At 40.5% G+C, this 105989-nt stretch overlaps 1 protein-coding gene across 1 annotated transcript; it reads right to left on the bottom strand.

Moving 5' to 3' along the window:
* Window positions 1–19706: 19706 nt before the first annotated feature.
* On the bottom strand, window positions 19707–105717 carry LOC306867315 (BAH and coiled-coil domain-containing protein 1-like). Its single transcript, XM_079412916.1, has 29 exons — window positions 105482–105717; window positions 102929–103233; window positions 65299–65481; window positions 57547–57672; window positions 55185–57335; window positions 54763–54877; window positions 54468–54673; window positions 54151–54306; window positions 51747–51991; window positions 50844–51189; window positions 49256–50122; window positions 47208–47377; window positions 46768–46904; window positions 46243–46356; window positions 37057–37165; window positions 36597–36813; window positions 36011–36205; window positions 32764–32937; window positions 32418–32680; window positions 31276–31356; window positions 30927–31056; window positions 30694–30811; window positions 29468–29543; window positions 26957–27065; window positions 26511–26621; window positions 25876–26013; window positions 24492–25705; window positions 23788–24024; window positions 19707–23208 (listed from the first exon to the last, which is right to left on the bottom strand). The coding sequence occupies exons 2-29, from the start codon at window positions 102942–102944 to the stop codon at window positions 22999–23001; spliced, it is 8214 nt and encodes a 2737-aa protein (XP_079269042.1). The 5' UTR covers window positions 102945–103233; window positions 105482–105717; the 3' UTR covers window positions 19707–22998.
* Window positions 105718–105989: the final 272 nt, after the last annotated feature.

The raw sequence follows: 105989 nt of genomic DNA, 5'->3' as shown, positions 1-105989 counted from the left end.
GTGTTTGGCAGGCTTTCCTTCTGGCAGCTGGGCACAATGGTTTAGCATGTGCCTGAACCAGAATATGCTTCATTCTCCCAGAGCCAGTGTAATTCTAATTTATGTGCTCTAAGGATCCATTATCTTTCCAATAAAAACCATTTAACAGATGATTCCAGCTGTCTTTGATTGAGTTCAAGTAGGGGCCCAGTCAGGGGACAAAATCCACCGACTCCTAGTTTTGAGTAAAAGGAACGTTTCGGGTTCAATAGAAGTGTTATTTGTCAAAAAAGCATATGTGAGGGGATTCAGCTTGCCATAGAAAATGTTGACTTGTCCTTCAGTTTGAGACAATAAATAAAAATCATGTTTAAAGTAATACGCTTAGATTGGAAGCCAATGGAACAAGCTACCAGCTGAAATATGAAGCTTAATATTTCTGTACAAAAAATGCATTGTTGAATCACATGCAATGAGAATAATCAGGGGTTTTGTCACAATGTGCTTTGTGCTGTAAATGTTGAGTTTAATATTTAATATGTATTACTTTTATAAACAGTGTGTTTTCACTCTTAAAAATAAATGCCACGATGCCATAGAAGGAACTTTTTTTTGTCTACATGGTGCCATAAAGAACCCTTAATATCTGAAGAACCTTTCACAAAAGGATCTTTATAGCAAAAAAGGTTCTTCAGGTTATAAAAAGGTAAGAAAGAGATGGTTCTTTAAAGAACCTTTGACTAAATGGTTCATCGTGGAACCAAAAAATGGTGTGTGAAGAATCTTTAAAACACCTTTGTTTTTAAGATTGTTGGGTTGCCTCCTACAATTTAGAAAACCAGTTGAGAGCCACTGTGTTAAAAAACTATTTGGTTGCATTTTCCATTTCACGTAAACATTGTGTAACTGAACATCTGCAAGCTTAGATTAAAAATAGCCGCATGAAAGGTCATAAGGTTAATAAGGGCACTTTGAATCCCTGAGCTGATTGTTTGACTCAGTCCCTTCCTGTTTGTGCAGCTGTGCACGGAAAGAGAAGATCGAGAGAATGAGAGACAGCGACAGCGAGAGGATATGAGCATCGTGAAGGTGCAAACAGAAAGTGTGACCCGTGACGCGTGAGAAAGAATAACATGCTCAGCTCAGGGTGAGGAGCAGATAACCTTCTCTGATTGGTCACTACTGAGGCGTTAAGTCCTTTGAGATGCAGTCAGCTCTGAAATACATCAGCCACATTTCATCCCGTTTCCCTTTACATTGAGGTTCTGGAGTGGCAACAAGCGGTTTGCCATTCAACCATGTATATTGAATTCTGTATACATTCAAATAGAATTTATTAGAAAACTAAACTCATTTTTATTAGCCTTGAATTGTCACTTTGTTTTTTCAGTAGTCAACTTTATACATTCGACTAACTACAAGTAACTTTGAAACTACATGTCAACTCAGTCATTAGGGTATCAGTCTGCTTAATATCTACTAGCACTTTATTCTGATGGTCCCCTAACAGACATGGTTCTACTGACTATAAGTACAGTAACTTATTCAACTAAATCTACAATCCCAAACCCTAAACCAAACAGAGTTAATTGACATGTAGTTGCAAAGTTACTTATAGTTAGTTGAATGTCAAACGTGGATTATCAAAAAAGTGTCACCAAAATAATCCAAGAGTAAATATCTTTGTTGAAAAAAAATATGTGAGGACTGGATTTTAAATTTATTTGAGATGACAACTGGATTCAGAGACTCCCAAAAAGTCTTACTGACCCCAAATGTTTAAGTGTATAAAGACCTAGATTACTTACAAATTGTAATCTTTACTGGTTACAGATTACATGATGAAAACTGTTAAACGTAATCTGGGTTACTCGTTTAATGTAATGTATTCTGACTACTTTTTAGATTACGTTTAGATTACTTTTGATCTATGTTTTAAGTTTACCATTAAACATACAATATTGATATAAAAAAAGCAAAGAGAAAGAAAATATATTACATTCCTTTGTTGATATCAACATCATACATTTAAAAAACTCATAAATCATAAAACTGTGAAATATGATGTGTTGATAAATTACTGAAATATTAACTTCCTCAGAGATATTTCAAGTAAACATTTTATTTTAAGGGTTTTGGTTGACAAAAACCTTTGGCAATCCCTTATTTTTTTATGCACAAGCATATATATATATATATAAATATATTTGTACAGACTTCCAGATTCAACAGTTACTGGGTCACTGGATATGATAAAGACTGTTTCACAGCTATCACCAGTATTCAGAAACTTGCATAATTATTTGTTTCATACATGATCTAATAGCTTGAGAGATGCCTAATTGTCCTCAAATTCAGAAGTATGGTTTGTGATGGTGTGCAGTTGTAGCAGTGGTCAGTTGGTGGCAGTGTGCGTGTGAGAAATGTGAGAGGGCATTAAAGTTGCCCTCATCTCTCCCTCCACTGCCCTGAGACAGCGTACAGGTGGTGCAAGTCAGGGCTCAATTTAACAAATGTGCATGTGTGTGAGAGCTGCCCAAAAGGGGACGGCGGATCACATTACATTATCCTCAGAGTCTCAAAGGGTTAAGATCTGTCAGCCACTGTAGTCATTAAGTCCTTCAGAAGTGCACAGTAAATCAGAGAGGAGACCTCCACAGCTGCTCCAATCCTACTCTCAACCCTTACTAATGCGTGTGCTAAAAACAAAAACATTCAAAATGACACTCACAAAGTGTTTGTGAATCAAGGAGCTCTCAGTCTGGGAAGAAAAACAAAAGCATTTAAAAATGTTCAAACCATGAACAGGATAATGGAGTTCTCATTATTTAGATAGAATAAATGTCTCTTGTTCGCTTGACAAGTGCTGATATTTAGTAAAACACTGTTTATTTTTATTCAGATATTTCATACTATATTTACTGGTCAAAATAATATACTTAACTTATATAATTAACAGAACTTCACAACACAACAACTAGAAAATAACAAGTGAGTTGTCAAGCAAACAAGATAAAAAAATATAAAACTTTTAACATAGCATTATTTAAATTTATGAAAAGTATGGGAATTTCATACTGTAATATGTAATGATGTAGGTGCATTAATTTACAGTAATTCAGAGCATTGCTACTCCTTGCCAGATGCAATAATTTAAAGCATATTTTTGATCTAGTAACAGCAGGAGGTCTCTTTCTTACAAATTGATATGCCAAAGCCTCTAAATTTCATGATCAAAACTTTGCTGGTAAAGAAAATCTTCTACATCTGCCCTTTTTAGCAAGTAAAAGGCTTTTTAATATAATTGTAAAAACATCCACCTTCAGGTATTCATGTTTCTTTCTGCTGTGAAATCTTGGTTTTATAAAGTAAACATAAGAATAGGAATATGTTAGTAATATTTGAACACTTGAAGCAACTAAAGCAAACTGAAGCTAAGTTTACTGGATTAGCCGTAATAGCCATACTGTCCATGACAAATCATGTTAAAATGTGAGTATCAAATATGATACATCACACCTTCTCTCATGCATTTTATGTTTTGCCCCCACAATAAAAACTACATAGCTTTGATTATAAACTATTCATTTAAATACCATCTTACTAAGTCATTACTGGGAGATATAGAGTGAAAACTGATATGCAAATGCATTTTATGTAAATAGTATGCAACACTGTTACTGTACAGACTGATTAACATTAAAGTTCTGAGGATTTAATTTTACTTTTTGTCCATTTACTATATATAAATCTGAATAAAACTGAGGTGTTATTTGTCATTAACCTTAATTCACTCTATCATATACTGTATGAGCCATAAAGTACACTCAACACAAGCAAAACATATTTTTCTGACAAATTTTTCATGCCAGGAGTCAAAACTACCAGGTGGTTCTCCAAAACATTTGAATTTGTAACCACTTCTAAAAAATATTACTAAAAAGTAATGTAATCAAAAACAAACAAATAGAAAATATCCTGCACTGTAAAAAAAAAACAAATCCGTAAAATTTACGGTAAAAATCTGGCAGCTGTGGTTGCCAGAATTCTACCGTAAAAAATACTTTAACAACATTTTAGGTTTTAACATAAATTTACAGTTAAATATCGTAATTTCATTAACTGATATAATGTTAATATACCAACCTATTGAAGTACTGAAATCTGTTTTGTACCTTTGAAATACACTGATAACCACCAAATGCAGGTGGTTAAGAGAAAGTCACATGATGAACCAAAGCCCATCACAAGCAGCTTATAAATATTAACATACAGTATATAGAAGGTGCACAGTGTCATTCACACAAGCACTAAACACCATCACGTTGAGACTCATTAAACTGAAATATGCAATAAACATTCATTTAACAACATTAGATGTAACATAAAATCCTAATAAACATAATTGATTAGAAAAAACTAAGAAGAAACATAGTTATTTCAAAGAAAAAACATAAAATTCAAACAAATTTTGAAATACAACACAGGGAAATCTGGAAACGTCAGTTTACGTTTTTTCCCTGTACATTTTACAGGAACTTACCGTTAACCATTTAACAGGTTTTTACGGTAGCATTTTCACAGTTTTTTACAGTTAAAATCATGATAATTTTCTACAGTGTGTGTGATTTATTGATCCAAGATAGTCCACAATATGGATTTATCAGTAGCTCTTTCAGAGACTGAGGTTGTGATTGTTGCTCGGGATCTGCAGAAGACAAGTGGTTTGGACGTGTTTAGTGATTTTGGCAGGCGGCGCTCTGGGTTTGGCAACAGCTGACCCTGTTTTACACTTCACACTGAGCAGCAGTTTTATGGAAACACAGCGCTCTCCTCTTCACCCCTCCAAACCCAACACACACCGCAGGGACATCGCTCATTCTGTGGTTTGTGTATGAGGCTGCTGTTGCACGGAACTTCCTGTGTGGCGCGTGCGCGCTCGTGTGTGTGTCCTCACCCAACTCTCTCACTCATTAGAGCTCTGAATGAGCCACCTGTGTGTCTCAGTTGGGCAGTAACCCCATCTGCCGCCCCACTAATCTACTCAGAGAAAGACGGATAAGAGAGAGATAGACAGACACCGAGAAAGAGAATATGACAGATCATTTATCATAGACGGAGGAGAGTGATGGCTGTCCCAAAACGTTTCCATTAATGGCCAATATTTCCACCCTGGACTGTCCAGTTGATATACTGTTTGTAATCATATAAAAGGCTGTTTTTAGAACTACAGACACTTTTGTGTGCCAGGGGTTGATTTTTTGTTGTTTTATTTGTTTTGGAAACTTCTGGCAACAACTTAGTCATTTACTTGTAAAACGTAAATGTAACATGCAAAAATAAAATATTTATCATATTAAAAAAAAAAAATATATATATAAAATATATATATAAAACCTAGCATATAACATAATGACATTTTACAGTTTGCGCACAAAACAGTTTACTTTTATTCATATGTTTTAGAAACTTTTGACAACAACTTAGTCATTTAATTAAATAATAAAAATCACATATACTGTATACAAAAATGTAAAAAACAAAGACAAATAGAAACAACAAAACAAATAAAACCATATATGTATATATGTATTGTATATAGGCTATATATATATGGTAACACTTTAGTATAGGGTCAAATTTTCATTATTAACTAGTTGCTTATTTGCTATTTAGCTATATTGGCTGTTTATTATTATTAGTACTTATAACACACATATTCTGCATAACCGTCCCTAATCTTACCCAATACCTAAACTTAACAACTACCTTACTAACTATTAATAAGCAGCAAATTAGGATTTTTCATAGTTAATGACTTGTTAATAGCGAGAACTGAACCCTAAAATAAAGTGTGACTGTATGTATATAATATGTAGCCTATATTTTATTTGTTGCTTTTTTTCTTTTACTGTTTTGAGATAATAAAGACTACTTTAATAGCGCAACAGGACAACATCTATTACAGCCAGTCACAAATTGCACGGTCTGCATTTGGCCCAATTACTACAACCCAAAACCACACAGAATGTCATCCATTTATATGAAATACTTTGTCAAATACAGTTGTTGACACATGAAACATGTTCAAATTAAAATAATTACAGTCCTTTTGTTTGTGTAGATTATACAGCCCACAGAAAATGTTGCTGTAATTGTTGTTTCAAGTGTTGGAGTTGTTGGGAAGGTTTGCCTCTGTTTTTCCCCATCAAAATGCACTTCATTCTATCCACATTCAACAAGACTCTGCAGTTATTTGACAGCTGCAGGTCACTGCACTAAATAAATAAAGGTGAACAGGTCAAAGCTGCTACTGTATCGTGGAATATAACAATGTGGAGTTGACCAGTCATCATCCCTTGCCTCAATTTTTTAAATGTTCAGGATATTTGTGTCACTTTCTTTGACAATTTTGACCTGGGACCCTGGTTAATTTCTGACCCTGGACAGAACAAGAGGGCAAATTGGACTAAAACCAATATAAAACAAATTCAAGAGAGAGAGAGCTAAGGAAAGGGGGAGGAGAAACAAGCGGAAGGATTGGTGAAGCATCTCACAATGAGCTATTGAGCAGATCTAAGTGCTCTCACTGAGCCGATGTGGTGGGTGTATCTGAGTTGCGTGGCACAATCGCTCGCAGTGATTCGCCTGAAGATATGGAATTCATAAGGATAGAAGGAATAATAGCTTGGATGAATTCCAGAACTCCTCCAATGTGATTAGGCCTCTGTGCGCATGTTAAAAGGCCCTTGTGTGGTGACATTTAGCTGCTGTAACCATGACAACGATGGCATCATCAGTCATTATACATAGGCGGGTATGCCGTGGAATGATCGACCAGTTATGTGCTTTTTTTCTTTTAATTCAGAAAAAATATGTTATCTTAAGTTTTATATATGTATAACTAAAATTTCATTATAGTATAGTAGCTTACCAGACCTCTAATTTCTTGATTTGTCTTCAGCATTATGGGTTTTCCTGTTAAAGATACAGTTCACCCAAACATGAATTTCTTGTCACCATGTTTTATTTCTTGAAAAATCTTCATGCAAATAAACAAAAACATCCATAGCCATAAAATCATATTTATACCATTGTTTGCTTGTAGAATACTTGAATACTGAACAGAGCATGCAGAGTACAATCCCTTTTCCAGAGACTTTTCAGATACTTTAGTTCTAGAAGTATGTTTTCTATTAATTTATTTAAGAAATGTATTTTAGCATTTAAAGGGGTCATGAACTGAGAAATCAAAAATCCCTTAATCTTTTGATATATAAGGGTATGTTGTGCTATAAAAACATTCAGTAATTTTCAGAACACAAAACTGTCTTGTTAGTTTAAAAACAGCTTATATTGAAGCCAGTCTGCCAAAACGACAGTGGAATATACGACTCTATGATGTAATAGTGTGGATTAGCACCGCCTCCACAGAAGAAGATTAACGCCTGCTTCTACATCACTGCCTGTTTTGCCCCGCCCACTGATTCATGAACGAAGTGTAAATAACGAGAGCAGCTAATGCAGGTCTATGCAGAAATCAAACGATAAACTTTATTTTACAAACTTTATTTTTAATGAAGTGCCAGATCACAGCAGTAAGAACTCCTTTGTTTACTTAATTTTACCGCTTTTTGAAACTAAAAGACGATGCTGTGCCGACTATATTGGATCATTATTGCTTTATTGCATTATTGATCACTATTTCTTTGTCTCTTCTTAAAGATTGTTTGATATGTATTGAGTATTTATGTGTTTTTAACCTAAATTCATCAGCATCCATTTTTGTTAGCCAATCACAGCAGTGGGCGTTTACTTCCGAGTCGACAATCCATTACACCTATTCAAACAGAGCGTTCTGATGAGGGGGGGGGGGGGGGGGGGGGGGGGTCATAAACCGGACAGAAAATAACTTATTACTTCTAAATTAAGTGTTTGTTGTTGTTGTTGTTTTTGCAGTTTTGATTTGAAATAAAAGGTATAAACATTTTAAAAACAAGACAAAAAGTGCGTAACACTTTATTTTAGGGTCTCTTAACTAGCTGCTTATTAGCATGCATACTACTAGAATATTAGCCATTAGTACAAATTAAGCACATATTAATGCCTTATTCTACATGACCTTATTCCATATCCCTAATCCTACCCAATACCTAAACTAACCTTACTAACTGTTAATAAGCAGCAAATTAGGAATTTATTGAGGGAAAAGTCATAGTTAATAGTGAATAAGTGTTCCCTATTCTAAAGTGTTACCAAAAAGTGTACATAAATGACCTCATTGCGTGACTCATTGCAAACAAGATGTGTCACGAATCTGGTTCGAGGCCTTCTGTCCGACTGCCACAAGAGGTCGCCTCTCCATCATATTGACTCTCACACCACATATCACACTGGACTGCATTTCCCATCATCCACTGCACTGATCACACAGCTGTCATCAATCACACGCTCACCTGAGAGCTATTACACACACTGCATAACAGTCACTCAGATCCTGTTCAGATCGCAGAGTATTGTCTATCGTTTAGCACTCTCCTAGTGTTAGCTGCCTTACGGAGCCATTTCTGTCTTTGTTTCTAGTTCCTAGTTCTAGCCTTAGTCTAGTCTCGTTGTGTTTCCTGATTTCCTAGTGCCTGATTCTTGCCATCGTATCTTGGATTAACCCTTTGCTTGCTGTTTCAGACTGTGTTTGCTGCTCGCCTGGACTTTTGCTCACGTTTACGGATTACCCCTCTGGTTTACGTTTGCTGTCATCTGACTCAAGCCTGTTTAAGATTGTTCTTTTGTCTTGCCTCTCCCATACCTGTTTGCTGTTTTTCGACCCTGCCTGTGTTTTTGACCATGTTTAATTATAAAAGTTTGCACATGGATCTGCATACCTCCCGTCTTGTCGGCTCCGTTACAATATTTATAGGTAGAATTTCATTGTAGCATAGTGGGTGTTTTACCAGTGCTATGGATATTGCAATGGGTAGTGTAGTTCTTCAATGGGAATTTGGCAACTTATCATGATTTTTCAAAAAATTATTGCTTGAAATCTCACTTACAAGTGGCTGGTATAACAGGAGGTAGATCACATGAGCTGTATACCCATCTGTAGTCACTGCTTTGCTTTGCTGTTCATTTGCATTGTTTATTTTTAAACCTTGAACTCTATGATGTGACAAATTCACTCGACTCCAGTGCAGGTGCACACAGATACAGTGTATTGGAGGATGTTGTGTGGAGATTAATGTCAGGTGCTCTGTCTCAGAAGCCTGCTGACCTTCTCTCAGCTTCCTTCGCTGTACTGACTCAGCAAGAGTTGCTCACACACATCCAAACCCACACACATACACTCCCTGCTGCTAATAGCGAGAGCAGTCCAGCTCAACAATACAAGCTGACCATTAGATAACATTTACATCTCTTTTGGATGTGATGTTTGTTTGGTGGTTTCTATATGGAGTTTGAGCAAATAAGTGGCCAAAAAACAACAACTAAATCTTTTCAGTTAAAATCTGTATTTTTTTTATTGAAAACATAGACCTAATTAGTAATTTCAGTATATTTAAATAATAATTGCTGTCCAAATTCATTTCTATTTCACAGCAATTTCTAACCACATTGTTTACTTGTCTTTAAACAAATAATTGAATGATCATGAACAATCTATGCTGTCAAGCCATATAATGAAAATATAATTTAAATTAAATCAGCTGTCCAAATGTAAATGTGAATAGATATCACAGCAGAAGAGGAGCTAAAGGAGAGCGTGTGCAGCTATCATTCGCTCTCTCTCGTTGAGCTGTTTACAGCCCTGCAGTCCTGAGTAAACACTGCCAGAGTGCTGTGCAAATACCGCAGGTCTTCAGGAGGATGCTGCTCAGTGTGGAATAAACACGACACACACCTCCAAGAGCATCAGGATCATCTCATCATCTCCAGTCAACCTCAGCATGACTGGAGGGGTCAAGTTTCTGCTCAACCAACAGACATGATGGATGATTGTGGATGGTCATGTGATGTATTTATCAGTTTGACTTTAGAAGCTCTCAAAAAGTTTTTTTTAGCTTCCAAATAAATAAATAAGCAGGCGAACCTTAATTAAAAAAACATGCACACTGAACAACTGTGCTTAAATTAAATAAACTACTTTTACTATTGTTGGTACTATTATATCTAGAGTATGTACTGTACACTGTGCACACTATGGAAATTTTGTAAATACATACTATATAATGTATTACATTTGTCAAAATATCTGGTATACAATGAATTAAATACTATTTCCTACAACGCCTTGTGCTGAGGTTTTTATGGTCCAAGGTCCAGTCAGATTTGAGTACTGGAACTAACTGTATAATATAGTGGGGAAGTCGTGGCCTAATGGTTAGAGAGTCGGACTCGTAATCGAAAGGTTGCGGGTTCGAGTCTCAGGCCGGCAGGGATTGTAGGTGGGGGGAGTGAATGTCCAGCGCTCTCTCCACCCTCAACACCACGACTGAGGTGCCCTTGAGCAAGGCACCAAACCCCCAACTGCTCCCCGGGCGCCGCAGCATAAATGGCTGCCCACTGCTCCGGGTGTGTGTTCACGGTGTGTGTTCACGGTGTGTGTGTGTGTGTGTGTGTGTGTGTGTGTGTGTGTGTGTGTGTGTGTGTGTGCATTTGTTCACTACTCACTGCAGTTGGATGGGTTAAACGCAGAGCACCAATTTCGAGTATGGGTCACCATACTTGACAATACGTCACGACTTTATTTATAAAATAAATAAATACCTTAAGGAAAATAAATACCTCTAAATACCTTAAGGAAAAAAATACTTTAAGCTCTCCTTGTAATTGCATAATATTGATTAACAACATGTACTTATTATAGGGTTAAGGTTTGGTTTCGGCTTTGATGCTTTTGGTTTCGCAAAAGAATGTAACCATAGATGGCAATAAATAACTTTGTATGAATTCAACATTCTACTCTTTCATGTACTGTTTTTCACCTACTATAATAGGGATGTATGCCTGTTCCCATGAAGTCTGTATCTGTGTGCATTTAGTACACCCTATAGAAAGCCATCAGTGTATTTCAAATCTGACAAAGCAAAGCAGATACAATGAGGCAAATAAAGCAATTGTCTTTTAAGTACACTTATCTAATGGCCTTGTAGATGAACAGTTCATGAAGGGATTCTTCGTCTGGAACAACCCTATGAGTAGCATCCCCTAAAAGTTACCAAAATGGCATTTGGAATTAGCCCACAGACAACCTTGGCTTTTTAATTTCCCATGATAACCTTCACCGCTGATGTGCAGTCATCCTTTCTGCTCCAGAGCCTCATGGCACCCCCATGGGGCCACTCCAAGCACTGCCTCTGGGTCAGAGTTAATGCTCGGAAAACAGGAACTCCCTAATCAACAAGCAGCCATGTGCAGCACAAAACAAAGGGCTCATTCAAGACCACTTTTAGATTGACTTGATGTGTAGTTTAACGTATAATGCACATCAAAACAATTTCTTTAATATGAGCTCATGAAAGCATCGCATGTATGAAACTGATCAAAGAAATTGAAATTTGGAGTACGTCACACAAGTATTGCCACAAAGCTTTTTAGGATGGCCAGGCACCCTGTAAGTGCTCTTGTTTTTGTGTTCTGAACATTTAATTTCTCTGTGACTTTCAACAAAAGTTTATTTTAAGTGCAACACTAACAAGATCCAGAGTGCACTGGCTTTAAATGCAGAGACACAATTTATTGGCCTGTTTTTAAACTGTCTCAATCCAGACATAACAAATTTAAGTGGCAATAACAGGTGGAAATAACAGAGACTTGCGGGGGTTGACACTGTATAAGTGACTGCTTTACACAGAGAAGAAACATATGCGGCCGGGAGAGTCTGTAATCTTGTGTAAAGCTGTGAGTATTGCTGAAACCTAAGTCTAACGCAATCAGCAGAAGAGATGTGGATTAGACTAACCAAACTGGATAGGAGTCCTGCCTGATGCTCTCTCTCTCTCTCTCACACACACACACACACACACACACATAGCGTGCGCACACACACACACACACACACACACTGCTTATGACAATAATTATAAGTTGTTCTCTTTAAGTTGTATTCACAATTATTTATTGAATTATTAACACTTTACATAGTTTTAGCAGAATAAAATATATTTCCGTTATACAGCCTTGTTAAGATTTCTGAAGTGAGCACCAGGCTGAGAGCCGTCACAAACAGCACTCTTGTCTCATCTAGAGCGTTTGCTCCAGCAGTACCAGTTCCAGTTTTCCAACCAACTCTGTAATATGCACAAGTCCTCCAGCAAGAGAGATCATTAAATTCCCATTAAAGTTGAGTTAGTGTGTAAGTCGAGCACTGGTCCTGTTCATGTCTTGTAGCACCTCATTGAGCTCTCAGAAGCCCACTGCACACCCGGAGCCAACAGGGTCACACAGAGGGTGAGACATTTATGAGGTGCCGATATTTGTCCTGGATGGCATTTCTCTGGTAGACAACAAGCAATGCACCTGAAATGAAGAGGGGTGAGGTGTATTGCTGGATGTTTTTTTGAAGAATTAAAAAGGTCTCTCAGAAACACTAAATAAATAAAAAAGCTGTGTTTTTGTAAAAGCCTTTAATAGTTTTTATGTTGTCAGTATTTAAAGTTAAAGTAGACAGGGCTTCTATGAAACATACCCAAACTGATCCCATGAGAAAATGTATTACATATGAATTTTTGCATGTATTCATATAAAGTGATTAATACATTTTGAAATTTCCACAAAAAAAGTACAAAAGTTTACACCCCTAACTCCATACTAAAACCAAACCTTAAACCTAATGGGACATAAGCAGATATTAATAGCTGTTTCCATCACCCTGTTTTTATGCACATTTTGAAGAATCTTTGAAGTAATTTTATATTCATTGCATAGAAAACAGTAGCAGGAACTTTTTCAGAATCTCTCCTTGCATGTTACGAATGAGGATGAGTAAATGAAGAATTTTTATATATTTATTATTATTTTTTGGAGTGAACTATTCCTGTAACAATAAATCAAGGTAAGATTTTATTTTAATATGTGTCCTTGTTACACACGTTACATGCACTTACCATAATAATAACAATACATTATGCATGATTATATGCAAGTAACCCGAACCCAAACCCTAATCCTAACCCTAAACATACAGTAAGTACATGTAGGTAACTAATATTACTCAGTACTTAAATATATATAATTACACTGTAACAAGTACACCTTAAAATAAAGTGTTACCTTAACTCAGTGTTACAGGAATAATTCACTAATTCACAACAGGCCTTGACAGAGCTAAACAACAGTCTGTGCAGGACTTTTGGGTTTCCATTAAATATGTGGAAGGATACAATCTACATACACTATACAACCCTGCAAACATACCCCTCACAACTCAGAAAAGGTTACTGACCTGAATTGTGTTCTCTGATTGAGTACCACAATGAAACAGCTAATGGGCGACAGCTGCTGTCAAATAATGAACTAAAACACAAACAGTATGGCCAGAGGGTGGAGAGCATGAACTGATAAACCTGGTGTAACCTAGTGGAAATATAGGAAACATTTATGTTTTTAAAAATGTAATTGATGATGTGTTCCTATTGCCAGAAACAAGTCATATAGTGGAAGAATGGTTGAATAAAAACAAATCTTGTTTACTATTGTTATACCATAAATTTCTGTCGATGCTGAAGAGAAATTTACACTTCAAATACAGCAAAGAACATCCACAACTGAATATATTTATAATTATTTAATTATTTGAAATTCGTCTAAAAAAAAGATTGCTGTGAATACCAGAAATTCAGCGAAAAGATGCTAAACTTTCTAAACTTTATTTTGCAGATTTTATTACAGTAAAAACAAAAATTAAGTGAATGCAGTCTAATAAGACTGTTTTCTTCCACAGCAGTATGTTACTGACTGCATGTATCTGTAACGGAGAGTCAGGCTGGGTTAGATCCAAATGCAGCTTTATTGGAGAAGTCAGACGGGAGAGGTCAGATACCAGCAAACAGAACAATGGAGGTAATGCAGAGACATAGGTCAAACAGGCAATAGGTCGGGGCAGGTGGCGAGATGCAGAGTCCAATAAACAATCCAAGTCGGGGCAGGCAGAAAACGATCAATAACAATAAGCAGTCCAAGGTCAGCAGGAGAAAAGTAAACACGGGTAAATAAAGACGCTCAGAAATGATGGCCGGGGCAAATCAAGACTTCGCAACGTGCTGTAGAGTGTGAGTGGTTTATATGCATGTGTGCTAATGAGGTGCAGGTGTGAGTGCAATCAGTCCCAGGAATGAGGCATGATGGGAATTGGAGTTTGAGGTGGTGTGTAACAGTTAGTGTGGTGCAAGAGTTCATGTGGTGAGTGAGTGACCTCTGGTGGTGAGTAAATGCGAGTTCATGGCCAGGATTTGTGACATAGCCCCCCCCCCAAGGAGTGGCTTCCAGACGCTCCTATACAATCAAGGAGGGCGGTGGAGCGGAGGCGGAACAGGGGGAGGGAACGGAGGGCCAGGTCTTTGAGGAAGTGGGAAGACCGGGAACAGAGGCAGAACCGGCAGAGCAGGAAACCAAGGCGGAGCCAGAGGCCAGGTCAGGACCGACAGAGCAGAGGCCCACCAGGGCGGAGCAGGCGAGACCAGAGCCCACCAGGGCAGAGCAGGCGAGACCAGAGCCCACCAGGGCAGAGCAGGCGAGACCAGAGCCCACCAGGGCAGAGCAGGCGAGACCAGAGCCCACCAGGGCAGAGCAGGCGAGACCAGAGCCCACCAGGGCAGAGCAGTGGACCACCATGGCGGAGCAGATGACCACCAGACCCGAGCAGAGGACCACCAGAGGGAGGCAGACAGGGCAGGAACCCATGACAGAGACTGGGATCTGGGGAGGACAAGGACAGAAAACACAGAGAGAGCAGAGACAGACAACACAGAGAGAGCCTTCATGGTTTCAGGAGACGTGGCAGGGCAGGACGGGACCAGAGCGCACCTGGGTGGAGCAGGAGACCCCCAGAGCCAGACAGCTGACCACCACCGCGGAGCAGACAGAGCCAGAGCCCACCAGTGTGGAGTAGACAGGGCAGAGGATCTCCATGGTAGAGCGGACTGGTCAGGAAGCCATGGCAGGATCAGGGATCTGGGGAGAACAGAGACAGACACCACAGGGAGAACAGAGATAGACAACACAGAGAGAGTCCCCATGGTCACAGGAGCCGTGACCGGGCAGGTCGAAGGTTCACGGACAGTCTCTATGGCTGTGGCAGGCCAGGACAAAGCTTCACAGACGGCCTCCATGGCCGTGATTGGCCAGGACGAGGGTTCACAGACGGCCTCCTTGGCCGTGACAGGACAGGGCGTGAGTTCACAGACGGCCTCCTTGGCCGTGACAGGGCAGGGCGTGAGTTCACAGGCGGCCTCCTTGGCCGTGACAGGACAGGGCGTGAGTTCACAGACGGCCTCCTTGGCCGTGACAGGACAGGGCGTGAGTTCACAGGCGGCCTCTTTGGGGCGCTCCGGAGGAGCGGACACTTGAGGGCGCTCTTGCAGCGCAGACACTTGAGGGCGCTCTTGCAGCGCGGACACTTGAGGGCGCTCTTGCAGCGCGGACACTTGAGGGCGCTCTTGCAGCGCGGACACTTGAGGGCGCTCTTGCAGCGCGGACACTTGAGGCTCGGGAACGGCACTCCTGGCCGTGACTTGAGAACTGGATTCTCGGGACTCGGGATCGGCACTCCTGGCCGTGACATGAGAACTGGATTCTCGGGATTCGGGAGTAGGTGCCACCACTTCGGGAGGTTCTGCAGCAGAAGCCGCCACCTCTGGAAGCACTGGAGCAGACTCGTGAACAGGAGAGGCCTCAGGAGCACAGTGTGCAGCCCACACACTCAAAATGGTGACCGCCTTAACGGGAAGCACTGAGGTCAGGGGAACGGTCTCTGTAACAGCCAGGGTTGAGGCCCTGGGAATGCCAGCTACTCGCACCGACATCAGTGGTGGGTCCATCATACTGGATATCAGAACTCGAAGGACTGACCTTGAATCTGTGGGAACAGCCTCTGGCAGTTCAGTGGAGGCGTGCTGTGACTCTGGCGGGGGCACTGAGACGTGCTGTGACTCTGGCGGGGGCACTGAGACGTGCTGTGACTCTGGCGGGGGCACTGAGACGTGCTGTGACTCTGGCGGGGGCACTGAGACGTGCTGTGACTCTGGCGGGGGCACTGAGACGTGCTGTGACTCTGGCGGGGGCACTGAGACGTGCTGTGACTCTGGCTGGGGCACTGAGACGTGCTGTGACTCTGGCTGGGGCACTGAGACGTGCTGTGACTCTGGCTGGGCAGGCATGACGGGAGCAGACTCTGGCTTGGCAGGCATGACGGGAGCAGACTCTGGCTTGGCAGGCATGACGGGAGCAGACTCTGGCTTGGCAGGCATGACGGGAGCAGACTCTGGCTTGGCAGGCATGACGGGAGCAGACTCTGGCTTGGCAGGCATGACGGGAGCAGACTCTGGCTTGGCAGGCATGACGGGAGCAGACTCTGGCTTGTCAGCTGAGACGAGAAGAGATACTGGAAGATCAGCGAAGATGTGACTTGACTTGTGATCAAAGGTGACTTGGCTTGACTCATGAAGATTAGCTGTGACTTGGTTTGGCTCGTGATGATCGACTGTAGCTTGGCTTGACTCATGATGGACTATGGCTTGGCTTGATTTGTGACAATTAACTTTGACTTGACCTGGCTTTTTAACGTAGGCTGTGGCTCCACTTGGCTCTTGGACATAGGCTGGGACTCGACTTGGCTCTTGGACATAGGCTGGGACTCGACTTGGCTCTTGGACATAGGCTGGGACTCGACTAGGCTCTTGGACATAGGCTGGGACTCGACTAGGCTCTTGGACATAGGCTGGGACTCGACTAGGCTCTTGGACATAGGCTGGGACTCGACTTGGCTCTTGGACATAGGCTGGGACTCGACTTGGCTCTTGGACATAGGCTGGGACTCGACTTGGCTCTCTACCAGCAGCAATGACGCTATGAGGTGGTGTTATGGTTGCCATTTTGTGAGCGTGCTCTAGCGCAGCTGTAATCAAACAATTGGGTGCAATGTCTCTTTCCTCCGCGACCCCCACAGTGAACGTTGAACCAACAGTACACAGAACATACTCCAGAAAATGACTCAGCGAAGAACGAGGGCCCTTTCGAATCACTTTAGATTTCAGCGGCTGGTTAAGACCATCACAAAAAAAATCTATTAACACACAGTCCGGTAAGTCTGAGCCATTAGCTAGAGCCAAATATTCTGCCATGTAACGCTCGATTGATCTTTCACCCTGCTTGAGGGCTAGTAACAGGATAGCTGTATCCATACCTGACCTGTGTCCGTTGGAAAGAGCCGCTGGATCCTTGTTTGGCGAAGTCTTCTGTAACGGAGAGTCAGGCTGGGTTAGATCCAAATGCAGCATTATTGGAGAAGTCAGACGGGAGAGGTCAGATACCAGCAAACAGAACAATGGAGGTAATGCAGAGACATAGGTCAAACAGGCAATAGGTCGGGGCAGGTGGCGAGATGCAGAGTCCAATAAACAATCCAAGTCGGGGCAGGCAGAAAACGATCAATAACAATAAGCAGTCCAAGGTCAGCAGGAGAAAAGTAAACACGAGTAAATAAAGACGCTCAGAAATGATGGCCGGGGCAAATCAAGACTTCGCAACGTGCTGTAGAGTGTGAGTGGTTTATATGCATGTGTGCTAATGAGGTGCAGGTGTGAGTGCAATCAGTCCCAGGAATGAGGCATGATGGGAATTGGAGTTTGAGGTGGTGTGTAACAGTTAGTGTGGTGCAAGAGTTCATGTGGTGAGTGAGTGACCTCTGGTGGTGAGTAAATGCGAGTTCATGGCCAGGATTTGTGACAGTATCAAGCTAATTGAGGAATATATTTAGAATTATTCATATAAAATATGACAAATATTTAACACCAGTGGACATCACACATTCACTATCAAAATTCAAAATAGCTTAAAGCAGAACATCATTTTTTTACCAAGCATCTAGTTTACTTTTTACTCAAAAAAATCTATTCACAAATAAATATGGTCGCACCCACCTCCTATCAATCAATCATCCTGCAGTCTACACGAGGCAACCATGTGAAAATGACAATGAGAATTTGCTATTAAAACTATAGTTTTAAAAATTTGTTTTGTTTTGCTATATGTCGTGATAGAGAAGTCAAATGAAGTTGGAGTTGTAATTTGTGTTAGGCCTGTGGAGAAGGATTTGAATGAAGAAAGGGATCCTGTCGCGGTGAGTGCCACACCTACTGATGGTTTTAGCTTCATTAATAACGCAAAACTTGCATTATGACAAAAGAAGGTTTTATATTTCATACCATTTGCCTAAAGAAATTGAGTTATGCTTTGTTGGGAAATGTGCTTGCTATGACAGATTTCACTTGTTGTTGTTGTTTGTAATACAGTTAATGTACTGCTCTGGATTATTAACAGCTAATAACTACATTTTCTGTAACCATAAAATGACTATATCATTGAGAAATGATGTCGAGAAGCTGACATTACACAGATCTGCAAATGTTAACATCTGGTATGACTTTTTTTTTTAAGAGACTCTGGAGAAGGCCTACCTGCAGTCATCATTCTGGATGTGGTTGTGGTAGGAGAGCTTGTCAGCTTTGCCAAGCACACACACGTCGGGATTTTATAGATATAAACCTAACCTTTACAGAAAACATTATGCATTTTTACATTAAAGGGTTCATCGGGTGCCCACAAGTTGATATGATCCTTTAGGGTCTTAATGAGAAGTCCATAACATAGTTTGGTTAAAATTTCTCAATGGTAGTGTAAAACAACACTCTTTTTACCCTGTCAAAATCAGCTCTTTTCAGAGCAAGCTGTTTTTTTACATGCCGCTTTAAATGATAATGAGCTCAGCTCACCCCGCCCCTCGCTTCCGAGCTGCACTCTAAGAGACTGTTTACTTTAGCCACATTCATTGTGAAATTTGCTAACTAGCACATTACTAGGAAAGGTGACTTGCAAAGATTCATAAAAAAATACCATATACTCAGTTCTTCTTTAGGTGAGGCTGGACGACAAATTATTTGTGCGAACATAAACGCATTTAGGCACATCAGGGGTGCATTCTCTTCAGAGACAAAAGTAATCCTCTGTGTCTTCAGTGGCTCAGATGTCGGGAGTAAATGATGACTGTTATGTTCATTATTAGATCCAACAACAAAACACCTCAATCGCTTAGGAGTCATTCTTGTCTACATCTGCTCCAGCGGTGAAACAATGGAAGACAGCTCACTCAGGTCGGGTCTCAGGGAAAACACCTAGTGTTAATCAACAATCGTGGGAGGGGCCTAAGTCTGTGTGACATCACACAGCCAAGAATCTGAGAACGCCTTGATTTGAGAAAGGGGAAATGATTTAATGAGATTGGAAAAAAAACACTGGGTGGATCTTTGTCATTATAAGGTGGTTGTGTACACACACTGCCAACACGCATTTCAGTTCAAACAACTTGTAAAAGTGCATGTCACATTAGATGACACCTTTACAAAAAAATAAAAAATAAAATTTGGTATGATTTATACGCTGTTTTCCTCATGGGGACAAAGTGTTGTAGAAGTACTCCACCAATTAATCAAATTAAATCAAAGTCCAAAGATTTTTTTAATGTGATATTTATTCATAAGCCCTCTATAAAAAATTGTAATACTAAACCACGTTTACAGTTGATACTCATAAAGTACTTTTTTTTTTTTTTTTTTTGTAAAATGTTTACCCCAAAATCAAACCTTACTTTACACATGTACAATCTTTACAATGTTTCAAAGCAAAGAGAGAGAAAAAAATATAATGGAACAAAATAAACATATAAAGATATACATCATTTTTCATTTAACAAAGTTATAACATCTCATTTATCAGAGATTCTTGGACAAGCGGAATATTAAGTACATGCCTTGCGGCATTTAAAGAAAGCTGCTTAATAGGACAGACGTTCCTGCGTCCTCCTTATCACTTCCTGTTACCCACCAGCCTTTGCAAAAAGCTTAAAAATGCTGAGTGCCGTTCAAATATTTAGCCAAAGTAGTATTGCACCTTTGCCATGAACAAGTGACCTGCTCTTGTAACATATCAGACGTGCTGACCTGAATACCCTTGTTCCTCCACAACAAAACACCTTTGACCTTCATTTGGTAACACTAATTAAGTTTCTCCCCTGATTTAAAAGGAGATTTTGACCAACAGCAACTCTCAATCTGTGTGTAACCACTAGAGCTGTGCGACATACAGACAGGTCCTTAGATAATATGCATGCTTAACGTATGCTAAGTACATTCACAACTCTATCCAGTGCCCTCTTGTGTCAAAACAGTCAAACGTAAAGGCAGAGTACAAAAAGGCACACATACACACACAAACACACTTTTATATAAACCTAGCTCTGATTACATGAGGAGATTTTTAAATAAACAAATCCTAACAGCCTACATATCAATCATACTGGAAATACGATGTCAAACTATTAATGAGGAACAAGTCATAAGTACAGGCTATGTTCAAAATGGAATAGTGGTGTATTACTTAGTAAATACTGTGCTGTTTATACGGTTTACTGCCTAGTTTGCAAAAATCATCAAAAATAAAAGTCCAATTTTATTTGTAATTCACATTTGGCATTTTCATCAAATAATTAGTCAGGAAAGAGAGAGCTGATGCTTGTTCGGTCGTCACACTGAAAATATAAGGTCAGGCTTAGCGCATTGCATTGTGGGATACAGAATTCCTTGCTTTATGTATACTGCACATTTTGGCAATGTAGTAGCTCATCCAGGTATTCTATACAGAAAATATGGATACTGTGCACAGTATACATACTATATTTACTCCAGCAGTAAGAAAAGTGTGCTACTCCAAACATATAGCGATACATATGCTTTTCTTTCAGGCTCTCTGCAAATTACAAGGTCAAATGTGCCATTGGGGAGACTCTAGAAGTTCATTTGTATTTCTGAAAGGATGTGGGTGAACGGTCAGGAAACGGAGAGGGTCAGTGAACAACGTCACTTCCCCTGCAGGGCTGAAGCTGTTGTTAATGGGGTGGCAAGAGGTGAAGGTCTGACTGTAGCTCAAGCCGTATGCACTTTAGTACGACACTTTTGGGTCAAATAGATCCCAGCAAATAAGACATCTTCATCATGATCTGTTGGTTTTGTAATGAAACAGTAACACTGGCAATAAATAATCACTAATGATAAAACAACAACATTCAAAAAAATAATACTTGTACAATACAGTGAAGATTGCATAATTAGAAATGACTATTTTTGGCACAAAAGAAGAATGCTATGATTGTGTGAGCCTTTCAAACAGTGGATGCGCCTTCATGCATGAATGCGATTGTCCCTCACAGTGAAAAATTAGTGCATGGAGTAAGTCTGACTGTACGCCAACTTCTCTATGAACTCCAGCTGTGCCTAGTGCTCTAGCAATCCCTTGCTTTTAGTGTCCTGACCCTGGGATACTAAGATAAAGAATCAGGTGTATTTCACCATTAATAGAAATACACCTTTTGATGGGTGCTAAATTTAAAAATGCAGTAAAAACTTTGTTGAAAATCAAAGAAATATGTAAATACAGTGCAGGATGCATTTGAAAACAAAAAAAATGCATCAGATACAGTAATAACACATGTCAGATTTTTTTTTTTTTGTTCCTTCTAGCAATATATACCAGTATTTAAGGTGAATCTCTCAATTAGGCCAAGAACAAAAAACAATCATTGTGTCCAGGCAGACCTTCTGATTTTCATTACTGTATTATGGTAATAAGACTGACATTGTGCTTAATGTCACTATGCATCAATTTAAATAAATTTAAAAACCAGGCTTTGTGATTCTTTCAAGATTTTATGAAATATGACCTGGACATTTCTTTGAGTTTCACCATTTTACTTAAAAAAAAAAAAAAATGATTCAGTTGAGTAGCCACTGAATGTCAAATTTGTAGAACTATTTTAAGGTGTCGAGACTTTCTTCCCTTTGTTTTAACATTAAAGTGTTTTGAGTCTGCTAACATAAGCAACCAAAAAAAATTAAAAAAAAGAAGACATTAGAGGAACAAATGCCCAAAGTGCAGCCAATAAAAGGACGGTGCCCTGTGTAACCCTCTCCCTGAAAGAGAAAGCAGGGCAGGGACGACTCCTCTCTCACTGTATCAGCAGGCCGTGTGCAGTGCAATGCATACAACATCAGTCCACCCTCTCACAGAAATCAACAACTACTATATCACCCACTTATACAAAAATAAATCAATTAGAACATGGTAAGATAAGCCTCTGTACATTACACTTATATAAAATAGCTTCGAATATTTACATATAGACAACAACAAAGAAAACACCCCCAAAAAAACACCAACAACCTGTCCTGTACAATATACACCTGAATAAAAAGACATGTTAAGAGGTACTGAAGTGTATGGCTTGATAGGAAATACTTCCCTATATATACATAAATGAACTTAATATATTTTTAGATCTATATGTACTTAAATATCCCTGGAATCGTAAAAGTGACATGCGGAGAGCACCCCACACCGCCACTGCCTACAACATGGCTCAAGTCTTCATAATCATCCGCCATGTTCTCCAAACCAAGAGTTTTGCTTTGGTGATCTAAGATCAGGTAACGGTTCATACAAAATTAGATCCACAATATCTCCATTAGAAAACCTCAGAAGAGAATTAGGACCACGGACAAACTGCATCTACTGTACTGTAAGGTATCATTAGGAGGAGCATGCACATATCTCCCCAGAATAGACAGAGTTTGTGGGTATGAGGGTGGTAATCTACTTCCTGGTCCTCTGTCTGAAAGTCAAGCCTCTTATTTGCAGTGCAACATCTCTGACTTGGACCAAAGACAACTCAGTAGTATACGTAGGCATGCAAGTCCAGTGCTAACAGAGTATGGACATCCCGTCTGCAGTGAGCAGCTGGCCACTGGTGGGGTCGTAAGTGCCGGCCAGGTAGTACAGGTCATGATAGCTCCCATCAGACTTCCTGTTGCGGGTCAATTGCTCGTATTCCTCACGTGTGACCACCTGACACTTATGAGAGATTGTCTGGACGTCGTTTTCATCCTCATGGCATGACTGGTACAGAGCATGCTGAAAACAATAAAAAGTTATCATTTAAATTTCCTTTAATGTCTCTTGTGTTAGCAATGTCACTAATATTAACTTTTCAGTAGTGACTATCAAAACCAACACCACTTGACAAAAGAACAAACACAGAATAGCGCTCCTAACTTTAAATAGATATCACCTGGGTGCTCATTTATGATTTCTACTATGCTAATGAATATTAATTACATTTCATGACTGTATTGAAGGTTATGAAACAGTGACAGATTTAAACTGGTCCTTATCTGGTCGTGTGCTGGTTTAAGCTGGTCCTTAGCTGGTCATGTGCTGGTCTTACGCTGGTCCTAAGTAACTAGCTCTTGCTCAGGACCAGCTTAGGACCAGCACTTGAAAAGCCTAAACCAGTTTATGACCAGCTAAGGGCCTGCTTAAGCCAGCTCAAACCAGCAGCCATGATTCAAAACATACCTAACCAGCATATGCTGTTTTTTTCAACAGGGTTAGTCAGTAATTCAGCTTATTTTAACATAAATCAAATATTTATAGCATTATCATCTAAAATTCCCCTGTGATTGACAGGCCTCCATATATTTGGATACTTACCTTGCCATCACGATGTCTCTTGCCTAGCTCGGTCTCTTCAGGGTGGTAGAACCACTGGACCTTCACAACCATGCTGCTCTGCCATGATTCCCAGAAACTCTCAATGCACCCGATCAACGGCAGATGAGGCTGCCCAGTCGAAAGGAACACAGCACAGTCTCCCACCCGCACCATGTCCTTGCCACGTACTATGGCCTTGTAGAAAAGCTTCCGGGCCTTTCCCTTAAGTCCACAGCGCTAATGTGATAAAGACAGCTTCAGATTTTTTTGCAGATGTTTGTATACAATTATTTCATTTGTTTAAAGTGAAGTTTAGGTGAAAAGATAATGGTGTTTCCAATCAGACCCATCTGCTATTGTTTGCACTATAATTAACTACCCACTAAACAACTTATTAAATGTAGTCATTGGTTAGAAACTCACACCATTGGTTGGGATGCACTATATCGACATAGGTAACTATAAAGGTTAATACTAAACCACAAGCCTCTATTCTTGAACTCAGAATCTAAAAAATGGTAATGCTACATCCCTAGTTGAACCACAATGGGATGCTTTAAAATGCTTTAAATGCCCCTCAGAGTTAAAGTGTTTAAACTCTTTGGGAAGACTTGTAGTTGATGCTGCACATTAAACTGGGATCAATCAGGTTACCAGTTATGAAATTAATGTACAAAGCAGTTATCTTTTCAAAAATGACTCACTTGTGTGGGGTTTCCTGACCACCTCCACAGCTGTCTATGTGGCAGGGTGGGTGACACTCTGGGTTTAGTCTGGTCTGCTAGAAGCCGTTGCCTCTTAACCAGATCTTTAGGGGTTTTGGAGAGTGAACTGGCATACTCTTTCCTCTTCTGTGGCTTGCTGTTAGTACTGTGGTTACTATGCCCACCTTTGGCACTGGACACTGCCACAGCTTTGGCCACAAAGGAGTGCCGTGGGCGTCCCACGGGGGGTTCAGGGGTCTGGAGCAAAGAATGGTGGGGGGTCAAGCAGCTTTGGAGCAACAGCGTGGAGCTTTCCTCGTCCTCCGAGCTGTAAGATGAGTCATTTTCAGAAGAGCACAGACTGGAACTCGAGACAGAGCCTGAGCTGGAAGAGCTGGAAGAACCTGAGGAAGACGAGGAGACTGAGATGTGTGAGAGAAAACGGCCGGCTATTCTCAAATCTCCAGAGGCAGGAGCAAGTGCAGCACGGCCCGTCCTCCTTTCCACTTCTTCCTCTTCCTCATCCATGTCTGAATAAGAGCTGTGGCAGTCCCTGTGGCAGCCAAGGTTCAAATCTCCATACTCACTCTTGCGCAATGATGGAGAGGGCTTCCTCTGGACTGCTGTCCCTTTCAGTAGGAGCTCTGCTCGGGAGCCGTCTCCTTTCCTGTTGTCCTTGACCAGCAGAACTGGGTGTGAATAAGCCTCTGCCCTGGGCAAACCACCCACACCATTGGAGCCAAATCCTGAGGCTCCCAGCAACAGGAGAGCCTTACTGTTTTTAGTCTTTGGAGATGTTACTCCTTCATGGTCCAATTTGACTAGAAATTCTGCTTTCTTGCCCCGAGGTGGTGCTGGCTCCTCAGTCCTCTTCTTTTGACCATACGAACTGCTCTTGCCCTCCAGTGAAATCCCAGAGGTCTGACTGCCAAAGGATGAATAACCGTTAGCTATGCTGCTGAAGGAGTCGACCTCAAAGGAGCTACTGCTAAAGAGGCCTTTGGTTGGTGTCGTCATGGAGACTGAAGGTCGAGAAGATGTTTCCACCACCCTGCCTTTCAATGCCTTCTTCGAGGCTGAACCATTGAGCTGGAAAAAGTTAACAGGCATTCTCTTCCTGGGTGCAGCCACTGATGGCCATGTCACTGCATGTGCTGAGCTTTTGGTTACACTGTCGGAGAGAGACTTCTTTAGCCCTGAACCTTTAGGCCTCCCTTTAAAGAAAAGTTAAACATTTACAATAAACTTTAGCATGAGCAACATTATACAGCATTTTTGGAATTTTTGTGGATCATAGGCACATTTGGAAAGCTGTCTAGATAGTCAGGGTTTTGAGACAAAGAGTAAAATATGTTCTCTGGTGGTTTATTGTAGAAAGTCTTACCTGGTCTTCTGACAGGCTTCTCCTGAGCTTTGAATCTGTCTGTTCTTGCTGTCCTTTCACTCAGAGTCTTGTTTTCTTGCATGGAGCTATTTTTGTCAAGCTGCCCCTCAGAGATGAGTCCAGGACTCAAATCAGCACCTGAAAAGCCAGAGGTGGTGTAATTTTTTTATTTTTTTTATTGACCTTTATTATACATGTCAAATATATGTGAAGTAAGAATTAACGATAGAAGCTCAGTTCCAAGTTTTAGTGAGCTACCAACCTAGACAGCATTTTAAGGCACAATATGTGTCAAAAGTCAACTTCTCAGATACCTAGTTACACTAAAATCATGTTTATCAATTCCATATAAGGCAATCCCATTGCAACAAGCAAAAACTCACTCAAGAATATTGCTTTGTAAACTAATCTCAAATGATATGAGGAGCTGACTGGTTGACTCTGCTGGTTGAATCTTTATTCAAGATGCCTTTCGAGGACCATCACCCAAATCAACATATGCTATGTTTGTCTTCGTTGCAGGGTAAGATGCTGCTTGTGTAGACAGCAGGCATAGGTAGCTCACTAGATTTTAGAACAGAGCTTATCAGAATGTCAAGTGAGGTGGAACTATAAAAAAACTAAGTGGGACCTACATTGGATTTGGTAACAGGGAGGAAGAAAGCGAATATTGGAGAGAGAGATCCACCCTCTATCTCCATCATCAAACTCCACCATAACCCCACCAGGTTTAGAGTCATCGCCTCCTAGAAGATCACCAGAACTAGTTAATTTAATTGAAATGCTTTACAATAGTTCTTTAACACTATTGAAAAAAACAGCATATGCAGGTAAGGTATGTTTTGAAGCATGGCTGCTGGTTTGAGCTGGTTTAAGCTGGTTGTTAGTTGGTCATGAGCTGGTTTAAGCTGGTCAAGTGCTGGTCCTGAGCAGGAGCTAGTTGATTTGAACCAGCACACGACCAGCAGCCATGCTTCAAAACATACCTAACCAGCATATCCTGTTTTTTCTAACAGGGAACCCTTAGAAGAAAAATGATTATTTGATTCTAAGGAAAGAGAAAATTATGTCTATGCCTCACCCCTTCGCACATATCCCGGGTAAAGACAACGTGAGCGCTCACTCCAGTAAGCACACACTCTAGTCCCTTCTTTTAGCACAGCCTCAGTGTCAGGGCGTACATCCAGTACCTAACACACACAGGAACAAACTTCTGTCAGGCAATGCCAGTGAAAGTGGTTTTGGACTCCCAGGATGATAAATGACACACACACACACACAGAAGTCAATCAGTAAGGCTCTTATGAAAGCAGCACTTATCTCATGCCAGCATGTTAGGGCTGAAAGCCACGGAAGCGGAGGTGCGGTAAACACTAACTTGCTGAGTAATAATGAGGAGTGTGTGAATGGAGAGACTGTGATTGCAGGTTTGCAGCGTTTCTCTGTCTAACAGAGCGCCCAGATCCCCCCATTCAGCTCAAACCCCTTTCAGGTTTCTTTAATTTACTGTTGCTATGGTAACAGGCGCTCTCTGACTGGTGGGACGTGAAGCTGGAAGGTTGTGCGTGTAGATTGGTGTCAAAGGTACATGGTGGAATGGAACGCTCTGGAAAGTGGAAGTTCAGTGTAATTAGAGACAGCTGCTGTAGACCGTTTACACAATGAAACAGCTGAATAACAAGTGTGTGTGTTTGTGTGTGTGTGTGTGTGTGTGTGTGTGTTTGTGAGAGACAGAGAGAGAGAGAGAGAGACCCAACCACAAAAATTAGATTTTTCTTTTAGAAAGTTGAGGTACAAAAATTTTGAATGACCACCTTTGCACTGACCACCTTTTTCAATGGATAGAGCAAATTTGATGCTTTCAGATCATTTAAAGACAAATTAGTATTACTATTTAAATGCTCAATTTGGGCTATTTATTGTTTGGGTCAAATTTTCTAATATTAAATTGTATTGCATTCGCATATACAGTACAGTATGTATAGCAAAATTATATTTTTGGTATACATGAATATACAATATAGACTGATTTCTAAAAGACATTAAGAGTAAGACGAATTCAATAAGTACACTTTAAGAACACTGTACTGACCAGTCAGCATTCAGGAAGGCAACTATACATTGTTTGACACTGGTCACTTAAAAAAAATACCCTATAATACATACTGTAGAGTATATGGAGACATGTACTAAGTCGATGTTTTGTGTCAGTGATCCTTCTACAGAATGTTAAATCTGGAAAACAAGTGAGTCAACACCACTGATCTCTCCCAACACGCAGGTTACAAGCTAAACTGAACAGGTGTCAATAATGCACTGTGGTGTACACTGTGTAATTACAGTGCATTGGCTTAGATTAACTGTAATGTTATTATAACTATCGTTGAGGCAGGATATATCTTCTAGTGGGTGCGCACAGAAGATTCATCCTTTGTGTTCAGAAACACCTAGATGGAGCGAAGCTAACAGGACAGCTTTTGGGACACTTAGACAATTTTATGCATAACTGGCAAAAAGACTATGACTGTTTTCAAACAGGATTGTCTGGTTAGAAAAAAGTCATATGGGTTTGGAACGATGGTGAGTTAATGAAGAAAATTTTTAATCCAATGCTTATGGTCCAAAATGCTGAAGATACTGTAACATTTACTATCAGTTGTTAGCATGTATACATGGACCAAAAGTTATAAAATAGGCCATTTAAATTGCACAAACAAGTACTGAATGTACAGTCACTTACATTGGCTGTAGAGGAAAATATCGATTTGCCCTGCTGGCACATTATAGAGGTTTGGTGTAGGATTTTAAAAAATATGAACGTGCTGGAAGGGCCCAGTGCTCACAGAATAAAGACGTGCTGTGTGCAGGGCTCTAGAGGAAGGTAGATGTGATTGAGTTTTGGCTGCTAAATAGTGACAGATGCTCCTCACCAATTTTAACAGGATGCACTTTCTATGAACAGGGTAAACAAATACAAAAATGAATAAAATTCAACAAATGGACAGTAAAAAGAGATGCTTAATTTTCTGAAAACATTGATCTCACGCTCTCAAATTTATTTTCTGTTAATGTTATATGAATGTTATATATAAACAGATAATGCTTTATGATAATAATGAAAAGCTCTGCAAAATTAACTCAACAAGATCTAGCTAAACCAATGCTGTTTTTTTCCAATTGATTCAATATCAGTTAAACATTATATGGGGCATTATTTTTAATTCAATGTTATACAAAGTTCCTTCCCTATAAAGCTTTAAAAGTACTGGAACACCAAAGTGGTCCACGGATATACGGATGTATTAATGGAAAGTGTCAAGAAGAGCATATGTGTTAATGTTTGTAGATATATGTGCAGTCTCGTAGGTGAGAAGGTGTGAACAGGGGTAGAGCTTGAAGTGGTGTGAAGAAAAGGGAGGCAAAAGGTGTGCTGGAAATAGGACTTCAGCAAATGGCATTGCGTATGGGGATCTCAGGAAAGCTGCTCTTTAATGGAAGAGGGGATTTTGGAGGATGTGGTGATGTGTGTGGGTCCTGAGAGGCCAAAGCTCAGAGCGTAGGCAGGTTTGTTTGCTGTAAGTGGGAAACTCACGGCTTCCTGCAAGAGTTGCTCCAGGGAGTAGATTCTGGGTCGGTTTCCTCTCTCCCCATCGATAACAATACTGTAGCTGGAGAGAGAGCAGAAAGTACAAAAGAGTTATTTTCAGTGGTGTGTGTAATGCTTGGCCGTCCGTGTCAAACTCCTACGGAGGGCTCACTTTCATTGGTTGTGACTGATTCTCTTCAGCAACACTTTTACTGCTGAACAGAGAGCTTAGAGGAAGTGATGCAGGCTGACTTTGGCATCCAACTAAGGACTGTGGGAAACTAGTGGGTGATATCACTGCTTATTTAGCTGTGGTAGTGAGCATAATCCCATTTGGGGTAACGTCAATCAACGTGGCTTGGTGCAAAACACAGCAACAGGAGTTTACGATAGGTGCAATACATCCCAAAAGCAGGCACACACAGAATGTGCACCTGTCATTCACAAACAGTGTTGATGTCGTTAATTTTTAGTGCTGTCAAACGATTAATTGCAACTAATCGCATCCAAAATAAGAGTTTTTGTTTACATAATTTGTGTGTGTGTGTGTATTTATTTTGTATATATAAATACACATACATACAGCATATATTTTGAAAATATTTACATGTATTTACATGTATATATTAATATTCATATAATTTATATCATATATAAATATATTTAATATATAAACGTAACATATTTTTCTTAAATATATACATGCATGTTCCTCATGTATATATTCATAATAAATATACACAGTACACACACATATATTATGTAAACAAAAACTTTGATTTTGGATGTGATTAATCGCGATTAATCGTTTGACAGCAATATTGATTTTTTTTTTTCATTTTTGAGATAAAAGAAATTAAACTTTAATATATTACTACTTAAATGTAAATAATAGTAAAAAAAACTTCAAACTAAATAGAAACAGTAAAATGAAATAAGTTGAAATATTAAAATTTGTATTATATCAAATTTGTAAGTATTAAAATTACTAAAGGAAATCAAAAGAAAACTAAAAGAAAACAAAAAAAATCAATGAAAACTATTTAGAAATATTTCTAATAATGACAAAAACCAATAAAAATGAATAAACATTACAGTGAAAATAAAAATAATAAATAATAACAATTGTCTGAATGTTTTTTTTTTTCACCTGGGCCTTCCCATAAACTTAGTACAAAAATAATCAGTATTTGGAAAGGGGCAATTGTGTGTATATTATACAGTGCACTTACACATCAGGTGACTCCAGGGGTTGCACACGAGCAGCATACAGTAGTTCATCTTCTTTGGAGATGAGAACTTTGAGTCCATCTGTCAGGAGCTCCTTGGTCAGAACACAGTTCGAAGGAGCTGCAAGATGAAAAGCAATAACTCAAAATACAGTTTTACATAACCACCAATGACTTCACATCATGCCTGACAACACCTGTCAGTAGTGGTAAAATCACTACAAGCATCCATTTACCTGGAGCACTTCTGCTATTCGAAGACACCTTCCTCTCATCCTCCTCTGAGAAGCTACTGTCCTCACCCAGGTGGAAGCCCTCATCTGCTGCAAAGCTCTCCATCAGGCGGCTGACCGCTCGACCTTTAGACTAAACCACAGAAGCAGCACAGACACTGAATCGCTTGAAGGAAATGGAGGAAAACTCTTTTCTACATTCTCCACGTTCAGCAAAAAATGTCCTCACTTTTTCAGACTAAACGTCAGAGCATGTGAACTTCACCTTTACATGAAGTTGTTTCAAACTCAGCAAAAGAAGACAAGTGTTAAATGTACCAAACATTCTGAATGCTTGTGTTTGTGTGTGTACCTCTCGAAGTCTGGTTCTCCGAGTGCTGCCGTTATCATAACTGTCTTGGGACTGGGCCTCGGTCGACCAGTAAGTTCTCCTCTAAAGTAAGGTAAAAAAAAAAACAACTTCGAAGATTAGTTGCAGACAATCATGAACATCCGAGTTAAATGTATGCAACCAGTCCGCAATGTGGAGACACCTTCTAATGGCGCTTTTCCACTGCATAATACGGCACGGTACAGTTCAGTACGGCACACTTTTGAGGGGTTTTCCACTGGGTACAGTACCTGGTACCTGTTACTTTTTTAGCACCACCTCGGCCGAGGTTCCAAGCGAGCCGTACTGTTACCAAAACGTGACGTGTAAACTCTGCTGATCACTGATTGGCCGGAGAGAATCATCTCTGCCTGCGTCATTGAACTTGCGGCACGAGACACAACAGACCCGCTAGATTTAAATCAGCACAGCCAGCGAAAGATCGAACGCAACTGTTTTGAATGGGTGCACCTTTTTTAACAACCATAAATGGCTGTTTCGTTGTCTGTTGAGGAAGTACAGATTGTCCTCTGGTTGATAGCCAAGGAGCGAATCCAGCGAGAGTTTGATGGAGCGACGCGGAATTAAAATGTTTTTCAGGAGTCATGGCAGTAGAGGCGGAGCAACTAACAACACGTGAATAATCCCGCCCACTCTAAAGCGGTACTAAACTGCAGTAGAAACGAAAACCGAGCCGAACTGAGCCGTGCCGTGCTGTTCTGAACCGAGCCGAGCCGAGTCGTACAACGCAGTGGAAAAGTGCCATAAATCTTAATTACTCATTTTCACTTTTTGGAATGGTAGTAAATTATTTAAAACTATGAAATAACACCAACAGAACTATTAGAATTGTAGTAAACAAGATGTTACAACTAGGGTTGTCCCAATTAAGTTTTTAAGTCCCTCATTCAATCATTTAGTTTAGCCTATCTGCCAATACCGAGTCCTGATTCGATATTTGGTTTTTCTAGTGCTAGGTGCACACTATAAGTACCTTCAAGTTATTAAAACCAATCCGATGCACATGCTAGACAACTGATTAGCTCTGCAATGCTTTAAGGAATAAAATACCTGAATCTTCCTAAACCATGAATAATATTGAGCCACTGTACAGAATTGCTTACCGTGGCTCTCAGCATGGAGTTCTTCCGAGTGGCTCTCTTTAGCCTCTCACTGCTGCTGCTGCTGGGAAATGAGAGAAGACTGCTACTCTTTCTGTAATGACCTGGCCTGCCTGCAATCCCCGGCCAGCGTTTGTCCTGCAGTCTGGGCCTGCCTGATCGTTTTCTGACTCCTGGTGGTTTGGAGACATTGATTGGGACGGATCTACAGGGGGGTCGTCGTTTTACCTTCACGTCCCCATCTGTTACGGCCCGAAACTGAGATCCTAAATGGGTTTCACAAAAATACAAAAGGTTAGAATCAAAAGCATGAGGTGTGCCAATCACTGGGCTTTTTGATGGCCTTTACCATAAAGTTCTTGTCGTTCCCGCTTAATTTTCGCCTTCTGATTGGCTTCCAGTTTGACAACAGAGAAAGTGGAGGGGCCTGTAATGGCCGGACTGAACGGCAGATCTCTGAACGTCGGTGTTTTGATATCTTGGCCTTCCTCACTGCCATAACTGCCTTCCTCTTCATCTTCCTCTGTATCATGAAAATGACATTTCAGTATGGCTGTTCACATCTGACAATAATATAAACATAATATGTTGGAATCACTATAAAGAAATGGTTGCTGTACAACTACATCTTGATCTAATTTGGAAATCTTTCACTGTGCAAACATTTGTACGCCATATGAAACAATGAGTTATAGTGTTGTTTTCAGGAGGTTTCTGAAGTAGCAAGTAAACTAGACAGCCATGGGAACAACTTCATATTCTTTTTTGTTTTCCATCAATGAAGTAAATGATATTTAAAACTTTTGGACTGACAAAAACTTTGATCACGTGCAAGTCCCAAACTTTTCCCGTGTTTCTCTCAGACTTTTTGCCAATCTAGATTCGCATGTTTTTTTCCATGCCAGTCTGTTACTGTGGTATCCATTTTTCAGATAAAGTCACACCTAAATGACATGTAAAGAGTAATTTAGCAAAAACAGATTTATACGGTTGCAATATAGGTTGGTCAGATGATCTCTCCCTGTCTAAGTGAACCAAATAAATCTACCAAAAGTCTGGTTACACTAGACTAATGCTGCCTTCAGGTGCTATCGGAAACTTTGTACTTCCCACTTCTGAAGTTGTAATTACAAGTTTGTCGTGTTCAAGTGCTTTGTTGTCAGAAAGAACAGAAATCATGGTGGACAGCCTAGTTATTATTGCCTGTTTCTTGGGGGAAATTTATTAAGGCCAAAAGGTATAGCTTAGAAGATATTTAGTCAATATCCAACAGGTTTTGAATAAAATGTAGCATCCCGTTCATTGGTAACAATATAAACATTCACAGTGCTATCTAGATATTCGGCTGGCTGACGATTCTTAAATTTCAGTCAAATAAATGCTATTTTCGCTGTACATACAATATGCATTAAATGGTTATTTATATACGTAAATATACATGACTGTAATGGCAAAATAAAGCAATGTATATGTGAGAAAAACAAATAAAACTATAGTACTACCACTATGTTTCTCTCCTCTGCCATATTTTAAGTTTATGGCTCGCCCAACTCAGAAACTAGGATATCAAAATTATCTCCAAGTTTCCCAGTTGTAAATACGACTACAGAGGCCATTTATATCCAATTTCTGACTAGGAAACTCGTATTTACGATCATTTCGATAGCACGTGAAGGCAGCAATAAGGGGCTGTTCACACAGAACGTGGTTTTCCATTCCAATGCGGTGCTTTTCACAAGTGCAGTATGGAGCACCTCAAGGCTCAGTACTTCGCCCCTTACTTTTCACGCTTTGGGCGATATCATTAGGAAACATGGTGTTAGCTTTCACTGTTATGCTGATGATACCCAGCTCTATATTTCTTCGCGACCTAATGAAACTTACCAATTTGCAACACTAACGGAATGTATAGTTGCTATCAAAAACTGGATGACTAGCAATTTCTTACTGCTAAATTCCGAAAAAACAGAGGTGTTAATTATTGAACCAAAAACGTTTGCATGTAACAACCTAGCTCACTGTCTAATGCTTGATGGCTGCTTTGTAAATTCTTCATCATCAGTTAGGAACCTAGGCATCCTTTTTATAGCAATCTTTCCGTCGAAAAACATGTTTCTAACATTTGTAAAACTGCATTTTTCCTTAAAAATCTTAAAAATATATCTAAACTACAACCTATGCTCTCAATGTCAAATGCAGAAACATTAATTCATGCATTCATGACCTCGAGGCTAGATTATTGTAATGCTTTATTGGGTGGTTGCTCTGCACGTTTAATAAACAAATTAGGAGATCGTTTTCTTATTTAGCACCCAAACTCTGAAACAATCCACCTAACACTGTTCGGGAAGCAGACACACTAATTCAGTTTAAATCTACATTAAAGACCCATCTCTTTAACCTGGCTTATACATAATACACTATAGCATTTCTATAATTCAAATCCGTTAAAGGATTGTTAGGCTGCATTAATTAGGTCAACCGGAACCGGGAACACTTCCCAAAACACCTGATGTACTTGTTACATTGTTAGAAGAATGGCATCTACGCTAATGTTAGTCTGTTTCTTTTTTATTCCGAGGTCACCGTAGCCACCCAGATCCAGACTGAATCCAGATCAGATGGTGGAACAGCACCTAGAGATGACCTCTACAGCCAGGACACCTAGATGAGACCCAGTGACTGATCCCCAGTGAAGATCCTGTCTCCAAGACGGCCATCGGGACAAGACCACAGGAAACAGATGAGTCCTTTGCACAATCTGATTCTGCTTTAGCCTAGATTTAAACTGCTGATTTTGTCTAGACGGGGAAATAGTTTGTCGAAATAGTGTCATTCTCCTCTGGCCAAATACTGTAAAGCTGATATAAAGCCACCCAGCTTTATATCAAGCCGATGTAAAGCTGCTTTGACACAATTTGCATTGTTAAAAGCGCTATACAAATAATATTGACTTGACTTTTCAATTTTGTACAAATGTACAAATGCTAGACAGACGGATTTGACCGTTGCGCTCGTTTCTTGTGTATTTTGCAGTGCCTCACACATGGTTGCCAGGTTTTTAAGACCCTGTGTCAAGTTAAAAGAATTTCAAGTTTTACATTCAGCACCGCTCATCTTCAGTTACAAAACAGTGAACCAATCAGAAGACCCCAGTGGCAGGGCAAGCTTTGAAAGCTTTTGTTTACAGTAGGAAGTAGTCGTGGCAACTTTTATTTGACGGCAACATGGTGGAGGAGGCATTCTGTGCTGTGCTTTTTTTTTAAAACATTCCTGAGCACTGTCTCATGTTTTTAGATGCAAAGATGCATTCTGTGTGAATGGCACCTAACAGAGATAAATGTTATCTCACTTGCATGCACACTGCTCTCTCGCTTAATAACAACTTTTCTCAGTACTGCTCGGGGCACGTGCGTTCATTTAAGAAATATTAAAGAGATCGACTGCAATTGTGTGACAGAGAAGAGCGACAGGGACCAAGATAGGTGGTGACACACAGACTCAAGAGTGTTGAATAATTGTGACACATTTGAAAGCTTCACTAAGACTAAGCTTTTCTTACTTTCCCAAGAAGACACAAACTGGCTGACTCTCACCTTGCTCAGAGGACTCGCTCTCAGGGGGGGACGTCTCCCCGTCGTCATCCACTCCCTGTCCCCTGCCCTGCGGGATCCTGGCCCCTGGCTGCTGCAAACAAGCTGCTGATCCAGGACTTTTCTTCCTTTCCTTTTTAACTGCCACTGGATCGTGCCTCTTCCAGCACTCCTGTCCCCCGCTGTCCCCACTCGTGGCTGGAAATAATTCCATGCATACACAAGTACATCAGAGAAAACGGCCATTGACTGCATTGCAAGGACATGACGGAGTTTGTGAAAGTTATGCTCCATCATTTAGTCAGAAAGTTTAGAATTTCAGTACTAGAAGTGTGCATTTTGATTATTCTGACTGCACAAGTACTCAAAACAGTACACCTGCAATTGTTACCTTAAAGAGCTATTTCTTACTGATTTTACCAACAAAAATTGTTTTGTTGGCAAAAATGAAAGTATTTAGGTTGACTATTAGGTTATCTTATTATTCTGAGTAAGTCATATTTTGTTCTGTATTGTTACAGTACATCATCTTAGTTTTGTCTTTTAAAGCCACATGGCATGATATGCCATTATAGAAGATAGGTTTTACCTGTATCGCTCAGGCTCTCAGACTCATTGGCTGTGCTGAGCTGTGTGGAATCTCTTTTGGAGTTACTATGGCCAGAGTACAGGCTCTTAGATGTTGAGGAAAACTCTGGGTCTCTTGACGCAGTTCCAGATGAATATCGTCCACCTGGGACCTTCTGCTTGAGCTGAGTTATTTGTTGATCAAGAGTGCTGTTCTTCCGATAACACTGTGACTTCATCTAAGAGAGAACAATATGAGGGAATCAACATTAAGACTTATTCTTGGCCACTTTTTAAATCCTTCACTAAGCCCCCGAAATCTTGCTGTTTGCATTTCCAAATCGATCCTGTGGGAGCAACAGTAACCAAAGGTGGTGAAGCTAAGCAAGGGGTTAATAAAAAAGCATGAGCTGATTAATAAATACAGAAGTGATGATTGGCTAAGAGGAGCAAGAGAAGAAAGGACTTGTGTGGACACTGACCTGTGTAGAGCTAAGGCGGCCAAATCCTCGACTGGACAATTTTTTCTTTTTCTTCTGCGATTCTCTGCGGTGCTCCTCTGCTAGTGGAATTAGCCCCGCCCCCACCAATCTGTCAATCAAAGAACAACAGAGGCTGTTACAGTCAGTGCAGCTCAGAAGTGGTGGATGTTTTGATTCATCCCAGAATTCTTTACTTCAGTATCGCTGTGTCTTTTTGTGTTTTGTGCGTCATTTAATCACTCACTTAACAGATTTGTTCAAAAGTCGTTAAGTAAAATTTTGTGAAATCATAACAGATTTCTCCACAAACTGCAACAAATTGATCACAAAAATGTCCCAATTTGTTCAGCACTGCTCCATTGTTCAGTCTCGTTTATTGATGAGTGTATTCACCTAGTATGTCCAACCAATGAAATCCTTCAGAAACTGCACTGTAATGCTGCTCGAAATCAGGCGCTTCAAAGGAGAAACTTCAGTGAACAAAAATGAAGTGAAGGAGAATGATTTGTTCACTTAAAATACTCGTTCACAATCACTGAGTCATTCAAACACCCCTATAGCTCAGGCAGTGTCGGTGTGAAAAGAGAAAGCAAGAAAGACAGATCAGAGAGAGAACGAGGCTGAGCTGCCTCTCAGTGGGCTCAAAACGCTGCCTGCTCGTCCTCTGATGAGTATCGAAAGAGTGAAGAAAAAAAGAATGTTCTTCACACCTCACGCTTGAGGAACTGCGATCAGATGGCCATCCCGCCACTGTTCGAGGGCAGTTGCCAGATAAAAAGCCCAGCATGAATCATCAGGGGAGATTCCTGCTACAAAAAAAGGGGCCGGTTGCTTTGAAAAGACAGAGCGAACCGTTTGAGGGCACTGCATGCTTGACGCTATTGTTCTTGGTGAATATCAGAGCCCTCGCAGTTGTATTTCCATATCAGCGAGGTAGCATGTCCCCCTTGGCTCTGAATGCAGGCTGGGAGAGAATGCCCTTGAATTTCCCTGGAAACCTGCCCGATAGACCGAATGAATGCTGGACCGACGGCACACAGACAAAAGATTACCTTCCATCCTCCAGCAAAGAGCTGAGCGCTAGTGTGCCGTCAGTCACATAAGCTGTTTAATCGCTGGTAGACATCTCTAGAGAGGCTGTATTTGTAGAAACCTAATTGCGATTTTGTTTGCTGTAATGTGCTTCTGCTTACGTAGTCCCAGGGGAGAATGCTGTTTTGCTCTTTCAAAGCTCAGAAGACATAAAGGAGATCTTGGTTGCGTTTCATTTAAGTATAAACTACACCACACACTAAGAACGATAACAGTTAAGATTATAACTATATTAGCATTCACAACAATGGACAATAATGTTCTGGGGTGTGTTTCACAAAAGCATTGTTAGCTATATATGGTCATAAGTTCCACTGAACTCTATTGGTGACTACAGAACTTACAAACATAACTGCTTTTGGGAAATGCACCCCGATTTTTTCAAGTGCCTGCTTCAGTTATGCGGTCAGTGACTTTAAATGTTCGAGCTCTTTAAATTCTGATGTATTCTGAATGGCTGTCAATGTTTTTATCATTTATCAGCTGGAAAAAAAAAACTGTTCTGAAAGTATTTCCAAAATATTCTGATTCTGGCATGCATATTCTCATAGAATTAGAACCAATATTAAAGTAATCATTATGGTTGTTGTCCTCAGTGTGAACAGGCTTTAAAACCGTGTCCTAAGATAAAGTACATTGCAGCTGATCCACATTGCCCACATTGGTTCAAAATCTTGCATGATTGGACAAAAAACTGCTTGTCAGTGGAAACTTTGAACACATTAGGACACAGAATAAGATTGTAGATCTCTAAAATGTGGTAAGCATAGCTGAGATCATATCTCTATAGGATTTGATAAGAAATTATTGAGTTCCTCTTCAGAAACTCGAGCTGCGTCTGGAGACGCTTTGGGGAACGCCTTCAGCGTGACCGGCTCTGAATACAAATGAAATCTGTCCAATGGATGGCGGGACGTCACGGGCGAGGTGACGTAATGACCAGCTGGCATAAAAGCACGTGCGGTGAAACCGGCGTCAGCTTTTTTCTATCAGCTAGCGCTCTGGATCTCTGTGAGCATGTAGTGTTATCTGGATCTCCATGAGTATGTAGTGTTATCTGTCTGTTACTAACATGGTGTGTTCCTCCCTACAAACGTTTTTGTGTGCGGGGGCTTGTGTGTGCTTTGCTTAGGAGCAAGACATGCGGAGGCGGCTCTCGAGGGGGCTGTTTGCCCGCGCGGGAGCCTTCCTCTGCGCGTGCTTTGCTCCCGAAAGAGACTTGCTCCCGAAAAGTCCCTCCTCTCCGGAGGGGGGTTCTTTCTTTGGCGTTCCCCCGCGGCGCTGGTCCCACTTCCGCTGAGGCGGAGCGGAGGCGGCGCTCGTGGGGTTCGCGGCGGGATCTGATGGAGGGATCGGAGACGAGCGAGTCTCTATCTCCATTCTCACTTGTTGGATCCCATGACCGCTCCCCGAGATCGGAAGCCTGCCTCGCGGATACTTCCCCTCGGGCAGCGGCCTCAGCGTTTCTCTTGTCTTCCTCCGAGGAGGTAGACACAGGAGGCGCAGAGTATGTTGCACCCCCTCTTTCACCCCAATATGAGGAGCTTGTGGAGTGTAATGTCAAACCGCAGAGAGGGTTATACGAGCGTTTTCTGCGGTTTCAGACTCACCTCCACATCGGAGCCTGCCTTTTTCCCCGACCTCCACACTGAGGCGTCGAGGTCGTAGGGAAAACATTTCCTCTTCGTCCCCTCATTTGATTACTATGGTAATGTGATGGTGCCGAGTGAGCGCGGTTACAAAGCGATGCCGCGTGTGGAACAGACGCTTGCGAGCTATCTGGCCCCTTGACACTCTGCGTCGTCTCTGAAGGCAAGGGGTACGCGGCAGCAGGTCAGGTCGGCTTATGTCTGCACACCATGGTGGTGTTGCCGGCATGCCAGGCTGACCTGCTCAAGGAGTTGGATGAGGGCGAGGGATTTAGTGCGGAGGACATCCGTGAACTCCGCAAAACTGCTGATTTGTCTCTCCGCGCCGCCAGGGAGACCGTCGGGCGATCTGTGGCAGCCCTGGTGGCGGCGGAGAGGCATCTTTGGTTGACCCTGTCGGATTTAAAGACCGCGGCAGGGTCTTCCTTCTGGACGCCCCACTTTGCCTCCTGGCCTTTTCGGTTTGGGAGGCAGGCGGCGGCATTCCAGCAGTTTCTCCCTCGCCGCTCTCTAGCTCACGGGGCTGCTGGGCGAGAGCAGCCCCTGCCGCATGCTGGCTCCTCGTATAGGCAAGCTCGCCCCCGCGGGAGTGGGGTCGGGGCGGTAAGAAGGGTGCGTGGTCAAAGACCTCCCAGCCAAGCAGGCGAAGAGGTCTTCGGCCAAGAAGCCTTGATGTGAGTGGGATCAGGGCTTATGAGGGTAGCCCCGCTGGGGTAGAGCAACGATTCACAGCAGCGTACGGTGCTCGTCTTCCCCCTGAGATCGATCTGCTAACCCTGCCACATATGGTGTTCCAGGGCGCAGTGGTCTCCAGTGAGCACACATCTCAGTCTCTTCCGCCCGGAACCGTAGCAGAGCTGAGATGCTCGCCCCCCCTTTGGGGGTCTCTGGAGCAGCTAGTTCTTCAGAGGCCAGTCTCGAGAGACTGGTTCCCTTAGTAGACTATTTCGCAGCGTGGAACTTCTGCCAAATGTGTCTCAGTGGGTCCTGTGCACTGTAGAGAGAGGCTACAGAATCCAGTTCGGTTCTCGACTGCCTCAATTCAACGGGGTGAATTCCACGTTAGCAATATCGGGTACTTCCCTTCGGCCTAGCACTCTCATCCCGCACTTTTACGAGTGTGTGGGCGCCACGTTAGCTCCGCTGCGGCTATGGGGTGTCCGCATACTCAATTACATCTACTATTGGTTGATTCTCGCTCAATCAGAGCAGAGGGCGGCATCAACATTGAGATGTTCGTTCTCGCTCACTTAAAAGTGTTGGGGTTAAGACTGAACCCCAAGAGAAGTGTGCTTTCTCCATTACAGAGAACCACTTATTTGTGGGTGGTGTGGGATTCGACCACGGTGCAGGCACGTATGTCTCCTGCTCGGATCGAGTCAATCCTCACGAAAGTCAGGAGGGTGAAAGAAGGCCAGTCACTCACTGTCAAGCAGTTTCAGATACTGCTGGGTCTGGTGGCAGCTGCGTCCAACGTGATACCTATTGGCCTGCTGTACATGAGACCCCTACAGTGGTGGCTCAAGACCAAGGGGTTCTCTCCGAGGGGAAACCCGCTTCGCATGATCAAGGTCACGCGGCGATGCCTACGTGCCTTAGACATGTGGAGACAACCTTGGCTCCTGTCCCAGGGCCCGGTGCTGGGAGCTCCGTGTCGCTGCGTACACTAGCGATGGACGCATCCCTCACCGGTTGGGGAGCAGTCATGAGTGGCCACCCTGCCCACGGTCTGTGGAGGGGTCATCATCTCGCTTGGCACGTGCTCAGGCTCGAGATGCTGGCCGTGCTTCAGGCTCTGAAATGCTTTCTCTCAGACCTAAGAGGTTGCCATGTGTTAGTTCGCTCCGACAACACATCGGTGGTCTCTTATATCAACCACCAAGGAGGACTGCGGTCGCGCCCCCTGTACAGGCTGGCGCACCAGATCCTTGTGTGGGCTATAGGCTGAGCTCTCCTTGTTGGTCGAGCTGGCATTGCTCCCCTCAACTTAGAGGGTCACCTTAGTTGAGGGGAGCTTAGTCCTCCTCCCTTTCGGGAGCCTGACCAGCTAAAGCTTAACTTAACGCATACGTCCACAGAGCTGCCATGTGGAGAAGGGCGGACCAATTGCTGATTTGCTATGGTCCCCCTAAGAGAGGTCTTCCTGCTTCAGGCAGACCATCAGCGGTGGATTGTCGATGCCATTCATTGGCCTATGAGTCCACTGACCTCCCCTCGTCGATGGGGGTCAAGGCTCATTCCACGAGAAGTGTGGCGGCCTCCAAGGCCTTTCTCTCAGGTGTCCCAATCAGGACATCTGCAACGCTGCGGGATGGTCTACGCCCCTGACTTTTGTCAGGTTCTATGGCCTGGAGCCACTCCAGGCTCTTCTGTTCTCTCGCCCTAGATGTGCTCCGTACGGATACACACGGGGCAGGGATTGGGAAGTCTGGTGCCGTGGGTATCTCGTTCCCCAAAGCGTCTCCAGACGCAGCTCAAGTTCCTGAAGGGGAACGTCTTAGGTTACGTACCTGTATGTAACCCCAGTTCCTCAAAGGAACGAGACGCTGCATCACGAGGCCACACTTCCAGCATCCCTGCCAGCGCTTGCTTCAATTTAGAAGCTGACGCTGGTTTCACCACACATGCTTTTATGCCAGCTGGTCATTACGTCACCTCGCCCGTGACGTCCCGCCATCCATTGGACAGATTTAATTTGTATTCAGAGCCGGTCATGCTGAAGGCGTTCCCCAAAGCGTCTCCAGACGCAGCTTGAGTTCCTTCGAAGAACTGGGGTTACATACGTAACCTAAGACGTTCATGCTGAGGTCTCTGATGCTGGACTTGGAATCTTGGTAAATCAAAACTCAGTTTGGGACGTCATTGTGATCTCTGAAACTCGAGAGATTACCCTGTTGAAAAAAACAGCATATGCTGGTTAGGTGTGTTTGAAGCATGGCTGCTGGTTTGAGCTGGTTTAAGATGGTCCTTTGCTGGTTTAAGCTGGTCATGTGCTGGTCCTGAGCAGGAGCTAGTTGCTTAGGAGCAGCTTAGGACCAGCACACAACCAGCTAAGGACCAACTTAAACCAGGTCAAACCAGCAGCCATGGTTCAAAACATACCTAACCAGCATATACTGTTTTTTTCAACAGGGTACTGGGGTCTTTTTCACAGGAAAAGTCAATGTCTCCATTTGATCTCCATTCAAACTCATTGCTGTCCTGGAATTTTAAAGTGATCTCTTGTGATTTTTCTTTCCTGCCGGATAGAATCAGACTGGCTATGTTTTGTGCTGGGATGCATATTGCTGGGATGTCTATTGACACTCAAATAGCCTACTAGTGTGTGTATGTGCACACAAATACATAATGTGTTTGTGATTGATAGGCAAGGGGACAGAGGGTGCAACGGAGTGTGTGTTCTTTCCCCGTGAGGTAGGCCCCACCGCGCAACGAACTGACAAACACAATATGACATGGCCCCTCCCCTCGGTGCATGCTCACAGCAGCTAATTAAACAGAGCTCTTTCAAACACACACGCACACACATTGAACATCACTGTAAGGAATTGTAAGCACAGACACATAGTATCAGACACAAACACACAAATACACATAGGATGTGAGCTAGAGTTATTACCTACTGACCCACTGCCCTCAATCTCAAAAGGCTAAATGGAAAGCAGCAAGTGACAATGCCTCAATGCAGTCACCTGCACTAGAGAAAACACTGAACGTGTGAACCTGTCTGTTAATAGCTTCTCATTATGCAATGCAGTGTCGCGCTGTGTTACCCACGAGTGCAACAGCAGCAGTATTATACTAACAAACAACAAACCAAAACAGCACAATTAGTGAAGGGGATTGTAAAATATTTCAGGATTCTGGTTCCAAACCTGATTCAACTTAACGTACCAGCTGAATTTGATTTATAAATAAATTCACTTTTATTTATCAGAAAGATTATGCATGATAAACAAACAAGCATAGGTGGCTTGAGGGGAAGTTACTTGCTAAATCTGTTCTTTACCCTCAGTTTCGACTTTATTCACTTTTGCCAGTGGCGACATTTCTGCTAAATGATATAACTTTGGCCACAGCCATATCACCCTGCACCCCAAGACTGGTTGCCCACTGAAGCTAAGCAGGATTGAGCCTGGTCAGTACCTGGATGGGAGACCTCCTGGGAAAATTAGGTTCCTGTTGGAAGAGGTGTTGGAAGAGTGAGACCAGCAGTGAGACTCACCCTGTGGTCTGTGTGGGTCCTAACGCCCCAGTATAGTGACGGGGACAAAAAGCAGTGTCCTTTGGATGAGACGTTAAACCGAGGTCCACTGGCCCTTGTCAATCATGTCCTCCAAATAATCCCCATCCACTTGATTGGCTCGATCTCTCTCTACTCTCCACCTGTAGCTGGTGTGTGGTGAGAGCACTGGAGCCGTTGTACTGTGGCTGCCGTCGCACCATCTAGGTGGATGCTGCACACTGGTGGTGGTTGAGGAGAGACCCCCCCACATGATTGCTTTGCGCTTAGCACTCAACATCATCAACATAAATCAACATAAATGCTATATGGAGCTGGTTAATTTATGCAAATGTCAAATTGTTTTAGTTTACAAATCACGCACTTGGTAAAAATGTTTTAAGGCCATAACACAGTATTGTGCGAGTCTTTATTAAACAATAATCAGCCCAAATTTCTGTGAAAAGGAATAAAAGTTGGTGTACTACGCCTCTAGTCTTCATTTTAGCTAGAAACGTAAGTAAACTGTATGTATAAATACATATTTGGAGTTTTGCAAAAATGTAGGTAGGCGCACATATTTCCAATACGTAAATAAATAAATTAATAAAAATTCTGCATCACAGTGGCAAAAGCCATGTGAGGAAAAGCCATTTAATTCTTCGGGATTCATCCCATCATCTTTATGGTGAATCTGAGTTGTTAAAATCTGGTCGAAGGTATAGGGTACTGTTGTTACGGACTGCCTGTGCACAAAGATCTTTTATATCTTCCAGTATACATCTGTTAAACAAATTATTGTGATATCACAGTTGTCATTTTACATCTATGGCAGTGATTCTGTTGTTGTGAGAGGAATGTTGTTGTTTTGCCGTTGGTTGTATTTTGTAATGTGTTTGTAATTTGTCAACTGATATTGTTGATGATTGAAGGGTTACAGATACAAAAAGGATTTACAAAAGGACAATAAACTAAACTAAACCACATCAGCCACCAGCATAAAACAAACAAACAAATAAATAAATAATTGCTATTTAAAATACAGAAATATAATTTAATAACATTAAATTGTCACTGCACATAAATTACATTTGGGATTAAACTGTGATTTTTGCCAAAGGGTGAGTATGCATCACTGCCCTGAGCACGATAGCAGAAAATCTAGTGTGATTTTGTACACAATGAAGATCTGGCTGCTAGCCTGTTAAATGCTACAAGACACACTGCCCTCCTTTATATACAGTAGACAAACACACACACACAAAAACACTGCCCTCGACGAGGAGCCCTGGCTGCCTGCCCGTGCGTCTGGGTGTCACTGTCATATGGAATCACATTGTGGCGGCTGGTTGGCACGAGGGCAGTGGCAGGAGGGCGGAAACAGAGAGGAGGTGACATGACAGTGGGACAGCCGGGAACACAATGAGAAAAAGAGATAGAAAGAGGTTTTAGGGGGTGTTTGGAGTGTCAATAACACTCTTCAAAGCTCTGGAGAGATTCAAACATTGACAGATCCTCTCTATACCAGCAGGCATCGAGGAACACAGTACAATCACTCATCCTAACTGTAGTCATTATATGTGCTATGTTCCAAAATCTAGCGAAGTGCCTTTTTTCTACTGTCTACACAGGCAGCTGTCCTCCACAACAGCACACTCACACACTAATTAATTGCGGTGTAAGAATGCGCGTGTCAACGTGACCTCCTCTTCTCCTGGCCTGCACTGACCCAAGTGCTAAACGACAGGAATCTGTCACATTCCTGGCAATAAAATAGATTAGAGGAGAATTCACAGCGCTCTAATTACATCCACAGCCTGTTGAATCCCCCCCGGGTGCTGTAGGATAGTCATGCCATTCACATCAACGATTGGTAGACACAGAACAAGTTTATTGACAGGCACACACACACAGTGTATGTACAAAGATTTAGGATACTGTCTTTAAGCCTGTACCAAGCAAACACACAGTGGAACCTTTGCAAGGAGATATGAAGACATGGCCAACCGCTTTGTGCTGCCAAATGCATGTAATGCAATTCAAGCCTAGTACTGATTAGGAGAGATAAAGCATAACTGGACTTCCTCACTGAGGTCAGATGAGTTCTCCTGTTTCCTGTTTATGGTTTGTGGAGTCGTCTGCTGGGTTGTGCTGATATGGGAGGCTTATCTGCTGTGTGTGTGAGATGCCGGCAAAGAGGACAAGGGAACAGGAGATACTTACTTCACTTTTTTCTGTGGTTCATTAAGGGCCCCGGAGCCAAGACCAGGGACCGATTTGCGCTTGCGTGGCCTTCCAGGTCCGCGACGTGCTGGACTGCGAGGAGTCTCCTCTTTCCTAAAGAAAAACATGGTTATCTTTTGCTAAAAATCTTTTCATTATGAAGTGTGTAATTTCTGCTCACAATACGTAGTTGCAAAAATAGGCTAGTTATAATTTTTCAGACAAGTGATTATTTTTAGCATAGAATGACATTTGGGGTACTGATGCTCATAAACGTTACTAGGGCAACCATAACTAGGGACGCCTACTAGCAACCATTGCAGTACAGCTCTAGTGGGATGAATAGGGCTTTATTGAATAGAGTTTAATCTGCATGTAACCTAGCAAAGCAGAAAGTAAGTTAACAAAATTACACACTTCACTTTTCAAGAAGGACAAATTTGGACTGTGAAGGCTTGTATGTTCAGACATGTTATGTATAAAGAATGAAAAGATTTAATAGTTGTGATGGTGGGTAGTGCTTACTGGTGATCATGCTTCCTCTGGAGTTTGGCCAGTTCTTTCTGCTTCTCTTTGTAACGCTGTTGCAGCTCTGCTAGCCTCACTCGCATCGCCAACTCCTGCCCATCCATACTGTCCATGGTACCTTTCACTGGGCAAACCTGGAGCAAACAAATCAAATAACCTTTCCCTTAGTTGCTGGTCAGTTGCTCCAGTCTTCGATGACCTCTTGGATGACATTCTGGTTCTATCCCTGAGTTACTACAGTTCTGTTATCCTATTAATTTATAGTTCATTACAGTCCTTAATTAGATTGATGATCCCAATAAAGTAGGATGCAAATTACATATTTCTTATGTTCTCTTGTTGGATAAGCTACATATATAAAACTGAACAAATGTTCATGTTTTCTAGCGTTTGCTTATCTTTAAAATGAATATGAGAAAAAAACATGAATGTTTTACCGGCTCATGGCGAGGCGTCCAGCTGCATTTTCTGCGCAAGTTGAGAGTTCTTCGAGCAGGAAACTGCTTCTCAGCATCTGTGGTGCTGCTTTCCTGTGAGCCCAATTCAAGGGCACGAGCAGCTGCCAAAGTAGCAAGACTCTGCAGGTCAAAAATCCATTGATCTTCTTCTTTGATGAAAAAAAGAAACACAACAATAATATATTAAAGCTTTCATACTGCAACATCTACCATATATTAGCTATTTATCTGGTAGCTACGCTAGCAGGAAACAGGCGTTGTAGGAAAGCCTGAAATGAAGGGCTAATTTATGTTTTGATTTACAAATATCAGATTGTTCTTCATGAAACCGATGCAGATTAGATATCACAGGAGGAAGGGTCTCCACATTCAGACAATACTGAACATTACCAAGACAACTATGTGATGTGTGTTTTTTTTTTTTAAAAAAGGGGTCATCGGATACCCATTTTCCACAAGTTGATTTAATTCTTTAGGGTCTTAAAGAAAAGTCTATAACATACTTTGTTTAAAATTTCTCAATGGTAGTGTAAAACTTTTTACCCTGTCAAAATCAGCTCTGTTTTAAGCAAGCCATTTTAGTGCATGTTCCTTTAAATACTAATGAGCTCTGTTCACCCCCTCTCTTCCGTGGGGTGATGAGACGTTTTCATGAGACTGTTTACTTCAGCCGCAGAACCTGCTAACTAGGACGTTATTAGGAAAGGTGATTTGTAAAGATTCATAAAAGAACATTTAATTCAATTCATCTGTAGGTGAAGCTGGATCACAAATGATTCACACAAATATAAATGCATTTAGGCAGATTGGGGGCGCATTCCCTTCACAAACAAAGCTAATCCACTGTGTCTTCAGCAGCTCAGATGTCTGCAGTAAATGACGACTGTTATGTTTATTATTACATCCAACAACAAAACATCTCAATCGCTTAGGAACCATTCTTGTCTACATCTGCTCCAGCATCGAAACAATGGAGGACTGATGACAGCTGACTCAGGCGGGTCTAAGGTAAAACGCTAGTGTCAATCAACAATTGTTGGAGTGGCCATGGTCTGTGTGACATCACACAGACAAGCATCTGAGAATGGCTTGATATGAGAAAGGGGAAAGGATTTAACAAGATAAAAAAAAAAAAACACTGGGTGGATCTTTATCATTATATGATAATTGTGTACACACACTGCTAACACACATTTCAGTTCAAGCAACTTGTAAAAGTGCATGTCGCATTCCGATGACCCCTTTATCAAAATCTACAGAAGCAACAGAGAACATACAGAAACAAATCAATAAAAAGTGAATATTGTATTCACAATTTTAGTAGATCCTCTGGGACTAGTTAAATAGTTAAAAAATAGCTCTAACAAACACTATACATACTCTTGCCTGAATAAAAAATATGATGATATGGGGGAAGCTTTAAGCAGAGGTGAAATAGCTAATTAGCCTAGACAATGCTCTAGAGTGAAAGGAAAGGGGGAAAGGGAAGTGGTGTGTGGCCCATACTCAGAATTTGTGCTCTGCATTTAACCCATCCAAGTGTACACACAGTAGTGTAACACACACCCGGAGCAGTGGGCAGCCAATGCTGCGGTGCCCGGGGAGCAGTTGGGGGTTCGGTGTTTCACCTCAGTCGTGGTATTGAGGGTGGAGAGAGCGTTGGTTATTCACTCCCCCACCTACAATCCTTGCCGGACCTGAGACTCGAACCCACGACCTTCAGGTTACAAGTCCAACTTTCTATCCATTAGGCCACGACTGCCCCCAACTACTTGTTGAACACTTTTGTGATTACAAACCAGCTTTTCACCGTTTAGTGACAAACAGGACCACTGTTTGCAGAAAGCATAACAGCAGGAGAAAAGAGCAGATGAAACACACATATATGGTCCTTAAAAGGGAATCAGTAGAGATTTTTTAATGAAAATCTGGGTCCTGAAGCAAAACCAGTGCCCTGAAGGAGTAAAATTTGATTTTTTTTTTTTAAATGGAGCCTTTTTCTCCCTGCAAACTTTCCAATGACATACCTTGAGTTTGACCACAACTTTGGTGATACCGTTGCAGTTCCAGGTCAGCCAGCTCACTCAGCAATTCCATGCCATGATAGGTGGAGTTGAGTGGGCCACAGTATCTCTGGGATTGGTAGGTGTAAGGTGGAGAGGGAGGAGGACAATCCCCACAGAAGGCTGCTGCAATCAGGAGCTCCAAACTCCAGTAACTTGATGTGAGACTCTGAGCGCAGCTATTCATTGTTGGAGATGGAACCTTCACACAGTTTTTCTCTTCATCGTCCTCAGCAACCACTGCAACATCTGCTTGGGCAGTGGTGTTTGGCAGCTGGTTGAGTGAACAATCAGAGACACATGGTTGTGGTATTGGTATTGGATCCTTCAGTGTGTCAATGTCTTCACTCTCTTGAGGAGGTATATCTTCACCCACTTCTTCCTCAAAGGTAACAATTGGTTCTTCTTGATGGATTACTTCCTCAGACGATAGGGTAGTTACCTGTCCTACTTCACAGCCTGAAACTTCAGCAGGTGTGCAAATTATCTCAGCATGCTCTTTTCCCTGATTGTCCTCCATGGGTTCACAGCAGCCCATGGCCATAACTGTCTCGACATCCTCCCCTTGCACAAACACTCCCTCAGGCTGTTCTTCAACTAGACTAGTGGCATCAACGTCCATTGTTGGCTCTTGTGGTTCTTGGAGTGGCCTCATCATTGCATGACATTCTAGGCCCTCTCCCAAGCTAGAGAGAGCTGGAGGAGGGTGCTCAACAGGTTCAGTCTGAACAGCCTCCATATCAGCAGGCTCTGCCAGCTGTACGTCTTGAGTGGTGGGGATATTCCTATATCCCATGTTGATTTCTGGATAGGTATATCCAGGTGGAAGATCTGTAACAGGGAACATAAACAAAGCTCAGTTATGCAGCATTTAAAAAATATCAGCATATGAAACGGTCTTATTTTTGACAACCTTAAAAGGGTGACATTTTTAATAAGTTTTGCCCCAGAGTTCTGAACAAAAACTAATTTCATTCCGCATGACAGCAACACTATGCCTTGATCTTGATTCATCTTTAAGAAGTGCAGCTGTTAAGGGGTAATTCTGGGGTAAAACAGGGCTCTCTTTCTGACACTGCTGTACCCTCTGGCACGCTGTAACAGTTAGTGAGGTGTTAATGATGATAAAGAGGGTGTGGGCTGGGGGGTGGGGGTGAGTCTGGACAAGGTGTTTCTCCATCATTACTGATGTGATGGAGCTGGGGAGCTGAGCTGGCAGCCATTTTCTACATCTATCAGCAGCTTAGTCAATCGTGTTCCTGCCTATATAGCCACCCACACAGAGCCACAGAGTCTAAAAAAAGCCATGATTGTTTCTGCATGAGGGGCTCAGCATGAATAACAACCAACATGTGGCTCATGTGTTTTTGAGACACGATGACTTGAAGAAGGCACCTAAGCTTCAAGACAAAGACACAAATCTAGAGTGAACGACCACACAAATTCCAAATCGCCTCTTGATGCTAAGACAGACAAAATATTTCCAAGTCAACAAGTAAAAACATTGCATTGTATTTCTAATATTTATATGTAAAGGAGAATAACTCCTTACCAGGCTCCATGGATTGAGGATAGTCTTGTGGTGGCTGCCCTTCCACTCTCTTTTCCTGGGACTCAACAGTTTTGGGCATCTGTGATGGAGAAGGGCTGATGGCTGGTGAGCGGGGTGTCGCAGCTACCGGACTTGGGGCGGGGCAGGGAGTAGAGGGTGTGCTTTTAGGGTGAGGCCGCATACAAGGGGACTGGCAGCAGGGTGACAAGTGGGCAGTGGAGCCCCGGGGAGGTGAAGAGGCCCGGTTGGATGGGCCGTAGGCATAGCACTTAGCAGGTTTGGGAGTCCTGGGGTCAGACAAAATGTCTTCTAGCTCCATGCTCTGTTCTTCTGGCTTCTTTTGCACCTAGGCATTGAAAGAATTAGATGGGAGAATCCATAAAGAGAATCAAGCCCCATAATGAGATCTGGGCAGTTTGGTTAATTAAAGGGAACTGACGAATATTCTGAAGTCTGCCAGGTCATGCAATTTCCACATCAACTAATTGCAATTTGGCACCCCTCTTTTGCAGAATCAGGTTTTCATTTAGGCCCTACTTGCTCAGATCTATTGATTTAGACTTGCAATCAAAAAGAGTAGTGCTAGGCCCAATCTTACCACAGTCCATTGTTGGCTGCATTTGGTTGTGTTTGTCTAAAATGTAACTGGACCTTGGAGGAAGTTATGGATCCTAGGGAACAGTTGTGGTTTTATAGGGGGATTTTTTTTAAATGAAACTCATGATTTACTGGCTCCAAATGTTGTTTACTCCCCTGCACACAAAAATGACTGTCTAGTTCCAGAGAGAGGAGTGCATCCTCTCTCAGTATCAGGTGTCAAGCATTAGCTCATTTGAAAGTCCAGCTGTTTCTAAACCACTGCTGTACAATGGTTATATGAGGGGTTGCGTGTGTTGTGTATACCTGGCTGTGGTCGGCTATGGCTCTCTGCTGCAGCTCTATGTTGTTTGCTACTCTGTTTGATGGAAGTGGTGGCGTGTGATGGTTGGGGTGTTGCTGATGCTGCAGCTGCTGGTGTTGCTGGAGAGCATAAAGCTCTTGTTGCCGTAGAAACTGTGAGCGAGGATACACAGCAGGATGCTGCATGTGGGAGTGGGCCCCTCGGGCCCTGTAGACTGGGGGCCACAGGCCAGGCTGCTCCATCACATCTAATGAGAAAAATAGAAGTGTTAGTGTTGTGTGGAATCGTGTGGAAGGCCATGTTAGGCAACAGAATGTTAATATAGCTCACATAGCATCTCACATAGAGATCATCACCTTTACCTGTCCTGAACCACTTAAACATGATCACAATTTCCTACACATAGACGTACTTATACAGATGAGACACCTATCCATATCTTATGCAAACACAGCCTATACTGAGGATATTATACAACTAGTAGTAGTAGAAGGTATAGATTCAAAGGTTTGGATACTTTGATATTGGTTGGTTTCATTTATTCAATTTAGTCAACTTCTGACTGTTTATGTGTTCTATCAAAAATAACTTCCCAATTAGACAACAAAGGCCCTTTGTGATATGTTGAAGGCATGGTTTACTCAAAAAATGCAAAGTCTGTCGTCATTTACTCACATTACTTTACATTGTTCTAAGCCCACGTTACTTTCTATCTTCTGCTGAACACAAAAATTGAAAAATGCTGGTCACTAAACCATTTTGGTCACCACTGACTTCCACTGTATGTTCATAAACACAAACAAACAAAATGTATCTTTCATGTTCGACAAACAAAAGAAAGTCATACAGTCATATATGAGGGTGAGTAAATGATGACAGAATTAGCATTTTTGAAATTTACATCTTTTCATCACAAGATTTACTTTTAAAATTCAATGTCATTCAAAGTATTAAAACTAAAACTAAACTGAAAATGAGAGCAAAAAGCAAAATAAAAAAATGAAATTAAAATAATTTGAGACCTTGTGAGATTTTTATATCTATAATAACTCTGGCCTACACTGAGTGCACGGGAGAGAGAGACCCATCAACCCGCACTCCCACGCTCTTTTTGGTGTCTTGCTCCCTGTTCACCACTTTCATTTTCTCACACTTACTACATTCCTCCCTCAATTTTTCTCACATTAAAAGTCTCCAACCCAAATGTGCAGCCGTGTGAGCACAGAATGATACATGCTTTCAGTAATAATTATTTGATTAAGATGAAAGTGAACAAATGGAAGCAGCTCCCATTAGAATAAATATTAGCATGAGAAGCTTGGCATTTGACAAACTATATTCACTCCCTTGAAAAATCCCCTTCTCTGGAAACCACAGTGGACCCATACTACAGCATGTAGTCTATGCGACTTCTTAGTTCCCATGTCAGGGATAAACTCCTGGCGTTCCTCTGGCAGGAACAGAAATCCAGCCGTGCACATCTACAGTGACACATCTTCAGCCCCTGCCTCCGCAAGTCAAATGTGTTTTTCTACTCTTCCCATTTCACATAGCATCATTAATGTGCATGTTCAGCCTGACCCCTCTTCTCCCTCCCCTGTGCTTGCCTTGACGCATCACGGACCTTTGCTCTGGAACATTAACCCAGCTTAACTAATGTTTCCCGGGGGAAGGCTTTTGTGGATGCACTTCCCCTTTTAGCTGGAATTCCTGTGGAGCACAGAAGGAAGTGTGCCTTCGAAGACATGAAGATAATTAGATTTCACAGCCTGTTTGCAGAGCAGAGGCCTGTGTAGACTTATAAGGCTGGGAGGTATTGTTACGTCAGCGTGTTTTAGAGCACATATGGCAATAGCTTTGAGGGGGGTGGTGAAAGCATCCTGACCCAGACCATGTGGGGGTGGAGCAGGTGGTTGACAGGAAAACGTTTGTGTGATTGTATGCATGTTGTGTGTTCTCCTCTTGCTTGTTTCTGCTATTTCATCTTAGCAATTTTATTGGCTAATATTCATAGCTGTTCTCTCATTCCTTGGGACATTGTATACACCTGAAGAATAGTCGACTAGACTTCAAATATGTCTGAAATTATAAAATCCACTGTAATGCCTGAAACTAGATAAAGCAAACTTTTCGAAGTGTGCACACTATAAGAGCATCAGTTACATGTTTGAGTCGTGTAGTGTGGACTTAATTTAAAGTGAACTTATATCCTTGAAACTTGAGTTGAATCACTGTTATAGAACATAATTTTTCAGGCTTGGCAACCTGACAGTAAAATCTTCAGGTAGAAGCCCATGAGAGCTGCTGTGTGCCTCACAAAAAGAATGAATGCTAAATCTGACAAATGGGTCAGGCTCAGCAGGGCAAATAAATTGAGGATATGGGAGAGAAAACACCATGGTATACCAAGGTGAGTAGCCGGGTGTGTGGCAGGTTCACTGGGCAGCACCACCAGTTGGGTGGAGGGGTCCTGGGGCAGGGGTAGAACTGGCTGAAGAGGGGCAGGCATAGCTGCAGAAAACCCAGGAGGGAGATTCTGATGCAGAGCTGTGTGGCCAATACCTACAAAACATAAGACAACTTTAAGGATTTAACTATTTTAAGTTTATTATTTTTAAAATAAATTCATTAATAGAAACAGAAATGTACATATGGACCTCACAATGACCAAAAAGGGAACAAGAAAAAGACTGAAGACTCATTCTATCCTCAACATTACTGACCGTAGGAGTGACCTGTCATCCAGAGGGAGGGACTTCCTGTACGTGGCATCCAGTGGTGGTGAGCAGAGTGTGTATGTGCAGCTGGGTCTCCTAATTGGCTTGACTGCATGGAAGTGCCACCTGGCACCATGATGTGAGAGGTGAGGTCACCATGGCAACTGTTTGAGGGATGGATGTGTGCAAATTCCACCCTTTCCTTGTTATCCCTGCAAAGCCAGATTGGAGACAGGTGAAAGTTCAGGGCTTGAGCATGTGTGACAAGTGAAAATAAGTGTGTGAGAGGTGGATTACTCACCTGATAAAGACATCTCGTTCTCTCTCTAGGCAACGGTGGCCCATGTGTTCAATGCTCATCCTTTTCCTCTCCTCTTCTCCAGTTGAATCTGAAGGATACATGGAGCGTGGAGTGCCTACAAAATGGTTAACAAATTCACATCAGTGATTTTCTCTCATCTGCAAGTCTCACTGTCTTAGGCACTCAGCATGCAAACAGCTGTTGAGCAGCCATTCTCTACAGTGGCATGTGCTCTTTCTCCCCCTGCACCGGCATTTTCAGCTGTAAGAGGGAAAAGCTGTTTCCACTTTGGGTCTTGGCAAGTTCTGCTATATATTTTTCATCAGTGAAGTCTTTCAGAGGTCATGAATAAACAAACTGATCTGTGTCTCTGCCATTGTTTGTTTAGGAAGGCCAAAGGACAGATCAAAGGTCAAGCTTACCTTTCATGGTGGAGTGGACCCGTCCCTGTCGGCTGCTGGGATGGCTGCCTGATGCTTGGCATGGAGGTTCCCTCTGTCTTGCCACAGCAACTGCAATCCCTACCGGAGGCTGTCGCACCTCCCCCTCTACATGTGGGACATCTCCTAACTCTCGGCCACGTCCACCGCAATCAGCTCGCTCGCTTTCATGGCTTTGGCCTTTCCTGGAGGGTAGGGTCTGCTTGCCTCCCTGTATAGAGCAGCTGGTGCCATTAGCTGCTGTTTTGAGGTTCCCAAGCCCTCCAAATGGGCTCTTCTGGGACAGAAGTAGAGGCTGCTGGTTGCTGTACTTCAGAAGGTTCTTCATGGCACTGTTCTCTCCCTGTGAGGTTGTGACCTCCTGCTGATTTTGAGGAGGAACTGGATGAAGGGGAGGAGGAGGAGGAGGGGGAGGAGGACCCATTCCTGCCGTCTGGTGCTGTTGTTGTGTGGGCGGTCTGTTGTTGGCAGCTCCACTGTTAGGTTCCATGTAAGCTTTGTGCTGGTTCTCTTCAGAGTGGATGTGATGAGGTTGCATGGCCCAAGGTGGCACTGATGTCTGCTGATGTGGGTGATGCTGCACATTGTTGTTGTAGGCGTAAGGAGACATTTCCATCTTCCGCTTCATCTCCTGGTTCCCATTAGCCTGGGCCATGTCTGTGCTAGGGGTATCGGGGCCAGCCCTACTGTGCTGTTGGTGGCGAATGCGGGCAACCTTCTGTCCATCTCGTTGCATAGAGCAACTTCCATGTCCTCCTCCACCCGTGTGCTGACTCATGGTCTTCCCAGCAAGAGGTGAGGGAATGGTTGGAGGCCCGGAGTGTGAGCAGTCTCTGTAAGGCTGGGAATTGGTGTTGGCTTGGTTGGGTAGAGGATGAACAGTCTTTGTCTCTTGAGTCAGTGTAGATCTGAAGATCTCTGTTTCCATACTGTTAATGCAGTCAGCACTGCGGGAGCGCACAGTCTGGTGTTGCTGGGAATGGCTTTGCTGCTGCTGCTGTTGCTGTAGGTGATGGTGGTGGTTGTGGTTGTGCATCCAGTCAGGAGCTTTTTCAGCTTTTCTGTAGGGATGCTGCTGCTGGGTCGGAGGTTGATGCTGTTGTTTCCTGGGCCAGTTACCATGATGCCCCCCATTGCCAGTCTTTTCCATGGCCTTGTCCTTGACACTGTTCCCTCCACCCCCAACCCCCTGGCACTCAGCGCTGCCCATCTGGAAGGGGCCTCCAGTTTTCTCCACAAGGTGGCTAACAGATGGAATAAATGTGGCTCCAGTCACTTTAGGGTCTCTGCAGCCACCACTATTGATTCCTTTATCGTGCAAGGAAGGATTTCCCATAGGGGCTGGCGGTGGAGGGCAGAAAAAGTCAGGGTGATGGTGTGAGTGGCGATTTTGGTGTGGGTGATGGGGGTGACCAGGATGGAGCTGCAGACAGTGGAAGCCACTTGGATGCCCCCCTCCAGCAGCCATGGGTAGTGGAGGAGGCACTGAGTAGGGCAAAGAATGCTGCAGTGCCTGACCTCGCTCCAGACAGTCTGTAGGAGGCTGTTCACTGATCCGCATCTCCCCACTTATCGCCTCTTTACCACAGCGCCCATTAGTGCCACTAGCCACATGTCTGTTTTGGACATTATTGGACCCTACATTACCTCTACCCACCCCATCCCCACCGCAAGTAGTCATAGAGCCTTTTGCCCCTGTTCCATGGTCCCCATTTAGCATCTTTCCATTGAGCAGACAGGCACTAAGTGGCTTTCCCATGCTCTGTGGATGTTCCTTATACTCCATAGGCAGAGTGGCTTTGTGTCCCCTGCCGTTCATCTCTTCCATAGAGGCTGGATGTTGTGGGTGGAGCTGGGGTTGATGGGAGTGATGATGGGCTAGTTGGTGGTGATGGCGGCCTTTAGAATCATGCTTATTACTAGGTCTGTCTTTATCTTTTGCAGCTGAAACCACACCTCTCTCTAAGCTAGGCTCTTTAAGACCCTTTTGTAGGGTCATCCCACTTCCTGCATCTCTGTCCCTGCTGCATGAGCCCTGGGGTTGTCCCGATCCTGTCCTTGACATCGGCTGGATGTTGTGATTGGCTGAGATGAGTGGGGGCTGGGACGGGAGGCTTCTTAAATAGAAGTTCTCTGTAAAGTAGATCAGATAGGGCTGTTAATCACTTAAACTAGCGCCAACTTAAGCTTTCCTTGAGGGTCAATTTATGGAACTATGCCAGAACTATCATATTTGGAGACTACAACAGAGATGTAGAGCTGCATATAAAACATGCAACATAATCATTATAACGGTTTATGAAATAAGCGGAAATGTCAATTCCAGAATTATCTTTTTGCCCACCTTTTTGTGTATCATAGAAACGATGCTGTCCATAGAGGACCCCACTGTTGGCATGGTGATCCAAATGGCTTATGGGAAGAAAGGTGTGGGCTAGACTCCCTGAGAAGCGAGGATACCCTGGGACTGCTGTGAAAAAAAGAAAAGAAAAAATGAGGTAATCATATTAGTGGAAATGTCTAGAAAGATAAAATTACATTACATAAAATACAGTAGCAAAAGAATAAGTGAAAGTAAGAGTGTGAGAGGAGGATAAAGAGCAATAAGGCAAGGAAAGCTCCGATAACAAGACAATAATCACTGAGATACATTTTTTGGGGGGCCGTAAGCATTTTGGTCCGGATCTAATCCCCCTGTTCCAATGCAGCTGGTGTTCCATATTCACCAATAACCACAGGCTTTGGATGTCATATTTGCCATTCCTATTTGGGTTTGCAATGCAAACAAGAAGACACGTTCAGTCCTGGGGATTCAAGGAATGGATGAATTCGGTCTCCTGAACATATGGTTCTCACCGTGCTAATCTCACAAAGTTCCAAGTGCTGAGGTAAGAGATAACAGTAAAACAATAAGCAAAGAATCTTCACAGCAGAACATGCGGTGATTTGAGAAAAAGGCCAAGGATCAACTTTATTTCAGCTGTCTCGACTCTGTGACTAACACAAGTCACAAAAATCTGTGACTAACACAACAAAGCCATGGGGAAAGAATTTACAAGAAACCAAACACCTTTCAAGCACAAGCCTTTGAAGCGAAGTAAAGGAGAAGACCTTAACCTTTAAATATGTGATAAATGTTAGCCTCATAACATTCTGGGACAATTATAGTGTGCTGATAGACTGTGACATTTAAAATACTTACACAAGAGTGATATTTATGAAATGTTTTCAGAGTACATTACTGAGGAAAAGAAAATATTTCCTGATCAACCAAAAACAGTTAACCTGCGGCAACCTGGATAGTACTATGTTTATAAGTGGAGATAGGGTGAAGTAATAATTACCATAGCCAGTTATTTTTCTGTCAGTTTGTTTGTTTATTGACTGATTGATTGATTGATTGATTGATTGATTGAATGATTTTTTTGCTTATTATTATTATTATTACTATTAACAATTAGTTTTACTTTTTACACTCAGGCCGGGAAGGATTACCACATCTTTTACCTTCTATAAATTACCCTAAAAAAAGTAACAATAGTAAATATTAATAGTAATCTGCAAACTGCCCTGCTTGAAAAATCCAGTGAATCTGCCTAGAGTGTCCAGTCTTTAAAGGGATATTTCACCCAAAAATTTTAATTCTGTCATCTTTTACTCAGCTAAAGTTGTTCCAAACCTGTATGAATTTTCTTCTTCTGCTGACCACAAATATATTTGGAAAATTGCTAGTACCGGGTTGGACCCCCTTTTGCCTTCAAAACTACCTTAATTCTTCATGGCATAGATTCAACAAGGTGTTAGAAACATTCCTCAGAGATTTTGGTCCACATTGACATGATAGAATCACGCAGCTGTCGGCTGCACATCCATGATGCGAATCTCCCGTTCCACCACATCCCAAAGGTGCTCTATTGGATTGAGATCTGGTGACGGTGGAGGCCATTTGAATAAAGTGAACTCATTGTCATGTTCAAGAAACCAGTCTGAGATGATTTGAGCTTTGTGACATGGTGCATTATCCTGCTGGAAGTAGCCATCAGAAGATGGGAACACTGTAGTCATAAAGGGATGGACATGGTCAGCAAGGTCAGCAACAATACTTAGGTAGGCTGTGGCGTTTAAACGATGCTCAACTGGTACTAAGGGGCCCAATGTGTGCCAAGAAAATATCCCCCACACCATTACACCACTATCACCAGCCTGAACCGTTGAGACAAGGCAGGATGGATCCATGCGTTCATGTTCTTTACGCCAAATTCTGACCCTACCATCTGAATGTCGCAGCAGAAATCGAGACTCATCAGAACAGGCAACGTTTTTCCAATCTTCTATTGTCCAATTTTGGTGAGCATGTGCGAATTGTAGCCTCCGATTCCAGTTCTTAGCTGACAGGAGCGGTACCCGGTGTGGTCTTCTGCTACTGTAGCCCATCTGCTTCAGGGTTCGACGTGCTTGGTTGTAACGAGTGGTTATTTGAGTTACTGATGCCTTTCTATCATCTATAATCAGTCTGCCCATTCTCCTCTGACCTCTGACATCAACAAGGCATATTCGTCCACACAACTGCTGCTCACTAGATATTTTCTCTTTTTCGGACCATTCTCTGTATAAACCCTAGAGATGGTTGTGCGTGAAAATCCCAGCAGATCAGCAGTTTTTGAAATACTTAGACCAGCCCGTCTGGCACCAACAACCATTCCACGTTCAAAGTCACTTAAATCCCCTTTCTTCCTCATCCTGATTCTCGGTTTGAACTACAGCAAGTCGTATTCACCACATCTAGATGCCTAAATGCATTGAGTTGCTGCCATTTGATTGGCTGATTAGCTATTTGTGTTACCAAGCAATTGAGCAGGTGTACCTAATAAAGTGGCCGGTGAGTGTATGTATGTATGTATGTATGTATGTATGTATATATATATATATATATATATATATATATATATATATATATATATATATATATATTCCCATTTTATGGAAGTCAGTGGGGACAGGCAACTGTTTGGTTACCAATATCTTCTTTTGCATTCAGAAGAAGAAAGAAACTTGGAACAGCTTGTGAGTAAATTATGAGAATTTTAATTTTTGCCTTTTTTTTTTTTTTGACGTACAATAGAAGACTGTTTTGGACACACCGAATATCACTGTATGGGCAAAAACAGGATATCAAATGATCCAAAATATCTCATATATTTTTAGTTTTACACAGAAGGAATAAACTAGACAGGTTTGGGATGACATGACTAATTTATTTATTTATTTATTTCCCCGCATGAACTATCCCTATAATGCAGTTCAGACTGCAGAATATAAAACCCCGTCCAGTTATATAGCGGCTCTGTTTTTTTAAACGCACAGAGGAAGGTTATAATTGCATACTTCATTTTTATTCTTACTGCCTGTCAGCATTAATAAGCTCATTAATTTATGCCAATTCATTTAAGAATGTAAAAAATAAGGCTCCCTATGAACAATACATTACTTCTGTGGGTTATGCAAAAGTATGATACAAGCTTGCGTTATGCAAATCAGTCTTCAGATGTTTCTCTGGTGTCTTTGTATTTCTATGCGTGACACTTGGCAGCGTAATCCCGTTTCACAGTGACGTCTGGTTACGCCTGATAGTGGCTGGTTGCTCGGTGCTAGGCAGAGCCCTCTCAGGGCAGGTGAGCAGGCACCGCTGGGCATTGCACTGCACATTCAGCCTTTAATCTGGCCAGGACAAGGGAAGATGCTGTGCCAGCAGGCTATATGAGGCAGGTTTTACTGCTTAGTGCTGACATTAATGCTGCTAACACTGTTGCACTCACAGATACAGCAGCTGTCCGTAAGTGATTGACACCAGCTCACTCAGCACATGTAGAACTGTTATTATCTGAGCAGGATTCTACTGCATCTTATTGCAGAATATTTACAGGAAAAACTTTGGAGGCTTTTCTCCGAATCAGCAAAAAAAAAAAAAAAAGAAGAAGAAGAGCTAGAGGCTCACTGTACCTACCAGTACATACCAGGGCCATAAAACATTTGGAAACATGCCGATTATGTTTTTTTCCAAATATTTCATATGGTTTTGCCACAGAATGGTACCATAATATTTTTTATTTATTTAATTTTTACCAGTTCAGTCCCCCTGGAGCAACTTGAGATTCAATGCCTTGCTCACAGATACAGTGCTGATAGCTCATGGCTGCTGGCTTGAATTCAGGATGCAGAATTCAAATTGGAATCTGAAGTAGCATAAATAATTTGGAACTGCTGTTACTCATTAATTACTTATTATTATTAAAAATAATTTATTTAAATAATAAAACAATTATTTTGTATTAGTTTCAGATATATTTAAATATATTTCATATATTAACTTACTTTTTTAAATCATGGTAAAATAATGTATTATATCATAAAAAAATAAAATCCAATTTTGATGTCAGAATGTATTATAAGTTATCTGAAAACAATGTGGTGTACATTTATAGTGCTGAATGGTCTTGTGGTGTACATTTATAGTGCTGAACTGTCTTTCCTAGTTATTTTGACTGTGCAGAACCTTGTGATTTTGTTGAATTTCTTTTAGTTACAATTCCGTAAATCCCTCTTTCTGTCATTCCGATTCAAATTTAATTTTACCAGCTTGTGGGTTGTGGCAAATTTCAAATTTCATGAACTCATGAATTAAATAAGAGCTATTTTTTGCTCAAACCAGTTGAAAAGCACTTTATCGAACAGGCTAATTTCCAGACAAAAAAGCTGTTATTACGCGGGCAGATTCTTTGAAGAGCGCTGGAACTTCTACAAATGCTAATGGTACACAATTTGCACATTCCTGCTAATCCTATCTCTCAATCTTCCTGTTCACATGGACAGCCAATCGTTCTCCCGGTGTCTGCTCATGACAGTGCATACAAGCACACATCTGTAAATAGCCCAGAGTAAATTGTTTAAGGAGAGACAGAGAGGGGCAGATAAAGCTGCCTGTCGAGATTGCAAATTGAGAAGAAGCGACAGAGCAGTACAAAAATGGCACAGGGTGGAGAGGAAAGACAGAGGAGGATGGGAGGAGGTAAATGGTACTCATCAGGACTGCTAATTGAAAGGAAGTGATGGAGCCTGGCGATGGAGGAGGGGGAGAAGAGGACAGTCTGCATTCTACCGACAGAGAAAAGACATTATTGGATTGAGAGAGATGAAACAAGTGATGCATGAGGGCTATAAGGAGACAGAAACCCTTCCTCCACTAACAGGGACCTGGTAAAAAACTGAAAAAAGTGATTATTTGGCAAAAAATAAATAAAAAGGCCCCAAAAGGGTTTTGAACAAAGAACGGCCAAACATTAGGCAACATCAGCAACAACAATTTTATAATTATAATCAGCACAGCTACACTGGAAATGTAATTTGGCAATACAACTCATGTTCACATGACAGATCTTCCAGTTTGTGATCTATGGTTAAAATCATTTTATTTGCAGCAGCTTGTGACAGCATAATTACTTTAGATATTAAAATATGTCACAATTCATAAGACTGCAGGTTGGGATTGTTATGTTTGGTTCTCAAGTCAGTGGAGAAACTACCATTGCCAATCTTTGAACATCCAAGCACCAGCTCTGGCCCAAGAACCAGCATCGTTTTGTTTAAAAAAAAATGGGGTAGAAGAAAGCAGAGGATGGCAGCCTATGTTTGGCACAGTTAAAGCTGTGATTTGGACACAGACCAGCTGGCAATGTGCCTGCTGGGCTACCCTTGTGTTTTCTGTATTTCAGTTTCCCCCTTCTCTAAGAAATTGAATATACAGGTAGTTGTTGTTTATGGGCTGGAGTGACCAGAACGTACGCTACTTCATACGCACTGTTATGACATTATGTGGTCATGCATCAGTCGATTAATACAGTTGCAGTCAACTCCTTTGAGAGTCAAGTCCCATAGGAACCCAGGGCCGTTTTGCAGAAGTTAAATGTTTATTCATACCGATCTAATACCAGCTTAATCTTAAATTATTTGTATTTATAACAGCTAATGTAATGCATGTCAATGCAAAATGTTTTTGTCAACTACAGTATGGTGATTTGTCTTTGAGACAATTGTAGTTTTCGTATTAGAATCTGATGTGTCCTTGGGCATTACAGTAGTCAGGAAATTCATAAAACTGTGATTAAAGAGCAGCTGCAAATTGACATTATTCATATTTACATTTTATTAGATTTATGTTTATGCTTGTTTGCAAGATGGGTAAAATCCTTCATTCAGGATATATGCTTGAATAGACTTAAAGATATATCCTATGAAAAAAAAATTATACTCAATTTGCTTTTCAAGTAAATTTATACAAAAAAAAATAATAATAAAAAAAATACAAATATATATGAATTTTTTTAAGACAATAACACAGTGCTACACAATATATTCAGAAATAAGTTTCATTGATATGTTGAATGCCATATTAATCTGTTCACAGACATTGAGGCATAAGGAATTTTAGGATATCTTCAAAGTACTCTTGCAGATACACTTACGCTGCTGCTGGCGGGAGACTCCGTCCCACAGGGTGCAGAGAATAGGCTGGGTAATTGTGCTTCTCATTTTGATCACTTGCTTTTTTATGCAAACTGAAGAAAAGACAATTTGCAATTATCTTAAAGAGGAGAGAGCTGAATGATGCTGATGGCAAGCCGGGATTCAATCACTTTCACACCACGTTCTGCACAATTAAACTGCAATACAGATAATAGCTTGCTATCATAATCCCACTCATAATCAGCCTTATTACTTAGTAACGTAACCATTATCATCATCATTCTTATTAAAACTGTCCAGCTTCTTTGGGAACATGATCAATGTGCCATTGGCCAAATGAACAAACCAACATCTCTGGGTTTTCGTCTCTCTGTGCAGATAGTGCACGTTTTGTCACATTGCGTGGTGCACATATGGGCAATTTCTGGGTAGTCATGTCTTGAATATCGGTGAGCTAGTCCTCTACTAGTCCTAGCCTTAGAAGTAACACCCACGGACCATCTGATGTATATTGCACATAAAAATGGGAAAAGGTTTCACAAAATTGCATTCTGACTGGCTGGCTTTGTGTAATTTCCTGGAGTCAGGGTTCACAGGCTTTTATCGGGCTGCCAACAGTTTACCAGGCTTCTATATTAAGACGAACAAGAAAAAACAAGTTTCTGTATTTGCCTTGGTTTGTGAGGTTTATGGCACCATTTAACCGGTCTTTAAGTTTCAAAACTGAACTCGACTTGTTTTAATTGGTGGTCTTTGACCAGAAAAATCTTCCAAATGGATGATTGATAGGCTCAATAAGGTAAGTCATCTCCACACACCTCCTCCAAGTGTGAACTTAAAATGGAACAGGGTTGTCTTCCACCATACCAGAAGGGAGCGTATGTGGAGAAAAGAGCGAAAATAGACTGGGGTATAGTGATAACATGGGGATAGTGCTGCGCTCAGACAGCCTGAGTTTGAGGATTACACAAACAACACACGGATGAACTCCTAATGGTTTATGACTGTTTGGCACATTTGGACGTGGCCCGGAGGGGATTTATGTGTGAATAAGTGCCGAGTGGCATTGGGCATGCCTGGGCATTTTCTACTCTTGCCGTCTCTTTTTATATTGCTCTCTCTGCGGAGCTGTTTTAGTCTGTCATCTGTAGGGATCTGGAGCCAGTGCTGGAGAAGGCCGGCTCTTGATTTGGCAGGCTGGGAGCTGGCGGCAGGGGGCCGGGTGTGGCTCAGACCAAGCTAGTATAAGGCATGGTGAGAAAAGCCACATTGGCTTTTACACGACAGCTGCGATGCTGTTGACCATTTAGCTTGTTCTTCCTCCAATGTTTTGTGTGTGTCTGAGTTTGCACATTGTGCACATAAATTCTTGTTGATGCACATCACAAACCACAAGATTCTTTGGCTGAACATTTGTCCCCTTTCTGCACTGCCGAAAACCACTGGGGCGGCACATTTCACAGTGCATAAAAAAAGAGAGAGCTGCTTCCTCTTGATGAGAAAGTCCAGAGTCAAAAACACACAGATGGACACATATCCAGACAGACAGATGAGCAGGTGGGTGGAACCATCTTACCTTCATGTGAGTGGGGGAACCAGATCTGAGAGGCGCTGGAGTGAGGACCCCCACGATAAGGAGGAGAGGAGGGAGAGGTCGGTGGTCTGGAGGGGTGTGGTGGGTGTGAAGGAGGGGAGCCTAGACTGCTGGCCAGGAACGTCCCCATGAAGGAGGCTGAAGAGTTGCCCATCAGTCCACTGCCTGTGTAAAGAGGAGAAGGAAAGTGGAGTGGGTTAGGTGTGCTGACTGGCACATGAACAATGTGTTGTAGCATGACAGTGGACATATCTGAGCATAAGGATTCAAAGACTTAACGCAATTCCTATTGTCTATTCACTCTTGGCTTTCTATTGGAGCTTGTTCGGAATTTGATTATCAGCATAAAGTCTAATGCAGTGTTTCCCAACCCTATTCCTGGAGGCACACCAATACTGCATGTTTATGAACTCTTCCTAATCAAACACACCTGATTCAATCCATCAGCTCAGTAGAAACTACCAAGACCTGAAATGGATGGGTCAGATAAGTGATACATCTGAAATGTACTGTTGGCGTACCTCCAGAAACATGGTTGGGAAACGCTGGTCTAGTCCACATTATTGAATATTCAGGGCAAGAGCCACCAACTTATACAGGAAAGGGCATTAGAACAACATATTCATTAACCAACATTTTGCTTTTTTTCTTAATGTTTAATGGCACATAAATCTGAAATAAATAGGAATGTAGAATATACTGTTGTACTCAAGGATATCTTCTTTTCTTATTACAAAGTGCCTCAAACAATCGTTTTTAGTATATTTTTTGCCACTTTCTATGTAGTAAAAGGTCTATAAGATGGTGTGTGTTTTAAGCTGAGACTATTGGGTTACTTTTTAAGCAACAAATATCAAATTGACTTGCTTGTGCCCTCGAAGCATGTTTGATCAGTTCAGAGGTTAGCTGGTAATGTCTGCCAAATCCATTCATTCTCCACAACCAAGAATGGACACCACCCATTCAGCACACACACACATATATAATAGCCCTGGGACATCAGAGATACTGATGTCATCACTGGACAGATATCTCATCTCACAGATGAATGCACACCCTATCTTTCTCTCCTTTCTTTCACTCTCTCCTGTGAATTCCCTTCCCAATTTTTCCTCCCCCTTTCTCCATTACCCGCTTCTCTTTTTTTGTCGTTCACTCTCACGGCCTCACTCTCACCCTGAACCCAACTCTCTTTTTCTCTGTATTTCAGTCAGCAGCCTTCTCCACTGTGGTACCTTCTTCTGTCCTGCTGGAATTTTCCACCACCCTCCAGTCTCATTCTCACACGCTCTGCATATGAAGAATCCAAAAAAACAATCAGCTGTATTTTGACCTCAGAGTTACAGCATCAGTTTGACACCCTCCAGAACATCTCCATGTTTTTCTCTGCGGGTCCAAAGAAAGTGCAACAACACATTCTCAGCCACTGATTTGGAGAGAATATTAGCATGATGAGATCCTCACAAGCCTGACCTAAACAAGCTAACACTTTATACAGAATTTACAGCCTTAGTAAATCAACATTTTAACCTTTGACTCTACATCTTAAGTCTGGCATCGTAAATCCTGTAGTCTTCGCCTTAGACTGAATCATAATTACGAAAGGACATTTTATGGTGACTACAAAATGTAGTGAGTCCTTTCTGAGCTCTCACTAGACCCTGTTTGCCTCTATTCATAATAGCTGCTAGAATTACATCAACCCTTGCATTTACAAGCTAGAAAAAGATGAGTAATTGACCAGTCAGAGCAACACCCCTGTAACTGCTTGATGGACTATTATTCACTACAGACAGAGAGAGAGAAAGACACATTGATTAAGCATGGTTTTAATTGTACTCCCAGTTTTCCACTTGTAGATCTCATGACTTTTATCTTCTGAAGTTGTGGTATTGGATACATATGCCACATGGGGATGCTTGTGCCAATCCCAACATCTCAGGCCAAAGGCAGGAAAACACGGTGAATGGATGTGAATGGCAATCTAATCTTTGTGGACCAGACTTTAGCAAATTGTGAAAAGTATTGCAATCGTTTCATTTTTACCTTCATTCCATGATAGTGTACAATACACAACAGAAACAGTGGCCACCACAGTGAACTGTACAAATATCTGCAGCCTTACTAAAAATGGTCAATACACCAAGCTTATGAGCTAATATTTCAATCATATACAGCCAAACACACAAAACCGAACAGGCGAGGCTCCAAACAAAACACATGAACAGTGCAAGTCTGATGTTAACAGAACACAGACGTCTCACTCCACGCAACAGAGCAAAACAAGGCCACTCCAATGTCAAAGGCAATCAAGTGTGATCACAGAAGAACAAAGGACAAAAACACTAAATGTACACTTTGCAGTTTATCCCATGACAGATAAGCATCCAGGAAACTGGAGGTGGAGAGAAATGGAAGTGGACTTCTTAGGAACTAACAGGAGGAGTATTATAATTACAAACTTTAGACAGCCACCCACTCTCTGTCCTGCCCTTCACAGTATCCAACTAGACAAATGTTGGCCGTACCAAGACACTGGGCAGATGAAAGGCAGGACAGAGACTTTTCCACACCCCATGCCCCACCCATTCATATAAACTACATAATCCTAAATCAGCATAACCCCACCTGTTGTTTGATTAATTGGTCTGGACAAACTGTAGCCAGAACAAACACCAAGTCAGGGTCACTGCCTCAGCCACACATTCAAAATGCTAATTTGGAATGAAATGCTGATTTCCTATTCAAGAAAAAGCTACTGAGCTGATGGGTAGAGGTGTAAACACACAACCAGGGGTGGATGCCAGTGAAAGCGAGCTCTGGTGTGGAACACAGACCAGGGGTTTATTTAGAAGTTTATTAAAAGCAAGATGAGGCTCTGCTCAGCTAAGCCAACACTCGTAATGTACCTTTTTTTCTGACCCGACGCTGTTTACATCTTAGGTCATGCCAGTCTGGTGCTACTTTGAAAGCTTAAGAAACATCCAGGTCATGTGTATCATAATCGGTGCCGATCCATGACAGCAAAGATTAATCCTATTATATCATTTTATATAAAAAATCCCATTATATCTGACAAGCATGGATGGACTGCCGACACAGGAATAAGCGAATCCTTGAAGCCCCAGGAACCACACATACACCCACAGGCTTGTAATAACCAGCGGGGTCCTGGCACATCCTATGTGTACACACTGGATCTCATGTGCTGCCACAGTGGATGCCGTGGCTCTGCCACCCGTCAACGGAGGCAGGAAGATTCATTCAGCTCCTAGTCAGCTCAGAGGGAGGCGTCTGATGGTGTTGTTGTCATGGGGATGGCAAGAACAGGAAAGATGAGTGAGAACAGCATGGCCTCATCCAAACCAGACGCTCTGTGGGCTGAGCCGGTCTGGGGTGTTGGTAACTTGCTCTTTTACACTGATCTGATAAAAGTTGAGCAGTTTGTCTTCTATTGGTGGAGTGAAGCCTTAGAGGGCAATAACTGATCGTAGGCCTGTGTCAAAGGCGGTAAGTAACACTTAGACATGACATCGTCAGTTTGGACTCACTGTTTGGATTGCTCATATTAACCATGGACTCATACCACATCACTGTTGAAAGCAGAGACACACACACTTTTCAAACTTGAATTACTGCTTATCCCTATGTAGAATCTAGAAGTGGTTAACTCATGAACATGCAGGTTGCAGATCCTGCCGGAAAAGTTTAGAGCAATTCAGACTGACTGACATCAAACAAATCAGCTGTGTTCCCCACAGTGCAACAACATTAGAATTCCAAATAATGGAATATCTAACAAGTGAAGACTAAATTATGCATAAATAGTCTAATCAGCCCTCCTATAGTAAATGAAAGTGCCTAATGAAGAAGTAAGGGTCCTAAAGAAACAACTGCCCTGGTTCAGTAACCACTGCGTTCCATGCAAACCGCACACGACAGGCTACAGTGGTCGGAATAGAAGCAAAAAAGTATTTTAGCAGAGGGGAAACAGTCTGACTTTGACTTACCCAGTAAAAACATCCCGTAAGGGTCACTTGAGTCCTCTGTTCTTTATCGTTTATAGAAAACAGATGTTAGATGTGGAGTTCAAGAAAGCAGAGCCTCAGACTCTCATAAGAGCCTCGGCACCTCGTACAATCCTTGTGTACCGACAACTAACACCACGAGCGCTCCTCCAAACTGCCTAGCCTCGGACAGACTGGGGCGCACGACTGGTGACTCAGAAAACACTTCCTTGCTGTAAAAAAGGAGCAGGAATTTCAAATGGCTACTAAACTTGGGGGATTTCCTTATAAGAGTCAAAGCCATCTTGAAAACATTAAAAGAATTGGTAGCCAAACATTCCTATTGGTTTGTAGACAACTGGGATGGCGCTCTTGTTTCACAACGTGTAGAGCGGGAAGTGGAGGGACCCTCAGGGGCCAATCTGTGTGTGAGTTGGTGAGTGGGAGAGCATGTAAATTGGAGGGGGCCGGTCAGACAGCGGTCCCTGTCTGACCAGTACCAAAGTGAGTCAAGCTGGAGTGATTCCAGGACTCATGTGGGAAGAAGAGGAAAGCACGTGAAAAAAAAGAAAGAGGAGGGATTGGTTGCACATGCTTCCGAAACTCCACACTCAGTGCGTTCTTGTCAGCTGAGTATGGATGCGGTCCGTCCGTGGCTGTTGAAGAATGGAGAGAAGGGTGTTTACTTAGAGAAGAGTAGGATAAAGTGAAAAAAGTGACAAAACGATAAGGGCAGAGGAAGTGGTGAATTCAAAGCTGTGTGTGTGTGAGGTGGCAGCCAGTGTTTGCACAGTGGCTTGGTGGTTAGCCACAAAACTCAAAATCAAAGAGGGTGGTGTGACAAGTATTTCTTGACCAAGATTACTTGTCTAATGTAAACTGAACTGACACATAGCTTCAACCAAAACTAATGAGACATTTGAACCCTGATTGTTTATACTTTCATTGAGCCAACAAGATGGGGATAAATCAAACTAAACCTCAGTGAGTCAACACAAGTCTCAATGTGGGTTGAAAACTCTTCAATTAGCAAGTACATCTACTTAATAACATAATATACAAGCAGATTGAAACATGGTGCATATAAGGACACGTCCTGGCAAGTTTGACTTCAGTCATGCTCAACACAATTGGTTATCATGCATTAAGTTTTAATATGCAGAAGTAGAAATAAGACTCCAGAGCTATAGTGGTCGGGAAGATTTCCAATAAGTATGGATTTCGGATAGTCTGCAAATATGAAACAAATATAGTGCACAATCATTAAAATTTTTATCATGCTTTCATGGTATGGAAAACAGCTGTGTAAATCAAAATGTTCCTGTTGCTTTTAATGGAAAAAGTCATGTTTGTCAAAGGGAGTGAGTAAATCATGAACTTTCATTTTTAAGAGAACTAAGCTTTAATGATCAGGGATGGTTTGAGCTTGTAGAAGGGAGAGTAAATAGCCACCAGCTAACCTCATATGAACCGAGTGTGAAAGAAATGAAATATAAAATAAAACAGTATTGATAAAGACATTGCTGGAACATGTGTGTTAATACCTGCTGTGTCAACCTCACCCTAGGGTGCACTGGGGTTCAGCTTAAAAAAAAAAATCTTCATTTCTAAAGGTCTATTTGCACATGGATCGCTCATTGATAGGGGCTTGAACCTCAGGCAAACAGGCAAATGGATGGCTGTCTGGATGTCAAGCTCTGCAGAGGACACGTTTTATGGGAACGGTAAATAACAGGGCTGGAATGAGCAGTGCCATGGCAGGAAGTCTAACCTCTCTCAAACAATGATAGCTTTCAAGAAGAGCATAGGTTTTCTGTGCTGGGATTGTGTGTGTAACGTCAGTCTATTTGGATCAATCTACAGTGGCATTTCAATCTGAATCATTCTCAAAAATGAAATGTTTTATATCAGCCATAGCACAAGGCTTAGAAGATTTTCAGTACAACAGCACAATAATAATATATTGTTATTGCAATAATAATATAAAGTGTGAACATCTAAATTGAAATGGTTTTCAATTTAGATTGGTGTTGCAGGATGCTGATTCATGTTTTGTTACCATAGTGACTAAGCTGTTCCAAATTTGCAAATTCATCAGCAGAATAGAGGAGAAAGTTAATCCTGGTCGATTTTTTCTCTCTCTCACTTGCACACCCAAGTGCACTCAGGTACGGTTCACCCAAATTGCGAGCATGGAAGGTTTCAATGACTGTAAGCTTGAAAGAGATTTCAAAACTTCATTTTGCAATTAAACAAATGAACATTATAAACAAAATGATACTACTGTGTCCTCGTTTTTGGCATTTATTATAAGCAACTATTTTGTTAATTAACTACACAGTGACCGCATTTACATTTGCACCAGAAAACCACTTACTGCTAGATTTAGCTACATGCTGTGTTACAGTGTTGTATTCTTAACCCCAGTATTCATGCGGTGCCATCAGTAAGCCGCTCTCTCCACAATTTTCAGTTACTTTAATTATCCCACAAACATGCATACTTTTCAAAAACCTGTCAGAGCGCTTGTTTATGCATTTACACTGTTACATAGCCACGCTATCCATCAGAAACCCAGATGTGTTTTCCTGCTTTCTCTGAAACCCTTAAACAGCGTAAGAAAAGGGTTTACATGATGTCTCCTAATGAATTAAGTGCAGGCAAACAAAATTATTGTCAGTAAGGTGACATTAACTCTGTAACCACTTTGCTAGATTCAGAATGTAATGTGTTAGAATGATTCAGTCTGGTTACTTGTGAGTTTGTGTGCATTTGTTTCATCAGACTTTTTCTTTTTTTTTTTTACACACAGCCAGCAAAAATTTTAAAGAACGATGCCTGGTCTGTTTATTCTCAACACCCTGTTGAAAAATAGTCACTTCAAACACTGTATTGTATGACTTTGGAAATGCTGTTGTATGGACTACTTTTATTTTACTTTTAATCCTTTTTGGGGCTTTATAACATGTTCACTAGCAATCTATGTTGAATGGAAAAGAGCAAGGGTGTAAATAACTCCTCTAATGTTTAGTATGGAAGGAAGAACAGGACATACATGCTTTGAAGATATGAAGAAAATTTTCAGATTAACTATGTTTTAAATTCTACTTAATTGCTAAGACACAGCAGCCATTGGCCATAATATGTATAGAATCAGCCAACTAAACCCATGTCAGTTCACTCAGCCTCCCGAAAGCTTTACTACATACATCACCTCACAGGAGCCGTGATTCACGCCAGATTCCTGCCATTTGGCGCAGAGAGGAGTGGACTCCCGCTACACACTGTTTTCTCTCCAAACACCTCATGTTGTTGTTTCATCCCACTCTCACTTTATTAAATTCTTCTCCACCAGCTATAGCATGCTGTCTACACTGAGAGCGAGAAACATAGCGCAACAAATCTAGAATGATCCTATTATCATCAATGGAGCTGTCTAGGATTCTAATAACTGATTCTTCAAACAGTTCAAATTACAATTATTAACATCCATTAGAGTTTAACTTGAAAATTCCAGCATCAAATTTTTCTGTCCTCACTGAAAATGCTGTGTGATGTGACAAAATCACAGCCAGTCAGATGATATCTGATGTTTAATGTGCTGCTATGAACAGCAGATGGACCAGCAAGGTTTTACTGTGAGCTAAAAAGATAGAAATCAAGCTATTGCCAAAATTATGCTTGTCATGTCACGACTGGGTAGGACAAAAACTTGATTTGGACTTGATGTTACTTTGTCTTTTTTCTCTTATTCACACCGTTGTACTAAACATATGAAATATACTGGCTCGGAAAATATTCTAATAGGGAGATATAAAAATAGTTTTTCTTTGAGCCTCTCAGCTCTCAACATTTTTCACCTAGACCTGATTTCAGAATTCCGAGTCTTTTTCAGTGCCACAAAATGTTGATTGTGTTCTGCCTCATCCACCACGTTCTCAAACGCTCACACACATATAAAGAGCCGCCCACAGCTTCGTCAGCCCATCTCCCTACAATCCAATCTGCTCCCCTTTCCCAAGATGCTTCCCATTGGCACAACGGAGCGAAAATCCGATTTCTTCCCCCACAGGGCCTGTGCAGTGGTGCTGATATGGAAAATAATTTCAGAGAGCTGCTCAGACCCAGAAAGCTTATTTCAGGCTCTTTGACTAATGAGACACACTCTTTCTCACTACTGGACTCAGATGACAACATATTAGACACTGATACGCATTAAAAATGTTAGAAGTACAGGTACTCCAGTATGAATTTAATAAATAAATACATATACAACACTACAGTCCTTCTATCTGCAGTATATTGAGACACAGTTTGTCATAAGAGAATGTAAATAGGTGGGAGAAAATATTTGGCACATCTCAAAATCTTGAATTTGTGCATTGTATATACAGTGTAATACTGTATAATTCATTAATATAAAACAAAAATACTGATAAAAAGATCGAAAAAAAAAAAACAATTACTGCTTATAATTTATTTCTTTATTGTTAAACAAATTAAAATTGATACTTGCATAGTTGGTTTTGCTGCACTATTTAAAGAGTCATGTATGTTGGCCCAGTAGTGCACAACACAACAAAATCTCCACAACACAACGGAAACAAGCCGTAACACAACGCAATAAGCACAACACAACAGAAACAAGCTGCAACACAGAAAAATTATCACAACACAATGAAATTAGTCCTATGCGTTGTGTTGTGGCGATTTCATTGAGTTTTCGTTATTTTGTGCACTACTGGGCCACTGTAGTCTTGAGATTTTGGTACATTTTGGAAGTATTACTGGATAAAGAACTGCATACTATTTAGTTAGTAATTGTTTTTTTTTTTAGTTGATCAGTTATATTTTCTGAACCTCAGATGTTCTTCACATGAGTCATATGGCGCTTTTCCACTGCGTGGTACGACTCGGCTCGGCACGGTTCAGAAAGGCTCAGTTCGGCTCGGTTTGTGTTTCCACTGCAGTTTAGTACCGCTTTTAGATTATTCATGTGTCATTATAGTTGCACCGCAACTACTGCCGTGACTCCTGAAAAACTTTTTAATTCCGCGTCACTCCATTAAGCTCTCGCTGGATCCGCTCCTCGGCTATTAACGATAGGATCGTCTGTACTTCCTCAACAGACAACGAAACAGCCATTTTTTGGTTGTTTAAAAAAGGTGCGCTCATTCAAAACAGTTGCGTTCAATCCTTCGCTAGCTGTGCTAATTTAAATCTAGCGAGTCTGTTGGGTCTCGTGCCACGAGTTCAATGACACAGGCAGTGACAATTTTCTCCGCCAATCAGTGATCAGCAGAGTTTACACGTCATGTTTTGGTAACGGTACGGCTTGCTTGGAACCTCGGCCAAGGTGGTGCTAAAAAAAGTACTAGGTACCAGGTACTGTACCCAGTGGAAAACCCCCCAAAAGTGAGCTGTACTGAAACATACCGTGCTGTACCATGCAGTGGAAAAACGCCAATTGTGTGCTGTGTGAAGTCTTGTACAGCATTTTCAGTTAGATGGTTATGTTGTTGTTAAACCACACACAATGTTTAACGTGCAGTATGAAATATTTACAGCATGTGGTTGAAATGGGTACTGCAGTCCAAATTCGAAATATCGAGAGTGTTGTTTCTCCCGTCCCCTCCTCCTCAGACTCGACATTCATGCAGGTTACCAGATTGAGGAGACGCACTAGGAACGAACACTATTGACAACGGATAGCGATGAGCCTTACACACTTTACTTTCTTATTCCGAGGTCACCGTAGCCACCCAGATCCAGACTGTATCCAGATCAGATGGTCATTGCAGCCACCCGGATCCAGTCCGTATCCAGATCAGATGGTGGATCAGCACTTAGAGATGACCTACGCAGCCCTGAACGTCAGCAGAGACCAGGGCAACTAGATGAGCCCCAGAGACTGATCCTCAGTGAAGACCCTGTCTCCTAGACGGCCATCAGGACAAGACCACAGGAACCAGATGAGTCCTTTGCACAATCTGATTCTGCTTTAGCCTAGATTTAAACTGCTGATTTTGTCTGGCCAGAGGAGAATGACACTATTTTGACAAACTATTACCTCGTCTAAATACTGTAAAGCTGATATAAAGTTTATTGACAGGTATATACACAGTCCTTTACTGTGGTATCGGGTGATTTGGTTGATTGTATTGCAAAAACAGATATTTTAATCCAGGTGTAAATTGATCTTATAGACTCTACTTCATGGAAATTCAATGGAATACCCTTGCTTTAATACATACAACCAAATCAAATGACAAGTCACAGTTAGGAGAGATATTAGAGACTTCATGGAATTGTTCAAAACAAGATTAAAACTCTCCCAGAGCAAGGTTTTGATGGTGTGAGGATAAGAATGTTAAGTAAAAGAAATGCCAAGTACCATAATCCTTTGTTAAAGACCTTAATGCTCACCCTGAGCAACCACAGCTCTGGTGGACAGGGATGAACAGTGTAAACTGCTGTCAGGTGTGTTTCTCACAGGCATGATTGAAGCTGGAAGCACGGCAGTAGAGCAGTGTAGGTGGTGTGGGTTCTCAGTTGGGGCTCCAAGAACACAGAGATCTATGTGTCTCTGATCCATTGTTAAGAGCTGCCATCTGTTTGAACTGAGATGAGTCATTGCATTGAGTACTGAAAGAGCTCCCATATCCAGACACTTATTCCACCCAAACGGGACTTCACATGACAAGTATGGGAAAAAGTACGGGGAATTTGAACGGATCTGGTTTGTTTCGGCTGCTGTTGCTCAATCCATTGGTTCCTCATTGCATGCGGGGGTGAGAATGAATGTCATGTTTGGAGGGCCAGAGTCTCTAGAGTCGAGGTACAGCAATTGTGTGGGAGCACCATGGAAATACCGTTGCTGTTTTTAACTAAACTGAGTTTAATTGAATGAAATAGACTATTAGTGTAATGTCCCAATTGCATACTTATTTCTCTTCCAATTAATTGACCACATGATCTGAATGTGTGCAAGAAAAGTGAGTTGTGTGTGTAACTCAAGCCTTTGACTACATACACTGACGCCACTCTGGAGGCTGTTAAAAGTGTGCGAGTGTGTTTTAAGAGGGCTTCAAACCCATGGCCCACACATTTACCCTCGCCACATCAAAGGTCCCCCTGCAGTCAGAAACTGGGTGGTCTTTTTCAGCTGTGCAACCAATAAGCTCAAGAAAACATGTAACCATAGACAACCAGACGATTTTCAATGCTGTGCATATGTAACTCAGTATCTCACAAATCATGTCTGGGTCATGTTTTTCCCCAAAACAAAGAAAGAAATTAAAATCAATGCTAAAATCAAATGAAGATCATTAAAATTTTTAAGACGTGTTTACATTATGAGATTATTTTCATGCCAATTAAACACATTTTCTCATCAAATACTCATTAGTGTATCGCCAAAAAATTCTAATTATTGTTACCGCAACTCTGTGTTCTAACCACTCAATAAATCTCTTCCATTACAATTAATGTCTGGATTAAATCTTCTAACTAGTCTCAATAAGTAGCATGGTTTTGGTCATTACCTGGTTTCTACTTCTGCTGAGACCAATGGATCTCATTGGTCCAAAATCACACTCCATTAATATAGACCTGAATAGATCCAAATTGTTCAGTGGTGGGGCACTGAACTAACCCAATTTTAAAATTGTTGAAGCACAAATGTCACTAAATTTTGACAACATGGTTCAATATATCTCTGAAACAAGTCTTAAAGGGACAGTTCACCCAAAAAGGAAAATTCTGTCATCATTGACTCACCCGGTAAGCCATTAATTTCCACAGTATGGAAAAAACGTCAGTGGATACCAGCAGCTATTGTGGTTACCAACATTCTTCAAAATACCTTCCTTTTTGTTCAGCAGAATATAGAAATTCATACAAGTTTGGGCCGAGTGTAAATGATGACAGAAATTTAATTTTTGGGTGAACTATCCTAAGACTGCACAAAAATTCACATCTCAAAACTTTCTGGCTTCATTTTTTTAAGCAAAATAAGCTTTCCTATATATTTTATTTTCCTTTTGATATTGGGGGCGACATGAGACCAAGGCAAGTTCTTGACTGGCTTTCATGAGATTAACCTGAGCGTACAAACAGTCACATAAACACAGCTCCAGTCACTTTAGTTTTTAGTAAGGATCTCCAGAGAGGCTGTTGTATGGATAATGTATGATACATGGAGCAGCGCTATATAAATCTACTCTACACTACTCTTGTGAGCTCTTCCATCTTCAAGGTTGATTTACTCTTCAATGTCTTTATGTTTCCTCTTTTCACTTCTTCCATGTGTCCTTTTCTTCCACAACCCCATTGCTCAGTTTTCCTTTCCTCTACACCGTTCCTTTGTTATGTCTATATCTCCCATTCCTGTCCTCCCCTTTCACCTCCCTTCTCCTCCTCTTTCTTATCACCCTTCAACTTTTAAAGTCTTGTTCCTTTACAAATGCCTCTCTCTCGTTGTCTTTGGCTCTGCTGGCTCGTTCATCAGTTTGAGAGAGGCTTGGTACGCTGTGTTGTTGTATCCACATAAATCAGAGTCCCAGTATGACAAAGAACTGTAACGTCCTGCTTTAGTTTGTCCTCCTACACTTCACTTAAAGTCAAGGTTTCTTGGAAGGTCTATAGTACCTAGAGAGCAATCCGTTAGCATTCCCATTCATCTCAATGGATGGTGCAGGACCCATGAAAGTATGTCACTTGCATGTTGCCATCTTTGCTAATGGGTTTGCTAATGTCACAGGTGAAGCATCTACTTCAATGTAATGAAATAAGGAATTATTTCATAAGAATACATTTCTGAGATGACTGTCAATGAATAAATGGCTTTTTGGGTGCATGATTGTGTATTTATGACATCTACAAGCAGGGGCTAACTGTGATTGCTAACAAGGCAAACACTGAGCCCTTGACTTCTTGCACCAGAAACAATCATATTTAGTTTTTTTTATTATAAATTTCCACATCTGAACCATTTTGGAAAATTTTAGATGTTAGAATTCCATGTTAGAATTCCATTTTAGATTTCACTAGGTTGTATTCCGTCATGAACATATATGACTTAGCGCACCCGCCTTTATCTTTTCTCTACTATCTACTGTCTCGTAACTAAGCTCACTAAATATGAGCTGCATATGCCAGAACCTGCATTAAACTTTAGTTATGCTGCTTATGGACAGATGCTGGTCATTCGTGGAATGCCATTCTAGAGTCTGTTAAACATCTGCACAAATGGGGCCTTCAGTGGATGATGAGCAAATTTAGGAGTGTTTCCTGCAATTTTTAGAAGAGATAGAAGGTCATGGCAGCTGGAAGAGGAGTGGATGAAGAGAAACAGTGCTGCTTGTAAAAACTGCTCTAGTGCTTTTGGTCAGGCCTGTGTGAAATAAAAAGGACAGAATCTGGTACAAAACAGGCCCATTGTTGAGATGTTTTGCTCTGGAGGGGTACACTAGAAGTGTGCGGTACAGCTAAAATTGCGTAATTTGAAGTAATTTAAAACTCAATTCTGAATTGAATAATTGGTTTTTGACTTACTTAAGTACTTTCTTGTCTTCACAAGTTGCCAGATTTCTCTACAGTCCTAGCATGATCTCACCCTGTGTGCTTTTTGTGATCTTTTCAGCTATTTTTAATGTATGTTTGTACAAAGTTTCTTTTTGAGAATGAACAGATTTCAAGCCAATGTCCTTTGAGACAGCGAGAAAGCAAAACACAGATGCTGTACATCTGGACTGTTTGCTTGAGGACAGAGGTTGCTACTGCAATCAAAGCATCAAGATTTAAAAGACAACTCACAAACACACTTTCCCCCAACAAGCAGTGATGTAGCATCACATTGTGTTGGGTAAACTTACAACTAAGCTAAGTCAACAATCAAATGCAGTATTCTTGAAAGTTTGTTCCCTCGTGAGTCTTATTCATTTCAGCAGAATGGTTCATCCATTTATCCATTTTCCAAACAACTTATTCTACACAGGGTCACAGGAAACCCAATGTCACAGTCCGTAGGCAGAAATCAATTCATTTAGTTACCAAGTCATTGTGTCAGGGCTTCAACACACCTTTAAACATATGGGTTAGAGTGCCGCTTTTACCGTCACATGAACAACATTGCATGCACACTCACGGCCAGTGTTGGGGTAACTCAGGCCCAGATTGGCAAATCGGGAGCACCGGGAGGATTCTGCGTAGCCTATTCTTAAACTTGGACCTCATTATTATAGTCCAAATCCAAGCACCAGAAGCAGTGCACACTCTCTAAGTTTTCTTTACTTGAAAAATATGCACTTTCATTCATTCAAAGGCTAGGGTTGCAATATTATTTTAGTTCAAAACTTTGTGCCATTGTTTAATGCTTTATTAACTGACGTTATGCTTTCAAATTTCATGCCATTTGTAATTTCAGAGCTGGCACCATTTATCTTAAATGAAGCTCAGTTTCCCTTCACAGGAATTACAGTGAATGCAGAGCTTTGAAGGTGTGGCTTAGCATGTATTTGCTGAGCCTCTTTTACATGGAAGTTTTATTCCCATAAAACATGTCAGCTGGCCTGGCTGAGTGTTGACAGAGGGGTTGGAAGGAAGGCAAGAGTACTGGTGGGGATCTTGGGAATATCAAATGGAGAGCAGAATGACTGGTGAGGGGGATGTAGCATTTCTACAAGCTTTCTCACGCAGCAAAGCAGAACAACATGTTTCAGCAGCCTTTCATGTTAAGTCAGAAGTGTCTGCGAAGCAGCAGGATGAGTGTTCAGGGTAATATAATGGTGCTTTTCCACTGCGTGGTATGGCTCACTTTTGGGGGGGTTTCCACTGGGTACAGTACCTGGTACATTTTTTAGTACCACCTTGCTTGGTGCCATTACCAAAACATGACGTGTAAACTCTGCTGATCACTGATTGGCCAGAGGAAATCATCTCTGCCTGCGTCACTGAACTTGCGGCACGAGACACAGAACAGACCCGCTAGATTTAAATCAGCACAGTCAGCGAAGGATCGACCGCAACTGTTTTGAATGAGTGCACCTTTCTTTTAACAACCAAAAAATGGCTGTTTCGTTGTCTGTTGAGGAAGTACAGACTGTCCTTTTCGTTGATAGCCGAGGAGCGGATCCAGCGAGAGTTTGATGGAGCGACGCGGAATGAAAACGTTTTTCAGGAGTCACGGCAGTAGAGGCGGCGCGACTATAACGGCACGTGAATAATCCCGCCTACTCTAAAGCAGTACTAAACTGCAGTAGAAACGCAAACCGAGCCGATCTGAGCCGTGCCGTGCCGTGCCGTTCTGAACCGTGCCGAGCCGAGTCATACCACGCAGTGGAAAAGCGCCATTAGGCTACTGAGCAGCACTAGACCTTCTAAGATGTGCTGATGTGAAAAAAAGCAGCAAATGTGACTAAAGAACTCCAAATGAACACCTCCACTAAATCACACAGGCCAAAACTTAACCAAGAGCTACTGGTTATGTATAATTTATATAACACATAGTTCTGGCTCTGGGTGTTGATGACTGATCAAAACAGAGATACAGTCCCGCTGAAATACATTTGTGTTTAAGTGTGTGTGTGTGTGGTTCAGATATTCCCTACATTGTGGTGACCAAATGTCGAGTAAATGTTGTCCTTGTAGGGACATTATTTTTTTTTGGTTCCCATGAGAAGAACAGCTTATAAATCATACAGAATTAAGTTTTTTTTTTAATATATCTAAAATAACAGAAAGTTTTGTATGAGAGGTAGGGGCAGGGTTAGGGTAAGGGGGTAAAAAATACAGTTTATACAGTATTAAAACTATTCGGCCTAATGAATGTCTACATAGAACATGGAAACCCAGTGCGTGTGTATGTGTGTGTGTGTGTGTGTGTGTGAGAGAGAGAGAGAGAGAGAGAGAGAGAATAAGAACTTACAGATTGTTATATAATGGGGAATTTTAGGTTTAATATTCATAATCACATACTAGCATCCCAAGAACTAAAATTGTTAGCACAGAACCTTGACGGGGATTATATCTACTGGTGTAAGGATTTAACTTAAATTTTCTTAATAAAATACAGTTTTAATGAAATTTTGTATAGTTTGGAAGTCTTCTATCTAAAATCTTACCAAAAGAGCAGTGAACAAATAAAAAGGAGAGAATGAAGCTGTACATGAACATGTACTTTCTAGGACAATACCGATTCAGTTTATTTCAGTTGTTAATTTTAGCTTAATACAGCAGTTCTTTTTCTGCAGTCTGTGACAATATATGGGAGAGAAATGCCAGAGGCAGGTGTTTAGTCTGTCACCCCCATTTTTCATTCTTAATCAGTGAGTGTGTCAGATCTCATGACAGAAGAGCGCGAGATTTCAGCAAAAGCAGTTGGTAGATTTGGTAATACACTCCAAAATCAAGTTATTCTGAGTCACCAAGTGAGACGCCACCTTTAAACTGTACAGCGTCTTTATAAAGCTGGTGTATATCATTTACAGATGAGAAAGCACAGCCACATACACACAGAGGATTTCCACAAAGCCCTTAACCACTTTCATAAAATCGCCACAATACTGTGAATGATGACAGTGCTGCATTATAAGCCAAAAAAAAAAAAAAAGATTATTCTTTTAAATCCATCAGTCAGCAGGGTTTTAGTCTAAAAATGAATAGGCAGCCACTGGATCCTAAAATTAAACATGTAGAAGGCAACTGATTGTTTTAGGGCCATCAATTATTAAGTGTGAGCTAATAATGCTAACACTATTTCTAATACAAATGTGTACTTAGACGAGCAATTTAATACAGCAATTATAAAAAATGTAAGGACTTGTTTTGTGAGTCAGCTGCAAAGCAGGCTGTATGGAATACTGTGGACTGAAGATAAATGATAGACTGAGGGTGCGGTCACATTTATATGCTGACAAATTATATATGCATTATATGCTTGCCAAAATTTGTCCAGTAATTTCAATAGGAATCTGCACGATCAGGATTGAAAAATCTTCTCATAAGTTTAGATACACCATTGACAATTTTACGAAAATTCCACAAATGTGAGCACACATTTATGATCAATTATTTTTAAAAAACATGATATTGCTAGCTGCTAGAAGAAAGTCTTTGAATAATCTTTAAATGGGAGCTTTCACTGCAAATATTAATTTGATTAATTAATGGGCATATTATGTTAATAACATTATTTGAAGTCAAATCAAGTCAATATCATTTGTATAGCGCTTTTGCAGCCCTGACTGGGGATTGTGGATTGCAAGATCACAAAATGCTGTTTGACTATCACATACACACACACAAACGTGCCACATACTGTAAAGGCACACTGATTTACACAGAACATGACGCACACTCTCCCCAGATGGAGCGTGCTGGAACGGCCGCCCGGCCCGCCGGGAAACCGTGAGTTGGCGGGGTGTTCTGGCACGCTCATAAAATCACTCACAGTTATAGCAGTGTTTCAGAGCAGCACGTCTTGAAACACACACACGCTGTCACATAAAACAACCGTTACATGTTCAGGTGAGAGGCACAGATGTCACATACTGCAAACACATGCAACTCACCTTCATGCATTACATTTGCATTTATTAACGTGCCAGATATTTTTATCCAAAGCACGATACAGTGTTTTCGAGTGGATACATCAGTATGTGTGATTCCCTGGGAAATCAAACCCGTGACCTTGGCATTGCAAGCTAACAGGAGCTAGTTTTTGGGGTGGCATGATGACAGCATATATCGTGCAATGGTGTTGGTATACTGTTTATATTGAGGGTGATAAAATTCCCAGGGCTCAACGATCAGGATGGCTCACAGTCCCAGAGAGGGAGTTTTAGTTAGTTGCTCCTTCGCTTACCATTTGGTGATCTCGTTCATCAATTTTTATGCATTGAAAATGTAAATTTGCGGGGTTTAACTGGCATCGAAGGTTCCATGAAGAACCTTTAACATCCATGGAATCTTTCCGTTTGCACAAAAGGTTCTTTATAGTGGATAATAGTTGTTTAGATTATTAAAATGATTTTTACTTTAAAAAAGGGCTCTTTTTTAGAACTGTTCAACTGAAAAGTTCTCTGGAGAACCCAAAATGGTGATTCAATGTCATCAATGTGAAAATGCCCTTATATGGAAACTTTGTAATAAAGAGCGTAGTATTTTAATACATTATTCCACTGTTGCACAGGTTTGAGATTATAATAGTTATTTGCATTCAGTTTAAACTATCCATTTAATAATGTTATTAATGTTTTACATTTTTGTGTTATATAATGTGAATCTGTTTTTGCAGTGATGCTAGATTTATTAGTCATTTTTATCTTATCGTTTGGTTTGCATCAATCAAGCTCTTAATAAAAGAAAAATAATGAGATGAAGGGCTTTTAATGGATTTTCCAAAATGGTCATTAGTGCATGGTTATTCCAGCAATAAGACAATAATAAACATCTAAACATTTACATCTACATCTCTAAACACAAGTACAGCTCAGGGTGCAATCCATCCCAGGTCAGATTTTTTATGAAATTGAATGCAGTATCCAGTTCCAACTATAGAGACACGATTAAACTAAAATGCGGAATATAAATGAAAGTAACTGCGGCCATGTGGTAAACTGATGATAAAGAATTGAAGGACTTCATAAGAGTGTTCATTAGGAGGCCATCTGTTCAGTGGCAGTATAAGTGTGTCTCGCTGAAGAACACTGCCTGAGATCTATGTGTGTGTGTGTGTGTGTGTATATATGGACACACTTGCATGCCAGTAAGCTCTCTCTTTCCAAACACATCCCACCTGTCAATGTGACTGTCAGTATCTGCTGAAACATATATGCATATACGCATTTACACCAAACCTGTCGGGGGACCACAGCCTAAGTCTGTAAGACAAAAGGCCTAAGCAGCTAGTAGCTCAGACAATGGGACTGTATGTAGCAGAACACCAGCAGTATTTACTACTTAGGTCACACTTTAGTTTGGAGACAAATTTATCACTATTAGTTATGACTTTTGCCTCAATTAACTCAATTAACAATTAACTAATTTGCTCTGCTTATTAATAGTTAGTAAGGTAGCTGTTAAGTTTAGGTGTGGGGTTGAATTAAGGGATCTAGAATATATGGCTGATGATACATGGGGCAACTTTTAGAGCAATTTTGCTGGGCAACTTTTTTTGAGGAATGTTTTTTTGGGCCCTTTCCCACAGAGAATGGGTAACAAATTTCTATCTGGATATTTTAGATCCGTCCCTGTGTCTTGCCTGGTTGCCTGTTGATGACAACATTAACCAAAGTTGCCCGGCAACATTGTCAAAAAGTTGTCCCGTGTATCATCAAACTATGGTCGTGCAGAATATGTGCTTTATAAGTACTAATAAACAGCCAATATGCTAGAAATATACATGTTAATAAGCAACTAGTTAATAATGAGAATTGGTCCCTAAACTAAAATTTTACCTTCATTTTGTTATGTTGTCTTTAATAAATTTTTTAATATATTTCTGTTCCATATGAATTTGTATGCTTTGGCAGCATTGTATGTTAGGAGTCAGGCCAACATTGCTTTGTTGACTTTGACCCATGTTAAGCTGTGATGCTCTTGGGGAGATGTAGCTTCAGATCTGGCATGTGTCATATTTTGAAACATTTTGTCTCTATGTTTAACCACTTGACCAAGACTGATGGAATTTTTTCCATAATAATCACACCATGTTGCCATAGAGCAGTACTGTGAACTCACTGCAGCAACAGAGGCCCTGGCGTAACCTGGGGTTAAGTGTATCATTCAAGGACACAGTGGTGGTCGCTCATGGCTTGCTTCTCACAGAAAATTTGTTTATTTATCAAATAAGGCAGGCAATTCCAGAATGCATTGTGACAGGCTCAGTAAAAATGTCCATGCTGTTGAGAGCAATGTCGGCTAAATAAATGCATTTAATAACAATTTTTTTTATATAATATCTGGGTGCTTGTTAAACGCAACACATTAACATCTCAGCTGCAATCCAACAAAAGTTGCATACTGTTTGTGTGGTGCAGGGAGCTGCTGCATATCTAAAGTGATACAAATCAAGCCGCATTTACATTACATGGTTCAAGTTACCCAATTTTTCCTCCCATGTGGCACAGATCGGATATGACCCACCGACATGTTAGCAGGGGGAAAAAAAGCTCATGGATTCTGATATTCTCAGATCGGATTCAGGCCTCTTTCAAATGTGAAAATAAATCAGATATGTGCATTTGTGTCTGCCATGTAAGAGGACAGATGGGATATTCCCCTGTCAATGCGAGTCGTACGCCATTTAAAAAATGACGTCAGCTCAGGTGAACGCTTTTCTGTAGTGTTGCCAAGTCCACATTTTTCTTATGGAATTGGGCTACTTTTGCCGCAGATTATTTTTTAGTCCACAGGTAAAAAATAATACCCCACCCCTTTACAATGTGACCGTCCGCCGGCAAGTTTTAGCATTTGATCGCAAAGACCCACCCTCCTTCGTTACTGCAGCGAAGTCCCACAAACCATGGCGCTCTCACACTTCATGTTTTCACATAGTGAAAAATACATTGCAGCGCAAAGAGTAAACTGACAACGCACCGACGGACAAGACAGAGCAGGTTATTTCTGGTATAAAACAAAGTCTTAGCTTTCAAATTGTGTTCAAATTTTCAAAAAATAATTACCAATACAATAAAAATAATTTTGTGTCTCTTTAATATGTCATGAAAGATCACTGTACTGCCTCAGTGGCACGTGAACCAATCATCTTTTCATATTTACTTAAAGCATAAAATAAACATGAATGAATATCAGAACATATTTTATTTCAACTGCGAAAAGATTTTTGAAGTTCCAGTCCATCTACTCGCCTGTCTGATTTGTTTGTCAGATAAAATGGCAGATTTGGTATTATGATTGGTCAGATCGCCTGTCGTCTAGCTCCCTGCGAAGGGTCAATTGGGATGGTTTTATTTCGCAGACCTGGCAACCCTGCTTATGGGTCAGTACATCTACCTAGGGTTGTTTCACCAAGTGTACAATGTGAATGCAGATATCGCATGTGTGTCACTTTTAAAAGATGATGTTAGCTGGTCATAAAAAAAAGGGTTTGGTCAACAAATCAAGTCCTGCAGTGTAAAAGCGGCCTCAGTCACTTATGATGTTCCATGGTTCCATCAGTCAGGGTGCTGCCTTTTGATTAAATTCAGCAAAAAAAATTTTACGTTTTTGAAGTGCAAACGCTCTTGTTAAGATTTACTAGGATTTGGAACGGAGCCATGTAATGACCTCTGTAAAAGGCCCAGGACAAGATCCTGTGATCTCTCTGTAAAGCCAATGATTGCAGGTAATACACTGATTTTACTATGCTTTTCTTGGTTAGGTCCTAATTCACATTAAAGTTACAGCCTTCCTATAAATGTATGAGACAAGCATTTTCTGCAAGGAACAAGTACACTGTATAACTACTGATCACTTAAATTTGATGGAATATCATAAAGTTTCACAAGGTGAATCAGCAGCATGTCTCAACTGATAAACTCACCCAGACAGGATATGAAGATCTGTACTTATTTTGTATTTTGGGGGAGAAAATGTGTTATGGATTTGGAAAAACTACGCTAAATGGACATAAAAGTACTACACATTTACTGAAAGCTGAAAGAATAAGGTACTTTCTGTGAAAAAGTATAAGTAATAATGTTTACAAAACAGGTGGAACCTAATAGTAAAAGCTATATATATATATATATATATATATATATATATATATATATATATATACATAAAATAAAAATAAATAATAGAAGTTAAAATATATATATATATATATATATATATATATTTTTTTTTTTACTTCTATTATATAAAGTTTTCCCATTTTTCAGCTCCAAAAATTTCAATTGCACATTTCATGTGATTGTTATTTTTCTGCAATAAGCATAAAATAATCATATAATAATAACAAAAATAATATATTCAAATATATAGATCTATCTAAAATACACTTATTATTACAAGTATTATTAAATATACTTATGTCTTACAATAAATTTGGTAGCAGGGTTAAAACATTAATCATGACAAAAGCATTTACTATAATATTTGAGAAAATAAAATGAAATTGTCTTCCCATGATGGTGTCAGTTTTTGAGCGTCTTAATTTTAAGTTAAGAAATTTTTTAATAGGCAAACTTGAAAACTATGTTGATACAATAAGAACTAGTAAACTCTCTATATTCAGAACTCTCTACTCTGCTATGAAGTTGTCTGTACATATTTTCAGTATTTCAGTGTCTTCTAAATAGCTTGCGTAAAATGCCACATCATTATTTAAATGTATTCTATTGTGTAATAATCTACCACAGATAACTCCACCCTTAAACGGCAAATAAAAACAAAACCAACTGTGACTGATCGCTTGTTCTCCGTGTCAGTCACTTGAATCTTTCTGTCTAAATGGGTGGTCCTTTGCCAGAATAAACTGCAATAAGGACCAGACCTTTACCATTCAGTCAAATGTCTTGCTACACAAGACTAAGCGCAACATCAAGCTGAAAAGTGAGGAGATGAAACAGCCTGTAAAAGAACAAAACACTACACACACCCACAAAGGAATGGCCAGAGGCTCTCAGCCACTTGAACAGCTACTGACACACCGCCAGAGAAAGAGGAAGACACATCAGAGCATCAGGCAGCCTGTAATTATAACCTGACCTCTCTGCAATTATCGCCATCTCGCAGGAAACAGCACGCTGTCCTGCGACTAATACATAACTCGCAACTCACAGCCAAGCAACACACAAACACAAGCAGACCAAAAGCAAGTGTCTATCCCTCCCAAAGCCAAGCTTATGTTTGGAGAGGAATACAAACTGACTACTTACTGAATACCACACAGTAAACACCGTATACTGACTACTATTTTAAAACAGGGAGTGAAACGGTATGCAGTATGCAATGATAAATGTTGCAAACAGCAGAATGCTACACTGCTGTCACATGGCGTCTGAAATAAACAATAATTTAGTCTTTTTAATAATTTAGTCTTTTTAATTTCACGGTTACTGTAAACTCAGGGACTGGTATCATAGAAAGCTTTCGGGAAAAAGTCCTTAAGATAAATTCCAAGAATCCTCGAGTTTTCAAATACATTCTTAAAAACACACAAGATAGATAGATAGATAGATAGATAGATAGATAGATAGACAGACAGACAGACAGACAGACAGACAGACAGACAGACAGACAGACAGACAGACAGACAGACAGACAGATAGATAGATAGATAGATAGATAGATAGATAGATAGATAGATAGATAGACAGACAGACAGACAGACAGACAGACAGACAGACAGACAGACAGACAGACAGACAGACAGACAGACAGACAGACAGACAGACAGACAGACAGATAGATAGATAGATAGATAGATAGATAGATAGATAGATAGATAGATAGATAGATAGAGAGACAGACAGACAGACAGACAGACAGACAGACAGACAGACAGACAGACAGACAGACAGACAGACAGACAGACAGATAGATAGATAGATAGATAGACAGACAGACAGACAGACAGACAGACAGACAGACAGACAGACAGACAGACAGACAGACAGACAGACAGACAGACAGACAGACAGATAGATAGATAGATAGATAGATAGATAGATAGATAGATAGAGAGACAGACAGACAGACAGACAGACAGACAGACAGACAGACAGACAGACAGACAGACAGACAGATAGATAGATAGATAGATAGATAGATAGATAGATAGACAGACAGACAGACAGACAGACAGACAGACAGATAGATAGATAGATAGACAGACAGACAGACAGATAGATAGAGAGACAGACAGACAGACAGACAGACAGACAGACAGACAGACAGACAGACAGACAGACAGATAGATAGATAGATAGATAGATAGATAGATAGATAGATAGACAGACAGACAGACAGACAGACAGACAGACAGATAGATAGATAGATAGATAGACAGACAGACAGACAGATAGATAGAGAGACAGACAGACAGACAGATAGACAGATAGATAGACAGATAGACACATAGATAGAGAGATAGAGAGATAGCTAGATAGACAGACAGACAGACAGACAGACAGATAGATAGATAGATAGACAGACAGACAGACAGACAGACAGACAGACAGACAGACAGATAGATAGACAGACAGATAGAAGACAGACAGACAGATAGATAGACAGACAGATAGAAGACAGACAGACAGACAGACAGACAGACAGACAGACAGACAGACAGACAGACAGACAGACAGATAGATAGATAGATAGATAGATAGATAGATAGATAGACAGACAGACAGACAGACAGACAGACAGACAGATATACAGACAGACAGACAGATAGATAGATAGATAGATAGATAGATAGATAGATAGATAGATAGATAGATAGATAGATAGATAGATAGATAGATAGATAGATAGATAGATAGATAGATAGATAGATAGAAGATAGACAGGCAGACAGACAGACAGACAGATAGAAGACAGACAGACAGATAGAAGACAGACAGACAGACAGGCAGACAGACAGGCAGGCAGGCAGACAGACAGACAGACAGACAGACAGACAGACAGACAGACAGACAGACAGATAGAAGACAGACAGACAGACAGACAGACAGACAGACAGACAGACAGACAGACAGATAGATAGATAGATAGATAGATAGATAGATAGATAGATAGATAGATAGATAGATAGATAGATAGATAGATAGATTATGCCATAACAATTACAAACTTAAAATATGTCTGTTTGACATAATTTTGTAAGGATTTTTCTAAATATTGAATCGAACAAAAAGTCATGTCACGTATCGTTTACATTTTTGATCATTGGTGCAACTTCAGAGTAATAGTGCACAACCCTATGTATTATATGCAGCGTTATGTTGTAGTAATACATTTGATTCAACTTAATTAATTCATTAAACATCTTACTTTTGGGGATTAAAGACAAAATGGGTGTTAAATAATTTTAAGTTATTTACGATCATTTTTAAAGGGGTCATATGATGCGATTTCAAGTTTTCCTTTTTCTTTGGAGTGTTACAAGTTGATTGTGCATAGATAAGATCCATGAAGTTGCAAAGACTAAAGTCTCAAAACCAAAGAGATATTCTTTATCAAAGTTAAGACTCTGCCACGCCCCCTAAAACGGTTCATTCAAACACGCCCCCACATGTCTACGTCACATTGTGGAAATATTTGAAAGGCTTGTGTGCAAACACTGTATCTCTCACGCTCTGTTCCCCTCTCAGGCTTGAACTGATGGTAAAACTAAGGACATTTTTAACTGTCTTTACATTTATTTTGAAAGCTGAAGCTTGCGATTATGGAAAGGGGCGTTACATTTCCGACGCTTGCTTGTGGTGTTCGGCCAATCACAATACACTGTGTCAGCTGGCCAATCAGAGCAGACTGCACAGAGAGGCGGAGCATAGAGGACCTACAATAATGTACAGTATTTGAAAAATAATGTGTTTTTTGAACATTAAAGCGTGTCAACATATTCTGTTAAACCAAATAATGATCTTTAAAAAAGCATCATATGACCCCTTTAAGAACATTATATTCTAGAATTTAAGTTATTTTTGTCTTAAAAACAATTATGGTAAAACAAAAGATAAAATATTTTCTTTTTTGTTTTGTTTTTGTTTGTTTGTTTGTTTGTTGTTATTTAATACGTTATTTACGATGATTTTTAAGAACATTATTTTCAAGAATTTAAGTTCTTTGTGTCTTAACAATCACGGTAAAACAGAAGATAAAATCTTTTAAGGTTTTTTTTTTTTGGGGGGGGGGGGGGGGGGGGTGTTTTCTTTTGTTTTGTTTTTGGTTTTTGGGGGTAATACAAAATATTCTTAACTTTCTGAAGTTAAAAAAAAGAAGGAAAAAATGACAGTTAAAAGTTAGGAAATGGCAATTTTGGTCACTTTATTTTAAGGTTTCTCAATATTAACTAATTAAGAGATCTATAACTAATTAAGTTCTAATCTATAACTATACCTAATTTACTAATTAAGTACGACTTTTGCCTTAGTAAACTCCTAATTACTGCTTATTAATAGTTAGTACGGTAGTTAAATTAGGTATGGGGTGGATTAAGGGTTCTAAAATATGCTCATGCAGAATAAGCTATTAATATGTGCATTAACAGCTAATGTGCTAGTAATAAGCATGCTAATAGCAATTAGTGAGAATTGGTCCTTAAAATTGAGTTTTACCTTTTATATTATTCCGTTATTTTATTCTAAAGAATGGTTTGCATATCTAGCCCCTGGTAGTCCGAACAAATAACGAGTCGAGAAAGAGATGCAACAGTCCTCACATGATATTAATTCACTTTGTGGGTTACAGTTCTCACACAGTATGCCTGTTGTACATTTTGGCAAATGTCATGCATCTGCTCCATACGGAACATTTGCATACTTTACGCACCATAGTATGCATAGCAATATTAATGTTAGTATGTCAGAATGCTATTCCATACATAACCCAAGTGTAGAGTTAGCTGTTTGCTTGACACCCATTTTCCTCTTTTCACATCGTACTTCTAACTGAGAGCCAGAAAATGAGAGCCAATCAGCCACTTTACAGAGCACGACAGTGGAAAATGGCAGCAACGTGTGAAAAGATGAAAGAATAAAAGTGTCATTATTATTGTACAGTAATGAAGCCTGCGGAGGAAAGAGATGGCGGTGAAAGAATGCAGCCTAATAAAGACTAAAAAGTGAAACGCACTAGCACCATTACCCAGTGTGCCACTGTGCTTGGGTGTCACTTCAAAGCATTCCCAGCTATTAATCAGATACTATCCTACACCCCTCACCCCCCCATTCCCAAATTCCGACTCAACCTTGCCTCCATCCACGAGCATTAACCACCTCCACCCCCAGAACTACACACAGAGTAATCATTACTAGACTTAGTTCACACCTCGCTCACAAACACACCCTTATCACACCATCAGCACCAATTAATTCACCTGCCGGAGACACACTGCTTTATCCTCAGAGCTCAACAGTAATGATTTCTCTGCTGGCCTGGGTAAGTCAGTGCTTGTACTTGCCTAACTGTATTTTTACTGGACCTACCATAAAAAATTTCCAGCAACATATTTTTATATGAGTCAGAGATATATATTTATAGTTCCCAGCAAGGCCATAACTCCCATTGACATTGAGAGGGGCGAGTCACCTGCAGTAATCAGATATGGCCAAATTGTCGGCCCTTAATATTTGATATTCTTGATGCTGCTCTGCAGCACTCTATTATACTCTCTGTTTGTTTTTAGTATGACAAAAGGATAAAAGTTACATTTTTAGGCTGGTCTGCTTCAGTGATCTGAATGTGATTTACAGAGCAATGCATCCATTTTAATAGTGAAAGAGTGTAAGGTACAATATACGTACCTTAACATTTAATATCTGACAACTGTTTTACAGTAGAAATGTTAAACAACCAACAGTAGTGTAAACTAATTTTTGTAGTCAGATTACGCCATTTTGAATTGAAAATATAAACTATGATAAAGTGATCCATGTAACAGCCATTTTTTGGCATATTGGGGCAGTTGTGGCCTAATGGATAGAGAGTCGGACTCGTAATCCAAAGGCCGTGGGTTCGAGTCTCAGGTCCGGCACAAATTCCGAGTATGGGTCACCATACTTGGCCACACACCACTTCCCTTTCCCCCTTTTCCTTTTTTTAAATAAGAGTCAATGTGTATATCTATAGTGTTTTGCAAAGGTATTCAGAAGGTTCACCTTCCAACAGGACAATGACCCTAAGCACACAGTAAGAGTCCTTGAGTGGCCCAGCCACAGCCTGGGATTGAACCCAATCAAATATTTCTGGAGAAACCTGAAAGTGTCTGTCGGCCCTCATCCAAACTTCAGTTTAAGAGGTGAAGAGGTGAGGAGAAGAATGGCAGATAATTGTCCAACGCAGATGTGCAAAGCTTGTCGTGTCATGCCCAAAAAGACTTGAGGCTACAAAGATGCTTCAGCTAAGTTAAGGGTATGAATACTTACGCAATGTCCTTTTTATTTTTAATAAATTAGATAAAATTATACTTTTTGTTTATCTATGTTATTATTTTTGTTTGTTTATTTAGTTTTTCACATTTTATTATGCAGTCATTATTGTACTGTATATTATTATTACTACTATTTTTATACTTATGTTTTGACAATATTGTAAAATGAGAGATTTTTATCTGTTTATTTATTTTCATATTATTATGCATTCATGAATATTAGATAGACAGACAGACAGACAGACAGACAGACAGACAGACAGATAGATAGATAGATAGATAGATAGATAGATAGATAGATAGATAGATAGATAGACAGACAGACAGAGAGATAGACAGATAGATAGATAGACAGACAGACAGACAGACAGATAGAGAGATAGACAGATAGAGAGATAGACAGATAGAGAGATAGACAGATAGACAGACAGACAGACAGACAGACAGACAGACAGACAGATAGATAGATAGATAGATAGATAGATAGATAGATAGATAGATAGATAGATAGATAGATAGATAGATAGATAGATAAAATAATCAAGGAGAGAGATAGAGGGAGGTGTTGACACCTGTCTCTGGTTGCATACAGTGGGCTCTGTGCCTGGACCCGCAGCCGTTTACTGAAAACACCTGCCACAGTAAGTTTGGGGAGGGGTGGGGGGTGTTTGTTGATCAGTCCAGGCAGGCCCGGTGCGGGCCGCTCCTGCCACGAAACACCCTCAGAGCCATAAATCCAGCCTGGATCTCCCCACGGCCTCCAGAGAGGAATCATCATCACTCCTGCCCCATAGCACAGGATTAACTCCTGCACCGCAGCTGTCTCTTTAATATTAGATAGATGTTATACAATTCTAATCCCTCGCACTAACCTCTTTAACCGTCTCCAAACTAAACGATGTGCTTTCCGCACACATCCTAGAAGCTCAGAGTCTCAAACAAAGCCAGTGTTTCAAATTTCCTGCAGAACTTTGTAGAATCTGATATTTCAGAAAGAAAATGTGAGTGGATTACACTGGATGGGTTTAAAGGCAATTAATATTCAGTAATATTAACAATTTAACTGCACTGACCGGATGAGAACCTGAACGGAATGAAATAAACTAAATAAACTAGCTTGAGCTGAATAATGTCACTATTGTCTACTGATTATAACTGAATCAAACTTGCTGATTAATTGTACAACATTACTGTTATTTTCCTGTTTATTAATGTGAAGCTGCTTTGAAATGATCTGTGGGTGGTTTCTCCCTGGTCGTGTCAAAAGAGGCTTTAAGTGTCTGTTATATTCTTGTCTGTAGATTATTGCCAGGCTAATTGCCACCTTTTATGATCAGCCAGGTAAAAATCATAAATCCGAATGGTTAGAAAAGTAACAGAACACTTCTCCTCAATGGGCCTTCTCCTCAATTTGAGGCATCATTCACATATGGAGCACAAACATTTTGTTAAAATCAAATAAACCCTGTAAATAAGGCTTTATTTCAGATTTGCTCACATTTTCTTCTATGAAAACAGAATGACGCTGTGCTGTCATTTTAACCTCCCATCTGACAGAAAAAAAATGACTGATCAGAGCTAGAGAGATAGAGTTAGAAAAAGGAGGCAGTGTACCCTAGTGGTCAAAGTGTGCACTAGGTCAGACTGAGGACAAAGGCTACGCATATTACCATACAACTGTTACTATTTCTGTAGTGTACAGTATATATACTATGTAAAGTAAGCAAAATTTCTGCATACATAAATGGACATCACAGATTGAGATGCATTATATAGCAACATTATTTGTTTTCTACTCTACTCATCATTATTGGTCTCAAGCCATTTAGAATAAAAACAGATGTCAATATGATTATAACCGTTCCACGAATGTAGACTCCTTGTTTTAAAAAGGTTTGAGCCAGATTATTATCTTAAATGCAAAAAATGCAAAAACATGTTATTTTCTCCAAACAGTGTGTCTGTGAGTAGCACAGCTCACTTTCGAGTGCAACAAGTCGCTGTGCATTTGAGACACAGGCAGCTGCGTTCAGCGTCCCTCGAGACTGATTAAATTGGAATTTCTGAAACTAATCTTTGTTTTTGCACAAAAGGGCCGACGCATCCTTGAAAAGAATGCAGCATGTATATTTAATGGCACAACTCTAACTCAGTACAGTGTATCAGTGAAGTCTGTCACTCTGGTGACTTGCACAACCCAATTAGTGACAAATTCTCATTCATGAGTGTGAACTGATAGTAAGTTTGATCGTAAGATAGTAAGAGTCTGTTTGTTTGACTCAACACAAACAAAGCAATATAGTGTCTAGCCTCTTATAGCTGTAAGTAAACGCATTTTTAAGAGTGCTATTAAAGACAACATAATAAATACTAAATTAATTTTCTTAATGTGCCACATATTTCCAAGTGAAACAGAATATTTAATGGGTAATAATGGAATTGGGATTTGATTGGATGTTAAGGATATCAAGCTATGATGAACTTTTTTTTTGGTGTGTGTGTGTGTGTGTGTTTGTTTTGTTTTGTCCATGTGGCATTGGTAATGTCAGCAAAGTCATTTCACTTTAATGAAAGATAATAAAAACAAATTGATGAAATATACACAGTAGCATCCTAAACATAATAGTGCAGCATCTCTCAGATTATTTAAACATAAACACACAAAATTCAATGGGACGATATAAGTTATTACATACAACTGTCAAGACATTTTTGTTTGTTTGTACAAACTAAGGGTTGAGTTGATTATTTATGCATTCTTTCTTTTTCTTATTTATAAATTGTATTTTAATCAGAGGATAACCATGACTGTTTGACCAAATAGCAGAAAATTGTTAGTTTTCCTTTGTGAAAATTATACAATTTATAGTAAACTATTTCTGTTTTAAAATGCCATAAGAAATACCATAATGGTTAACAATAAGGTTCTATATGTTAGCATTAGTTAACTACATTAGTTTACATGACAAATAATGCACAATACTTCTAAAGCATCTCAGTCTCAACATTCAACATTTAATAATTTACATTTTAAAATCAAAAGTTAATAGTATGTAACGGATCTTGAGGTAACGAGCTAACAATGGACATGTTTTATTACTAACATTAACAAAGATGAATAAATATTATGAGAAATGTCTTGGTCGTTGCATTAGTCAATGCAATAACTATTGTTAGCTCTCAGAGGTTCCAGACCCATGATTGAGGTCAGTAAACACCCCTCAACACCCAGACCCACAATCCACCAGCATAACATGTGTTCTTTTCTCTGAAAGATTACAATAATAAAACAGAAATTAAAAACAAGTAATCTGGATTTTCTGCTTGAGCCGTTAATAATGTCTAACAGCTGTCACATGCAGCACAAGCACACGCGGCGGTTGGCCCGAGGCTGCTTGGTGAGAGGGAGAGAGACGGTTCCCTTCAACTGAAGGTCCACTGAACATCTCTTTTGCTTGTCTTGTTTAATGGTTTATTCTTCGAAAGCTGCTGTAGTTTAAGGGAAGTGTGAGCTTCCTCTGCTGAAGTGTAAAATACGCGGCAGGGTTTGAAAATGTGATACGGGTTATGTGATACAGGAAGGATTGCCCGTCCAGCTTGTCTTCTTTGTGTAGGGTTGCAGTGCTTGCCTGACCTGCAGCGTGAGGGGACGCCACGGCTGTGTGGCACAGTGCCACCCCACATACACACGCTCATCAAACTACATATGATCATTACATAGACTTCCATTGTTTTTATATAAAGCCAGTTATAATTATTATAAACTAACCCTCTAAAAAAACACTTAAGGTCCAATTCTCACCATTAACAAACTATTAACTACGAATTTAGCCTCAATTAACTCCTAATTGGCTGCTTATTAATAGTTAGTAAGGTAGTTGTTAAGTTTAGGTATTGGGTAGAATTAGGGAAGTAAAATATGGTCATGTACATGTGCCTTATAATTACTAAGAAACAGCCAAATAATAGGCATGCTATAAGCAACTATATAGTGAGAGTTGGTCTCTATTGTTATGGTCTCGTTTTATTTTTGGGTTTTTTTCCCTGTTGTCGTTCTTTCTTGTTTTATAGGTTACCAGATAAGGATCTACACCTGCTACCAATTCGGGACTGTATTTAAGGTGTCTGGCTTTTGCTGGAGGAGAGCTTTTTTCCTTGTCCTGCAGTTGAGCTCCGAAGATGGACCTTCACTTTGTTAATTGTTTGTTTCTTTGTGGTTGTTCATTTATTATCTTTATCATTTAAACCCCTGGACTTAAATAAATATTGTCTGCTTTAATATAGCGTACTTTTGGACTTCAGACCCTGTTTATTGTTGCTTCCTTGAGTCGGATGTAACACTATACTATAAGTGTTACTGAAATAAATCCATATAAATAATAAATATAAATAATATAATAATATATATATAAATAATAGCCATATAAGCATCCACACCAACGCATGATAACATTCTCTTTATTATAAGCGTGCACTGCAGTTTTGTCATCTGCTGCTTTACATGCTCAAGCTCTTTAAAATGGATTCTGATTGGCTGATTGTCAATGTTGTTATCGTTTAACAGCTGGACAAAAAAATCTGAAACTGCTTCCAATGGTATTGTTCCTCTGTGTCGTTATTGCTATTGTCGTGACATATTCTCATTGAATTGGAGTGATTATTTAAACTTTATTGTTATAGTTATTATCTTTGGTGTGAACAGGCCGGGTGCTGGTTTCAGCCAGGGGTGCATTTCCCAAAAGCAAACTACGGTCGTTAGTTCCATTGAACTCTATTGGTAACGATGGAACTTGCAACCATAGTTGAAACACACCCCAGGTTGGGTTTTCTATAGAAAAGCCAGCCATGAGAATCTTTATGTCTAGTCATGTCCTCAACAAACACACACACAAAACAAAACATCAAAACACTTAAAACAAAAAACTTTGTGTAACATCGCAGAATCAAAGCACTGTGGTTATTATTGTAGAGGTGGAGCACGTTATTATATATTTTGATGAAAGATTAATACAAAGACCTCCTTTTTTATTAATGTGCACTGATTAATTGTTCACACAGTGAGCGGGTAAGTGCATTACATAAAAGGGCGCATTTTGATTTCATGTGTTTTTTATAGCATGCAGGATAAGAATAGAAATGGTTTCTAACAATATCAGTGGAGCCATTGATGTAGGCCCTAAAACTGCAATCTCAGATTGTATTGGAAGTGAGAGAGACTTTATGGCTTGCCAACCTTATATCTCTCTACAAACCCCTTCATCTGGTCTGCCATAAACACCAGACACGCTTTCATAACACCACTAAACACCTGTGCCTGCCTTTACATCCCCTTACCCCTTGTCTGAGACGTTCACGCAATGAGCCCTTTAATAAAATCTCTCAGTACAGTTATTTATTCCCCTCTGGAGAGTAAAACACAAGGGTAAGCGGCAGTCAGCAGGGTTAACCTGTAAACAGAGCAGGGTTGCTGGGATATCCAGGCAGGATATAAGAATGAGGGTACAGACAGGGATGTTCTGCCCCTCCAAGACAATAAAAGAGGAGGGAGGGTGTGTTTTTATCTTTGAGCAACATGCTGTAAAACACACACAAAGCTGTGATAGGAAACAATGGTCTTGGGCTGTGTGTGTGTGTGTGTGTGTCTGTCTGTGTTTGTGGTGTGGGGGGTTGCAGGAAGGAAGCCAACTCAACCCCCCCCCAAAAAAGACATGTTAAGAAGAACAGGAGAATCAAGGGTTTGGAGGAAATGGAGACCAAATGTTTAATGCAACATCAAGCCTCAATAACAATGTGCTTACACATGAGAATGCTTTAAAATTCTGACATTTCTAGAAAGGATCCGTGAAACAATTTCACAAACTAGTCATGATGGTGTTTAAACAGTTCAAATTAAGGCACATAAAGAATAGAAATAGGCCTAGCTAGATTTTTTAGATTTCCTTTAAAACAATTTGAGTGGTGTTTATGCTAAGGTGTTGTGGGTGATTGTGGTTGCTTGGGTTGTTGGTAAAGTTAAAAAGCAACTTTAACTGATTTAAAGTTGTTTTGGTGTTCACTTATTGGCTCAAGCCAAAAAAAGTTCACACTTTTATAAATTGGCGTTGAAGGTTCCATGAAGAACCTTTAGCATCCATGGAATTGTTCCATTACACATAATTTGTATGTGGTTCTTTATAGCGGAATAAGGTTCTTTAGATTATTAAAATAATGAACAAGTGAACAACGCATTATTGTGCCATCCCAAAGATGCACAAAATCACTTTCACTGACTTTAACATTAACTGTTCCCACCTGGTGGAATGACCTACCCAACTCAATCTGAGCAGCTGAATCCTTAGCCATCTTCAAGAAACGGAACACATCTCTTCCATCTATATTTGACCCTCTAACTCTAGCACTATTCTAATTCTATTTTATATATCTTAAAAACAACAACAACACACAAACACTTGACCCTTTATCACAGTCATCCTCAAATCTAGCCCACTCCTGCAGAGTTTAGCTCTAACCCTAATCAAACACACCTGAACATGCTAATCAGGGTCTTCAAGATCATGAGAAAATCACAGGTAGGTGAGTTTGATCAGGGTTGGAGCTAAACTGCAGCAGATTGGCCCTCCAGAGAAAGATTTGAGGAACCCTGCTCTATCAATTGCATATTTATTCTCTAATGCTAGATTTTCTTGAAAAACTGTGTTAGGCTAACCGAGACTTGTCATAACACTTGCATGTCGTTGCTCTTTTGTTGGTTTTGATTGCTTCTATTGTCCTCATTTGTAAGTCGCTTTGGATAAAAGCGTCTGCTAAATGACTAAAAGCAATGCAATGTAAAATGTTTTTCACACTAAGAACAGTTCTTTTAAAAACTGTTCATTGAAAGTTATTTGGGGAACCCAAAATGGTTCTTCTATATGATATTCTGGTATCTAGATATGGCTTTTCCTTTAGTGAAGATCTATTACGGTCCAAATCTCAATGCTAATCAGGAACACCTCAGTTCCAATTGAACGGGATTCTAAAGAAGAAACCATGACAAAGTCACGTTTTTAACGCTCAATTGAGATTCATTTTATATGTTCTCCTGTAACAGGTAAGGTGCTATGGCACATACATTTCCCAGAGATTAGCACAAAATGGCAACTTCAATCCCAGCATAAGCATCAAAGCTAAAGGAACAACCGAAATAACCAAGAGGAGAAGTGAAATCAAGAGCTTTCTCCAAAACGAGCCCACATTTCATAAGTCTTTGAGGAACATCGCTGTTTCAAAGCCAAGAGAGCGTTGCGACAGCAGCCTCTGTCTCTACAAGCCTCCGAGTCCAATAGCAGCTGAATAATAAAGCCACTGAAAGACACCACAGAAGGTCTTTCACTGAGCCTGGATCCCAACCTGCATTTGAATGCATTTGTACATCAATTCCCTGAAATATTCATGTTCTTTGTAAAGAATTCATGTGAGGCCGTGAGGGAGGCATTCCCTGGAGGGATAGAGCAAATCCACTAACGCAGCTACACCCCCTTTACGCCTGTGGGACGCTATTGACCGGTCCGTTCGCTTAATGAGAGAAAAACTGGTTTGGTGACCGTCCAGCTTGGTTTGCATGACCATGGTGCTGTTCTTAGCTTAGCCTTAATTAAATAAACAGCGGTATTTGTTAAATTACATATACATTAGTGGTAGATTAATTTGGGATTGTTTTAAAATGTGATGCTTATTGGGAGGAATGTTCAGGAAACAGAAATTCCACATTTCGCCTTTAATGGCTGATGTCATTATACACACACACACACACATATATATATATATATACACACACACAGTGTAAAATAGCACAGTTGTCAGTCAATGATCATTTTTTTTCAAATATCAAATATAATTCTGCCCAATATATCAGTCTAGTATTAATGTGCATCCTTTTTCATTTGTCCTGCTAGATACAAACAACAATGTAAAAACCTGTGCTTTTCATTAACCTTAGATAATGTAAAACTGCCTTCCGTCATCCTGGTCTAGAATAAAGGTGTGGCGGTGGTGGTGTGGTAATAACACACAGGTTGAATGTCACCACATGAATCAAGCATGAGACATGGTTGAGATGGTAATATTCCAGACAAAGCTATAAAACTCTGCGAATTTTATCTCTAGGTACAATACCTCACCTGTCTCAATCATTGAACAGTGATGACAGTTAAGGGCACGGCTGCATGGTGGCGCAAGCTGTGAGTGTACAACCAAAATACATTATCTTATCCGGTTAACAGCACACCTGCACCCTTTAGCTAACATTACCCTAAATACTCATTTGAGTATTGGACACATCTGCCACTATAAATATAAGTGTACATTAGTTTATGGAAACTGCTGGAACAATGCCTTATTGTAGATACTGTATTTGATTCAGAAGTAACAAGACATGTTTCTTTTTAATACATTTTAGCAGTCTAAATTGGGTTATAATAATCTATAAGCCCAATAATTGTAATTTGATAGGTTTTATAAATCTGTTTGTTCCCAAAACCATCTAAATGCAAGACACCGAATGGCAATATTTATGTGACTTGGAACATTAAGGCCTTAGTAGTGCAAAACAAGTCTTCATTTAACTGATTTAGATTTATAATTGTCTATATACGGTGAATTATCTAAGTATTGCCTTAATGATGTGCAATGCAAAATGGACAATGTGGATCTTTGTTCAAGAATGGTGCAAAATATTAAGGAAATTGCATCTGAATAAACCTAATTACTCGCTACTACAGTAACATTACAATACTGTATTTTGATCATTGGAAAGATCGAATTTAGGCTATTAAATTTAAACATTAAAATATTCCATCGGTATTACTCAAATATTAAATAACTACAAATGTAAAATAAAAATTAAAACAATAGCCTGCATAAATAAAATATTTAAAGTAGCCTACATTTTGGTAGCTATTCAAAACTTGTTTTAATCTGTTCTTAAATCGTAATTTGAGGGGCAATTTATACACTACCTTCCAGAAAACATTAGCTGTTACATGCCCAATATCCTCATAACCGTTGTCTGTCACAATTCATATTAAATCGAGATGCGCTCATCTCATATTTATCAAAATCACATTTACACCTCCACAATTCGGTTCATGTAGACACAAGGATTTAAAGTCTTAAGTCTGGACTTAATCAGCAAGGATATGAGCATAACAAAACAACAAAAAGGCAATATAGGCTTGTCAATCTATAGCACCTAAAACAAGCAAAATAATAATACAAAATAAATGAATAAACCTTCTTTAGCCAGATTTTAGAGTAGGCTGCGGTTCTTGAATTGCTATGTGGATTCAGATGCCTTTGTTGTTACATTTTAGGTTGTTCAGAGCTAGAAGAAATCCTAAAGAAGCAATAATCACAGGCCTAATCTAAACATGAACAGTCGCTATTCTTTAAAATAGTGTGTAAAATCTTTATTGAGCTTCCACAGAAACGCCAGCGAATCAAAGAAAACGCAACAAACCTGAATGCGCCGCCATCGGTAAGTGAGATGGATAATATTTCCCGGCTGGAAAATGAGGCGCATGTTGCACAGAGCCGTGGCCGGAGGAGGAGATGCGAGAGGCGGCGCGATGCACTAGAGTGGCCCGCTCTGAAAGGAGATGTGCTGGAGCGGAGAAATCACGACCCTCCATTTCAAAGAAAACAGCCGATATAATCCAAAATCAAGCGGAAATCAGATGAAACCTATGTACTGTAATCCGTCTGCGTTTGCTTTAGTGGAAAGCTCGCCTCTCCTGCTCAGGTTGAAGTCCTCAATCATCTTTTCTACAAAGAAAGAAAGAAGAGACGTTATAATCTCGGTATTTCACAGCATGCATCTGCTTCATGCTCTGTTGTCATCACGAAAACTGCGATATAAATTGAGACCTAATTTTGATGCACATTCATTTAGAGAAGAACTGCATAATTTTTTAAGCGTCCATTGAAATGATGTGAAAAGGCCATAGATGACAATGATTGAATAGGCCTAATAGAGACGATCCTTGGTGTATGGAAACGTGATAAAGATTCACACCTTTTCTAGGACGGATAATTTTTTTTTTAATTGAAATAGTGTCTTCATGTTTTATAAGAGCAAGCATGCACACATATGATGGCAAACAAACAAAATTAAAACAAATGACATAGTTTTTCCAGAATAATGGATGTCTTGACTTCAGCCCCTTCTGTTTTTATTGTTAGACGACTTGAACAAACCATTTACACATTAATGAAATCAGATCAAATAAATAATATAGTGATTTTTAGATATGTGCATGATGTGAATGAAAAATAAAATAATGACATTGATTAGATGCCTTTATTTATTTATTTTAATTATTGTGGTATTTTATATAGGCTACCATATTTTATATCATAATGTCAATATTTTGTTTTACATGTAGGATACATGCACTTTGAATAAACATACCATCAATTTACTTTTAATAAATAGCAGCAGCTATAGCCTACACACCAACCCATTTTGATTAAATAAAAAAAAGGCAACGGCATATAACCAGTAAATAGCATTTGCTAACAGAAACCAATTTTGTATGAGTCCTTTTTTGGTTTTTATCAGAATAGACTGAAAGACAAGACAGTGTGTGAATGTGTGTGTGTGTGTGTGTGTGTGAGTGTATGTAAACAACTGCAATTTCCTTCCATCTGGTTGACCTTTTTAGCTTTTATATATAGAGCAATTAAATATAACAGATCCTTGCACACATTATATCTAGTGTCGAGTTCCAGCTTACATTGTATTAATATTCATTTGTTTTATCTGTTCTCTTCAACAAGCCTTTTGTGCTCTCTCTTTCTGGTAGATTCGATTTGAAGAAAATGCAGAATGTCACACAATAAATGAATTATTTCAGTGGGTTCCTTAATTGATATACGCGGAATACTATCAATTAATGCATTTTCAGAAAATATGCAACTGCAATAATTTCAGTGTTTTCCGCTGTAGCAGGCCATGCATTCAAACCGAGGTGTCTTTACAGCAAGCAGCTTTTGTCTGCGCGCGAGGACTGCTGCTCTCCGTCAGCCATTACCGTGCAGCTCCAGCACTCCACAACAGCCGTCCATTTCGAGCACACGACATTCAATCACACGCTGCATGCTTTGTTTTAATCGCAGCTTTTGCATGCAACTGAATACTTGCATTGTATCGGCAGCCGAATCGTGAATGTTGGTAAATATTTGCATAATCCCGATGCAAATAGCAGTTGTTTTTGTCTCGTGCATGACAATGCACATAGTAAAATGCTAGAAAATGTGCCTTTATATATCAAAGTGAGCAAAAAGCATAACTCAGCTGTGAATCTTGTTAATAGAAGACGGAAACTCACATTATTTTTATAGCTTGGCTGTCGGTAATGTAGTCTTATTCGGCTGGGAGAACGCGCCTCTCTCGTGCCGATCCGAAATAAATCAGAATTGATCATTACAAATAAATATTGATCAGCGAAGAATAAATAATAATAAAGGACAACTGGAAATTTGGATGATGCACGTTTCACTTTTATTTTTTTCCTTGACATGTTTCAAATCAAGGAATCTTTAGAGAAAATATTTTACATTTAACAATAATAAAAAATAAATTTGTAGATATAATAAATAGTGAGCAGAAGCGCAAATAGGCTACTACAATATAAAAACATGTAGCCTACGTGATTACAGTATATTCGTGAAAATATCATTGGTAATTTGAGTAGTAAGCTGAACAAGCTTTAAATGAGAAAGAATAATTTCGCAAAGGCTATTAAACAAATGCCTTGGAAATATAAATAAGAATCTTTAAATGAAGCGAATAAATGCGGACTGTATAGCTACCTCGGTGATTAAGTGCATATATTTATTAATTATTTTTTATATTTATATGCTTTCCATTTCCACTTTGGATGTTGCACCATAATTGTTTGTGTTGTTTAGTTAAAGTTATATTTCTTTGAAGGTCTTTTTGATTTTTTTCGACGTTAGGCGACACAACCATGACATAAAATAAATAAAATAAAATAAATGAATTACTTACTGGTATGTTATATCCTTGCATAACAATAAATAATTTTAATTAGAAATCAAGAAAAGTATGAGCAATGATGTCGCTTATTTTAAAAAGCATATTTCAGTGGTTCAGTCCTAATTCCTCTCATAGGATTGAAGCTGTTGTCGCTCGCCGGTCTGGGGTTTCTCTAGGCCACTGAAGTCGCGAGTCAGTCTCGCAGCGGCGACTCTCTTGTCCGGCGTGCCTCTCAGCTCCGCGAGAGTAAACACGCCCGCTGATTGGCCAGATTCACGAGCTGGCGTCGCTCGCCTGGGGACACTCCGCGCTCTGATTGGTCGAAATCTGTAACCAATAGAAATTTGACGTGGAGAGCGAGAGCAATGAGGCGAGCGGCAAATTCAAGCAAACTACTAGAGACAGGTTACAATGTGTTAAAACCTTAAATAGTCCTTTGCAAAGGAGCACAGGATTCCCACCTGGGGAAGATTACTATGTAGCCGCTGTTTTTAGTAACATCCAGCAGGTATGTATAATT

The sequence above is a fragment of the Barbus barbus genome, assembly GCF_936440315.1.
Source record: "Barbus barbus genome assembly, chromosome: 4".
Taxonomy (NCBI): domain Eukaryota; kingdom Metazoa; phylum Chordata; class Actinopteri; order Cypriniformes; family Cyprinidae; genus Barbus; species Barbus barbus.
Note: the sequence above shows the minus strand (reverse complement) of the source record. Positions and strands in the feature narration are given on the sequence as shown.

What these genes read in the sequence shown, in the direction of transcription:
- LOC306867315 (XM_079412916.1), bottom strand. An exon ending in ACACCCGGCTACTCACCTTG is followed by an intron (nt 51,992 to 54,150) that starts GTATACCATGGT and finishes TTTTCTCATTAG; the next exon opens with ATGTGATGGAGCAGCCTGGC. An exon ending in GGACGCCTCGCCATGAGCCG is followed by an intron (nt 46,905 to 47,207) that starts GTAAAACATTCA and finishes TGTTTGCTCCAG; the next exon opens with GTTTGCCCAGTGAAAGGTAC.